This window comes from Pristiophorus japonicus, chromosome 13, assembly GCF_044704955.1.
Source record: "Pristiophorus japonicus isolate sPriJap1 chromosome 13, sPriJap1.hap1, whole genome shotgun sequence".
NCBI classification, from domain to species: domain Eukaryota; kingdom Metazoa; phylum Chordata; class Chondrichthyes; family Pristiophoridae; genus Pristiophorus; species Pristiophorus japonicus.
The window spans coordinates 162,607,563-162,743,065 of record NC_091989.1 but is presented as its reverse complement, the minus strand read 5'-3'; the positions used below and the strand labels follow the sequence as shown (position 1 = coordinate 162,743,065).

General features: G+C 45.4%; 2 protein-coding genes across 2 annotated transcripts; both read right to left on the bottom strand.

The window, feature by feature from the left end:
• Positions 1-32,382: 32,382 nt before the first annotated feature.
• LOC139278216 (beta,beta-carotene 15,15'-dioxygenase-like) lies at positions 32,383-93,129 on the bottom strand. The gene is given in 12 exon segments (XM_070896863.1): positions 32,383-32,552; positions 37,465-37,576; positions 39,106-39,200; positions 39,787-39,885; positions 43,929-43,935; positions 49,351-49,617; positions 66,003-66,220; positions 70,153-70,300; positions 71,804-71,951; positions 74,358-74,487; positions 79,207-79,335; positions 93,066-93,129. Coding segments are annotated over 12 exon segments (1,587 nt in total).
• A 12,593-nt stretch (positions 93,130-105,722) lies between these two features.
• chmp1a (charged multivesicular body protein 1A) lies at positions 105,723-135,274 on the bottom strand. The gene is made up of 7 exons (XM_070898228.1): positions 135,129-135,274; positions 120,599-120,618; positions 113,178-113,255; positions 111,365-111,511; positions 110,568-110,696; positions 110,126-110,319; positions 105,723-108,123 (listed from the first exon to the last, which is right to left on the bottom strand). The coding sequence occupies exons 1-7, from the start codon at positions 135,133-135,135 to the stop codon at positions 108,102-108,104; spliced, it is 597 nt and encodes a 198-aa protein (XP_070754329.1). The 5' UTR covers positions 135,136-135,274; the 3' UTR covers positions 105,723-108,101.
• Positions 135,275-135,503: the final 229 nt, after the last annotated feature.

Below are 135,503 nucleotides of genomic sequence, written 5' to 3'. Positions count from 1 at the left end.
GTGGATCGATGTAACCAATTAGATCGGGATATGGGAGCTAAAGTCCGAGCTGTACAGGCTATGGGATGGAAATCCCAGGATTCCGATAAACAGTCATTAGGAAAATTACCCGGAAAATTTCATTATTGTGGGAAAGAAGGTCACTGGGCCAAGACGTGTAGGGCAAAACAGAAAGGTCGTGGCTGGGGAAGAGGACGCAGCCAGGGATACAATTTAGCCAACAAGCCAGGCTTGTCACAAGATAACGACCTCATAGAAGCATTTAAGCGACTGACAATACAACAACAGAAGGAGTTACTTGGGATAGCAAAAAACGATTAGAGCCCACCTGGTCCCCCTCCTTGCACTAATACAACAAAGGGGAGATGGGCTATATATAACTGTGAGGGTGGGCGATAAGGATGTGGACTATCTTTTAGACACAGGGGCGGAATTAACATGCTTACCCCTAAAATATGGAGACTTTTTGCCGTTGGATGGTAGGGCACATACAGCCTATGGAGTTGGGGGCCATAAAATGGAAATTAAAAGGACAACACCGGTACTTATAGGGCTGGGTCCACATGAACTAACCACGCCGGTCTGGATAGGCCCAGTAGATCAACCCCTTTTGGGAATGGACGTTCTAATCTAAATAGATTCATCGTTGCATTTTGAGGATGGTCGGGTGACATGGTCAATTAGAACTTTGAAGAAAGAAGAATTGAAGGAACACCCAATATGAGTTAAAGATAAGAACAATTGTGGCCTACTCCAGATGGAGCCTGCATCATTTACAGGGACCAAGCCTCCATGCACTAAACAGTATCCCATCAGTCCAACTGCCATCGCGGGAATCTTACCGGTTATTCAGCAATTGGAGAAACAAGGGGTGCTTATTAAAACGCATAGCTCCTCCAATAGCCCCGTGTGGCCGGTACAGAAATCTAATGAGACTTCGCGTTTGACTGTCGATTATAGGAAAGCTAACCAGTGTATTGATCAAAAAGCTCCTTTGGTCGCAGATCCCTCCACCATTTTTAATGCCCTCAAACCGGAATATAAATATTTCTCGGTTATAGATATGGCCAACGGATTTTGGTCGGTGCCTCTGGCATTGGAGGTTTGACAATGGTTTGCTTTCACTGTCCAAGGACAACAGTATACTTGGACCCAGTTACCGCAGGGTTTCCACAACAGCCCTACGGTATTCCACATGGCTTTACAAAGCCATTTGCGAGAATTACCTCCCCTGTCGTCCACAGTCATCCAATATGTAGACGATATCCTGCTAGCTTCAAACACGGAAGAACAGCATGAACAAGATTTACGAGCTTTGCTGGATCACCTTCGGCTGAAAGAACATAAAGCCAGCATCGACAAAGCACAAATATCCCAAGATGAGGTTGTATACCTGGGACAAAAGATTTCACAAGGAAAGAGAGAACTTACCCAGGATAGAACTGCAGCCATTCGGGCTGCTAAAAAACCCACCACTATTCAGGAACTAAGGTCTTTTTTGGGATTGTGTAACTTTAACAGAAATTGGATTGACTCCTTCACACAGCTTGCTCAGCCATTGAATGATATCTTAAAGGGGAAACGTGCCTCTAAAGAAGCCATCACCCTCACTAAAGAACAGTATGAGGCCTTCCTGAGTTTGAAAAAGGCTTTGTGTTCGGCACCAGCTCTGGGAATCCCCGACAGTGGTAAGCCATTTACCCTGTTTGTTCATGAGAAAGAAGGATATATGACAGCTATACTGACACAAGAACATGGGGATCGGCAAAGACCTATTGGCTATTATTCGGCAAAACTGGATGCGGTAACCCTCAGATGGGGAAGTTGCCTAAGGGCCATGGAAGCTACATGTCGAGCGGTAATGATCACTGCGGGTCTAGTCCTCGACCAAAAGCTGATTGTCAAGTGTCCCCACACCGTACATGCTTTGCTGTCTATGAATAGAATGTCTCAGGTGACGGCAGCAAGATGGACCCGCTGGACAGCAGTTTTGGAAGCTCCTAATCTCCATATCGTCCGGGCCAACCCGGTTAATCTCGCAACTATGCTCCCGATGTCAGAATCGAGGGAGCAAGAGCGGGGAGAATGTGAAGAGCATGACTGTGTGGAGATTTTAAAAGAAGAAGCAGCCTTAGCAGCAGAGGAGCCTCTGCACAACCCAGACCTCATCCTGTTTACAGATGGTTCCTCCTTTGTTGACAATGGTACCAGAAAAGCAGGATGGGCAGTTACAACCTTATATGAGGTAGTGGCAAAAGGACGTTTACCCTCAGGAACGTCAGCACAACAGGCCGAGTTACGGGCCCTGTCAGAAGCATGTCGAATAGCAGAAGGACAGACAGCTAATGTCTACACAGATTCGCGTTATGCTTTTGGAGTCGCTCACGACTTTGGTATGTTATGGCGGAAAAGAGGATTCCTCACTGCTGCTGGTACACCTATTCGAAATGGAAAAGAAGTCCGAGACTTACTGGAGGCCATACAATTACCTCAGGAAGTGTCCATCCTGAAGTGTAAGGCCCATACCAAGGAAAATACCATGGCAGCACAGGGAAATGCCCTAGCCGACCAGGCAGCTAAAGATGCCGCCTCACAGGGCGTTCCTCCAGAAGAACCAACACAGATGTGCAGATTGAAAGCACTCAGGACTCTGACATGAGACCTTCAAACAATGCAAGGCGAGTGGTCCCGAGAGGAAAAATGGACATGGATTGAGGCAGGAATTAAGCTATGCGAAGATGGTGTCTGAAGACAAAGAGTTACCGACAAGCCAGTCGCGCCACAAGCGCTTATGCCTTTTTTAGCCCAACAGATCCACTCGTGGGGACACTTGGCCTCACAACAGATGACGGCACGGTTCCAGAAAAGCTGGTGGGGTCGGGGATTTAAAAAGCATGCCGAGCTGGTAACATGCCGAGCTGTGTGGTCTGTCAGAAAAATAATTCTGGACCCATCACGGTAATGCCCCAACTGAGGCCCCCTGCCCCTGTCGGACCATTCCAGCATCTGCAGGTTGATTATATATCTCTTCCTTCATGCCAAGGATACACTAACATTCTTGTCATGGTCAACAGATTTTCTAGATGGGTAGAAGCTGTCCCAACTCAAAGAGCCACAGCCAATCACACTGCAAAGGTCTTGTGTAAGGATTATATTCCCTGATGGGGAGTCCCGAGTAGCATTGACTCAGATCAGGGAACACACTTCACAGGTGCTGTCTGCCAAGAAGTCTGTAGGTTACTGAACATTACGTGGGATTTACACTGTCCTTATCATCCACAATCATCAGGACAAGTAGAACGAATGAATCGAACTCTGAAACAACAGCTTGCCAAATATCACCAAGAAGGAACACCATGGCCCCAGGCACTACCAATAGTGCTATGCAGCATTAGGGCAACCCCGAACAGAACTACAGGTCTAAGCCCATTTGAAATTATAACATGTCGCTGCCAGGAACTATCGATTTACGGAAAGCTGATGTTCACTTAATGAGTGACACTTTGTTATCATACTGTCAGAACTTAACCAATGCTATTAGTTCTGTTTCCTGACAGGTATCGGCAGCTTGGCGTAATCCACCCGAAGGAGGACACGACATCATCCCGGGAGTCTGGGTGTATGTGAAAAAGTTGCATAAAGAACCTTTGGATGCCAAGTGGGAGGAACCTTATCAAGTGTTATTGACCACCCAGGCAGCTGTTAAAGTCCAAGGAAAGAAAGCCTGGATCCATGCTTCACACGTTAAATGAGCACCTGTAACTGAAGCTGGAATCTAATAAGGACAATTACTTTTTGCGAAAATGTATAAATTTACTGTCGTATTGATTGTAGGTATTCTAGGCATAGGCCTACTTCTTACTAGCCGACCCTCTGCACCAAAGGGAAATAGTAGGGTAGCAAGGGAATCACATGTAACTACCTTTTACTTTTATATTGTTTGTTTATGTTGATTAAATGTTGTTGCGACCAGGCGGCTGTAGCTGCTGTCCCGCAGGTGAGACACCTTGCAGGTCCCAGCAGACCGTCTGTACGTGGCACAGGGGTATGTTATGCTTAAGGAAAGGTTGTTTACTGGTTGAATTAAGATATTGATTTGGATTAAATTGGAATAAGGTTAATTAACCTACTAAAACCAGACTTCCATTGTGGCCACGATGGAACTCGGGTTGGTGTAAATTTGTGTGGAAGCTACTAGTCTGGACATGTGGCGAAACACATCAACAAATTTTAGAAGGAAACTCTATTAACATGTATGAAATTATTTTGTAGAATGTTTAACCAGTGATACCTGATGTTTTATGATTCAGTTTGTGAAAGAATCAAAGGGGGGATTAATAGAGTATTCAAACAGGCTGCATTTAGACAGGCTGTGAAAAAACACAGGCCACATTGCATTAAGTCATCAATCAACTTGACATTTTCGGACCTTGGGTAGCGAGCCAATTAAAACGTTAAAAGACTTTCAATTGAGCCAATAAGGTCAAAGAAGGCGAGTTCTTTTCTGTAAATTGAACCCAGTATAAAATACAGCCATTTTGACCATGTGTCTCAGTAAGACAAAGAAACTGGCAATCAGCCATCAACTTGTTACTCTCTGCCAAGATTAAAAAGTTAAAACTACCATCGGAGTTCGTATTTCATTGGAAATTAAGAGATCTAACACCCACTGGAAACATCCTTCCAATCAGAAAAACACCTATCAACCATTACTATTTGCTTCCTGCCTCTGAGCCAATTTTGGATCCAACTTGCCGCTTTGCCCAGGCTTTTACTTTCATGACCAGTCTACCATGTGGGACTTTATCAAAAGCCTTGCTAAAATCCATACACCACATCAAACGCATTACCCTCATCGACCCTTCATGTTACCTCTTTTAAAAATTCAATCAAGTTAGTCAGACACGATCTTCCCTTAACAAATGCATGCTGGCTGTCCTTGATTAATCCATGTATTTCTAAATGAAGGTTTATCCTGTCCCGCAGAATTTTTTCCAATCATTTTCCTACCACTGAGGTTGGTACCAACAAACTAACACACAAGGGTAGGCACTTGGGAGTTGTATGCAATGTTCAGATAAAGTTTCTATTAATGTGGTATCAAACATTGAAATCTTTATTTTCAACACTTTGCGGTCTTAGACAGATTTGTATGGACCTTTGGAAGTAGCTTAGTGAGTTGCAGTGAATAGTGAGACATAACATTACCCCCTGCAATGGTGATGAGTGTGAAAGGAATGGCTTGGGCATTGTAAGGTTGGTGTGGGGTGATGCCGACCTGGCGCACCATGCAGCAATCACGGTGTATAGCGTCAAGTGAAATAAATCTGCCCATGGCAAGGCCATCCCTGGCCTCCCGAGCAGCAATGTGGTCAGGTGCTAATGCCCTGTGTCCTGTGCAGTATCAGTTGATTGCGGAGAAGGTTGTTGATGCTGCTGATCTGCCTGGTGCTGCTGGTGTTGGAGCTGATTGTGGTGGTATTCTGAGGACCAAGGTAAGAGAGTAAAAAGGGCACCGATGCTGATGGAATAGATGGCAGGTGAAGTAGACTCGATCTGTCAATGTTAAAAGAGGTAATGTGGTCAGACTGGATGAAGATTTGTGTAAAGACTTGCAGCATACTGAATCTGATGTGGAATTGCAGTGAGGAAGAGCTTGTGGCTGAGGGCAGATACCTCTGTAAGGTGGGAGCTTTTACTTTACATTTGAAGCTGTCAGCTCATCAGCTGATTCAATGGCCACTGACGTCTCACCTCAGCTTGACAGACATAGCCCCTCAAATAGCGTGGACCCTGTGGGCGAGCTGTCAAATGCACAAGCTGAAAATCATTCTAAACAAGCTACTGATTACCTGAATTGGGTCGCTCGCCACTGCCTGTCGGGTCTGTTCAGCGCTGACAGGCCCAACATCTGGGAAATACACGTGGGAGCAAGTTGACAGCGGGTTCCAGACCCGCTGTCAAAAATATAAAATTTCTCACGCAACCCGTCACTAATCTCGCCCACTGACCCCCCAGAAAATTTCGGCCTTCGAGTTTAATAGGTCAGTGTTTGATTGCCTTAGAAGCCAGGTTCTTCAATTTTTAGAGTTCAGTGTCAAGTGTTTTAGTGACTAGGGTCTCAGTGATTTAGAGGTCCATGGATTGACTGCCATGGCAGGCCAACCGGGACCAATGTTCCCTCTTACTTTTTTGGGGGGTGCAGCCCCTTTAAAGGACCCTAATATAGATTGGGCAAACATAGTGCTAAGGGTGGGGAAGGAGAGGAATTTCTGATATGTGTACAGGAGAACTTTCTTGATCAATATGTCTCCAGTCCACCATGGAAGAAGCCGTGTTGGATCTGGTTCTGGGAAATGAAGCAGGGTAAGTGGAGTGTGTTTCAGGAGGAGATCATCTCACGAACACAATGTAATTTGGTTTAAAATAATTATGGAAAGAGACCAAAAAATATTAAAGGTGAAAATGCTCAACTGGGAAAGAGCTAATTTGAATGATTTAAGAAGGGGTAGATTGGAAAAGGCGATTACAGGGCAAAGCAGGAACAGAGCATAATCCTTTGAAGGGAAAGGGTAGAGCAGCCAAAGCTAATGTGCCCTCGGTGAGAAAGGAAATAAAAGTTAAAGTAACACAGAAAAAGGAGGCTTATGACCAATGTCAGGAACAAGGTTCAGTTAATAATTAAGAAGATTATGGAAAGTACAGGAGGGAATTGAAAAAGTTAATATGGGAGGCAAAGAGAGGTTATAAGAAAAGATTAACAAGCAACATTCAAATTCAAATCCCACCACAGCAGTTGGGGGAATTTAATTTCAGTTAATTAAATAAATCTGGAATTTTTAAAAAGCTAGTATCAGTAATGATGACCATGACACTACCAGATTTTTGTAAAAATTCAACTGGTTCACTAATGTCCTTTAGGGAAGGGAATCTGCCGTCCTTACCCGGTCTGGCCGGTATGTGACTCCAGACCCACAGCAATGTGGTTGACTCTTAACTGCCCTCTGAAATGGCCGAACAAGCCGTTCAATTGTACCAAACTGGTATTACAAAGTCAGCACTGTGTACCCTCGCCATAAGAAGAGCAGCGGTTCAAGAAGGTGGCTCACCACCACCTTCTCAAGGGCAATTAGGGATGGGCAATAAATGCCAGCCTTGCCAGCGATGCCCACATCCCAGGAACAAATTTTAAAAAATTACATTAAACCCTAAAACATTGTGGTTTAAGCGGTTAGCTAGGGAAAAAGATGGGCCTATTACGGACCCAAAGGGAAATCCTCATGTAGAAGCAGAGGATATGGCTAAAGTATTAAATTAGTACTTTGCATCTGTCTTCACAAAGGAAGAGAATGATGTAAAGGTTAAAAGAGGAGAGGGAAGTTATGGACAGGATAGTAATAGATAGAGAAGACGTACTAAAAAGATTAGCATTACTGAAAGTTGGTAAGTCATCTGGTCCAGAAGGAATGCATCTTAGGTTGCTGAAAGAAGCAAAAGTAGAAATTGCAGAGGCATTGGTCACAATCTTTCAATCCTCATTGGATATTGCAGGACGGGAGGGTTGCTACTGTTGTCCCATGATTCAAGAAAGGGGAGGGGGATAAATTAGGAAAATACAGGTTAGTCAGCCAAACATCAGTGGTGGGAAATTTATTGGAAACCATTATCGGGACAAAATAAACTTTCATTTGGAAAGGCATGTGTTAATCAAGGAGATCCAGCATGGACGGAATTCTTTGATGAGGTAACAGAGAAGGTTGATCAAAGTCGATGTTATACATATGGACTTTCGGAAGGCATTCGACAAAGTACCACACAGGAGGCTTATTAAGAGGATGAAAGCCCATGGAATTAAAGGGAAAGTGGCAGTATGAATACAAAATTGGCTCAGTGACAGGAAGCAAAGGGCGGTAATGGACAAATGTTTTTTAGACTGGGAGGAGGTTTGCAGTGGTGTTTCCCCAAGGGTCAATTTTGGGTGCATGACTCTTCTCAATATTTATAGACAACCTAGACTCAGGTGTAGGGAGCAGCATTATAAAGTTTGCAGTTGATACGAAACTTTGCAAAGATAGTGATGAGGATAGTTATAGGCTTCAGGATAACATGGACAGGATGGTGAAATGGGCAGAAGCATGACAGATGGAATTCAATGCAAAGAAGTGTGAAGTGATGCACTTTGGGAGGTCTAGTATGGAAAGACAGTAGACTATAAATGGCAAATTTTGAAAAATGTAGAAGAGCAGAGACTGTGGTGTCCATAGACACAAATCCATAAAGATGGCAGGGCAAGTTGATAAGGTGGTTTAAAAAAACATATGGGTTACTTGGGTTTACCAATTGAGGAATAGAATAAAAAAGCAAAGAGAACCAAATGGCCTACTCCAACTCCTATTTCTTATGTTCTTGTGTATCATGCTAGAACTTTATAAATCACTGGTTAGGCCTCAGCTGGAGTATTGTGGACAATTATGGGCACCTCACTTCAGGAAAGTAAAGGCCTTAGAAAGGGTACAGAGGAGGTTTACCAGGATGTTACCAGGGACGAGGAGAGGTTGGAAAAGTTTAGACTGTTCTCCTTGCAACAGAGAAGGTTAAGAGGTGACCTAATAGAGGTTATCACAATGATGAGATTTTGACAGAAAAAAATTATTCCCTCTGATGAGTGAGTCAATAACTAAAGGTCATAGATTTAAAATCATTAGCAAATGTTCTAGCGGGGAGCTGAGGAGATTTTTTTTCACTCAGGGAGTGGTCGGGATCTGGAACACTCTACCTGAAAAGGTGGTGGAAACTGATTCCATCAATAAGTTTAAAAGGAAGTTGGACAGATACGAGGATGAGGAACTTCCAGGGTTACGGACAAAAAGCGGAGATGTGGGACTAAGCACGACTGCTCTTTCAAAGGGCCAGCACAGGCACAATGGGCCGAATGGCCTCCCCCTGTGGTGTAACCTTCTATCTATGAGTGAATGCAAGTTCCTTCTTTCTTCTTTCTTCCTATGTGATTATAAAGGAGCAAACAAATTTCAGCCAATTACTGTTTGATTATTTTCTTTATTCCCCTTGACAATAAAGGCCAAGGAGAGAGTAAAATAAAATGTATGCAATTGTATGACACTGAAGGCCAATCACAAGCAGTCCAGATTGATTAGATGAAAGATTCCACTGTAAATTTGTAATCGTTTTATGTGAATGAATAACTTAGAGGGGGCGGTCTTGGATTTAGTTTTAGGGAATGAAGCTAGGCAGGTTGAAGGGGTATTAGTGGGAGAGCACTTGGGTGCCACTGACCATAATTCAGTCAGATTCAAGTTGGTTATGGATAAGGACAAGAATAAACCTGGAATAAAAGTTCCGAATTGGGGAAAAGCTAATTTTGCTAAGTTAAGGAGTGATTTGGCCATGGTGGACTGGAAACAGCTACTTGTGGATAAACCAGTGTCGGAACAGTGGGAGGCATTTAAGGAGGAGATCCAGAATGCTCAGGCCAAACATGTGCCCTTAAAGAATAAGGCTGGGAAAAATAATTCTAGAGCCCCCTGGATATCTAGGGATTTACAGGGGAGGATTAAGAAAAAAAGGGACGCGTACGTCATATATCAATGGCTAAATACTATAGAATCTTTAGAGGAATAAAGTTAAGAGGCAAAATTAAAAAGGATATTAGGAATGGTGAGAGAGAGCACGAGAAATTCTTGGCCAGTAAAATTTAGGAAAACCCTAAGATGTTCTATAAATATATTAAGAGTAAGAGGGTAACTAAAGAAAGGGTAGGGCCTATTAGAGACCATGAGGGTAAACTTTGTGTGGAGGCGGAAGATGTTGGGAGGGGTCTTAACGAATACTTTGCATCTGTTTTCACAAAGGAAAGGGGCAATGCAGATACTGCTATTGAGGAGGAGTGTGATAGTCTGGATGAAATAAATATAGTGAGAGAGGAATATTAAGGGGGTTAGCAGCTTTGAAATAGATAAGTCCCCAGGCCCAGATGAAATGCATCCCAGGCTGTTGAGCGAAGTAAAAGAGGAAATAGCAGAGGCCTTGACCATCATTTTCCAGTCCTCTTTGGATCTGGGCATAGTGCCGGAGGATTGGAGGACTGCGAATGTAGTACCCTTGTTTAAGAAGGGAGAAAGGGATAGGCCGAGTAATTACAGGCCTGTCAGCCTAACCTTAGTGGTGGGAAAATTATTGGAAAAAGTCCCGAAAGACAGGATAAATCTGCATTTGGAAAGGCAAGGATTAATTAGGGACAGTCAGCATGGATTTGTTAAGGGAAGATCGTGTCTGACTAAGCTGATTGAATTTTTTGAGGAGGTAACCAGGAGGGTCAATGAGGGTAGTGCGTACGATGCAGTGTATATGGACTTTAACAAAGCTTTTGATAAGGTCCCACATGGTAGACTGGTCATGAAGGTTAAAGCCCATGGGATACAGGGCAAAGTGTCAAGTTGGATCCAAAATTGGCTTGGAGGTAGGAAGCAAAGGGTAATAATTGATGGATGTTTTTGTGACTGGAAGGATGTTTCCAGTGGGGTTCCGCAGGGCACAGTACTGAGACCCTTGCTTTTTGTGGTATATAACGATTTAGATTTGAATATAGGTAGTATGATTAAGAAGTTTGCAGATGACACTAATATTGGCTGTGTGATTGATAATGAAGAGGAAAGTCATGGGCTGCAGGAGGATATCAATCTATTGGCCAGGTGGGCAGAGCAATGGCAAATTGAATTTAATTCAGAGAAGTGTGAGGTGATGCACTTTGGGAGGGCTAATAAGGAAAGGGTATACATATTAAGCAGTAGGCCACTTAATAGTGTAGATGAACATAGGGACCTTGGAGTGCTAGTCCACAGATCCCTGAAAGTAGCAGGCCAGGTGGATGAGGTGGTTAAGAAGGCATACGGAATGCTTGCCTTTATTGGTCGAGGCATAGAATATAAGAGATGGGAGGTTATGTTTAAATTGTATAATACTTTGGTTAGGCCACAGCAGGAGTATTGCATGCAGTTCTGGTCGCCGTATTATAGGAAGGACGTGATTGCACTAGAGAGGGTGCAGAGGAGATTTATTAGGATGTTGCCTGGAATGGAGAATCTTAGTTATGAGGACAGATTGAATAGGCTGGGTTTGTTCTCATTGGAACAGAGGAGGTTGAGAGGAGACCTCATTGAGGTGTACAAAATACTGAGGGGCCTGGACATAGTGGATAGTAAAGGGCTATTTCCATTGGTGGGGGCATAGTTTTAAGGTGGTTGGTGGAAGGTTTAGAGGGGATTTGATGGGGGGCTTCTTTATGCAGAGGGTTGTGGGGATCTGGAACTCGCTGCCTGGAAGAGTGGTGGATGCAGAAACCCTCACCACTTTTAAGAGATGGTTGGATGGGCACTTAAAGTGTAGTAACCTGCAGGGTTACGGACCTAGAGCTGGTAATTGGGATTAGACTGGATGCCTTTTGTTGGACGGAGTAGATATAATGGTAAGTACTGCAAGGAATAGAATACGGCCAAGGTGATCTCCTGGACTATTTTCAATCGCCTGGATGGGTCGGAGAGGAATTTTCCGAGATTTTTTTCTCCCTAAATTGACCTGGGTTTTTATCTGCTGTTTGCCTCTCCCATGAGATCACATGGCTCTGGTTGGGGTGGAGTGTAGAATGTTTCAGTATAAGGGGTGTTGCAGTTGTGGTGAGGCAGATTGGTTGGGATGGGTGCTCTTTGCCTTTCCGTCTTTGTTCATAGGTTTGTATGTAACCTTTAAGGCTACTGACCAAGGGCCATGTGGCTCTTTGTCGGCCCGGCGCGGACACAATGGGCCGGAATGGCCTCCTTCTGCGCTGTAAATTTCTATGTTTCTTTGTTTCTAATTCTTCTTGGGTATGTGCCAGCAACATAAATCGGTTTATTGTTAATCACTAATTGGCACTCGATGGGCAGGCAGCCAGCACGGCCTCTCCTATCTACAGTCCATCATAGGCGGTCCCTCGAACGAGGATGACTTGCTTCCACACCAAAAGGAATGAGTTTGCAGATGTTTCAATGAAGGACCCGATATTCCAGTCCTGAATTCGAGGGGTGGAAGATGCCTGTGCGTGGATTTTTTTAACGTGTGGTGACCGTTGTACATCAGCCACCACACAGGCTTGACAGAGCTAGGCCTTTATCCAGTGGCAAGGATAAACCAGGATGACTGGAGACCTTTTTTTTAATTTCAAAATATACTTTATTCATATAAAAATTTGTACAGTACATTCAAAAGCAGTTCAGTACATTGAGCTGCGGTCAGCAATCCCATACACTACATTTGGGGGCTGACGGCAGTTCCGTTCGATACATTTCCTTGCTTTTCAGTTCAAGTACAATTCGATACAATACGGGATACATTGTAGTACATTCAACAAATTACATTACATGTGTCACTATACAGTACACGGAATGGGTGACGGTACATTTACACTTTTCCTTTCCAATGTGCATCACGAAACAGACCTTGCATTGTACATGGCACTGCATAGGTGTTTACAGATCATGGTGCTCCATGTACACAAAAAAGAAGTTACAAGTACGGCCCGAGGGGAGTTTTGTACTGATTCCTGCCCCCCGGGTTTACCGTGGCAGAAGGGCTTTAAACTGTGTCCCTTTCCCACCGTGCCTTTGCGGCGACTGCACCAATTTTAAGTGACCTGCTCTTCTGCACAGACCTAGTACTCACACATATCACAGTGTGGGTTGGCCCGTGCTGCCCCTGGGCCCTCGGCTCTTCTGGGCCCTGAGGTTAGGCTGACTGGCCTATAATTACTCGGTCTATCCCTTTCTCCCTTCTTAAACAAAGATAACTCAAACTTGTTCTGTATCACAAGTTCTTTTTTGAACATTTCCCACTTAACTTCTGTCGTTTTACCCATTAACAGATTTGCCCAGTTTCTACAGTCCAATGGGGTGCTAGCAGATAAGCGCAATGTCACTTTGACATCTACAAGTGCAATGACAGCATCACTAATGTTAAAAAATCAGCCAGTGAGCCTTAGGATCTGATTCACATGAGAGCAGTTTTTAAAAGAGCAATGCTTCTCAAACTTGAGCACTGCTGCAGTATTTAGGGAACCACATCAAGCAATGTGCTACAGCTGGTGGCTGAGGTGGAGGAGTCCAGTAGTCTAAGTGAGCAGACTTGCAGGACCCTTTGCTAACACTACAGTGGTTTGGCTTGTGGCAGTAGCTTCTTAAAGCTGTAAGTCACTTTCTGACTTCCGAGAATTAATTTTATCTAAAACATGGTATATTTCTTTACCTGTAATTGCATTTTCTATTGCTGTTTGGCCTGATTTTTTTAAAATTTTTGACATTGCAAGACTTTTATTTCCTAAAATTGATATCCTCTGGTCTTACTTTCTGGCTACATTTTAAACTATAATCTGGGTTTGCCCTGTGTATGTAAGTACATACTTTGACTAGAAGCTTTCAGTGGCAGACCTTAAGGATTAAGAGCTTCATACATTGCTGGGCTGTTTTGATTAATAAATCACAGGGGGAAAAATTCACTGACATGTATAAGTGTCTGTATGAATTAGGGAAATTAATTTGGCACATGTTCAATGTTTGCACATAAAAAAATTAATTGCTTTGAGAAAACAATAAAGGCTCTCTTTTTATTAAACAGGAATTAAATCTAAGTATGAAAGGGTTCCCATTCTATGTTGGCTGAAAGTGGGTGTCATTACTGCTGGTTTGCTATCCAAGCTGCAGTGTTGTACATGTCTGCTCAAAGCAGATAAAAGATTCAATGGTCGGTGTAGTTAGTTTGCCATATTGTCAGGTGAGTGCTTTAATCAGAAAGACGGAATAACTGTCCTGCTTGTAGTCTGCTTGAATTATCCAAACTGTGGGAACAAGATGTTAATATGTCAGAGATTATACTACGATTACAAAAGATAAGGAGTAATCTTATTCACATGATCTATCACATGGAAATTTTGAATGTGCTTTTCCTAAATAGGATTAATGCAACATAAAATATTTAGGCTAAATGCTTTAGCAGGAAAATAAATTACAAAAACTATTTTGCTGCTAATTTGTTCTGCTAAACCAGAGACCCGCTCGATCTTGTGTTCTCGCACTGTTCTTCATTCTTATGCAGTCTCATATCGAGGATGTTCTATAACATGCAGCACACACGAGGCACAATTACAATCTTGGGGATAATTTGAACTTAACTCACCCAGTGGAAAATTGATGAGATCAGATCGGCTGTCCGTTATCTATTCAAAGTAAAGTCAGGCAGCGGATAAAAAAAAGTGGTTGATCTGATTGTGTCAAATTACCTGCTTATTTTTAAAATCTATATTTGAAATTGTTCATTGTTAGCATGCAGTTGAACACCAAGGCCGTGATTTTGCTGACCTCGGCGGGACTGGGGCGGATGATGTCAATGGCGGGTCACGGCTCCGTGACTGGCTCCATCCCGCTCTATGAAATGAATTTACGTTGATAAGGCACGTTGCCCGGTCCAATTAGAGGAAGTGTGTCTGGTGGTGTCATTGCATCATCAGCCGATTTCCTTAAAGGGACCATGGCCACCTTACTTTTAAACAGTTGTGCTGTCAATGTTCTACAGCATTGAAATGCTGCAAACACTGACAATCATTTCACAGAGATGCATGGCTGCACCCAGGTTCTCCCATGACTCCCTCTATATCCTTATGGAGGGAGTCAGAGCACAAAGGGAGGTCATCTTTCCTTCCACTGGGCGGAAGAGACCTCCCCAGGAGACCAACATTGCACATTGCACAGGAGAGCACAAGCAGGGATATCATCAGGAGGACCTGGCTGCAGTGGCACAAACCTTTCAATGATCTCAGTAGATCATGAAACATTAGTGCAGAGCCACACTTGACCTCATCCTGCTGTGCTACTTGATATGTCCTTACTATACAGTATAAATGCACATGACGCCCATGCTTGAGAGAAGGTCAGTTTGTGACCTGTCCTTTATTTCATAGCACTCAAGTGAAGGAAGTGGGTGGAGTTTCCCCTTTTATATCTGAAGGTCTAGGTTAGGAGTGTCTCCCACAAGTTCACCACCTAGTGGTCAGTGTTCTCACAGTGTACAACTTAGGTCAGATTATACATGGGTCACAATGACAGTTGAATACATGACATCACCTCCCCCCCCAAAGTCTTATTGGGATCACAGGTTGAGTCTCTCTGGTGGTTTACGCTCCCTTGTAGAGTGCCTGAGTTGGGACTCCGGTTGTTGGGCGCTGGCCTGAGTGTCTGCTGTTTGCGGTGCCTCAGGCCTGTCCGGACTGCCCACAGTGACTGGGCTCTCCTCCCTTTGGTTCCTGTGTTCGGTCACCTGTGGTGGAGTGAACTCTACATCGTGTTCTTCCTCTGCTTCTTCTATGGGGTTGCTGAACCTCCTTTTTGTTTGATCCACATGTTTGCGGCAGATTTGTCCATTGGTAAGTTTAACTACCAGAATCCTATTTCCCTCTTTGGCAACCACAGTGCCTGCGAGCCATTTGGGCCCTGCAGCGTAGTTGAGGACAAAATCAGGGTCATTTACATCAATACATCGCGCCCTCGCATTCCTGTCATGGTAGTGATATTGTGACTGGCGCCTGCTCTCGACAATTTCTGTCATGGTGGGATGTATAAGGGATAACCGGGTTTTGAGCGTCCTTTTCATTAGCAGCTCTGCGAGTGGAACCCCTGTGAGCGAGTGTGGTTGGGATCTGTAGGCCAACAGGAGGCGTGATAAGCGACATTGTAGGGAACCCCTTTGGATTCTGAGCATCCCCTGTTTGATTATCTGCACTGCTCGTTCTATCTGGCCGTTTGAGGCCGGCTTGAACGGTGCCGTTCTAACATGGTTAATTCCGTTGCCTGCCATGAAGTCCTGGAATTCAGTGCTTGTGAAGCACGGGCCATTGTCGCTGACCAAGATGTCCGGTAGACCGTGGGCGGCGAACATTGCCCATAGACTTTCTACCGTGGCAGAGAATGTGCTTGAATTTAAAATGTCACACTCAATCCATTTGGAGTAGGCGTCTACTACAACCAAAAACATTTTTCCTATGAAAGGACCTGCGTAGTCCACATGGATGCGTGACCAAGGCTTGGCGGGCCATGGCCAGGGGCTAAGGGGGGCTTCCCTGGGTACATTGCCCAGCTGGGCACACATGTTGCACCTGCGAACACAAAGTTTCAGATCTGCGTCTATCCCTGGCCACCAAACGTGTGACCTGGCAATTGCCTTCATCGTGACAATGCCCGGGTGCTCATTGTGGAGTTCTCTGATGAACACCTCTCTGCCCATCTGGGCCATGTCTACGCGGTTTCCCCACAGTAGGCAATCGGCCTGAATTGAGAGTTCATCCTTGCGCCTGTGAAATGGTTTAAATTTCTCAGGGCATGCCCTGTACGTGGCTGACCAGTCCCCATTCAGGATACATTTCTTGACTAGAGACAATAGCGGGTCTCTATTTGTCCAGACTTTAATCTGACGGGCTGTCACGGGTGAGCCTTCGCTTCCAAAAGCTTCAACAGCCATGACCATCTCAGCAGCATGCTCGGTAGCCCCCTCAGTGGTGGCTAGTGGGAGCCTGCTGAGTGCATCGGCACAGTTTTCGGTGCCCGGTCTGTGTCGAATTGTGTAGTCATAGGCGGCTAACGTGAGTGCCCACCTCTGTATGCGGGCCAATGCGTTTGCATTTATGGCCTTGTTGTCGGCCAAAAGGGACATTAGGGGTTTGTGATCTGTCTCCAGCTCAAATTTCCTGCCAAACAGGTACTGGTGCATTTTCTTTACCGCATATACACATGCGAGCGTCTCTTTTTCTACCATCCCGTAGCCCCTTTCTGCCTGGGACAGACTTCTGGAGGCATAAGCTACCGGCTGTAACTGACCCTTGGCATTGACATGCTGCAACACACACCCGACACCATAGGACGACGCATCGCACGTTAACACAAGTTTCTTACATGGGTCATATAGCGTTAACAGATTGTTGGAACATAAAAAATTGTGTGCTTGATTAAAAGCCCTTTCCTGGCTGTCCCCCCAGACCCATTCGCGACCTTTGCGTCGGAGCACGTGTAGCGGCTCTAGCAGCGTGCTCAATTTGGGAAGAAAGTTCCCAAAATAGTTCAGGAGCCCCAGGAATGAACGCAGCTCCGTCGTGTTACGGGGTCTGGGTGCTCTCTGGATCACTTCCGTCTTGGACGCAGTAGGGCTGATCCCGTCTGCTGCTACCCTCATCCCCAGGAATTCTACCTCTGGAGCTAGGAAGACGCACTTCGCCTTTTTCAGTCGCAGACCTAGCCGGTCCAGTCTGCGTAGCACCTCCTCCAGGTTGTGGAGGTGTTCTTCAGTATCGTAACCCGTAATGAGGATGTCGTCCTGTAAAACCACCGTCCCTGGAATCGACTTGAGGAGGCTTTCCATATTTCATTGGAAGATCGCGGCGGCCGAGCGAATCCCGAATGGACATCTGTTGTACTCAAACAACCCTTGTGTGTTGTGATGGTGGTCAGCTTCTTCGACTCACTCGCCAGCTCCTGGGTCATGTAAGCTGAGGTCAGGTCCAATTTTGAAAAAAGTTTGCCACCAGATAGCGTCGCAAAGAGGTCCTCCGCTCTCGGTAGCGGGTACTGGTCTTGGAGAGACACCCGATTGATGGTGGCCTTGTAATCGCCACATATCCTGACCGACCCATCTGCCTTGAGCACCGGCACAATCGGGCTCGTCCAGTCACTGAATTCGACTGGCGAGATGATGCCTTCCCTCAGCAGGCGGTCCAATTCACTTTCTATCTTTTCCCGCATCACGTACGGCACCGCTCTGGCCTTGTGGTGTACTGGCCTGGCGTCCGGGTTTATGTGAATCACTACCTTGGCCCCCATGAAAGTGCCAATGCCGGGTTGAAATAATGAGTCAAATTTGTCCAGGATCTGTGAGCATGATAGAAACATAGAAACATAGAAAATAGGTGCAGGAGTAGGCCATTCGGCCCTTCTAGCCTGCACCACCATTCAATGAGTTCATGGCTGAACATGCAACTTTAGTACCCCATTCCTGCTTTCCCACCATACCCCTTGATCCCCCCAGTAGCAAGGACTTCATCTAACTCCCTCTTGAATATATCCAGTGAACTGGCCTCAACAACTCTCCGTGGCAGAGAACTCCACAGGTCCACCACTCTCTGGGTGAAGAAATTCTTCCTCATCTTGGTCCTAAATGGCCCACCCCCCATCCCTAGACTGTGTCCCCTGGTTCTGGACTTCCCCAACTCGCTCCTCAGAGGAAATTGTATTGACATCGCCCCATTTCCAGTTCATGACAGCAAGCCAACTCCTCCCCAGTAGTACGGGACCGTCCCCTGGAACAATCCAGAGTGGCAGTTTGTTCTCCGAATCTTTGTGGGTCATGACTACCGTGGCGCTGCCTAGCACCGGAATGATCTGCTTTGTGTAAGTCCGTAGCTGTGCGTCAATCGGCGATAATTTTGGCCTCCTGGCCTTGGACGCCCACAACTTTTCCAACTGTTTGATACCCATCAGGGACTGGCTGGCCCCCGTGTCTAGCTCCATTGATACTGGGATGCCATTGAGGCGCACTTTCATCATTATCGGTGGCGTCCTGGTATATGAATTGTATACGTGCTCCACATGAACTCACTGAACTTCAGCTTCCAGCAATTTCCCCCAGCATTCATTTCTGCAATTTCTGCAGGTGTTTTGCTCATCTCTGCAAACTCCGGCTGAGTGTGTGCCTCCACGCCTCCAACATGAGCTGCTGTTTGAAACAAAAGGTCCCTTGCCAGTCGATCGTCCCTGACTGCCCCTGTTATTGCCCGGAGAACTGTTTTAGCTGCTTTAACAATGTTGAATCTCTGTCCCAACCATTCCTTAACACAGTACCTCTCGTCTGTTCTGCTGGTGGCCATGCTCACGTGATTTAAATCCCAGTTTCTTGTCGCCATTGATACGTCCTTACTATACAGTATAAATGCACACGAGGCCCATGCTTGAGAGAAGGTCAGTCTGTGACCTGTCCTTTATTTCATAGCTCTCAAGTGAAGGAAGTGGGTGGAGCTTCCCCTTTTATATCTGAAGGTCTAGGTTAGGAGTGTCTCCCACAAGTTCACCACCTAGTGGTCAGTGTTCTCACAGTGTACAACTTAGGTCAGATTATACATGGGTTACAATGCTGGTTGAATACATGACACTACTCATCACATCCCCTTCTCTCTGCCTTCCCTACCCTGTTCCTGCACATCCTAACTCACACCAACTTACCTTGCACCTCCCCCCAACCCTCTCTATCTACATTATCACATCCCCATCTCGCTAGCCATCCCTCACACTCCCCCTCATCCTAGTGCAATCATACCAACTAACAACACACAAGGGTAGGTACTTGGATGTTTTATCCAATAGTCATGTAAGGTTTCTGTTAATGTGCTGTCAAACATTGAAATCTTTATTTTCATCACTTTGGAAGTGGCTTAGTGAGTTGCAGTGAATGGTGAGACATAATATTATCCCCCCCCCAGCCCCTCCCCAATGGTGGTGAGTGTGAAAGGAATGGTTTGGACATGGTGGAGATACTTTATAGTGTTGGTGCGGGGTGGTGCCAACCTGGCACATCATATAGAAGAATCATAGAATGGTTACAGCACAGGAGGCCATTTGGCTCATCGAGCCTGTGCTAGCTCTCTGCAAAAGCACTGCAACTAGTCCACTTCCCCGCCCTTTTCCCGTAGCCCTGCAGTTTTTTTTCCTTCAGCCATATGGATGTACAGCGTGAAGTGAAGTAAATCTGGCCATGATGAGGCCATCCTGGCTTCCCGGGCAGCAATGTGATCGGGTGCTGATGCCCTCTGTCCTGTTCAACATCAGGTGATTGCGGAGAAGGTTGGTGCTGCTGATGTGCCTGGTGCTGCTGGTGTTGGGGCTGAGCGTGGTCGGATTCTGAGTCAATATAAATGGCACCCATGTTGATGGAATAGATGGCAGGTGAAGTAGAGATGGCAGAAGCATTCTGTCAATGGTGAAAGAGTTCTTGAAAGAGTTCTTCCAATGAGGTGAGAGTGGATGGAAAGTGGAAAACCTGCAGAATCTGTGCTGAAAAGTGGACTGAGAAACAGCTTGTGGTGTTTGTAATGTATTTGTTTCATGGGTTCTTTGCTTAAGAATTCATAGCAACAAATTATTATTAACAACTAGTTAGTTTATTAACAAATGTTTAACAATCACACTACACATTACCAGTTCATCCACTAGGCTCAGAACTGCATCCCTCATCGTGGATGATCTAGACCCAACTGACTGGGGTTTTATTGAGTCTTGTGAACATCATGTGGCTGGCAAGGCAACAGCTCTACAACTCTTTTTGGGGAGCAAAAATAAACATTAGATCGAGTTCCCCCCAATCTGGGGGACACTCCAGACAGTTAACTGCCCCTGACAGCTCTACAAAGCTGTGAGCATACTCACAGGTGCATACATTACAGTGATGATCTGTCAGGTGGGAGCTTTTACTATACATTTGAAGATGTCATGTAATCAGCTGGAGCAATTGCCACTGAACTCCCACCTCAAGTTGACAGACGTGGTCCCTGAGCAGAATGGTTCTCGTGGCCGTGAAATTAACATTAAAAAGCAAGTTTAACAAAAAACTGCTAAGCGACCGTTAAGTACATTATAATGAGTTTAATTGTGTCACTGCCTGTGGGGACTGCTCAGCGCTGACAGACCCAACATTAGGAAAGGCTTGTTGTGGCGGATTGACAGCGGATACCCGACCCACTGTAAAAAAAAACACTTTCCCACCTGACCAGCCACCGATCCTGTCTTAGCACATGGAAAATTCCAGCCAGAGAGTGAAAGGTGGATGGTAACTTGCAGCAGTTTTTATGCCTCATCTTAACATTAAATTTAGCACCTTTACCACAGGTACTAAAATAAAGTGCCCCACCAAAGATGGGGCCAGCATTTATTCCTCAATTAACATCGTTAAAACAGATTACCTGGTCATTTATCGCATTGCTGTTTGTGGAACCTTGTTCTGTGCAAATTGGCTGCCATGTTTCCCTACATCACCACAGTGACTACACTTCAAAAGCACTTCATTGGCTGTTGAAGTGCTTCGAGAGATCCTGAGTTCAACAAGGTGCTATCTTACCCACACTCATGCATGTTAAAAATCAGGGGTTCAAAATGTATGAAATTGACATGAAGAATGAAGAATGCTGTGTTTAAATTATTGTTTTGAACTGAAGGCAAAATGTCTCCTGAGACTGGTATTAGATGCTTAGATAGGCCATTGTTTTGGTACCCTGCGGGGATGTTATAGCATTCTGCACTATGACAACCATTATCTTTGTTTTCAAGTTAAGACTTCAACTTTGTTTATGTATCTTTAAGACAATTTGTTATAGAAAGACTTAGAATGGATGGAAGTTTGGGGAAGTTAACGTAAACATTTGCTGCATCATAAAGGAGGTAACACTCTGAAGCGAGAAGTTTTTGGTTTGGCCTCATGGGATCAAAGGCAGGATATGGATGAAATGGATAAGATGAATTTCAAAGCAACAAACCCAGAGAAAGTATACACAGAAAATGACAGGTGGTCAAGAACATGTGACATCTTCAGGGCGGGCTTTGACATGAGAATCAAAACAAAGAATTTGATGCGGCATTGGATAGTAAGTTTTTTGGGGCACCTCTATAGATCAAAAGATCTTGTCAATATCCGAGGTCAGGCCCACCCCTAAAATGAGAATAAAGGTAGCCTTCTCAAGACTGTCCTCACAAACGGTGTGAGGGGAGAACGAAACAGAAGTTGGGCTGGTCGAACATTCTTCAAGAGTGATCCCATGCGTTACCTAAGGAAGCTCTAGAGGAAGAGAAAGAGTCTGCAAGCCAGAGAACTGCTCACGTGCGCCAGCTCTTTCTTTATCCGATCGGATCAGTAGCAGCTACTTGTCACAGTCGCATGTTTTTGCTGTATAACTAATGTGTTACATTCCATCTTAAACTCTGATTAAACACAATATACCCACCAGATTGGTTTACAGTAGATCGTGATGATTAAAGTGACCAGAGATAGCCTTAACTTGGGTTTTCTATCAAGCTTCCACGGAATGATGTTTTGAATCCCTAGGTTTCTGTTTAGCCAGCATTTCAGCCACCCGTTATTTTTTCTACTGGAAACAAAATAAGATCCACAGCTGCACTGGTATTTTGCTTTCACTTCTTTTTCTTGTCACATCCAGTTACATGTCTGTACTGATTTGTGCTATTTTTGATGATGTGTCTTGCGAAAGAGCAAAGACTTTTTATTTACTTCAGAAACACTTCAACTATTTGTGATGATTACCCTCGCCGTTATCTTCTTTCATGCGTACATGTTGTAAAGCTGTGTATGTTTGAATTTCAGTCACGATCCTTGGTATCGTTCCATTGATGTTGGCTAGACTTTCGAACAGAACACATCCAAATGCCACAATCCGAGAGGCATTTACTTTAAGCTTAGGGCTCCATTCATTTCAGTGAAATATTATGGTTAGATTAGATTTAGGATAATGAACAAAATCATGTGCATTAAGTCCTCTTCTACACTGACCTGAATAAGTATTTAACAACTCACACTCACAAAAATCAGATTACAAGTTTATGCTGTTATGTACAACATCAATTTAAATAAGTAATAGGAGCAGGAGTAGGCCATTTGGCCCCTCGAGCCTGCTCTGCCATTCAATAAGATCATACCTGATCTTGGCCTCAACTCCACTTCCCTACCCACTCCCATAACCTTGACTCTCCTATCATTCAAAAATCTGTCTATTTCCACGTTAAATATATTCAATGACCCAGCCTCCACAGCTCTCTGATTCACGACCCTCTGAGAGAAGAAATTCCTCCTAATTTCCGTTTTAAATGGGTGACTCCTTATTCTGAAACTATGCCCCCTAGTTCTAGTTTCCCCCACGAGGGGAAACATCCTCTCTGCATCTACTCTGTCAAACACCCTCAGAATCTTGTATGTTGCAATAAGATCACCTCTCATTCTTCGAAACTTTAATTAGTTTAGGCCAAACATGCTCAACTTTTCTTCATAAGATGATCTGGACTTGAATATAGGAGGTATGATTAAGAAGTTTGCAGATGATACTAAAATCGGGTATGTGGTTGATATTGAAGAAGAAAGCTGCGGACTGTAGGAAGATATCAATCAACTGGTCAGGTGGGCAAAATAGTGGCAGATGGAATTTAATCTGGAGAAGTGTGAGGTAATACATTTGGGGAGGGCTAACAAGGGAAGGGAATACACATTAAATGGTAGGGCACTGAGAAGTGTAGCGGAACCCAAAGGGAACTTGGAGTGCATGTCCACAGATCCCTGAAGGTAGCAGGCCAGGTAGATAAGGTGGTTAAGAAGGCATACGGAATTCTTGCCTTTATTAGTCGAGGCAAGAGCAGGGGGGGGGGCGGCGGGGATGTTATGCTTGAATTGTATAAAACACTGGTTAGGCCACAGCTGCGTGCAGTTCTGGTCACCACATTACAGGAAGGACGTGATTGCACTGGAGAAGGTACAGAGGAGACTTACGAGGATGTTGCCAGGAATGCAGAATCTTAGCTATGAGGACAGATCAGATAGGCTGGGTTTGTTTTCCTTGGAACAGAGGAAGCTGAGGGGAGGCCTCATTGAGGTGTATAAAATTATGATGGGCCTAGATATAATGGATAGAAAGTGCTTATTTCCCTTAGCAGAGTGGTCAACAACCAGGGGGCATAAATTTAAAGTAATTGGTAGAAGGTTTAGAGGGGATTTGAAGGGGAATTTCTTTATGCAGAGGGCTGTGGGGGTCTGGAACTCACTGCCTTAAAAGGTGGTCGAGGCAGAATCGCTCACCACTTTTAAAAAGTATTTGGATATGCACTTGAAGTGCCGTAATCTGCAGGGTTACAAACCTAGAGCTAGACAGTGGGATTAGGTTGGATAACCTTGTGTTGGCCGGCACGGACACGATGGGCCGAAATGGCCTCCTTCCGTGCTGTAAACTTCTATGATTCTAATTACTTGCTGTAGCTGCATGCTAACTTTTTGTGTTTCATGTACAAGGACCCCCAGATCCTTCTGTAGCTCAGGATTTTGTAATCTCTCCCCATTTAAATAATAATTTGCTTTTTTATTTTTCCTAACAAAGTGGATAGCCTCATTTTCCCACATTATACTCCATCTGCCAAATTTTTGTCCACTCAATTAGCTTATCTATATCCCTTCGTTGGAGCGTCGTCGGAGGCGGAGCGGGACATTGGTGAGGCCTACAAGAGGCCCAGCAGTTGCAGGGAGCAGCGGCAGCATCGTCGGAGGCGGAGCGGGACGTTGGTGAGGCCTACAAGAGGCCCAGCAGTTGCAGGGAGCAGCGGGAGATCGAGCAGCCAGCCGGTGCAGCTGCAGCAGAGAGGCAAAAAAGTAGAAAGAAATCGAAAGGTGACGTCACAGCCAAGGGGGTAAGTGATTGGCTGGTGATTGATAAGTAGTTTTTCTTCTTCTTTTTCTTTATCAGTAAGTGACCTATATCATTGTTGTTGCCAAATTAAGTTAATCTAAGGGTTAAGACATGGCAGGAGAGCTCGGACACATGTTATGCTCCTCCTGTACTTTGTGGGATGTCAGGGATGCTTCCGGTGTCCCTGACGACTACGTGTGCGGGAAGTGTATCCGCCTCCAGCTCCTGACAGACCGCATTGCGACACTGGAGCTGCAGGTGGATTCACTCTGGAGCATGCACGATGCTGAGAATGACGTGAATAGCACGTTTAGCAAATGGTCTCACCGCAGGTAAAGGGTACACAGCCAGATAGTAAATGGGTGACCAATAGGAAGAGCAGTGGAAGGAAGGTAGTGTAGGGGTCCGCTACGGTCATCCCCCTGCAAAACAGATACACCGCTTTGGGTACTGTTGAGGGGGATGACTCATCAGGGGAGGGCAGCAGCAGCCAAGTTCATGGCACCGTGGGGGCTCTGCTGCACAGGAGGGCAGGAAAAAGAGTGGGAGAGCAATAGTGATAGGGGATTCGATTGTAAGGGGAATAGGTAGGCGTTTCTGCAGCCACAACCAAGACTCCAGGGTGTATGTTGCCTCCCTGGTGCAAAGGTCAAGGATGTCTCGGAGCGGGTGCAGGACATTCTGAAAAGGGAGGGTGAACAGCCAGTTGTTGTGGTGCACATAGGTACCAACGATATAGGTAAAAAATGGGATGAGGTCCTACGAGACGAATTTAGGGAGCTAGGAGCTAAATTAAAAAGTAGGACCTCAAAAGTAGTAATCTCAGGATTGCTACCAGTGCCACGTGCTTGTCAGAGTAGGAATCGCAAGATAGCTCAGATGAATATGTGGCTTGAGGACTGGTGCAAAAGGGAGGGATTCAAATTCCTGGGACATTAGAAATGGTTCTGGGGCAGGTGGGACCAGTACAAACTGGACGGTCTGCACCTGGACAGGACTGGAACCAATGTCCTAGGGGGAGTGTCTGCTAGTGCTGTTGGGAGGGAGTTAAACTAACATGGAAGGGGGATGGGAATCTATGCAGGGAGACAGAGGGAAATAAAATGGAGGCAGAAGCAAAAGATAGAAAGGAGAATAGTAAAAGTAGAGGGCAGAGAAACCCAAGGCAAAAAACAAAAAGGGCCACATTACAGCAAAATTTTAAAGGGGCAAAGTGTGTTAAAAAGATAAGCCTGAAGGCTCTGTGCCTCAATGCGAGGAGTATTCGGAATAAGGTGGACGAATTAACTGCGCTGACAGCAGTTAATGGATATGATGTAATTGGCATCACGGAGACATGGCTCCAGGGTGACCAAGGCTGGGAACTCAACATCCAAGGGTATTCAACATTTAGGAAGGATAGACAGAGAGGAAAAGGAGGTGGAGTGGCGTTGCTGGTTAAAGAGGAAATTTATGCAATAGTAAGGAGGGACATTAGCCCGGATGATGTGGAATCAGTATGGGTGGAGCTGCGGAATATCAAAGGGCAGAACACGTTAGTGGGAGTTGTGTACAGACCACCAAACAGTAGCAGTGAGGTTGGGGACAGCATCGAACAAGAAATAAGGGATGCGTGCAATAAAGGTACAGCAGTTATCATGGGCGACTTTAATCTACATATTGATTGGGCTAACCAAGCTGGTAGTAATGTGGTGGAGGAGGATTTCCTGGAGTGTATTAGGGATGGTTTTCTCGACCAATATGTCGAGGAACCAACTAGAGAGCTGGCCATCCGAGACTGGGTGATGTGTAATGAGAAGGGACTAATTAGCAATCTTGTTGAGCGAGGCCCCTTGGGGAAGAGTGACCATAATATGGTAACATTCTTTATTAAGATGGAGAGTGACAGAGTTAATTCGTAAACTATGGTCCTGAACTTAAGGAAAGGTAACTTCGACGATATGAGGCGTGAATTGGCTAGAATAGACTGGCAAAGGATATTTAAAGGGTTGACGGTGGATAAGCAATGGCAAACATTTAAAGATCACATGGATGAAATTCAGTAATTGTACATCCCTGTCTGGAGTAAAAATAAAACGGGGAAGGTGGCTCAACCGTGGCTAACAAGAGCAATTAAGGATAGTGTTAAAACCAAGGAAGAGGCATATAAATTTGTGAAAGGGAAATCATGCTTGACAAATCTTCTGGAATTTTTTGAGGATGTGTCCAGTAGAGTGGACAAGGGAGAACCAGTTTATGTGGTATATTTGGACTTTCAGAAGGCTTTCGACAAGGTCCCACACAAGAGATTAATGTGCAAAGTTAAAGCACATGGGATTGGAGGTATTGTGCTGACATGGATTGAGAACTGGTTGTCAGACAGGAAGCAAAGAGTAGGAGTAAATGGGGACTTTTCAGAATGGCAGGCAGTGACTAGTGGGGTACCGCAAGGTTCTGTGCTGGGGCCCCAGCTGTTTACACTGTATATTAATGATTTAGACGAGGGGATTAAATGTAGTATCTCCAAATTTGCGGATGACACTAAGTTGGGTGGCAGTGTGAGCTGCGAGGAGGATGCTATGAGGCTGCAGAGCGACTTGGATAGATTAGGTGAGTGGGCAAATGCATGGCAGATGAAGTATAATGTGGATAAATGTGAGGTTATCCACTTTGGTGGTAAAAACAGAGAGACAGACTATTATCTGAATGGTGACAGATTAGGAAAAGGGGAGGTGCAAAGAGACCTGGGTGTCATGGTACATCAGTCATTGAAGGTTGGCATGCAGGTACAGCAGGCGGTTAAGAAAGCAAATGGCATGTTGGCCTTCATAGCGAGGGGATTTGAGTACAGGGGCAGGGAGGTGTTGCTACAATTGTACAGGGCCTTGGTGAGGCCACACCTGGAGTATTGTGTACAGTTTTGGTCTCCTAACCTGAGGAAGGACATTCTTGCTATTGAGGGAGTGCAGCGAAGGTTCACCAGACTGATTCCCGGGATGGCGGGACTGACCTATCAAGAAAGACTGGATCAACTGGGCTTGTATTCACTGGAGTTCAGAAGAATGAGAGGGGACCTCATAGAAACGTTTAAAATTCTGACAGGGTTAGACAGGTTAGATGCAGGAAGAATGTTCCCAATGTTGGGGAAGTCCAGAACCAGGGGACACAGTCTAAGGATAAGGGGGAAGCCATTTAGGACCGAGATGAGGAGGAATTTCTTCACCCAGAGAGTGGTGAACCTGTGGAATTCTCTACCACAGAAAGTTGTTGAGGCCAATTCACTAAATATATTCAAAAAGGAGTTAGATGAAGTCCTTACTACTAGGGGAATCAAGGGGTATGGTGAGAAAGCAGGAATGGGGTACTGAAGTTGCATGTTCAGCCATGAACTCATTGAATGGCGTTGCAGGCTAGAAGGGCCGAATGGCCTACTCCTGCACCTATTTTCTATGTTTCTATGTTTCTAAATTGGCTAGAAAAAGTAACAAACCTGAGGACTGGGAGAAATTTAGAATTCAACAGAGGAAGCCTAAGGCTTTAATTAAGAGGGGGAAAATAGAGTACGAGAGGAAGCTTGCAGGGAACATAAAAACTGACTGCAAAAGCTTCTATCAATATGTGAAGAGAAAAAGATTAGTGAAGATAAATGTGGGTCCCTTGCAGTCGGATTCAGGTGAATTTATAATGGGGAACAAAGAAATGGCAGACCAATTGAACCAATACTTCGGTTCTGTCTTCACGAAGGAAGACACGAATAACCTTCTGAATGTACGAGGGGACAGTGGGTCTAGTGAGGAGGAGGAACTGAGGGATATCCTTATTAGGTGGTAAATTGTGTTAGGGAAATTGATGGGATTGAAGGCTGATAAATCCTTGGGGCCTGATAGTCTGCATCCCAGAGTACTTAAGGAAGTGGCCCTAGAAATAGTGGATGCATTGGTGATCATTTTCCAGCAGTCTATCGACTCTGGATCAGTTCCTATGGATTGGAGGGTAGCTAATGTAACACTACTTTTTAAAAAAGGAGAGAGAAAACAGGTAATTATAGACCAGTTAGCCAGACATCATTAGTGGGGAAAATGTTGGAATCAATCATTAAAGATGAAATAGCAGTGCATTTGGAAAGCAGTGACAGGATCGGTCAGGGAAATCATGCTCGACGAATCCTCTGGAATTTTTTGAGGATGCAACTAGCAGGGTGGACAAGGGACAACCAGTGGATGTGGTGTATTTGGACTTTCAAAAGGATTTTGACAAGGTCCCGCACAAGGGATTGGTACGCAAAGTCAAAGCGCATGGTATTGAGGGTAATGTACTGATGGGGATAGAGAACTGGTTGGCAGACAGGAAGCAGAGAGTCGGGATAAACGGGTACTAGTGGAGTGTCGCAGGACTCAGTGCTGGGACCCCAGCTCTTTACAATATACATTAACGATTTGGATGAAGGAATTGAGTGTAATATCTCCAAGTTTGCAGATGACAATAAACTGGGTGGCGGTGTGAGCTGTGAGGGGGATGGTAAGAAGCTGCAGGATGACTTGGACAGGTTAGGTGAGTGGGCAAATGCAAGGCAAATGCAGTATAATGTGGATAAATGTGAGGTTATCCATTTTGTGGGCAAAAACACAAAGGCAGAATATTATTTGAATGGCGGCAGATTAGGAAAAGGGGAGGTGCAACGAGACCTGGGTGTCATGGTTCATCAGTCATTGAAGGTTGGCATGCAGGTACAACAACGGTGAAGAAGGCAAATGGTATGTTGGCCTTCATAGCTAGGGGATTTGAGTATAGGAGCAGGGAGGTTTTACTGCAGTTGTACAGGGCCTTGGTGAGGCCTCACCTGGAATATTGTGTTCAGTTTTGGTCTCTTAATCTGAGGAAGGACGTTCTTGCTATTGAGGTAGTGCAGCGAAGGTTTACCAGATTAATTCCAGGGATGGCTGGACTGTCATATGAGGAGAGACTGGATCAACTGGGCCTTTATTCACTGGAGTTTAGAAAGATGAGAGGGGATCTCATAGAAATGTATAAGATTCTGACGGGACCGGACAGGTTATATGCAGGAAGAATGTTCCCGATGTTGGGGAGGTCCAGAATCAGGGGACATAGGATAAGGGGCGGGCCATTTAGGACTGAGATGAGGAGAAACTTCTTCACTCAGAGTTGTTAACCTGTGGAATTCCCTGCCGCAGTGAGTTGTTGATGCCAGTTCATTGGATATATTCAAGAGGGTGTTAGATATGGCCCTTACGGCTAAGGGGATCAGAGGGTATGGAGAGAAAGCAGGAAAGGGGTACTGAGGGAATGATCAGCCATGATCTTATTGAATGGCGGTGCAGGCTCGAAGGGCCGAATGGCCTACTCTTGCACCTATTTTCTATGTTTCTATGTTTGCATCTACTCTCACCTCGTTTCAAGAACTCTTTCAAGAATTCAGTGCATGCCACAAATTACTTAGCACACTTATTCGAGGCAGTAATCTTTAACCTAATGATGTCTAATTGCATTTGGCAGTATTGCATCCCTCGTGCCTTGAATAACCTAGAAAACTTTCAAAATGAATGGGCGCAAAGGGGTCCAATTTCTAATCCAATTTGTCAAATGATATAAAAATAGGAATGTGCTGTTCGAAGTCATAACTTATTCTAGTCAGCAGTCATTCTGGGTCAGCAAAAATGTAGGAGTTTTTATAGTCTATAATATAGCTTTTATAGTGTAGGTCAGGCTTTGACTACACAACATGAAGAACAATGATTGCACTTTGAGCACCCAAATGTGCTAATTTGCTTCATTAGGTTATCCAAGTTATTGTTCTTTAGCTCTCTTACTCCGATTGGCAGCAATTCGCTTCGGTCACTGTAACCTATGAAGACATTCTTCAAAGTTCAATTGTCATATGATTAAAGTCGAAGGTAGATACCATTGCACAAAGGAACAGTTTTATGGACCTGAATATATGGATCCTCTCTGATGTTGAGCTATTGGTTCTGCAGTTGTTATCCCCAATCCTCAGAGTGTACATTAGATAGAATTTGTTTCTCCAATGATGGAAGCTGGGGGGTGGGAACATGACTGCAAGTGACAATTCTCGAGCAGCAGACATTTGCAGATAAATTGTTGCAATTTAATAAGGAGAACAACACAACACAAGCATTGATCATACACACTTTAGGCTTGTAAATAAATGGTTAAGTATTTTATTTCTCATTTGCTTCAGTCATTTGTAAAATCTCTTAAACCTCAAAATACACATATTCTATAAAGTAAATGAAATGTGTCAAATGACTTATTTTCTATACAGGCTATTTGAACACTTGTATATGATTCCAATAGTCTACTATTAATCTATATAAGTCATGATATTTGAACCAAGTCATAAAATAAGAAACACAACACAAAAATGTCAGTCACTTTCATAACATTTAGCCCGTTATTCTTTACGTGAACCGGTTCTCAATCACTTGGCTGAGGCAGCATTAGGACATCATCAGGAATAGATTATTTAAGCTTCACTTCCTCAGTTTGCATTGCATGTACACATTCCTCATCACATTGAAGTTGCAGATCCCTCGACACTGCCCATGATGCAATATACAACACACCACAGATATTTTGCACAATTCCCTCGGTCATTGTGTAAGGCAACTTTGAATTAATCCAGACATCTCCACCTATGTTTCAGTATTCAAATCAATAACACACCTCGTACATATATGTATCTGATTATAATTACATTCCACTTGATTTGGTGGTTTTTGCACATGCCACGAGCTATGTTACACAAGAGCCATCCTTACAGATATTCTCAACCACCACTTGTACCAATTTTGACACTGCACTGAGCAGCTGCAGTATAATTGCGGGTCTGAGCCTGATCATTTGTTTGTGGAAATCAAACTACATTCAAGTGATAGAGGAACGCTATACTGCAAGTAGATAATCTAATATTTTAAAAATATCTATTTCCTTCCCCCCCCCCCACCCCCTGCTTACTTTGCTATCCACTTTCTTTTCCACATGACTTTTTCAAAATCTTTTCATTTCTGTATTTTATCCTGCAATGCTATTTGCTCTCTTTTCTCACTCTACTCTCTATCCTTTTTTAATCATTGCTGATCCTTACATTGTTGCAGCTTCAAACTAAGCCTCATCTTCCAGATTAAATCTATTCTGGATAGTTCAACTCCATAACCTTGTGCAATTTCAATCATAAATTTTAGATTTATTTTGAAAATATTGATTATTATATTGCTGTATAGTATTTATTCTTGTAATATTAAAATAAATCAAATGCTCTTGCCACTAAGAGAGTTTAAAATGTCAACAATATCACTAAGAAAAGAAAAACCAGGGCAAGACTATTTAGCCCATCAAGTCAGCACCAGCCAGAGTGTATATATAATTATTCTATAATAGACTTCCTTTCTATACGAGGTGTTGATCCACTAATACTAAATTCCTTCCCCTAAAAAGTTGTAGGACTTCAATATCTCTATAACCTTTAACCCTCTTTCTGAACAAATATCAATTCCGCTCCATTTTAAATGCACCAATTAACCTCAATTCAGGCTGCCTTCTGTGAGTCTATTTCACATGTCCATGATTATATAAAGTCGCTTTTGATCTTTAACCTAGCTTTGCACTTTGATCATAAAACGACTTAATTGAGGATGAGTTTAATAAGATTGCTTCACTGCACAGGCTTATTGATTGAAATTCGATTCCAGTAATCCACAGAGAAGATAGTAAGAGTGCGAGAGCCTCACATTCCTTTCCTTCAGTTTCTGTGCAGTTATCAGCGTTGTTTTAATTGAAAGACACAGTGATAGTTCATCAGAAGTATTCAGTTGACCCTCTCCTTCGGAGTCCATATATTTTTATTTTGTTGTACTCTGCTCCTTTTCAGGAATGAATATGCCATGCAGGTCAAGAAATAAATCAGCACTAATTGAAGCACGGCCCAGTTCTTTGAAAGTTTGTGCATCAAGTACAAGTAACAATGAAGATTTCCCGGCATCAGTGCACACGATGGAGGAAAGTAGGACACCTGAAAAATGCATTTCAAACGCAAGCTTATATTTTCTGTACATTTAATAATCATTTAAAAATATAGTTAATTCAAGTTTAGTCTTTGTGCAAAGTTGTTGCAGCTGCGACTGACACTAAATTTTTGCAGTGTAAATTGGGTATTAAAACGCAAGCTGACTTCAAAGCACAGGGGTATCTCAGGCCATTTTCCTGCAGTGCCAGGTTAGACCCCGAATCTGGATTCACGCTGCATTCATATTGGCTCTGAAATTGCGGCCTCTCCGGGTGTGTACGATGTGTGCACGTGCCCGAAGAGGCCCCGCAAGTTCCGGGTTTGGGCACGCAATGTTCATGCACCCGAACCCGGCACTTGCGATCGGTCAAAATGTCTTTTGACAGATCGCACGCATCTCCGGGAGAAGGTCCTTTGCGGGCATGGATTTGGGCTATTTGCCCTACTCTTGCCCAGCGAATGTCCTTCAAACTCTTACATAGTATAAGGCCTGCTTTTACCAGCGTAAATTTTAATAAATAGAAAAAAATAAATGTTATTAAAAACCTGGTCTATGAAGGTCGGTTTATTTTTTAACACAATTAAAACATGCTTTTAAAAAATTCAAAAAAATAAATTTTCTTTCAAACATTCAATGCAATTTCGATTAATTAAAAAAAAAAATGAAGTATTTTTTAAATTTATGTTTGTGTTTTATTTGTTTTTTGGGGTATTCCCATTGATAGTAATGGGAGCTCGAAGCTCCCATCACTATCACTGAGAATACTACATTGTGATTGGTGGTCCAGGCCCACATGATCACAGGAAGCGCTTAGCTCCTGGGATACGTGGGCCTCTGTGCTGAGCTGTGCAGCAAGGCCTCGGACCCGAAGTGTTCGTTGGAGCGGGACCATCAGGTACATTTGGATTTTTTTTTTTGGTCGGAGGCATACGCCCACGGGAAGCCTCCAAACTCAATTTTTGGCCCATTTTAGCTGCAGCAAAAGTGTGAAGTAAATTACCACATACCAGGGATATAGTTGTCGTGTCAATGCACGCTTAATCTGGTATAATGAATGCCATTTAAAGTATAACTAGAGTTTTGCCAGTATAGACAACAAACTAAATTTCACTTGTTGTGTTGACCTGATTGCCCTTTGCAGTTCTGCCAACTGATTATGAATCCCAGGTCTTTGTATAACCACAACCTGTGAATGTAATTTTAACTTGCCAAATATAAAGTAAACGTAACCACTGCATCCATTTCTTTCAGAGAGCAGGTGCTGCTAATGGTTCTGCTGCAGCCATTTCCAGCTCCTCTAGACCCATCTTGTTTCTTTACTGGTCCCATTACCACCCCCTTTTGCCTAGCACCATCAGTGCTATTTAATCACTCCTGCCCTCCACCCTATCACAGACCTTCCATTTAGTTCTCAACTCCCCTCCCCCTTTCCCTGCCTCTGTACTTGCTTAAAAATGACTACATTTCTAATTTTTTTCGAGTTCTAATGAAAGTAGACACAACGAAGGAAGACACAAATAACCTTCCGGAAATACTAGGAGACCGAGGGTCTAGTGAGAAGGAGGAACTGAAGGAAATCCTTATTAGTCGGGAAATTATGTTCGGGAAATTGATGGGATTGAAGGCCGATAAATCCTCGGGGCCTGATAGTCTGCATCCCAGAGTACTTAAGGAAGTGGCCCTAGAAATAGTGGATGCATTGGTGATCGTTTTCCAACAGTCTATCGACTCTGGATCAGTTCCTATGGATTGGAGGGTAGCTAACGTAAAACCACTTTTTAAAAAAGGAGGGAGAGAGAAAACGGGTAATTATAGACTGGTTAGCCTGACATCAGTCGTGGGGAAAATGTTGGAATCAATTATTAAAGATGAAATAGCAGCACATTTGGAAAGCAGTGACAAGATCGGTCTAAGTCGGCATGGATTTATGAAAGAAAAATCATGCTTGACAAATCTACTGGAATTTTTTGAGGATGTAACTAGTAGAGTGGACAAGGGACAACCAGTGAATGTGGTGTATTTGGACTTTCAAAAGGCATTTGTCAAGGTCCCACACAAGAGATTAGTGTGCAAAATTAAAGCACATGGTATTGGGGATAATGTACTGACGTGGATAGAGAACTGGTTGGCAGACAGGAAGCAAAGAGTCGGGATAAACGAGTCCTTTTCAGAATGGCAGGCAGTGACTAGTGGGGTGCCGCAGGGCTCAGTGCTAGGACCCCAGCTATTTACAATATACATCAATGATTTAGATGAAGGAATTGAGTGTAATATCTCCAAGTTTGCAGATGACACTAAGCTGGGTGGCAGTGTGAGCTGTGAGGAGGATGTTAAGAGGCTGCAGGGTGATTTGGACAGGTTAGGTGAGTGGGCAAATGCATGGCACATGCAGTATAATGTGGATAAATGTGAAGTTATCCATTTTGTGGGCAAAAACACAAAGGCAGAATATTAACTGAATGGCAGCAGATTAGGAAAAGGGGAGGTGCAATGAGACCTGGGTGTCATGGTACATCAGTCATTGAAAGTTGGCATGCAGGTACAGCAGGTGGTGAAGAAGGCAAATGGTATGTTGGCCTTCATAGCTAAGGGATTTGAGTATAGGAGCAGAGAGGTCTTACTGCAGTTGTACAGAGCCTTGGTGAGGCCTCACCTGGAATATTGTGTTCAGTTTTGGTGTCCTAATCTGAGGAAGGATGTTCTTGCTATTGAGGGAGTGCAGCGAAGGTTCACCAGACTGATTCCCAGGATGGCAGGACTGACATATGAGGGGAGACTGGATCGACTGAGCCTGTATTCACTGGAGTTTAGAAAGATGAGAGGGGATCTCATAGAAACATATAAAATTCTGACGGGACTGGGCAGGTTAGATGCAGGAAGAATGTTCCCAATGTTGGGAAGTCCAGAACCAGGGTACACAGTCTAAGGATAAGGACTAAGCCATTTAGGACTGAGATGAAGAGAAAGTTCTTCACTCAGAGTTGTTAACCTGTGGAATTCCCTACCGCAGAGAGTTGTTGATGCCAGTTCATTGGATATATTCAAGAGCGAGTTAGATATGGCCCTTACGGCTAAGGGGATCAAGGGGTATGGAGAGAAAGCAGGAAAAGGGTACTGAGGTGAATGATCAGCCATGATCTTATTGAATGGTGGTGCAGGCTCGAAGGGCCGAATGGCCTATTCCTGCATCTATTTTCTAAGTTTCTAGTCATTGACCTGAAACGTTAACTCTGTTTCTCTCTGCACAGATGCTGCCTGACCTGCTGAGTTTATCTAGCATTTTCTCTTTTAATTATAAAGTAAACAGGATGCTTTAACTCGGGTATCAGGTATTCCAGCAAGAAAGTAAAAAAAAACTCATAACTGTGTAAGAATATGGACTTTTGAGGGTAGTTTGAGGGAAAAGGCATTGCAAACAGTCAAATGACCTCAAGCTTTTTGTTAGAACTTCTATTCTGCAAAATCCACAGTTTTCAGACTACAGGTGCTCGGTGTGTCATGGATTGCCTTGTTTATGGATCAAATGCCCTTGTTTTTGCTAGAAAGGCTAAGGAAGAGAACAGGGAGATTCAAGGCCAATATATCTTTTCCGAGCCAAAAGCAAAATACTGCGGATGCTAGAAATCTGAAATAAAAACAGAAAATGCTGGAAATACGCAGCAGGTCAGGCAGTATCTGTGGAGAGAGAAACAGAGTTAATGTTTCAGGTCAGGTTCTGACGAGAGGTCATTGATCTGAAACATGAACTCTGTTTCTCTCTCCATAGATGTTGCCTGACCTGCTGAGTATTTCCAGCACTTTCTGTTCTTATATCTTTTCTGAGGCTCCATGTTAAAAAATGAACACAGTGCTCCAGATGGGGCCTGACCAAGGCTCTGTACAACTGAAACATTATTTCCTCGCATTTGAATTCACACCCCCTTGAGGTAAAGGCCAAAATTCCATTAGCCTTTTTGAGTAATTTTTGTACCTGTGCATTAGCTTTTAGTCATTTGTGTACAAAATGTGGGCCAGCAGTAGGCCAGAAGATTTTCGTGGCCCTACAAAAATATTTTAAAAAACGCCCAAAATGTAACTTCTGGGAGAGGCCTGCAGCGGTTTCTTTAAGCACCACTGTTTAGGCCTCTCAATGCCTGAAGAAACTGGGACTGGCATGCACTGTGCATGCCTCACCCATTTCTCTTTGAAAGTTGCATTCGGATTTCCACAACAGTTGTAGAAGTCTGTTTGCATAATGCAAGGTGTTCTTTTAAAGGCTTGCCAAAAGTTGATACCATATTTTCAACTGCTGGTAGCCAGGTTTTCAAGTGAGAAATGGATGGCCGACAGTTGAAAATCACCCGTTTTAACGCCACCATTGACCAGTCATTTTGAACGTCCCTTCTGTTTCTGCCTTTACTTACTACACTGCCCGACAGATTATTCCAAGTTCTTCCTGGTATCCGTTTGAATTTCATTACTCATCAGTTCAAGTTTCTGTCCTCTAGCCCTACTTTGCTGGTTCAATTTCAAGTAATATTCTGGATGTAATTTAAGTATAACATTTAATACTTTATGTAATGTATGTACATAAGGTCTGCCCACCACCAGGGGACACTACCGTCGGAGGTCCTAGGGTCATAGGTACACTCGTGCTGGGTCCAGTATATAACCTGAACTTCACCTTTGTATCTTCACTTCTGGAAGCCATTAAAGACTGACCAGGTTACACCTAGTCACTGGCTCACAGTACGGAGTTCATTGTATCATTTCATACATTACACTTTATCTACATGGATGAGCTCAACCCCATCCCCCATTCACCTTCATTCTAGACTGTAGAGTTTGCGCTTTTTTGCCTTTAAGCTTCTGCGGTACCCTCTCCAATACTTGTATTGGTTGCTGACATTGAGTTGCTTTAGGTTAAAGAACCCTTACCATCATCCTCATCTTTGGCACCTGGAGGTTTGACGAACACTGGTTCTGCTGGCCAGCAATGTTCTTCCATCCACTCAAGGCAGCTTTTGGTCTGAGTATCACATTTAATTATCTGGAAAAATATTTGTGTTTTATGTTTACAGCAGCATGTAGTGGAAATCTATCTCCAGTAGGACAGTCAATTTCTCGATAATAAACTGTACGGTAGAAAAAAAGATTTCAGCAACACAGGAAAGACAATTCAGACCCCAGCTGCAGCATTCTATCGGCGTGGGAACCGATTAACTGGACTGGATTAACTCTGCACATATATTGTAGTCACATTTTGTTAATACCTGATACAAGGACACACAGAATGTGCAGAGGTTAAAGATTTGGCTCCCAAAAAGAAAATGAACACCCTTAAAATGCAACAGTATAAGAAAGCAATACAAATATTAACATATAAAAGAAAATTTCTCATATTATCAAGCATTTTAAGTCAGTCAAGTTTTGTCTCGGATAAGATTTCAGATTATTGAGAGGGGCGGGGGGAGTGGACTGGAGAAGATTTGAGACCCTGGCTATTTTAACTCCCAGGCCTCATGCCACTGATCTGCTTCCCATTCCAGGCAGGAAGTGGATGGCAGCCTCTGAGAAATTAGGCGACCCTTGGTCTGTCAGCATGACTATGGATTTAGGGAAAGGGATCTGGGAGTGTCTTGCAGAAGGGTAGGTGGGAGTCTGGGGCATGGGAGAGCATTACTCTCCTTGTGGGGCCTGAAGGAGTAAAACGGTACCCATCTGGGCCTCCATAATTGTTGCTGTTTCTTTAAATTCGACTTGCGCTCAATTTCGCTCTCCTAGAGTGTAGAACCAGTGCCTGGAATTGTTATGCAAATAAGGTCAGACACAAAAATTGCATTAGCACTTGCAATTCTGGTGGATCTTAAAGCAGTGCAAACTATAATAGAACCTGTTTTACACCCAAGGGCAGAAATCATCCCCTCTATCATTTATTATGGTAGCCAGACGAAATGATAGAGAGCATCATCTAGTGGCAAAAATATTGTACTCTTTGGGATTATGGTTTGAAGTTCCAAAATTCAGGTATCTATGAAGCTTATTATGAACATCTATTCCAAGATTGCTATGGACACAAAAGTATCCTTGCATGTGCTGCCAAGACAGAAAATATATGTGTACTCACTCTATGATGCCAGGGATTGAATGCAGATTCTTCCACCACCCCAGAACTGATTAGCTTACCAACACCAACATTCACACAGGATGGACAATCAACGTCCAAGAAAACACAAAACTCGCCCATAAAGACAATGCAACCCTCTCCCATTAGACCGCCATTGAAACCAGATCCACATGCAGGTCACCTCGGGCCCTGCTGAGACAGGTAAGTAAAGGCCAACCTTTGCTGCTGTGCTTTCAGTTGTAGATGGTCATTCATCACCTTATAGAAAACTTAATGGAGGGATAAAGACAAATATCAGCGTACATTTTTAAAGACACAGATCAACTCAATGATCCCATTTGTAAAAAGCAAAAATTGTAGCCATTTCTGAAGAAGCCACATGTAACCCAATGCCGGTCATTGCATTCTCCATTTACTCTTTGTCCAACTCACATCTATGTTTAATATTTTACCTTTGTTGGAATTGGTCGCCACGCAATGCTAGATGCATAAATGTATCTGTACTTTTTGCCATTGTAATCATAATTTATTCGAGGAAGCTCGATTCCTGGAAAACAAAGTAATAGGTCGTGAAATTAATTTGAATCTATTTTTTATGGTTGGGCTATTTAATAAATAAACCCTTAATAATAATTCTGTACCTTTGAACATACAGATGAGCTGCCAAGTCTAAATGTTATGTTATTTTATGTTTCATGCTACATGTTTTCACGCCATTGGTTCCCCGTTTAGCAATGCCTTGATTTTAAAATTCTCATCCTTGATTTCAAATCACTCCATGGACTCTCCCCTCCCTATCTTTCTAACCTCCTCCAGCCCAAAAAACCTCACAGATCTCTGCTTTCCTCCAACTCTGGCCTCTTGCGCATCCCCAATTTTAATCGCTCCACCTTTGGCATCCATGCCTTCAGCTAACGAGGCCTAAGTTCCGGAATTCCCTCCCTAAACCTCTTCGCCTTTCTATCTACCTCTCTTTCGTCCTTTAAGACGCTTCTTAAAACCTTTTTGACCAAGCTTCTTCCTTAATATCTCCTTGTGGCTTGGTGTCAAATTTTGTTTAACGCTCCTGTGAAGCGCCTTGTGACGTTTTACGACGTTAAAGGCGCTGTATAAATACAAGTTGTTGTTGTTACCTTCAAATAATATTTCAGGCTGGCAGTACACGTATTCATCGTTCTCCTTCAGTGCGTATGCTGTTGTGTCTTGAAGTCTGACCATATTTGTTCCCAACTCTGTATTTTATAAAAGGTAACAAACAATTAAAATAGATTTTTCCTCACATTTTCTCCTCTTAGGCCCCAGCTCCAAAGGTAAGTAGCTCATCCCGGAGTAACATTCCACAGAATAGCCCAAATAGTGAGTATCAATAGACTATTCAACCATGCTTACCTCAAGTCCACATGTGCACAATTTCCACAAGTGGGTCATAGGATGGCAATCGCAAGTTTTTCTTTCACTACAGCAAGATTACCAAGGCCTGTCGCACTACCCTACCATCACCCTAGTTGAGACTGATTAACTCCACACTTGCCAGGATTCAAATCTGAGACGTTCTTCATCTGCCTGGGCCAATACCACTTAGTGCAGTGTCTTTACCTACTAAATTTCCAAGAAAGGCCATTTTTTCAATGTATTTGAATGGCAATATCAAAAATGGATGAATAGTTGAATGTACAGGGCAGCTTTAGTATGATTTCAAGATTTTTGTTTGGCATAGAAACATAGAAAATAGGTGCAGGAGTAGGCCATTCGGCCCTTTAAGCCTGCACCAACATTCAATATGATCCTGGCTGATCATGCATTTCAGTACCCCATTCCTGCTTTCTCTCCATACCCCTTGATCCCTTTAGCCATAAGGGACACATCTAACTCCCTTTTGAATATATCTAACGAACTGACCTCAACAACTTTCTGTGGTAGAGAACTCCACATGCTCAAACTCTCTGAATGAAGAAGTTTCTCCTCATCTCGGTCCTTACTCCTTATCCTTAGACTGTGACCTCTGGTTCTGGATTTCCCCAACATCGGGAACATTCTTCCTGCATCTAACCTGGGTAACTTTATGAATGTGCACACCCAGCATGAAACTTCACCAGCCGGGGACACAAACTGGGAATTTAGGCACATGCTCTCCACAATTTTCTTTTCATTCAATTCAATGGACAAAAGAAATTATAGATGCAGATGCCTCCATTTCTGACTCATACTCCCAGCCAGCAAAACTCCGGGCCGTATCTGCTGTTTCTCTAGGATTTCCGCCGCACTTCAGCCGAAACCCTGCAGGAATTCTCCCAAATGTTTAATACATCTGCGTAAATATTCACAAGTTACAGGAATGCATTATATAAAATATTTCCTGTCATTTGTGCCTGATGTTTACTTGTACGCTGATAACACCCAGCTCTACCTCACTACCACCTCTCTCGACCCCTCCACGGTCTCTAAATTGTCAGACTGCTTATCCGACATCCAGTTCTGGATGAGCAGAAATTTTTCTCCAATTCAATATTGGGAAGACCAAAGCCATTGTTTTCGGTCCCCGCCACTAACTCCATTCCCTAGCCAATGACTCCATCTCCCCAACTTCTGTCTGGGGCTGAACCAGACTGTTTGCAACCTTGGTGTTATATTTGACCCGGAAATGAGCTTTCGGGCACATATCCGCAGCATAACTAAGACCGCCTATTTCCACCTCTGTAAAATTGCTCATCTGCGCCCTTGCCTCAGTCCTCATCCATGCCTTTGTTATCTCTAGACTTAACTATTCCAATGCACTCCAGGGTGGCCTTGTACATTCTACCCTACGTAAACTAGTGATCCAAAACCCGGCAGCCCTTGTCCTAACTCGTGCCAAGTCCTGCTCACCCATCACCCCTGTGCTCGCTGACCAACATTGGCTTCTGGTTAAGCAATGCCTCGATTTCAAAATTTTCATCCTTATTTTCAAATCCCTCCATGGCTCCATGGTCCAGCCCCAACCCTCGCGGGATGTTTTGCGCTCCTCTAATTCTGCCCTCTTGAGCATCCCTGATTATAATCGCTCAACCATTGGTGGCCATGTCTTCTGTTGCCAAGGCCAAAAGCTCTGGAATTCCCTGCCTAAACCTCTCCACCTTTCTTTCTTTCTTCAAGACGCTCCTTAAAACCTACCTCGTTGACCAAGCTTTTGGCCAGCTGCGCTAATTTCTAGTTATGCAACTTGGTGTCAAATTTTCTATCTCATAATACTCCTGTGAAGTGCCTTCGGATATTTCACTACGTTAAAGGCACTATATAAATACAAGTTGTTGTTGTTGCTCCTGGGACAGGCCAATTTAGCAGTGGGAGAGCCTGTGCCCAACCTGCGCAGGCGTTGGCCTTACTGTCGAATGCGCAGGGCCCTTGCTTAGGCGTCCCAGGCAAGTGCCTGAAACAGGCATTCAGCCCCTTAACTATGCCCTACATTGGCCATGACCTGCATCAATTTTTTTGGAGTAAGTTGGTTTTTTTGGCCGAAGTTAGAAAATGCCATTTTCCCAAAAAGATTTGCTCCAGAGTAAGTCAGTTAGGTACGATTTTTTTTAGGTCAGTTTTTTTTTCTCAAAAGGGGGTGTTCCCAGACGCTTACGCCAGTTTTGGCCATTTATGCCACTTTGGCCAGCAAAAACGTACTCCAAACCCACTTAGGTCAGCATATGTGACCAGCTCTGAAAAACCTTGTGGGCAGTTAAGAAAAAGCAGTGCACATTCGGCAGACATTAGAGCAGAGATAGGGGAGAGTAGGGAACTGGAGAGGACCTCAACAACCAAGCAGCAAACATTAAGGAAAAGCTCAAACCAATAAAATACAATAAAAAAAGAAGTAAATCCTACCTTATCTTTAAAGTCTGCCCGGGAAAGACAGCAGGCCGGCCTGTGTGTGAGGCCATTCGGCCTGGGATAGGGGAGGGAAGACACACTGGAGAAGTTGGATCTGCGCATTTCATCGCGGGGGTGGGGTGAGAGCCAGAGCCCGCCGAGCGATGGGAGAAGCTGCTGTGCTTTTCATCGGGGCTGCGATGCTCTTTAAAAATGGCAGAGTGGTGAGTTTTTTCTCTCTACTACGCATGCGCGCACTGCGGGGCCGGCACCACTGCGCATGCGCGAAGGTGCCGGCACTATTTTCGGCGCGGGCGTTTGGCTCCGCCCCCCCACCCCCACCCCACCTCACCATCGACACCAGGACTCCGGTGACTGTACACAGCGGCCAGGATAGGGCGAGTTTTTCCCGGCGCCGTTTCCAGCGCGCAAAGTCGGCGTGCTTGAGGTCAGTGCTCCGACAAAACTGCTTGGGGAAAATCTTGCCCTAATTTACACAAGAACATAAGAACATAAGAATTAGGAACAGGAGTAGGCCATCTAGTCCCTCGAGCCTGCTCTGCCATTCAATAAGATCATGGCTGATTTGACCGTGGACTCAGCTCCACTTACCCGCCCTCTCTCCATAACCCTTAATTCCCTTATTGGTTAAAAATCTATCTATCTGTGACTTGAATACATTCAATGAGCTAGCCTCAACTGCTTCCTTGGGCAGAGAATTCCACAGATTCACAACCCTCTGGGAGAAGAAATTCCTTCTCAACTCGGTTTTAAATTGGCTCCTCCATATTTTGAGGCTGTGCCCCCTAGTTCTAGTCTCCCCTACCAGTGGAAACAACCGCTCTGCCTCTATCCTGTCTATCCCTTTCATGATTTTAAATGTTTCTATAAGATCACTCCTCATCCTTCTGAACGCCAATGAGTAACGACCCAGTCTATTCAATCTATCATCATAAGGTAACCCCCTCATCTCCGGAATCAGCCTAGTGAATCGTCTCTGTACCCCCTCCAAAGCCAGTATATCCTTCCTTAAGTAAGGTGACCAAAACTGCACGCAGTACTCCAGGTGCGGCCTTACCAATACCCTATACAGTTGCAGCAGGACCTCCCTGCTTTTGTACTCCATCCTTCTGTTGGGGCGGATGAAAACCCCCTCATTTTACCCAGAAGGAAAAGGGCTGTGGGATCAGTCTGTGCTGTGAATTGAAACCGATACAGTTTGACCTTGGCAGAGCAGTGATTGGACGGGGGAGAACACCGGAGGGCCAATGGTGAGACAGAGTCAGCCCGAAGCATGGGGCTTTCAAGCCAATGGGAGAGCACTTGCTCAAACTATGGGACTGACTCACAGCCATTATCGGACTATTGTCTTCCCCATGTTTACACTATGGAAGGAAATTATGCAGATCTTCAGAAAACTAGGGAACCCAAAACAAACCAAGGACCTACACAATGGCTACAGGAGGCCAATGCAATCAACACCCATTCAAACCTTAAGTAGGTTAACATCAGTGGAAAAAACCCACAATAATCTAAAACTGCTGCATTTTTCAAAATCACAAAGCCCACCAATGGGAAGAACCGATTTCAGCAGGAGAGGCGGACTGGATAATCTGGCTATAAAATGGGTTTCTGACGTAGTGTGGGTGGTTCCCTGCCCTCGTCATCCAACAACCAGCAAGATTCTCGACACTGAAGGAAAACCAGTGTCCGAAGACACCGAAGATAGAAGAAACAAACCACTAGACTGCAGAAGGCACAGTAGTGAGTATAGCCTCTGGTCCCCAGAACTCCCAACTCAGTTAGGCCAGGAAAGGTGGGAGGTTGGGCATTGTACTGCTAAACTTGTTGTAAGGATTTTCGTTGTGTCCCTTTAGTGGGATTTAGGGGGATTGTTTTGTTGGTGTATTGCTGTTTGTTGAGATACAGCTTGACAAATAAATTAGAAGCCTAAGTTCCTCTTGGAATCACCTTGTCTCAGTTCTATTGTATTACATCTCCTGATCGTGAGTCTTATGTCAGAACATTGTAAGGGAAGCTAGGAGCGCCTCGAAAACGCTCAACTGTGTGTCACAGGCTAGGGAAGAAGGGGTTAGGAGTGTTTGACATTCACAGGTGCCTCACAGGCTAGGCATAAGCTGTGGGGACGCATGAGTCTCAAAACCCCCTTCATAAGCTGTGGACACAGTCTCTCCAGGGGTGCTCTTGCAGCACTCAATGTACCTCACAGGCCAGGCATAAGCTGTGAGGACAGAAGCCCAGAGAGAGACACCCAAGGCACAACAACACTCCCTGAAAACCCCTTACACTTCTCGCAATGAAGGCCATCATTCCAAAATTCCAGAAGGCCAAAATTAAAAACTAATGCGTATAAGGTGGCCAAGGTTAGTGGGAAAATAGAAGATTGGGAAAATTTTAAACAACAGCAAAGAATTACTAAAAAAGCAATAAAGAAAAGATAGATTACGACGGTAAACTTGCGCAAAACATAAAAACGGATAGTAAAAGCTTTTACAGATATATAAAACGGAAAAGAGTGACTAAAGTAAATGTTGGTCCCTTAGAAGATGAGAAGGGGGATTTAATAATGGGAAATGTGGAAATGGCTGAGACCCTAAACAATTATTTTGCTTCGGTCTTCACAGTGGAAGACACAGAAACCATGCCAGAAATTGCTGGTCACAGGAATGTGGGAAGGGAGGACCTGGAGACAATCACTATCACTAGGAGGGTAGCGCTGGACAGGCTAATGGGACTCAAGGTAGACAAGTCCCCTGGTCCTGATGAAATGCATCCCAGGGTATTAAAAGAGATGGCGGAAGTTATAGCAGATGCATTCGTTATAATCTACCAAAATTCTCTGGACTCTGGGGAGGTACCAGTGGATTGGAAAGCAGCTAATGTAATGCCTCTGTTTAAAAAAGGGGGCAGACAAAAGGCAGGTAACTATAGGCAGGTTAGTTTAACATCTGTAGTGGGGAAAATGCTTGAAACTATCATTAAGGAAGAAATAGCGGGACATCGAGATAGGAATAGTGCAATCAAGCAGACACAGTATGGATTCATGAAGGGGAAATCATGTTTAACTAATTTACTGGAATTCTTTGAGGATATAACGAGCATGGTGGATAGAGGTGTACCGATGGATATGGTGTATTTAGATTTTCAAAAGGCATTCGATAAGGTGCCACACAAAAGGTTACTGCAGAAGATAAAGGTACGGGGAGTCAGTGGAAATGTATTAGCATGGATAGAGATTTGGCTGGCTAACAGAAAGCAGAGAGTCGGGATAAATGGGTCCTTTTCGGGTTGGAAATCGGTGGTTAGTGGTGTGCCACAGGGATCGGTGCTGGGACCACAACTGTTTACAATATACATAGATGACCTGGAAGAGGGGACAGAATGTAGTGTAAAAAAATTTGCAGATGACACAAAGATTAGTGGGAAAGAGGGTTGTGTAGAGGACACAGAGAGGCTGCAAAGAGATTTAGATAGATTAAGCGAATGGGCTAAGGTTTGGCAGATGGAATACAATGTCGGAAAGTGTGAGGTCATCCACCTTGGGAAAAAAAACAAAAAAAGGGAATACTATTTGAATGGGGAGAAATTACAACATGCTGCGGTGCAGAGAGACCTGGGGGTCCTTGTGCATGAATCCCAAAAAGTTAGTTTGCACGTGCAGCAGGTAATCAGGAAGGCGAATGGAATGTTGGCCTTCATTGCGAGAGGGATGGAGTCCAAAAGCAGGGAGGTCCTTCTGCAACTGTATAGGGTATTGGTGAGGCTGCACCTGGAGTACTGCGGGCAATTTTGGTCACCTTACTTAAGGAAGGATATACTGGCTTTGGAGGGGGTACAGAGACGATTCACTAGGTTGATTCCGGAGATGAGAGGGTTACCTTATGATGATAGATTGAGTAGACTGGGTCTTTACTCGTTGGAGCTCAGAAGGATGAGGGGTAATCTTATAGAAACATTTAAAATAATGAAAGGGATAGACAAGATAGAGACAGAGAGGTTGTTTCCACTGGTCGGGGAGACTAGAACTAGGGGGCACAGCCTCAAAATACGGGGGAGCCAATTTAAAACCCCAGAGGGTTGTGAATCTGTGGAATTCTCTGCCCAAGGAAGCAGTTGAGGCTAGCTCATTGAATATATTCAAGTCACAGATAGATAGATTTTTAACTAATAAGGGAATTAAGGGTTATGGGGAGCGGGCGGGTAAGTGGAGCTGAGTCCACGGCCAGATCAGCCATGATCTTGTTGAATGGCGGAGCCGGCTCGAGGGGCGAGATGGCCTACTCCTGTTTCTAATTCTTATGTTCTTATGTAACATTCCATTCGCCTTCCTGATTACCTGCTGCACCTGCAAACTAACTTTTTGGGATTCATGCACAAGGACGCTCGCGGCCTTCCGCGAGAGGTGGGCACCGGAGGGACTGGAGTGCATCATCACGCCCGGCAACCAAATTTTAATTTGATTTTACGTTTTAAAGTTTAATTTGTTTTAATTGCCGGTGTTTTTAGTGTCCCCTTCCCTTTTATAGGGGGCACCGGAAAAATTGTGATTTTAGTGCCCCAAAAAAAAAAAGGAAAAAAGGGCCTTGTAAATGTCTGGTGTGTCACCCAAGTCGGGTGGCACAGTTTAATGTTCATGTTTTGCAGGTAGACTCTAAAAGAGTTTCATGCACAAGGACCCCCAGGTCCCTCTGCACCTCAGCATGTTGTAATTTCTCTACATTCAAATAATTTAGGGGCCCAGCGCTTGTTAAAGGATCCCTTTGAGAAATTAGTCACCGGTGAGTGGCGCAGGTGTTTGGGGCCTCCCTCGTTGCGGATCCTTCAGTGGCCACGGCGGCCCTCCAGATAAATATTAAAAATGTTGTTGTTAAAAAAAGAACTTTCCTGCGGGAGCAGGAGGAGCAGAAGCACTCCCCTGCTCCAATCGCCCCCTCCCTGGACTTACCGGTGGGCCCAAAATTGCCAGCTCCCTTAGGGCGAACTGCCTGCCCCATTATTCTGATGAGGGCCGAGTACCAATTTTTACTGATCCACTGGGATTCTTTTAGGGCCAGGATGAGAACAGGCCCAGCTGTCTTTTAATCACACAATGGAGTCCTCAGTAGAAGATGGAACCCAAAGACAATCTCACTGAATAGCCTTTCTAACACTCTAGAGACCTGTTGGAAATCATGCCCGGAAAATAGGCGGGTTTCATTGTTGTTCACATGATTGGGTAGGAAACTTGCTGGTCAAATTTAAATGAGGCCAGCGAGTATGTTTCACACTCACCCTGCCGGTCTGAAACCTATTCCAGGTTAAAATTGACCCCCACGATGTTCCATCTCTGAGCACTGACATCCTTCACCTTGATGAGCACAAACAACCTCACTCCCCCAAAAAGATAGTGCTCAGCGAATTTTGAGATTTCGAAAAGCTTTTCAATTTGGAGTAGTTTTACACTATGATCCTTCAATGTGGGAATGTTGGAGTTGCTTTCACATTGATCTTTTAACTTATCACCGAAAAGCAAAATCCCATTTTGCTAGACTGGACTGCAATTGCACTTCAGCATGGCTACTGAGAATAACCAAGACATGTTCTTCTGGAACGGTTTGTTTCAAATCCATGGGCCAGGCAATAACAGCAAACTAACAGTGTCAAATTTCTCCATGATGTTAAAAAGTGACAATTTTTAAGAAACTTATATATATATTTTAAAGTTTATTCATGATATTTCAAGTTCTACCTTATCCCCATGTGAGAGCCCCAATTTTTGTTTTGCTGTCTGTGACGTGTTTAAAAACTCTGGATAAAATCAGCTTCTCATTTCCTGGTTCCCTGCCTGTGAGAATTCTGCAATGTGATTGGCTGCTTAGACAGCTTGTTGACGTCACAGCAGATCACACTCAGGAATTCCCACTATGGAGCTTTCTTCTGGGGCAGCGACGAATGCCTTTGCTTCGTGACTGACTGCATTTTCCAGGCCCATGTCAAACAGATTGGGCCAAAAATTGCGGCCTTCCTGGGCGCGTACGAAGTGCGGACGGACCCAGTGAAACCTCACAAAAGCCGATTTTCGGGATGCGATGCGCATGCACCAAAAAACGGATTTTCCAATGTGTCAAGATTTCTACGTACAGATTCTCCGCATCCCCGCAGGAAGGACATTTGCACGGGTGAGATTGGGCTATTTGTCCAACTCATGCCCAGCAAATATGCTTCAAAATTTTACGGCTGATAAAAGCAGGCGCATAGCATAAGAGCACAAGAGCATAAGAGCAACCAGCATAAGAGTTGTAAAACATATAAAAATGTAATATTAATTTTAAAAATTAAATACTAATTTTTATATTAAAAACCCTGTCCATTGAGGTAAGTTTATTTTTAACACTATTAAAACACATTAAAAAAAATTCCAAAAAATATTTTTTTTCTAAAACATTTAATTACATTTAATTTCAATTAATTTTAAATATATGAGATGTTTTATTTATTATGCTGTGTTTCGGTGTTTTAGGGGTTTTTCTCATTGATAGTAATGGGAGTGCGTACAGAGCTCCCATTTTTATCAATGCGAATACTGCATAGTGATTGGTTGTCCAGTCCCACATGACTCCAGCTTATACGTAAGTACCTCGAAGACATCTTCCTGTGCGCTGCATAGTGAATCTAGGCCTCCGACCGGAAACCTACGTTCCACCAGGACCACCTGGTATTTTCGTAGATTTTTTGGGGGTTGGAGGCGTTCGTACAAAGGAAGCCTCCAACCGCAATTTTCCCCTCATTGATTTCCCAGTTCTAGCACTGAGTTCTCTAAACAATCCTAATTTATTGCAGGAAAATGGCTGAAGATTTACCTTGTCATGCTCCAAGGGAATTACAAATCTTTTGCAACATGGAAGAGAATAGCTTTTGCCTTGTGTTTCAAATTCATTGTTAGGTGACGTTATGTTTGCTAAGTAGAACATATCATACAAACTGTTGTCTTTATATGCAATAATATCGGAGACAACATGGCCGTCTTCCTCGTACGCATTGACATGATGGTAAACCACTAATGCATCCGTGTAGAACTTTGTGGGTAAAGCCTTCTTTGTTTTTCTGTCTATGATATGAATATAGGCCTGAAAAACATAGAATTGATATTATAGTGAATTCAAGAAATATAAATGGGAATGTTTTCTAGAGTTCCTCAGTTGGCAGCACTCATGCCTGAGTAACGAGATTCTAAATTCAATCTTCATACCCAGAATTTGAGCTAATAATCTAAGCCAGTATATTCCTAGGGGACTGCTGGATTGTCAGAGGTATGGATGAGGCATTAATTTGTGGCCACGTCTGTCTGCTTAGATGGATGGTAAAGACCTGATGACAAAAATAAAGTATTTGTGTCTTTGATGGATTATTTTATAGATGTTTATCCATGGTATACATGGGGTTAAAATGAAAAGGAGCAGAACAAATGATTGGCAACCGATATATCAGGTGAAATCCAGTGTGTCGGCCCACGGAATGGCAGAGTAGGGCCCATCTAAAGCCTTCTTTCTTTTTCTGTCTATGATATGAATTATAGGTCTGAAAAACATAGAATTGATATTGATGTGAATTCAAGAAATATAAATGGGAATGCTTTCTAATGTTCCTCAGCTGGCATCATGCCCTGGACCCCCAGAACAAAAATTTTATTAGGCGACTTTTTGGGGGCAGGGGCCCAACAAACTCTCACAGCCAGGACATTTCCATAGGAGCATCCAGCTCCTTTGGTGGGTAAGTGCCACAGATGCACCCCCAGCGGCACAGGCACCTGCCATTGTTATGCAACGAAGAGAATCTCCTCGACCCTGGAATGTCATCTGGGATCAGCGGCAGAAGTTCCTGGTGGGTCCATCCTGGCACTTATGCTGGAATGCAGCCATCATTGACCTTCGATCCCATGATTTACAGGGGCAAGCTCGAGGCTCCGGGCAGTCAGCAGTGAGTCTGTATAACAAACTGTATAACTAAACTATTAAAGTTTAGTTTTCATTTGAATGTTAATAAAGGAGGTATATAATTACTGTAAATGTATTGTTTATGTATGCTACCAATCATTTATCTCTTCACTATTTAGTAAGTCTGTTGAGGCGCTTCTAAGCTTAGTACATGGTCCAAAGTTGAGGAAATCACGTGGCAGCATGTGATGCATCTAAGTAAACATGCAATGACATGGGTCCTCTGTTCGATTGGGAGTGAGGGTTCCCTTATGGTAATGGTCGATGATGGTGAATCTAGTATAAAAATGCAACAGATCCTATGGCATTATTTGTGCGATCATGAGTGCAAAATAGCTGCCTTATTTATCTACATTTTAAAGGGGCAATGTGATGGACGTGGTAATTCAGATAAGCTAATTCCTGAAACACTAGGGATAAATGAACTCCCCAAAACCATCATTATCAAGTTAACACATTTCAATAAGTAAATACTTGTGCGTTAAGCACTTTATGACATTTCTGAAAGACATCATAAGGCACTTTATAAGTACAAATTATTTTCTTCTATGGTTTGATGTGCTACTTCATGATTTATACGTCCAAATCCTGTTTATGAGTATTTTTAAAAACAATGCGTTCTACAAGAAGGAACAATAAAGATTACCTTCAACAGTACAATTGTTCTTAGTGGTGGTTTTGTATTGTTTATTCCAAATTTTACATGAACTAAGATTGATATCCAGTAAGACAGTAACTGAAAAATGTGCCTTTAGAAATGTAGAAACATAGAAATTTACAGCGCTGAAGGAGGCCATTTTGCCCATCATATCCACGCCAGCCGACAAAGAGCCGCACGCCCCTGGTCACCAGCCCTAAAGGTTACATATAAACCTATGAACAATGACGGAAAGGCAAAGAGCACCCATCCCAATCAGTCTGCCTCATACAACTGCGACACTCCTTATACTGAAACATTCTACACTCCACCCCACTGGAGCCATGTGATCTCCTGGGAGATGCAAAAACCAGATTAAAAACCCAGGCCAATTTAGGGAGAAAAAATCTGGGAAAATTCCTCTCCGACCCATCCAGGCGATCGAAACTAGTCCAGGAGATCACCCTGGCCATATTCTATTCCCTGCAGTACTTACCATTTTATCTGCGCCATCAAAAAATCTATCACAAAAAGCAAAGGACCCAGTACTGAGCCCGGCGGAATCCCACTGAAAACACCCTTCCAGTCACAAAAACATCCATCAATCATTACCCTTTGCTTCCTACCTCCACGCCAATTTTGGATCCAAATTGCCAATTTGTGGAAGTATTTCCAGCAAATTTTTCGCTGGATGCTAATCTTTGTTGGGACCAGTTCTGGGGCAGAAAGGATCTGTACAAGATGGGTAGTTTGGAGCTCAACAGAACTGGGACCAATATCCTTGCAGGGAGATTAGGTATTGCTGTCGGTGGGGGGGGCTTAAACTAATTCGGCAAGGGGAGAGACACTGGGATGAAGCATTAAAGAGGAGATACCAGGTCCAGAGGACTGGGAAAGACAAACAGCATTAGAATAAAGAGTAGTTAAGAAATAGGAGGGATCAGACAGGGACGGGCAGGCAGGGTGCGGGGGGGGGGGGTGGAAATGCGAAGCAGACTAAGATGGGCTTAGAGTGCATGAGGTCGAAATTGCCCCTCTCCTTAAGGCCTGCTCCACCGCAAATCGGCGGCCATGCTGAGGAGTGGAGTGGCCACTGACTTTTCGTAGAATGGCCGCTGATAGCCCAGTTTGCCTTTCGAGTTTTTCCGACGGTGCCCCAATCCCCCACCATCGCTCCGCTGCTGCCGATCCATGCAAAGCCCGTCATCAACATGCGCAACGCCGATCTACCCCTCCAATGGCGACATTCCCCTCGGAAAATCTTCAGCCCACCTGGCGGTGCCAAAACCTGTTTTTCCCGGTGGTCCAGTGAGGCTGTGGTCTTCTGCAGTGGTGGTGCGGCTTCCCTTAAAGGGCCAAGTTTGATTTTGTCGTCCGACTACCATGTCGGCCCAACGGTTATGCCCTCGCATTCGGCCGGACCATCAACGGGCAGCTTGGCATCTCCTCTTGGGTGCCAGGCCGCTGGTCTGGCCAAAACCCTCCCTTGGTGGCCCAGTGGGCCGAAGTTTTTAAATCGCGAAGGCTCTCGCCTTTAAGTGAAGAGAGCCGTGGTGACGCAGCGCCGTGATGATGTCATCGCGGCGGTCACTCCGCATCGCCCCCCAACTTCCACCCCTCAGGTGTTGCCACCGACGTATGTCTGCCCCTCAAGTATTGTCACTGCCCCCTTTAAGAGCGACTTCAGGAGCCAAGCAAAAAAAAAACAACAACGAGCAGAATTTCGCTCAAGTGCCGACCTGAACCACAGCTGCGGTAAAAACCATTCAAACGGGGTGCGTGGGTGCCGTTTCGGGCGGGCGGAAATTTCGGCTCCAATGTGCGTAAAGACATGGAGCACGGTAAATAAGGTTGGTGAGCTGCAGGGAGAAGTAGCCAAATGGGATTATGATAAAGCAGCGGTAACGGAGCCTCGTCTCAAACAAGGGGAGGAATCGGCACTTAATGTTCCTGGTTATGTTGTATTCAGGAAAGATAGGGAAGAAAAACAAGGAGGGGGTGGCAATATTGATCAATGACGCTGTTACAGCACCAGAAAATAATCATGTACTTGACGGTTCAAAGACAGAATCTATTTGTTAAGAATTAAGAAACAATAGAGGAGCTATTGCGATGCTGGGTGTGCACTACAGGCCACTAAATAGTGGGAAGGAGATAGAGGAGCAAATGTGTTGGCAAACTGCAGGGATATGCAAGAACCTTAGAGTACTGATAATGGAGGACTTCAATGATCCTACTATAGTCTGGAAAAATATCATCCATCATAGACAGTCCCTCGGAATCGAGGAAGACTTGCTTCCACTCCTAAAGTGAGTTCTTTGGTGGCTGAACAGTCCAATACGAGAGCCACAGACTCTGTCACAGGTGGGACAGATAGTCGTTGAGGGAAGGGATGGGTGGGACTGGTTTGCTGCATGCTCTTTCTGCTGCCTATGCTTGAGCTCTGCACGCTCTCAGCGTTGAGACTCGAGGTGCTCAACGCCCTTCCGGATGCACTTTCTCCACTTAGGGCGGTCTTTGGCCAGGGACTCCCAGGTGTCAGTGGGGATGTCGCATTTTATCAGGGAGGCATTGAGAGTGTCCTTGTAACGTTTCCGCTGCCCACGTTTGGTTCGTTTGCTGTGAAGGAGCTCGGCATAGAGCACTTGCTTTGGGAGTCTCGTGTCTGGCATGCGAACTATGTGAACGGAGGAGGACACTCCATAGACCCTCGCTGTTGACAGTGTCAAAGGCCTTTGTAAGGTCGAAGAAGGCCATGTATAAGGGCTGGCGCTGCTCCCTGCATTTTTCTTGCAACTGTGATGCTGCAAAGATCATGTGCTAGAATTCTTTGAGGATGTAACGAACAGGGTGGATAAAGGGGAACCAGTGGATGTAGTGTATTTGGACTTCCAGAAGGCATTTGACAAGGTGCCACATAAAAGATTACTGCACAAGATTAAAGATCACGGGGTCGGGGGGTAATATATTAGCATGGATAGAGATTGGTTAACTAACAGAAAATAAAGAGTAGGGATAAATGGTTCATTCTCAGGTTGGCAATCAGTAACCAGTGGGGTGCCGCAGGGATCAGTGCTGGGATAAAAACTATTTACAGTCTATAGTGACGACTTGGAGGAAGGGACTGAGTGTAACGTAGCCAAATTTGACGACGATACAAAGATGGGAGGAAAAGCAATGTGTGAGGAGGGCACAAAAAATCTGCAAAAGGACATAGACGGGCTAAGTGAGTGGGCAAAAATTTGGCAGCTGGAGTATAATGTTGGAAAGTGTGAGGTCATGCACTTTGGCAGAAAAAATCAAAGAGCAAGTTATTATTTAAATGGAGAAAGATTGCAAATTGCTGCAGTACAGCGGGACCTGGGGGTACTTGTGCATGAAACACAAAAGGTTAGTTTGCAGGTACAGCAAGTGATCCGGAAGGCCAATGGAATCTTGGCCTTTATTGCAAACATAGAAACATAGAAAATAGGTGCAGGAGTAGGCCATTCGGCCCTTCGTGCCTGTACCACCATTCAATATGATCATGGCTAATCATTTTTGCAACTTTAGTACCCCATTCCTGCTTTCTCTCCATACCCCTTAATCACTTTAGCCATAAGGGACACATCTAACTCCCTTTTGAATATATCTAACGAACTGACCTCAACAACTCTCTGTGGTAGAGAATTCCACAGGTTCACAATTCTCTGAGTGAAGAAGTTTTTCCTCATCTTGGTCCTAAATGGCTTACTCTGTGACTTAGACTGTGACCCATCGTTCTGGATTTCCCCAACATCGGGAACATTCTTCCTGCATCTAACCTGTCCAATCCCATCAGAATTTTATATATTTCTATGAGATCCCCTCTCATTCTTTAAATTCCAGTGAATATAAGCCTAGTCGATCCAGTCTTTCTTCATATGTCAGTCCTGTCATCCCAGGAATCAGTCTGGTGAACCTTCGCTGCACTCCCTCAAAGCAAGAATGTCCTTCCTCAGATTAGGAGACCAAAACTGTACACAATGTTCAAGGTGTGGCCTCACCAAGGCCCTGTACAACTGCAGTAAGACCTCCCTGCTCCTATACTCAAATCCCCTCGCTAAGAAGGCCAACGCCATTTGCCTTCCTCACCTGCATGCCAACTTTCAATGACTGATTTACCATGACACCCAGGTCTCATTGCACCTTCCCTTTTCCTAATCTGTCACCATTCAGATAATATTCTGCCTTCCTGTTTTTGCCACCAAAGTGGATAACCTCACATTTATCCACATTATACTGCATCTGCCATGCATTTGCCCACTCACCTAACCTTCCCAAGTCACTCTGCAGCCTCTTAGCATCCTCCTCCCAGCTCACACTGCCACCCAGCTTAAGTGTCATCTGCAAACTTGGAGATATTACATTCAATTCCTTCGTCTAAATCAATAACGTACATTGTAAATATCTGGGGTCCATGCAGTGAACCTTGTGGTACCCCACTAGTCACTGCCTGCCATTCTGAAAATAACCCGTTCCTACTCTTTGCTTCCTGTCTGCCAACCAATTCTCTATCCACGTCAATACATTACCCCCAATACCATGTGCTTTAATTTTGCACACTAATCTTTTGAAAGCCTTTTGAAAATCCAAATACACCGCATTCACTGGTTCTCCCTTGTCCACTCTAATAGTTACATCCTCAAAAAATTCTAGAAGATTTGTCAAGCGTGATTTCCCTTACATAAATCCATGCTGACTTGGACCGATCCTGTCGCTGCTATTACATCTTTAATAATTGATTCCAACATTTTCCCCATTACCGATGTCAGGCTAACCAGTCTATAATTCCGTTTTCTCCCACCCTCCTTTTTTTTAAAATGGGGTTACATTAGCTACCCTCCAATCCATAGGAACTGATCCAGAGTCTATAGAGTGTTGGAAAATGACCACCAATGCATCCATCATTTCTAGGGCCACTTCCTGAAGTACTCTGGGATACAGACTATCAGGCCCTGGGGATTTATCGGCCTTCAGTCCCATCAATTTCCCGAACACAATTTCCTTACTAATAAGGATTTCCTTCTGTTCCTCCTTCTCGCTAGACCCTCGGTCCCCTAGTATTTCCAGAAGGTTATTTGTGTCTTCCTTAGTGAAGACAGAACCAAAGTATTTGTTCAATTGGTCTGCCATTTCGTTGTTCCCCATTATAAATTCACCTGATTCTGACTGCAAGGGACCTACATTTGTCTTCACTAATCGTTTTCTCTTCACATATCTATAGAAGCTTTTGCAGTCAGTTATTATATTCCCTGCAAGCTTACTCTCAATACTCTATTTTCCCCCTCCTATTTAAACCCTTTGTTCTCCTTTGCTGAATTCTAAATTTCTCCCAGTCCTCAGGTTTGCTGCTTTTTCTGGCCAATTTATATGCCTCTTCCTTGGATTTAACACTATCCCTAATTTTCCTTGTTAGCCACATTGAGCCACCTTCCCCGTTTTATTTTTACACCAGACAGGGATGTACAATTGTTGAAGTTCATCCATGTAATCTTTAAATGTCTGCCATTGCCTATCCACCGTCAACCCTTTAAGTATCATTCGCCAGTATATCCTAGCCAATTCACGTCTCATACCATTGAAGTTACCTTTTTTTATGTTCAGGACCCCAGTCTCTGAATTAACTGTGTCACTCTCCATCTTAATAAAGAATTCTACCATATTATGGTCATTCTTCCCCAAGAGGCCTTGCACAACAAGATTGCTAGTTAATCCTCTCCCATTACACACAACCCAGTCTAAGATGGCCTGTTCTCTAAAGGGGATGGAGTATAAAAGCAGGGAAGTCTTGTTACAGTTGTACAGGGTATTGGTGAGGCCACACCTGGAATACTGCATACAGTTTTGGTTTCCATATTTACGAAAGGATATACTTGCTATGGAGGCAGTTCAGAGAAGGTTCACAAGGTTGATTCCAGAGATGAGGGGGTTGATTTATGAGGAAAGGTTGAGTAGGTTGGGCCTCTACTCATTGGAATTCAGAAGAATGAGAGGTGATCTTATCGAAACGTGTAAGATTGTGAGGGGGCTTGACAAGGTGGATGCAGAGAGGATGTTTCCACTGATAGGGGAGTCTAGAACTAGAGGGCATAATCTTAGAATAAGGGGCCGCCCATTTAAAACTGAGACGAGGAGAAATTTCTTCTCTTAGAGGGTTGCGGATCTGTGGAATTCGCTGCCTCAGAGAGCTGTGGAAGCTGGGACATTGAATAAATTTAGGACAGAAATAGAGAATTTCTTGAACGATAAGTGAATAAGGGATTATGGAGAGCGGGCAGGGAAGTGGACCTGAGCCCATGATAAGATCAGACATGATCGTATTAAATGGCAGAGCAGGCTCGAGGGGCCACATGGCCTTCTCCTGCTTCTATTTCTTATGTTCTTATGTCCATTGTGCCCTATAGGGGATGAAATCTGCACTGTGACTCTGGGAGGAGCTCCTCAGCCACAGGAGAAGATGGTTGAGGAGAACTTTAGCGACAACTTTCCCAGTGGCTGATAGCAGCGAGATTCCCCTGTAGTTCCCGCAGTCGGACTTGTCCCCTTTTTTAAAGATGGTCACAATCACTGCATCTCTGAGCTCTCCCGGCATGGTCTCCTCCCTCCAGATGAGAGAGATGAGACCATGTATCCGTGCCAACAGCGCCTCTCCGCCATACTTTAGTGCCTCAGCAGGGATTCCATCCGCTCCCGTAGCCTTGTTGTTCTTGAGCTGTTTTATGGCTTTTCCTAGCTCGTGCAACGTTGGAATTTCACTGAGGTGGTGGCGGGTCGCATACTGCGGGATGGAGTCGAGAACACTCGAGTCAAAGGCAGAGTATCGATTGAGGAGATCTTCAAAGTGCTCCTTCCAGCGGGCCCGGACAGCCTCAGTGTCCTTGATGAGTGTTTCCCCGTTCTTGGCCAGCAGTAGGGTGAGGCTTGGGAGTTTGGACCGTAGGTGGCCTTGACTGCAATGAAGAATCCTCGCATATCGTAGCTGTCGGCCAGTAGTTGTATCTCCTGTGCTTTCTCCATCCACCACCTGTTCTTTAGGTCCCGTTTTTTTTGTTAAACCTCAGCCTTGAGCCGTCTGTAATGTTGCTTTGCTGCTCCCGAGTTGGGTTGTTGCTTGAGGCTCAGAATGCTCTGTGCTTGCGATCTATTAGTTCTTGGATCTCCTGATCATTTTCATCAAACCAGTCCTGGTGGTTTCTGGTTGAATAACCAAGTGTCTCTTCACAGGCACTGGTTATGGAGGCCTGGAGGGCAGACCAAGCGCTGTGGGCATTGAGCATCTCCGGGTCATCAAGGTTAGCTGTGAGGCTCTGGCTGTATAGGGTTCTCTTAGCTGGTTCTTTAAGTGGCCCGGAATTGACTTTATTGCGGCACTGCTTCTGCTGTACCCTCTGCTTTGGGGCGATGTTAATGTCGATGATGGATCGGGTTAGGCTGTAGTCTATCCAGCAGTCGTCAGCTCCTGTCATTGTGCAGGTGATGTGCACATCTTGCGATCCCTGGCTCGGACGATGACATAGTCGAGCAGGTGTCAGTTTTAAGTGAGGGTGGTGCCACGATGCCTTGTATTTGCCCCTCTGGCAGAAAAGAGTGTTGGTGATGAGGAGTTCATGTTCTAGACATTTTATCAGGAGTATGGTACCGCTGGATTTGGCTTTCCCTACCCCTTCTCTGCCAATCACGTCTCCCCAGAGGGCTGTGTCTTTGCCGACCCTGGCGTTGAAGTCACCCAGGAGGATCAATCTGGCGCCCGCGGGGACACGGGACAGGGATGTTTCGAGGTTGGAATAAAAACCCTCTTTGGTTTCATCCGTTGCATCGAGTGTTGGGGCGTACGCACTGATGACTGTGGTGCATTGGTTCCGGATAGGGTGAGTCGGAGAGTCATGAGGCGTTCGTTAACCTCGCAAGGGGAGTCTTTGAGGTGGTCGACCAGCTCATTTTTAACGGCGAAGCCGACTCCGTGAAGGCAGTGTTCTTCCTCTCGTTTTCCTTTCCAGAAAAAGGAGTAAGCTTCACCTTGTTGCTTGAGCTGGCTTTCCCCTGCCCGCCTTGTCTCGCTTAGGGCGGCGACGTCGATGTCAAAGCGTCTAAGTTCCCGGACGACGATGGCGGTGCAACGTTCCGGCCTGTTGCTGTTGGAGTTGTCCATGAGGGTCCTGACGTTCCAGGTTCCGAACTTCATATTAACGAAGTGGAAGATGCATGTACATAAGTTCTTTTAACGTGGGGTGGCCGCTGCGTACAAGCAACCACACGGGCTGAGCTGAGCAAGGTCTTGCTCCAGTGGCAAGGGTGTCCAAGACAACTGGAGACCTGGCACTGCTGTATGAATCTAATTGCCTATGGCGAGATGTTGGCCGCAAGCTCGGCGCGAATAGCGCCCTTGAAGGGGGATGGCCCGAGGTTTGGTTGGAGGCAGGCATTAGGAAAGTCAGTTGTCTGCTGGAGTTCCGAGGGATGTTTTAAAAGTTCCTTCCAAAGTTTTCCAAAGTTATTTAAAAGTTTATAATGTAAGAACATAAGAATTAGGAACAGGAGTAGGCCATCTAGCCCCTCAAGCCTGCTCCGCCATTCAACAAGATCATGGCTGATCTGGCCGTGGACTCAGCTCCACTTACCCGCCCGCTCCCCATAACCCTTAATTACCTTATTGGTTAAAAATCTATCTATCTGTGACTTGAATACATTCAATGAGCTAGCCTCAACTGCTTCCTTGGGCAGAGAATTCCACAGATTCACAACCCTCTGGGAGAAGAAATTCCTTCTCAACTCGGTTTTAAATTGGCTCCCCCGTATTTTGAGGCTGTGCCCCCTAGTTCTAGTCTCCCCGACCAGTGGAAACAACCTCTCTGCCTCTATCTTGTCTATCCCTTTTATTATTTTAAATGTTTCTATAAGATCACCCCTCATCCTTCTGAACTCCAACGAGTAAAGACCCAGTCTACTCAATCTATCATCATAAGGTAACACCCTCATCTCCGGAATTAGTTTAATGAATCGTCTCTGTGCCCCCTCCAAAGCCAGTATATCCTTCCTTAAGTAAGGTGACCAAAACTGCACGCAGTACTCCAGGTGCGGCCTCACCAATACCCTATACAGTTGCAGAAGGACCTCCCTGCTTTTGTACTCCATCCCTCTCGCAATGAAGGCCAACATTCCATTCGCCTTCCTGATTATCTGCTGCACCTGCAAACTAACTTTTTGGGATTCATGCACAAGGACCCCAGGTCCCTCTGCACCGCAGCATATTGTAATTTCTCCCCATTCAAATAGTATTCCCTTTTTTTGTTTTTTTTCTCAAGGTGGATGACCTCATACTTTCCGACATTGTATTCCATCTGCCAAACCTTAGCCCATTTGCTTAACCTATCTAAATCTCTTTGCAGCCTCTCTGTGTCCTCTACACAACCCGCTTTCCCACTAATCTTTGTGTCATCTGCAAATTTTGTTACACTACACTCTGTCCCCTCTTCCAGATCATCTATGTATATTGTAAACAGTTGTGGTCCCAGCACCGATCCCTGTGGCACACCACTAACCACCGATTTCCAACCCGAAAAGGACCCATTTATCCCGACTCTCTGCTTTCTGTTAGCCAGCCAATTCTCTATCCATGCTAATACCTTTCCACTGACCCCGTGTACCTTTATCTTCTGCAGTAACCGTTTGTGTGGCACCTTATCGAATGCCTTTTGGAAATCTAAATACACCACATCCATCGGTACACCTCTATCCACCATGCTCGTTATATCCTCAAAGAATTCCAGTAAATTAGTTAAATATGATTTCCCCTTCATGAATCCATGCTGCATCTGCTTGATTGCACTATTCCTATCTTAGATGTCCCGCTATTTCTTCCTTAATGATAGTTTCAAGCATTATCCCCACTACAGATGTTAAACTAACCGGCCTATAGTTACCTGCCTTTTGTCTGCCCCATTTTTTAAACAGAGGCGTTACATTAGCTGCTTTCCAATCCGATGGTACCTCCCCAGAGTCCAGAGAATTTTGGTAGATTATAACGAATGCATCTGCTATAACTTCCGCCATCTCTTTTAATACCCTGGGATGCATTTCATCCGGACCAGGGGACTTGCCTACCTTGAGTCCCATTAGCCTGTCCAGCACTACCCCCCTGATGATAGTGATTGTCTCCAGGTCCTCCCTTCCCACATTCCTGTGACCAGCAATTTCTGGCATAGTTTCTGTGTCTTCCACTGTGAAGACCGAAGCAAAATAATTGTTTAAGGTCTCAGCCATTTTCACATTTCCCATTATTAAATCCTCCTTCTCATCTTCTAAGGGACCAACATTTACTTTAGTCACTCTTTTCTGTTTTATATATCTGTAAAAGCTTTTACTATCCGTTTTTATGTTTTGCGCAAGTTTACCTTTGTAAACTATTTTTCCTTTCTTTATTGCTTTCTTAGTCATTCTTTGCTGTCGTTTAAAATTTTCCCAATCTTCTAGTTTCCCACTAACCTTGGCCACCTTATACGCATTGGTTTTTAATTTGATACTCTCCTTAATTTCCCTGGTTATCCACGGCTGGTTATCCCTTCTCTTACCGCTCTTCTTTTTCATTGGAATATATTTTTGTTGAGCACTATGAAAGAGCTCCTTAAAAGTCCTCCACTGTTCCTCAATTGTGCCACCATTTAGTCTGTGTTTCCAGTCTACTTTAGCCAACTCTGCCCTCATCCCACTGTAGTCCTCTTTGTTTAAGCATAGTATGCTCATTTGAGACACTACTTCCTCACCCTCAATCTGTATTACAAATTCAACCATACTGTGATCACTCATTCCGAGTGGATCGTTTACTAGGAGATCGTTTATTATTCCTGTCTCATTACAGAGGACCAGATCTAAGATAGCTTGCTCTCTTGTAGGTTCTGTAACATACTGTTCTAAGAAACAATCCCGTATGCATTCTATGAATTCCTCCTCCAGGCTACCCCGTGCGATTTGAGTTGACCAATCGATATGTAGGTTAAAATCCCATGATTACTGCCGTTCCTTTTTCACATGCCTCCATTATTCCCTTGATTATTGCCCGCCCCACCGTGAAGTTATTATTTGGGGGCCTATAAACTACGCCCACCAGTGACTTTTTCCCCTTACTATCTCTAATCTCCACCCACAATGATTCAACATTTTGTTCATTAGAGCCAATATCGTCTCTCACAACTGCCCTGATATCATCCTTCATTAACAGAGCTACCCCACCTCCTTTCCCTTCTTGTCTATCTTTCCGAATCGTCAGATACCCCTGTATGTTTAATTCCCAGTCTTGGCCACCCTGCAACCACGTTTCTGTAATGGTCACCAAATCATACCCATTGTAATGATTTGTGCTGTCAACTCATTTACTTTATTTCGAATGTTGCGTGCGTTTAGGTAGAGTGTTTTAATACTAGTTTTTAATCCATGATTTTTAGTTTTGACCCCTCCTGCAGCCCCTTTACATTCAGTGGCCCTTTTTGTTTTTTGCCTTTGGTTTCTCTGCCCTCCACTTTTACTCATCTCCTTTCTGTCTTTTGCTTTTGTCTCCTTTTTGTTTCCTTCTGTCTCCCTGCATTGGTTCCCATCCCCCTGCCATATTAGTTTAACTCCTCCCCAACAGCACTAGCAAACACTCCCCCTAGGACATTGGTTCCGGTCCTGCCTCGGTGCAGACCGTCTGGTTTGTACTGGTCCCACCTCCCCCAGAACCGGTTCCAATGCCCCAGGAATTTGAATCCCTCCCTGCTGCACCACTGCTCAAGCCACGTATTCATCTGAGCTATCCTGCGATTCCTACTCTGACTAGCACGTGGCACTGGTAGCAATCCTGAGATTACTACTTTTGAGGTCCTACGTTTTAATTTAGCTCCTAGCTCCTTAAATTCATCCTTAAATTTCTCCGGAGGTTTCAAAAGAAAAATTCTCCAAGTTATTTAAAAGTTTAAAAATTTTCGCAAATTGTTTAAAAAGTTTCTCAAGTTGATTAAAAGTTTAAAAGTAGATTAAAAGTTAATTAAAAGTTGATTAAAAATCTAAAATGTGAGTCAGCAGTCTACAGCCCCAGTCAGTGTTCACCGTTAATGACCTCGGGCAGGTACAGCCCGTCGTTGGGCCGGGCCGGGCCCTCTGGCCGAAGGGACCTGGAGTGCGAGGCTGGGTCAGACCGGCTGGCTGAAGTGACCCAGTGTGCATCGCTGGGCCGGGCAGCCTGGCTGAAGGGACCCGGAGTGCGTCGTTGGGTCAGGCCCTCTGGCCGAATGGACCCGGAGGGCGTCATTGGATCAGGCCCTCTGGCCGAAGGGACTGGAGTGCGTCGCTGGGTGAGGCCCTCTGGCCGAAGGGACCCGGAGTGCATCGTTGGGCCGGGCCAGTTGGCCAAAGGGATCTGGTGCAAAGCTGTGTCAGACCAGCTGGCTGAAGGGACCCAGAGTGCGTCGTTGGGTCAGGCCCTCTGGCCGAAGGAACCTGGAGTGCATCGTTGGGCCGGGCCCTCTGGCCAAAGAGACCTGGAGTATGTCGTTGGGCCAGGCCGGCTGGCCGAAGGGACCCTAAGTGTGTCGTTGGGCCGAGCCGGCTGGCCGACGAGCTCTTCTACCAGCTACCAGTTGCCTCTCTGCACTGTTGCAGCTTGCCTTTGGAAAAATAACAGCATATAGGGCAAAGAAGGGAGGAATTCCTGTAATGTGTACAACTGGACTTGCTTGATTAGCATGTTTCCAGCCCAAGGGAAGGAAGCAGTGCTGGATATGGTCTTGGGGAATGATGTGAGGCAAGTGGAGCATGTTTCAGTATGAGATCCTTTGGGAAACAGTGATCACAATATCATTCGGTGTGGGGTAGTTAAGGAAAAGGACAAGGAAAAATCAAATGTGAAAATACTCAACTGGAGGCGGGCTCATTTCAGTGAGCTGAAAAGAGCTGTGACCCAGGTGGGTTGGAATCACAGACTGGCAAATAATACAGCAAATGAGCAATGGGGGCTATCAAAGAGGAGATAGTTTAGGTACAGACTAGACACTTTCCCATGAGAGGGAAAGAAAGGGCATCCAAAGCTAGAGCTCCCTGGAAGACTAAACATGTAGGGGGAGAAATTCAGGTTGGTTGTGCCTTCTTTTAGTGCCCCCGGGGGGGGCAAATGACTTTTAGCCCGGGAGCAGCGCCGTTAATGACTCCTGCTAAATTCCGCGGGGGTCTAGTGGCAGCGGTAACCAGTAGCTCCCCGCTCCGCTGGCAATGACAATGTCATCACCATGCACAGCGACCCGTTTTCGCCCTGGACGATGCTAGCGACTGTTTCAGGGGGCAGTAGGCCGCTCGCAGAGCTCTGCTTAAAGGGGAGATGGTGCTTGAAGAAGCAAAAAAATCTGCCAACTTACCGGTCACAAGCCGTTGAATCGTGGAACGCGGGCTCCGTGCCAGGCTGATGCCACGGAATCCCGCTCCCCGGTGGTCCAGGTAGGGACCCGCGGAGTTGGCAGCTTGGCCCTCCCCTTTAATGAAGGGGAGGGCCCTTCCACGTGGTAGCGCGTAGCGCTGCGCCCCTCTCCTTTTGCTTCCGCCCCACTCACACTCCACAGAGCAAGTGAAGTGCGTTATTTTGCACTCCACTTGCTCTCAAGGATGGTAATCCCAATATCGCGAGCAGGATGGGACATCCGCGCCTGCCACAGGACCTCCCGCCTCGTGGCTTTTATCATCCCCAAATGGGGTGCTACGCAATTTCCCCTCCCCCCACATAGAGTTTAAAATGAAACAGCAACAGGAGTCTTGTGATAAATGTAGGGTTCATAATTTAATAGAGAGCCAAGCTGAATACAAAAAGTACAGGGGAGAACTGAAAAAGGAAATAAGAGGGGCAAAGAGAGTATGAAAATAGATTCGCGAGCAACATAAAAGGGAACCTTTCCATTTAGAGTCCGAATTGGCTGCCACCTTTCGACAAGTCCACAGCAGACTATCATCTATACTGATTCAGATATGTCATGGTCTGATTTCTGAGGTTTGTTCATAAAAATTCATGGAGAATTTTAAAAACTAAAGACTTCACATGATAGAGACTTAAATGTGAGAAAAATGGGCTACTTAAAGTCAAACTTTGTTGTGCATTTTTAATTTTTTTTAATTTACGGAATCATTGTTCAATATCAGGACTGTACATTTCAAAACTGGATGGGTAGTAACCCAACTGTTCTACTTCTTAAAATCTGCTGGCCTAAATAGAACCCAGTTACTGCATATCTACCCTACGTAAACTAGAGGTGATCCAAAACTCGGCTGCCCGCGTCCTAACTCGTACCAAGTCCCGCTCATCCATCACCCCTGTGCTCACTGACCTACATTGGCTCCCGGTTAAGAAATGCCTTGATTTCAAAATTCTCATCCTTGTTTTCAAATCTCTTCATGGTCTCATCTCTCCCTATCTTTGTAATCTTCTCCCGCCCCACAATCGCCACCCCACCCCCTGCGATGTCTGCGCTCCTCTAATTCTGCCCTCTTGGAGCATCCCTGATTATAATCGCTCAACCATTGGTGGATGTGCCTTCTATTACCTAGGCCCTAAGCTCTGTAACTCCCTGCCTAAACCTCTCCGCCTCGCTACCTCTCTTTCCTCCTTCAAGATGCTCCTTAAAATCTACCTCTTTGATCAAGCTTTTGATCACCTGCCCTGATTTCTCCTTATGTGGCTCGGTGTCAAATTTTTTATCTCATAAAACTCCTGTGAAGTGCTTTGGGACATTTCAGTACGTTAAAGGCATTATATAAATACAACTTATGTACATTAAGTGTATGTTATGTCCATACTACTCCCATGCATTTTGTTTGGAGTTTAGATTGGTTAAATGTAAAATAAGACTACCTTATCGTCTGGGTGCCAAACCAGACAGCTGGCCCAGTTCACTCCTTTGAAGTAGGCTGTAGCCATTTTAAGTATATCCAGTTTAAGTGGCAGTTCTATGAAGACAATGTCGTTTTCGGTCATACCAAAGCTATGGTAGTAACTGGGACTGAGGAGCGCGTGACAAAGAATTGAACAGAATATTTCACAGTTTTTGAAGCACACGTTCTTCTTGTCATCTGTTTGTTTCAAAATAAATACAAAAATTGGTTACAAAATGGCAGAAAATAAAGATTCTAAAAGCTAATGTGGCACTTTGCAACCATACAAAGTAATGAGAGCTGATAGAAAAGTCCCCTTAGGGGAAAGTACTTCTTAACAAACTTAATTGAATTTCTCTTATTCAAATGTCACTATTTTGAAGCTGTGGGCCCTCTGCCAAAAATCCTAGCCCTATTTACATTGTGACAAGGGTGGAATTTCATGCTGGCTGTTCCACTCAGTGGCTTTAGTCAGTGAGTAGCTGAAGCACAGATACCTGGAAGGACCCAGCATTTGATTGTTGGCATGTGCTGAAACAATTGTTCTCACTTCCCTTGGGTTAGGGGGGCAATAATCGGCCAGGCTTCCTCCTCCTGATCACTATCTAGCAATCCCGGTTGTAAATGCATATGTGACAGCTGCAAAATTCACCACCCAGGCTCATATATCACAGACAGAAGTCACACCCCAACAAGGAGTTGCCATCTTCAGGAGTAAAAAATGGCAACAGAAAAAAAGGGCATTTTTCGAGGGGATTTCTACACTGGAGCGAGGCCTAAATTGCAGAGCCCCCAAAAACTGGATTGCGATGCACGAGTAACCCGCGCCCATTCATCGCAACACGTTGCCTGCACATTTAAATCATCTCTGCGTCCAGCAGCTCTAATCTCGCTGTTCAGTGGCTGGACGCATCAGCAGGGGGCCAATATTGTGAAAGGCTGGCACTAATTAAAGCTAGCCTGCACTGCTTAAAGCTGGCCTGCACCTCTTAAAGTGGAGGTGCATTGTGGCTGGAGCAGGTGTTGGGAGTCGTGGTTGAAGAGATTCTGACCTGGGGAAGAGTGAGGAATGGCACAGCAGCTGAGAGAGCGAGTTCCAAGGTTTTCAGATGCTGCACAGGAGGTCTTGTTGGAGGAGGTGGAAAGGAGAGATGTCCTGTATTTGCAGAGGAGGCCCTCCAGACACACAGTCAAAAGGCAGTGGGAGCAGGTAGCCGTGGAGGTTAATGCCAGGAATCAAGTCCCGAGGACCTGGATGCGGTGCTGCAAGAGGTTCAATGACTTCACAGTTGTAGTCAAGGTCAGTGAATGCATATCCTGCCAACTGCACCAGTAGTCTCAGCTGCTGCTCAATTCATCACCGCCCCCCCTACCCACCCCCCCCCAAATCACTCACCTACCAACAAACTGTATCAATCAGGCCTCTCACCTAACATTAATGTGCTTCACCTCACCCTCACACACTTAGCACTGCTGCAAGCCTCACAACCACATCTCACAGCTTGCACACACTGTCAGCTATTCAACCATGACAGTCTCATCTGCAACAATTCTGTCAGAATTTTAATCCAGTTATAGAAATTGAAAATATTGAACCAAAATGTATGGTTGTCATTTACTTCTGATGTATTCTGGTGCTATAAAAGTTTCTATAAAAGTGCCGGCTTGACTCAGGTTGGTAGCCCATTCACTTGTGAGTCAATATTTTCCAGATTCAAACCCACTTCAGAAGTGACCACATAACCTGTGCTGACACTGCCAGTGCAAAACTGTTGGGGGTCGTCTGTCAAATCGGACATTGACGTGAAACTCAAACGCCTCCTCAGATTGATGTGAAAGATCCCGGCTTAGAAACTGGATCGTGCCTAAGGGTCCAACATGATGGGTGATGTGCGTGCTCTCATTTTATGTCGGATGTGCATCGCCAGCCATATTGGTTAGGACTCTTCCGTAGACGTCTCGGGCACATACCTGCCACTGACGTTAAGACCATTGTATATGCAATTAAGACGCCTAACGCCCGTTTCAGACCGCAAATGACCACTGCATGTTCCAGTCAGTTTCATCAGTGACCACTGGAGGCTACCACACAAAAGGTAAGTTTGAAGCCTTTTACTTGCCTTATCGTGGAGCCAGGAGGATCAGGAGTGCTAATCCCAGCCCCACATTAAATCTGCCGGCCCCTGCTCACCCACCCCGGTCCCGATTGCCTCCCACTTCTCCTGACAATCTCGGTTCGTCTCTGAACTTACCGATCCTGCTGTTTCCCCCCCACGCCCGCCCCCCGCAGCAGGCGAGCTGCCTCTAGGATTGCGAATGATGCCCTCAGCTCACTGATACTATCCTAATGAGGCTGGCGGACCGATTTTCCATGGTCCGGTCATCGGCCTCATTAGACGTTTGTAGTGCGCGCTGCACCAGGATCACAGTCCAATTCGAGCGCAATCCAATTTCTAGACCTCCATGTCACTATTTGAAGAAGAGCAGCGGGATATCCTGGTCAATATCCCTCCTTCAACTAATACCACGAAACAGAAAAAGTTTGGTCATTTCTTTACTATTTGTGGGGCCTTGCAATGCACATAATTGGCTCCTACATTTGCCTGCATAACTACATAGATTGCAAAAGTAATCCACTGGCTGTATAGCATTCTGGGACAGCCTAAGCATGTTTTCAGGTGCTATATGAATGCAAGTTCATTTTTCATACTTTGAGATATTTTTTAACTAAAGTAATTTTTTTTTCTCAATGTTTCTTGTATTTTCTCACCCTCATATATATAAATAAATAAATTGGCATTCAAATCACATATTTTGTTAAAATTGAACATTTCGCAATATGTAATAACAAAACGCGTTAAAAATAAGTAGCCAGATAGTTCAGTCAGCAAATGAACCATGTGGTATAGTACTGAGCTATAAAGATCTCAGATCTGATCTCCAGTTTCGACTGCTGCAACACAGCGAGAGATGCTACATTGGTTTCCATGGCCCTGATTTTAACTCTCAGTGGATTCCCCGTTCAGGCCTGTGTTAAAATTACAGTCGGGTCTCAATGATGTCATCAGAACGCAACATGCAGATGTAAGCATCATCATCATAGGCAGTCCCTCGAACTCGAGGAAGACTTGTTCCACTCTAAAAGTGAGTTCTCAGGTGACTGTACAGTCCAATATGGGAATTACAGTCTCTGTCACAGGTGGGACAGACAGTCGTTGAAAGGGTGGGGGGGGAGTCTGGTTTGCCGCACGCTCCTTCTGCTGCCTATGCTTGATTTCTGCATGCTCTCAGCGCCGAGACTCGAGGTGCTCAGTGCCCTCCCAGATGATCTTCCTCCATTTAGGGAGGTCTTTGGCCAGGGACACCCAGGTGTCGGTGGGGATGTTGCACTTTATCAAGGAGGCTTTGAGGGTGTCCCTGAAATGTTTCCTCTGCCCACCTGGGGGTCGCTTGCCATGTAGGAGTTCCGAGTAGAGCGCTTGCTTTGGGAGTCTTGTGTCGGGCATGCGGACGATGTGGTCCGTCCAACGGAGCTGGTCGAGTGTGGTCAGTGCTTCAATGCTGGGGATGTTGGTCTGATCGAGAACACTGACGTTGGTGCGTCTGTCCTCCCAGGGGATTTGCAGGATCATGTAAACAAGGACTCTGTTGACTCCGGACGCTTGTCCTTGCTGCCTGCTCAGAATAGAAGGTTAAAATTGCAGATGTTGTGATCGTGGTGGCTTTCAGACAGGAAAAGGCCAGGGCGATTTTGACTGCCACCTTGCCAAGTTTGTGCTGAGCGAGTAGAGTTAAAATCACCTCTGGCTTGAAAGGGTGAGGGTGGCGGCAAGATTATGGGAGGGAGATGAGATAAGCCAGAGCTCCCGCATCTTGTCAATGACCCCTTATCCCTTCAGGAGCTACTTCAAGAAATAATTTAATACAAAAGCAAAATACTACAGATGCTGGAAATCTGAAAAAACATTTCATGTCGATGACCTTTCATCAAGAAATAATTTATTGTTTAAAAAATAAGCTGACAAAAAACTTCAAGGAAATCTCAAATAATGTCACAATGAACCATACATACAAACTAAAACCAACCTTTCAGACCTCGACAGATGATAAAAATTGATCAGTGTAGTTACCTGGCTTTGTATTCGGTATCTTGACAATCAGGTACTTGGGTTTGCCTTTCTCAGCTATAGAGGTGCCCATGTTGTAAGCGTTTCCAATTCCATCATAATGTGGATGAGATGTTGCCAGATTCAGAGCAACATATTTTGTGTAGTCAACCTATGTAAATGTGCCAAAGATAGAATAAGCCACCCTTTACCTTTGAAAATCCAGTGTCAGTTGCGGCTTTAAAACACACAAGGGGCGAAATTGCCCCTTTTTATAGCCCTGTTATTGCCTCCGGGGGCATCACTTTTCACCCAGGGGAACAGGGGCACTACCGCCTTCTGGAAAAATGCCCGGGAGTTTGTGGAGGCGTTGCTGCGGCATTGCCCGCCCCGCGGTTAGTGCCCTGGGCCACTGTGAAACCGGTGATGATGTCATCGCAGTGCGCGAGGAGCCCTCGCCGACCCCTTAACACCCCAGGAGGGAAATTGCCCGCTGGCCACGAGGCTGGCATGAGCGGATGCCAGCAAAGCTGGCCGACATCTGCTCCCAGAGCGCTACTTAAAGAGGAGGGCGCCAGCGGCCCTGGCCACTATCTTTTTTTGTCTGCCAACTCTCGGGTCGGCTCAATGATGGTGGCCCTAGTGTGCAACCTGCCACTCTGTCTTGGGTGCCGGGCTGCTGGCCCGGTCTCACGCAGCCCTGGTGGCCTAGTGGAGGCTATCAAAGGCCTTGCAGTGTACGCAGCGGCCCTCCCCTTTAATCGAAGGGGAGGGGCGTTGAGGTATGTCAGCGCTATGCGGACCATCCACGTAGTTTTTCCTTCAGCGCCCCAGTAGCTCCCCAGTTATCACCCCCAATGGAAGTGGAGTGCGTGAAGTTGCGCTCCTCTTCCTTTCAGGGGCAGTAGTCCGTGTTTGGGGCGTGACTTCTGGGCCTGGCGATAAAAGTCCCAGCCCCAGAAGCTTACTGCCTCCAATCGGGGCGCAGGGTAATTTCACCCCAACACTTTTTTTATAATTTTGCATTTAAAAAAATTCTTTTTAGCAAAAATTCAATTGATGAACACTAGAAAGCATAGAGAAATTTTTGAAGATTCCACCCACAAAAATGGTGGCTCAGTGATGCAGTGCACTGAGGTAGCGTACCATGGAACTCAGTTTTTTCTGACGGGAATCAGGGATCTAAAATGGAGTATAGTGCTTCAACTTTGGGGCCATTCAGAAGGACTCCAGTGTTTTTTCCCCACTCCTGTACATTATTTGAAGGGTCTAAGATGTCTGTACCACTATAAAGTAAAAATGATAAACTAAAATCTATAGAATAAAATCTAGGCCCTTCCCAACCTGGAGCACGAGACAGTCAAAGGGATGAGTCACATCAAGCAGAGTCACATAGTCCACTGGCTATTGGCTCACTCTAGTCGTATTCATTGAGGTCTGGGAGTGGGTAGCTTCGTCATCCTCCCTTCCAGAAAATGGTGTGCAATGCCAATGGGACAGTAAGCTTTAATTCAGGGGGTATTCCTGGCCAATTGTTGCAACCGAAAGATATCTAAAATATTGTAACTGTTGAATGTATGTTAGTTAAACATTGGTAACGATTTTTGCATAAACACAACAGTTCACAGAGATATAAATCAGAATCCCTCCAACAGTTTATTTTAATCAACCTCACCTTCTCTAATGTTTCAGGAGACCTAGGGTCTATCCTTCTGATATAGTTGACCTCAGATGAAGCATAGAAATCCTCACCATATTTAATTATATTAATCAGACAATTATCAGTGAAATCAGGAATAACATGTGTGAGATAGGAAAATGCCCTGTAAAATAAAAACAAAGGCACGTTACTTGCTTATTTTTAATTCAATTGTTTTCCATTTTGAGTCAAGGTACAATGGTACAAATTATAGAGCCGACTGTACAAAAGGAATTGGTTCTGAAAAAATTGGGAGAACTCAAGGTGGATAAGTCATTTGACCCTGATGGCTTGCACCTAGATTGTTGAAATAAGTCAGAGAACAGCAGAAGTTTTGACCATAATTTTAAAATCCACCTTAAACATGCAAATTTTGCCACATGACTAGACAGTAGTTATAGGGGATCGGTGCCATCCAGCAATAGTGATGTCATCAAGCAGGCTGAGCAGTCAATCACATTAAAGAATTCCCACAGACAGCAAATCAGGAATTAAAAAGCAGGTTTTATCATTCACTTATTATAATTTTATAGAAAGCAAAATATAGATATACACATGGGATTCAGGTAGAAGCTGAAATATCATAAACAAACTTAAAAAATATATACTTTTTATTTTAAAATACTATGGAATTTTTATTATGGAATGGAGGGAATGATGCCATAATATAAATTACTTTTTCAGGGCCAGAGAGGTTGTTCAGGAGTAAATTATGTCTTTGCATGCCATTAAAAACTCAGTTACAACTCATTCAACAAGGTTTAACTTTTTCAAGGGTTTTTACAACGAGAATGATGTGTAAAAAGTTGGAGTTCACGTCAAATTAGTGAGTTCTAATTGATTCCACCTATAATGACTGCAACAACGCATCCTGTGGAGTATCACTGACATCAACTTCCGCGTTTAAGTGCACATGTGTGAATGCCAGAAGTTGCTGTTAGTTTTACACAGTAACGACGGAAAGCATTGACAGTTTCGCCATCATTACAACTGAAAATTCCAGGCCAATATTTGGACTTAGCTACAAGGAATACAGTCTCAAAATTTGCTGATGACACAAAAGCAGAAGGTTTTGAAAACAATAAGAAGAACTATAAAAGAATTAGGGATGACATGGACAAGTTAGGGGAGTGGAAGATGTAATTTAATGTGCATAAGTATAAGGTAATATATTTTGAAAGAAAAATACAAGGAAGGGAAGTACAGGAACGAACCTCAAGGCTCAAGGGGTTTAATTGTAAAATTTCTTAAAAGTGCAAGTGTAGATAGATAAAGCCATAAAAAAGACAAATAGAATTTTGGATTTTATAAATAAGAGCATAGAGTACAAGAGTAATGCAGTAATGATGAATTTATACAACAATTTAGTTAAGCCACAGTTAGAGTACTGAGGACACTGCACTCTATATAAAGGGCAGTAAAGCCATTGAGGCAATTAGCATAGGTTCACCAGGATTATGCCAGGAATTGGAAACTAGTTATAAGGAGATACTTAAGATACTATGGGCTGGAATTTGATCAAAAACTGCCACTGCCAGATTACTGCCCCAAAATCCGCTAAGATTATTCAATTAAAGCCGATGGAAAATTGATCAAAAATGAAAAAATTCCGCCTGGCGGGAAAAATCGGTGTTTCATGCAGATTCTCGGCGGAAAACGCGATCCTGGTCAAATTGAGCGGTATTTAATAAAAATTTAGTCCGAGGCTGTAGGGTGGGCCTAGGGAGGGGGAAAAAAATATATATTTTTCAGAAAAACAAAAAAATCAAAAATCGGAAAACATTCACAGGACCCTTTTCCAGTGAATTGCTGAAAAAAAATTTTTAAATACCTTTCACTTACCTTTTTTTGCAGGATTTCATACCTACCACCGCTGCTCCGGCTGGTTTCTCTGGGCGGAGTTTTACCGCTAGCACCAAACTCGGCCAATGACGGTTTTTTCAGTGTTGCACACTGGCGGTCCACTCCTCAGCGCTATTTCGAAACTGTCGGCGGAACACTTTGATGAAACTCGCCCCGGGTGGTTTTCCACAAAAAAATAGCAATACCGCCGAAAAACCCAGTGGAAATGCTGACCAAATTTCAGCCCGATGACTGAAGCATGGAAGATTATGGGGATAGTAAATAGAAGTTTTTATAATTATGAAGAGTTTTGATAGACCGAATAGGGAAAGACTATTTCCTTTAGTTGGGGAGTTGATGAAGAAAGTTATCAATTTAAAATTATTACTAAGCGAGTGAGAGAGAGGTTAGGAGAAATGTCTTTGCCAGAAAGTTGGAGCAAGTATGGAATGCTTTGCCACTGGGCTTGGTTGAGGCAGAGCCCATTGTTTCTTTTAAGGGAAAATAGGATAAATATTTGAAGCAGAGATACAGGGAGAGTGCAGTAAGATTTCTCAAGCAAAGGATTGGCATGGACACGATGGGCCAAATGGCCTCCTTCTGTGCTGAAAATTTCTTAGATACTATGGTATAGTATTTATTTGATTTTAAAATAGCTAAGAAATCAGTACTTCATTTCATGTCTTACTTGGAAAAGATGTTCTTGCACGGATCTGGGTAAGCCATTGTGCCAAACTCTGACACCACAATCCTATTGGCTTCTATGTTACACTTGTAAGTATCGCTGCGGAGATACTTACTTCTGTAGAATACCTCGCCTAAATTTAAGAATACAAAAAGTCATCAATCCTTGTCGTTAGTAGAAAACATTTCAATTTCCCACTCTCATCTTGGAAAGTCAGAATCTGAACTTTGTGACGTTCATCCAATGTTCTATCCTACAGCTTTAGGTTCTGTGATCTGCTGCACTTGCACTACTTCAAGTTGTCCTACCTCCAAATGGTAGTACATTCAATTCAGGTTTGGAAATGACTGGGATTTATCCTCAAACAGCTGAATGCTGATGAATGCATACAGAGCGGTAAAATATTTGGAGTTAAAAATATATTTATTTATCTGTCGCTGGTACCATTGTCACTGCTTAATTCAATTCCATGCAGCATTCCACACTCCCACTAGGAGTAAGTAATTGAGATCCATTTCTGTGGGGCTTTTGTTTCGGTGCCAGTTTCAAAATAGAGGCAACAACCTCACACATATTAGAACATTTAAGGATAAATTCTCTCATATGCATGGGACATAGCACAGAAAACACATCACTAAGGCTGTTGGACACATCTGCTCAACGGACAGAGGACTAGTGCTAAAATATGATTTTTCTTGCCAATTCTGTACGCCTCCCATCCTCATCTAAAGGCACTAACTTCTTTCTGATGATATATTCATGAAAAAATATATTTCTGAAAATAATTATTGAGCTACGGGGAAAGAGCAGCGGAGTGGGACTAATTGGATAGCTTTAGCAAAGAGCCGGCACAAGCACGATGGGCCGAATGGCCTCCTTCTGTGCTGTGTCATTCTATGATATCCAAGGGTGCTGAGCTGTGGGACACTGGGTGGCTTTCATTAGGAAACAAGGGGAATAAAGGAACGATAATAGACATACTGGCAGCCAGTGAGGCACGTCTTTACCCCGATGTCACTCTGAGCATTTCATTTTTTAATTCTATAGAACTACAGTTCTGCATTTTCACTTCACTTGTAATATGACATAGATCAGATCCCCATCTCCCATGTGCTGCTACCAGCTAAAAACAATCAGACTATCCAAGAAGTACATGTGTTAATCTATAGCTGCTATTGTCACAATCATCGATGCTGCTATTGTAATGTCACATTATCATAGAAACATAGAAACATAGAAAATAGGAGCCTGCACCGCCATTCAATAAGATCATGGCTGACCATTCCCTCAGTACCCCTTTCCTGCTTTCTCTCCATACCCCTTGATCCCTTTAGCCGTAAGGGCCATATCTAACTCCCTCTTGAATATATCCAATGAACTGGCATCAACAACTCTCTGCGGCAGGGAATTCCACGGGTTAACAACTCACTGAGTGAAGAGGTTTCTCCTTATCTCAGTCCTAAATGGCTTACCCCTTATCCTTAGACTGTGTCCCCTGGTTCTGGACTTCCCCAACATCGGGAGCATTCTTCCTGCATCTAACCTGTCCAGTCCCGTCAGAATCTTATATGTTTCTATGAGATCCCCTCTCATCCTTCTAAACTCCAATGAATACAGGCCCAGTCGATCCAGTCTTTCCTCATATGTCAGTCCTGCCATCCCGGGAATCAGTCTGGTGAACCTTCGCTGCACTCCCTCAATAGCAAGAATGTCCTTCCTCAGATTAGGAGACCAAAACTGAACACAATATTCCAGGTGAGGCCTCACCAAGGCCCTGTACAACTGCAGCAAGACCTCCCTGCTCCTATACTCAAATCCCCTAGCTATGAAGGCCAACATACCATTTGCCTTCTTCACCGCCTGCTGTACCTGCATGCCAACTTTCAATGACTGATGTACCATGACACCCAGGTCTCGTTGCACCTCCCCTTGTCCTAATCTGTCGCCATTCAGATAATATTCTGCTGAATGGCCTCCTTCTGTGCTGTGTCATTCTATGATATCCAAGGGTGCTGAGCTGTGGGACACTGGGTGGCTTTCATTAGGAAACAAGGGGAATAAAGGAACAATAATAGACATACTGGCAGCCAGCAGTGAGGCACGTCTTTACCCCTATGTCACTCTGAGTATTTCACTTTTTAATTCTATAGAACTGCAGTTCTGCATTTTCACTGTCTTCGTGTTTTTGCCACCAAAGTGGATAACCTCACATTTATCCACATTATACTGCATCTGCCATGCATTTGCCCACTCACCTAACCTGTCCAAGTCACCCGGCAGCCTCTTAACATCCTCCTCACAGCTCACACCGCCACCCAGCTTAGTGTCATCTGCAAACTTGGAGATATTACACTCAATTCCTTCATCTAAATCATTAATGTATATTGTAAATAGCTGGGGTCCCAGCACTGAGCCCTGCGGCACCCCACTAGTCACTGCCTGCCATTCTGAAAAGGACCCGTTTATCCCGACTCTCTGCTTCCTGTCTGCCAACCAGTTCTCTATTCATGTCAGTACATTACCCCCAATACCATGTGCTTTAATTTTGCACACCAATCTCTTGTGTAGGACCTTGTCAAAAGCCTTTTGAAAGTCCAAATACACCACATCCACTGGTTCTCCCTCATCCACTCTACTAATTACATCCTCAAAAAATTCCAGAAGATTTGTCAAGCATGATTTCCCTTTCATAAATCCATGCTGACTTGGACCGATCCTGTCACTGCTTTCCAAATGCGCTGCTATTTCATCTTTAATAATTGATTCCAACATTTTCCCCACTACTGATGTCAGGCTAACCGTTTTCTCTCTCCCTCCTTTTTTAAAAAGTGGTGTTACATTAGCTACCCTCCAGACCATAGGAATTGATCCAGAGTCAATAGACTGTTGGAAAATGATTACCAATGCAGCCACTATTTCGAGGGCCACTTCCTTAAGTACTCTGGGATGCAGGCTATCAGGCCCCAGGCTATCAGGCCCCAGGGATTTATCGGCCTTCATTCCCATCAATTTCCCTTACACAATTTCCCGCCTAATAAGGATTTCCTTCAGTTCCTCCTTCTCACTAGACCCTCGGTTCCCTAGTATTTCCGGAAGGTTATTTGTGTCTTCCTTCGTGAAGACAGAACCAAAGTATTTGTTCAATTGGTCTGCCATTTATAAATTCACCTGAGTCTGACTGCAAGGGACCTATGTTTGTCTTCACTAATCTTTTTCTCTTCACATATCTATAGAAGCTTTTGCAGTCAGTTTTTATGTTCCCAGCAAACTTCCTCTCATACTCTATTTCCCCCCTCCTAATTAAACCCTTTGTTCTCCTCTGCTGAATTCTAAATTTCTCCCAGTCCTCAGGTTTGCTGCTTTTTCTGGCCAATTTTTACGCCTCTTCCTTGGTTTTAACACTATCCTTAATTTCCCTTGTTAGCCACGGTTGAGCCACCTTCCCCGTTTTATTTTTACTCCAGTCAGGGATGTACAATTGTTGAAGTTCATCCATGTGATTTTTAAATGTTTGCCATTGCCTACCCTTCGAGTATCATTCGCGAGTCTATTCTAGCCAATTCACGTCTCATACCATCGAAGTTACCTTTCCTTAAGTTCAGGACCCTAGTCTCTGAATTAACTGTGTCACTCTCCATCTTAATAAAGAATTCTACCATATTATGGTCGCTCTTCCCCAAGGGGCCTCACACAACAAGATTGCTAGATATCATTATAGGCAGCCCCTCGGAATCGAGGAAGACTTGCTTCCACTCTTAAAATGAGTCCTTAGGTGGGTTAACAGTCCAATACGAGAACCACAGTCCCTGTCACAGGTGGGACAGTAGTCGTTGAGGGTAAGGGAGAGTGGGACAAGTTTGCCACACGCTCTTTCCGCTGCCTGCGCTTGATTTCTGCATGCTCTCCGCGATGAGACTCGAGGTGCTCAGCGCCCTCCTGGATGCACTTCCTCCACTTAGGGCAGTCTTTGGCCAAGGACTCCCAGGTGTCAGTGGGGATGTTGCACTTTATCAGGGAGGCTTTGAGGGTGTCCTTATAATGTTTTCTCTGCCCACCTTTGGCTCGTTTGCCGTGAAGGAGTACCAAGTAGAGCGCTTGTTTTGGGAGTCTCGTGTCTGGCATGCGGACAATGTGGCCTGCCCAGCAGAGCTGATCAAGTGTGGTCAGTACTTCAATGCTGGGGATGTTGGCCTGGTCGAGGACGCTAATGTTGGTGCGTCTGTCCTCCCAGGGGATTTGTAGGATCTTGCGGAGACATCGTTGGTGGTATTTCTCCAGCGACTTGAGGTGTTTACTGTACATGGTCCGTGTCTCTGAGCCATACAGGAGGGCGGGTATTAATACAGCCCTCAATGTCACATTAACCAGGGACTCTGATCTCATTACAACAGCACTACAAACTACACAAAAGTGAAATTCTACTTTAAATATATCAGAAATATCTCTGAACCACCAAGATAAAAAAAAACCTGCACTGGATATGTTTCGAGTCATTTCTTTACTATTGAGGTTATTACACTATGATGGATAAAGGAAGATTAGTGACAAAACATTGAATGAAAATAACAATGAGAGTATATTGAGTTGATATGATTTTTAACAGTTTCCAAATCCATCTGATTAAAATTTCTGTAAAGCTACAATTTAGTTTTATGTGACAAGCATGAACCATTCTTCCACTGGGACCTTAACAGACCTATTTTGAAGACTATCTCGATTTTGCATGCATATTATGTGCTTAATGAAGACGCAAACCTAATTATCTAATGGACAGCGAGAATGTCCATATTTGTCCTGGTATTTATCATTTCCACATATGGAAACAGGTTAATGGAGTTCTGTAGTACCATACCATTTCCGAAAGTGAAACTATGCAGCAGTGACATCCCATCAAACCAATGGTTGTAGACAGTGTCTCCGATTCTGTGCATGCCTGGTCCATTTCGAATGAGTGTCCCTTGCAGTCATTGTGGAATTTGACCTATTTATATTTGAAATAAAAGTAGTTAACAATGTACCTTGGTTTTTGTTTACAGCTCATGGTGTGGAAATTGAATGCAATGTAAATGATACCTTGTGAATATTAAGAAGCAAAACACAAGTAGAACTGGTTCCTTATTAGCAAGTGGATCCCTAGCAGTGTGATCTTTGAAGCTAGGCTCTTTTCCAAAATGTCAACTTCATTTTAAGTTTCACAAATGGCATTCTTATGTTCTTAGAAGGAACACTATCATCAGCTCAGACTTGCAAAACAGCTCACATAAGTTATTAATGTATCATCATCATCATAGGCAGTCCCTCGGAACCGAGGAAGACTTGCTTCTACTCTAAAAATGAGTCCTTAGGTGGCTGAACAGTCCAATATGAGAACCACAGTCCCTGTCACGGGCAGGACAGATCGTCGTTGATGGAAGGGGTGGGTGGGACTGGTTTGCCGCATGCTCTTTCTGCTGCCTGCGCTTGATTTCTGCACGCTCTCGGCGATGAGACTCGAGGTGCTCAGCGCCCTCCCAGATGCACTTCCTCCACTTAGGGCGGTCTTTGGCCAGGTGTCAGTGGGGATGTTGCACTTTATCAGGGAGGCTTTGAGGGTGTCCTTGGAACATTTCCTCTGCCCACCTTTGGCTCGTTTGCCATGAAGGAGTTCCAAGTAGAGCGCTTGCTTTGGGAGTCTCGTGTCTGGCATGCAAACAATGTGGCCTGCCCAGTGGAGCTGATCAAGTGTGGTCAGTGCTTCAATGCTGGGGATGTTGGCCTGGTCGAAGACGCTAATGTTGGTGCGTCTGTTCTCCCAGGGCATTTGTAGGATCTTGCGGTGACATCGTTGGTGGTATTTCTACAGTGACTTAACGTGTATACTGTACATGGTCCATGTCTCTGAGCTATACAGGAGGGCGGGTATTACTACAGCCCTGTAGACCATGAGCTTGGTGGCAGATTTGAAGGCCTGATCTTCAAAAATTCTTTTCCTCAGGCGGCCGAAGGCTGCACTGGCGCACTGGAGGCGGTGTTGAATCTCGTCTTCAACGTCTGCTCTTGTTGATAAGAGGCTCCCGAGGTATGGGAGGATGATGCCTGCGTCTGCGCACATACAGGGGCTGAACTCCAAGTCATAGTCAACGTATTTACTGAGGCGAACGAAGGCATGGGCCTCACGCTAAACATCCGTAAGACAAATGTCCTCCACCAGCCTGTCCTCGCCGCACAGCACTGCCCCCCAGTCATCAAGATCCATGGCGCAGCCCTGGACAACGTGGACCACTTCCCATACCTTATTAATGCATGCTGCATGGTAATGATAAGAATGCATGACATTGTTGTAAGGGTATGCTCTTCTCGATCTTCCTTGCTGCAATGCTGAGTCGGGAGCAGCGTGAGTCTGTTGGTAAGGCTCATAAAGGCCGCGAGGTCGGGAGGTGCGTCGCTGAGTCGGGAGCAGCGTGAGTCCGTTGCTGAGGCCTATAAAAGGCCGTGAGGTCGGGAGGTGCGTTGCTGAGTCGGGAGCAGCGTGAGTCCGTTAGTGAGGCCTATAAAAGGCCGTGAGGTCGGGAGGTGCGTTGCTGAGTCGGGAGCAGCGTGAGCCCGTTGGTGAGAACTATAAAAGGCCGGGAGGTGCGTCGCTGAGTCGGGAGCAGCGTGAGTCCGTTAGTGAGGCCTATAAAAGGCCGCGAGGTCGGGAAGTGCGTCACTGAGTCGGGAGCAGCGTGAGTCTGTTAGTGAGGCCTATAAAAGGCCGCGAGGTCGGGAGGTGCGTCACTGAGTCGGGAGCAGCGTGAGTCTGTTAGTGAGGCCTATAAAAGGCCGCGAGGTGCGTCGCTGAGTCGGGAGCAGCGTGAGTCCGTTGGTGAGGCTTATAAAAGGTCGGGAGTTGTGTCGCTGAGTCGGGAGCAGCGTGAGTCCGTTGGTGAGGCCTATAAAAGGCCGCGAGGTCGGAAGCAGCGTGAGTCCGCTGTTGAGGCCTATAAAGGCCAGCGGGAGTCAGGCAGTTCGAGCAGTCAGTCAAGGAGGCGGGAGCTCGGAGCAGCGCGAGTCCGGGGTCGGCGAGAGGCCTATAAAGGCGCAGCTTGTGCAGCTACAGGGAGAAGGCAAAAAAGTAGAAAGAAACAGAAAGGTGACGTCACAGTCTAGGGGGTAAGTGATTGGCTGGTGATTGGTGAGTAGTTTTTCTTTTTTCTCTTCTATAACAGTGAGTAAACTTTAGCATTGTTGTTGCCAATTTAAGTGTATCTAAGGGTTAAGTCATGGCAGGAGAGCTTGGTCACGTGATATGCTCCTCCTGTACCATGTGGGAACTCAGGGACACTTCCGGTGTCCCTGACGACTACGTGTGCGGGGAGTGTATCCGCCTCCAGCTCCTGACGGACCGCGTTGCGGAATTGGAGCTGAGGGTGGATTTACTCTGGAGCATCCACGATGCTGGGAATGATGTGGGTAGCACGTGTAGCGAGTTGGTCTTACCGCAGGTGAAGGGTCCACAGTCAGATAGGGAGTGGAAGACCAGCAGGAAGAGCAGTGCAAGGAAGGTAGTGCAGGGGTCCCCTGCGGTCATCCCCCTGCAAAACAGATACACCGCTTTGAGTACTGTTGTGGGGATGACTCATCAGGGGAGGGCAGCAGCAGCCAAGTTCATGGCACCGTGGCTGGCTCTGCTGCACAGGTGGGCAGGAAAAAGAGTGGGAGAGCAATAGTGATAGGGGATTCAATGGTAAGGGGAATAGATAGGCGTTTCTGCGGCTGCAACCGAGACTCCAGGATGGTATGTTGCCTCCCTGGTGCAAGGGTCAAGGATGTCTCGGAGCGGGTGCAGGACATTCTGAAAAGGGAGGGTGAACAGCCAGTTGTCGTGGTGCACATTGAAAAAGGGATGAGGTCCTACGAGACGAATTTAAGGAGCTAGGAGCTAAATTAAAACATAGGACCTCAAAAGTAGTAATCTCGGGATTGCTACCAGTGCCACGAGCTAGTCAGAGTAGGAATCACAGGATAGCTCAGATGAATACGTGGCTTGAGCAGTGGTGCAGCAGGGAGGGATTCAAATTCCTGGGGCATTGGAACCGGTTCTGGGGGAGGTGGGACCAGTACAAACCGGACGGTCTGCACCTGGGCAGGACCGGAACCAATGTCCTAGGGGGAGTGTTTGCTAGTGCTGTTGGGGAGCAGTTAAACTAATATGGCAGGGGGATGGGAACCAATGCAGGGAGACAGAGGGAAACAAAATGGAGACAAAAGCAAAACACAGAAAGAAGATGAGTAAAAGTGGAGGGCAGAGAAACCCAAGGCAAAAAACAAAAAGGGCCACTGTACAGCAAAATTCTAAAGGGTCAAAGTGTAATAAAAAGGCAAGCATGAAAGCTCGGTGCCTTAATGCGAGGAGTATTCGGAACCCAAGAGAAGGCTCTGAGCTAGTTAGAGTGGGTGAGAGCTCAGATGAACAGGACTCCAAGAAAGAATGCAATTGGCAGGAGGCAACGGAGCAGAGTAGCACTGGGGTAAGTGTAAACCGCAAGGTGATAGGAACGGACAATATCTATGAATATAAAGGGGCTGCAGGAGGGGTCAAAACTAAAAATCATGGTTTAAAAACTAGTATTAAAACACTCCAGCTAAATGCATGCAGCATTTGAAATAAAGTAAATGAGTTGACGGCACAAATCATTACAAATGGGTATGATTTGGTGGCCATTACATAAACGTGGTTGCAGAGGGGCCAATACTGGGAATTAAACATACAGGGGTATCTGACGATTCGGAAAGACAGACAAGAAGGGAAAGGAGGTGAGGTAGCTCTGTTAATAAAGGATGATATCAGGGCAGTTGTGAGAGACGATATTGGCTCTAATGAACAAAATGTTGAATCATTGTGGGTGGAGATTAGAGATAGTAAGGGGAAAAAGTCACTGGTGGGCGAAGTTTATAGGCCCCAAATAATAACTTCACGGTGGGGCGGACAATAATCAAGGGAATAATGGAGGCATGTGAAAAAGGAATGGCAGTAATCATGGGGGACTTTAACCTACATATCGATTGGTCAAATCAAATCGCACGGGGTAGCCTTGCGTAGGAATTCATAGAATGCATACGGGATTGTTTCTTAGAACAGTATGTTACAGAACCTACAAGGGAGCAAGCTATTTTAGATTAGGTCCTGTGTAATGAGACAGGAATAATAAACGATCTCCTAGTAAAAGATCCTCTCGGAATGAGAGATCACAGTATGGTTGAATTTGTAATACAGATTGAGGGTAAGGAAGTAGTGTCTCAAACGAGCGTACTATGCTTAAACAAAGGGGACTACAGTGGGATGAGGGCAGAGTTGGCTAAAGTAGACTAGAAACACAGACTAAATGGTGGTACAATTGAAGAACAATGGAGGACTTTTAAGGAGCTCTTTCATAGTGCTCAACAAAAATATATTCCAGTGAAAAAGGGCGGTAAGAGAAGGGATAACCAGCTGTGGGTAACCAAGGAAATAAAGGAGAGTATCAAATTAAAAACCAATGCTTATAAGGTGGCCAAGGTTAGTGGGAAACTAGAAGATTGGGAAAATTTTAAACGGCAGCAAAGAATGATTAAAAAAGCAATAAAGAAAGGAAAGATAGATTACGAAAGTAAACTTGCGCAAAACATAAAAACAGATAGTAAAAGTTTTTACCGATATATAAAATGGAAAAGAGTGACTAAAGTAAATGTTGGTCCCTTAGAAGATGAGAAGAGGGATATAATAATGGGAAATGTGGAAATGGCTGCGACCTTAAACAATTATTTTGCTTCGGTCTTCACAGTGGAAGACACAAAAACCATGCCAAAAATTGCTGGTCACGGGAATGTGGGAAGGGAGGACCTTGAGATAATCACTATCACTAGGGGGGTAGAGCTGGACAGGCTAATGAGACTCAAGGTAGACAAGTCCCCTGGTGCGGATGAAATGCATCCCAGGGTATTAAAAGAGATGGCGGAAGTTATAGCAGATGCATTCGTTATAATTTACCAAAATTCTCTGGACTCTGGGGAGGTACCAGCGGATTAGAAAACAGCTAATGTAACGCCTCTGTTTAAAAAAGGGGGCAGACAAAAGGCAGGTAATTATAGGCCGGTTAGTTTAACATCTGTAGTGGGGAAAATGCTTGAAGCTATCATTAAGGAAGAAATAGCGGGACAACTAGATAGGAATAGTGCAATCAAGCAGACGCAACATGGATTCATGAAGGGGAAATCATGTTTAACTAATTTACTGGAATTCTTTGAGGATATAACGAGCATGGTGGATAGAGGTGTACCGATGGATGTGGTGTATTTAGATTTCCAAACGGCATTCGATAAGGTGCCACACAAAAGGTTACTGCAGAAGATAAGGTTCGCGGAGTCAGAAGAAATGTATTAGCATGGATAGAGAATTGGCTGGCTAACAGAAAGCAGAGAGTCAGGATAAATGGGTCCTTTTCGGGTTGGAAATCGGTGATTAGTGGTGTGCCACAGGGATCGGTGCTGGGACCACAACTGTTTACAATATACACAGATGACGTGGAAGAGGGGACAGAGTGTAGTGTAACAAAATTTGCAGATGACACAAAGATTAGTTGGAAAGCGGGTTGTGTAGATGACACAGAGATGCTGCAAAGAGATTTAGATAGGTTAAGCGAATGGGCAAAGGTTTGGCAGATGGAATACAATGTCGGAAAATGTGAGGTCATCCACCTTGGGAAATAAAACAGTAAAAGGGAATATTATTTGAATGGGGAGAAATTACAACATGCTGCGGTGCAGAAAGACCTGGGGGTCCTTGTGCATGAATCCCAAAAAGTTCGTTTGCAGGTGCAGCAGGTAATCAGAAAGGCGAATGGAATGTTGGCCTTCATTGCGAGAGGGATGGAGTACAAAAGCAGGGAGGTCCTGCTGCAACTGTATAGGGTATTGGTGAGGCTGCACCTGGAGTACTGCGTGCAGTTTTGGTCAACTTACTAAAGAAAGGATATACTAGCTTTGGAGGAGGTACAGAGACGATTCACTAGGCTGATTCCAGAGATGAGGGGGTTACCTTATGATGATAGATTGAGTAGACTGGGTCTTTACTCGTTGGAGTTCAGAAGGATGAGGGGTGATCTTATAGAAATATTTAAAATAATGAAAGGAATAGACAAGATAGAGGCAGAGAGGTTGTTTCCACTGGTCGGGGAGACTAGAACTAGGGGGCACAGCCTCAAAATACGGGGGAGCCAATTTAAAACCGAGTTGAGAAGGAATTTCTTCTCCCAGAGGGTTGTGAATCTGTGGAATTCTCTGCCCCGGGAAGCAGTTAAGGCTAGCTCATTGAATGTATTCAAATCACAGATAGATAGATTTTTAACCAATAAGGGCATTAAGGGTTATGGGGAGCGGGCAAGTAAGTGGAGCTGAGTCCACGACCAGATCAGCCATGATCTTGTTGAATGGCGGAGCAGGCTCGAGGGGCTAGATGGCCTACTCCTGTTCCTAATTCTTATGTTCTTATGTTCTTATGTAATGCTCCATCTCAGCCTCAGCAAGCTTCCCGCTGGAGTGGAGCTAATCTACTGAACAAACGGGAATCTGTTCAACCTCCGCCGCCTCCAGGCCAGATCCAAAGTCGGCCCATCCTCTGTCACTGAATTACAATATGAAGTCAACAACTTCACCGAAGCGTACGAGAGTATGGGCCTTACACTAAACATCCGTAAGACAAAGATCCTCTACCAACTTGCCCCCACCACGTAGCACTGCCCCTCCCCATCCCCCGATTATCAAAATCCATGACGAGGCCTTGGACAAGGTGGACCATTTTCCATACCTCGGGAGCCTACATTCAACAAGGGCAGACGTCGATGACGAAATCCAACACTGCCTTCAGTGTGCCAGTCAGTGCAGCCTCCAGTCGCCTGAGAAAAAGTTTTTGAAGACCAGGACCTCAAACCCGGCACCAAGCTCATGGTCAACAGAGCAGTAGTGATATCCACCCTCCTATATGCTTCAGAGACATGGACTATGTACAGCAGACACCTCAAAGCACTGGAGAAGTGCCACCAACGTTGCCTCCGCAAGATCCTGCAAATCCATTGGCAGGATAGGCGCACTAATGTCAGCGTTCTCTCTCAGGCCAACATCCCCAGCATCGAAGCATTGACCACACTCGATCAGCTCTGTTGGACGGGCCACATTGTCCGCATACCCGAAATGAGACTCCTAAAACAAGCGCTCTACTCGGAGCTTCGACACAGCAAGCGAGTCCCAGGTGGGCAGAGGAAACGTTTCAAGGACATCGTCAAAGCCTCCTTGAAAAAGTGCAACATCCCCACTGACACCTGGGAATCTCTGGGCCAAGACCGCCCAAAGTGGAGGAAAAGCATCCGGGAAGGCGCAGAATGCCTCGAATCTCTTCGCCAGGAGCAAGCTGAAGCCAAGCGTTGACAGCGGAAGGAGCGCACGGCAACGCAAACCCCCCCCACCCACCCGTTCCTTCAACCACCGTCTGCCCCACCTGTGACAGAGACTGTAGGTCCAGCATTGGACTCATCAGTCACCTGAGAACTAATTTTTAGTGTGGAAGCAAGTCATCCTCGACTCCGAGGGACCGCATATGAGAAGAGAAGAGCGTGTGTGTGTCAGGTATATTTTTAACAAAACTATCTTGTTTATAGGCAGTGAAGGCAGAATCTGAGAAGTTGCTTTTGCCCAGGATATATTTGCAAATAAACTGAGCTCAGAAGCACAGCATGTTCTAGTCGGATGTGTGCAAAACAGGCACCGCCTGATTTATGCTGGATAGTTAAAGTCGACTTCTACAAATTTAGGGGCCGAAATTGGCCTCTTGTGCGCCTGCTGTTTGAAATTGAAATAGCAAAATGTTTTGCGGAGGTGCTACCGTTCCTGCCAAAGCGCGTGCGCTGTTGACGTCATCGCCATGCGCAGCGCCCCGTTGCCGCCCCGGCAGTGAAATTCGGCCGTGCACCCTCACTTACCGCCTGCCAGTGAAAACGACAGCTTTAGCTGTCGTGTTGCAGTCAGGAATCGGCTGGAGGAGCGCTATTTAAAGGCGCCATCTTGAAAAAACATTTTGTCGGCCATTACTCTATGCAATTTGCGAATACATAGGCAGAGTGGCTGGTGGACAGATCAAGAACTGTTCTGTCTCTTAACTATACCCCTGTTTCATTGAGGGCAGATTTGAAATCAGAAGATTTATCTCGTTTCATGGGCACTCGATCTCCTACTCTGATATCACTGTCGTAGGTTACTTAGGCAAAGACAAAGGGAGAGATGAATGCAGAGAGAAAGGCAGAAAGGCATAAAGACAGGGAAAAAGGCGAGGTCACAGATGCTCTGTACAGAAGAAGGAGGGACTACATTTCCTTCTCCATGATCAAAAAGAAGCAGTACAAGCGTGCATGTAGCTTTGGCAGGGTAGCGAGCTTCCCCATGGTGCATGTCATTGACCGCATCTACGGCGCTTTGCAGGCACCGCATCACAATCCTGTAACCACAAATCACTGAATGTGCAGCTGGTGTGTGACCACACACGCAGAATCCTCACCGTGAATGCCTGCTATCCTGGCAGCAGTCACGATGCCTTCATCCTGTGCCAGACTCTGTTCCAGCCACTACGTCAAGCTCGCGGCTGTCTGCTCGAGGATAAGGGCTATCCTCTCTCCATGGGGCTCATGACTTCCCTCCGCATCCCCCACACTCCTGCCCAGCACTATGTACAGCACAGTGCAATGAAAGCCATGCTGCCACCAGGAACATCATTGAGCAGACCAGTGAAGTGCTCAAGCAACGGTTCGGCTACTGAATTTCTCGCCCTGTTAGTGTTGGTGCAATACAGTTTCGGTTTCATACAGGCGTAAAGTTCGTGCAGTGTACATCAGACTGACTCTGATTCCAGCATCCGCAGTATTTTGCTTTTGGTTTTTTTTCCACTGCATCTGTTGCATTGGTGCTACCGCTGGAGCTGAATACGCCCAAAAATAAACAACGGGGCTCCCGCTGACTAATTTTGGCCCGAGTGTGCAGTGAGCTCTCACACAGAGCAGCGCTCAGCAAGGATGCAACAGGTTAGGACGGACGCAGTTACTTTCCAACCAGGCACACGGACAAGAATCCCGAATCTGATCAATATCGGTTACTTCTTGCGATTTACACGAGTTATAGAAACATAGAAACATAGAAAATAGGTGCAGGAGCAGGCCATTCAGCCCTTCTAGCCTGAACCGCCATTCAATGAGTTCATGGCTGAACATGAAACCTCAGTACCCCCTTCCCGCTTTCACGCCATACCCCTTGATCCCCCGAGTAGTAAGGATTTCATCTAACTCCCTTTTGAATATATTTAGTGAATTGGCCTCAACTACTTTCTGTGGTAGAGAATTCCACAGGTTCACCACTCTCTGGGTGAAGACGTTTCTCCTTATCTCGGTCCTAATTGGCTTACCCCTTATCCTTAGACTGTGACCCCTGGTTCTGGACTTCCCCAACATTGGGAACATTCTTCCTGCATCCAACCTGTCCAAACTCGTCAGAATTTTAAACGTTTCTATGAGGTCCCCTCTCACTCTTCTGAACTACAGTGAATACAAGCCCAGTTGATCCAGTCTTTCTTGATAGGTCAGTCCCACCATCCCGGGAATCAGTCTGGTGAATCTTCGCTGCACTCCCTCAATAGCAAGAATGTCCTTCCTCAAGTTAGGAGACCAAAACTGTACACAATACTCCAGGTGTGGCCTCACCAAGGCCCTGCACAACTGTAGCAACACCTCCCTGCCCCTGTACTCAAATCCCCTCGCTATGAAGGCCAACATGCCATTTGCTTTCTTAACCGCCTGCTGTACCTGCATGCCAACCTTCAATGACTGATGTACCATGACACCCAGGTCTCGTTGCACCTCCCCTTTTCCTAATCTGTCACCATTCAGATAATAGTCTGTCTCTCTGTTTTTACCACCAAAGTGGATAACCTCACATTTATCCACATTATACTTCATCTGCCACGCATTTGCCCACTCACCTAACCTATCCAAGTCATTCTGCAGCCTCATAGCATCCTCCTCGCAGCTCACACTGCCACCCAACTTAGTGTCATCCGCAAATTTGGAGATACTACATTTAATCCCCTCGTCTAAATCATTAATGTACAATGTAAACAACTGGGGCCCCAGCACAGAACCCTGCGGTACCCCACTAGTCACTGCCTGCCATTCCGAAAAGTACCCATTTACTCCTACTCTTTGCTTCCTGTCTGACAACCAGTTCTCAATCCACGTCAGCACACTACCCCCAATCCCATGTGCTTTAACTTTGCACATTAATCTCCTGTGTGAGACCTTGTCGAAAGCCTTCTGAAAGTCCAAATATACCACATCAACTGGTACTCCTTTGTCCACTTTATTGGAAACATCCTCAAAAAATTCCAGAAGATTTGTCAAGCATGATCTCCCTTTCACAAATCCATGCTGACTTGGACCTATCATGTCACCATTTTCCAAATGCGCTGCTATGACATCCTTAATAATTGATTCCATCATTTTACCCACTACTGAGGTCAGGCTGACCGGTCTATAATTCCATGCTTTCTCTCTCCCTCCTTTTTTAAAAAGTGGGGTTACATTGGCTACCCTCCACTCGATAGGAACTGATCCAGAGTCAATGGAATGTTGGAAAATGACTGTCAATGCATCCGCTATTTCCAAGGCCACCTCCTTAAGTACTCTGGGATGCAGTCCATCAGGCCCTGGGGATTTATCGGCCTTCAATCCCATCAATTTCCCCAACACAATTTCCCGACCAATAAAGATTTCCCTCAGTTCCTCCTCCTTACTAGACCCTCTGACCACTTTTATATCCGGAAGGTTGTTTGTGTCCTCCTTAGTGAATACTGAACCAAAGTACTTGTTCAATTGGTCTGCCATTTCTTTGTTCCCCGTTATGACTTCCCCTGATTCTGACTGCAGGGGACCTACGTTTGTCTTTACTAACCTTTTTCTCTTTACATACCTATAGAAACTTTTGCAATCCGCCTTAATGTTCCCTGCAAGCTTCTTCTCATACTCCATTTTCCCTGCCCTAATCAAACCCTTTGTCCTCCTCTGCTGAGTTCTAAATTTCTCCCAGTCCCCAGGTTCGCTGCCATTTCTGGCCAATTTGTATGCCATTTCCTTGGCTTTAATACTATCCCTGATTTCCCTTGATAGCCACGGTTGAGCCACCTTCCCTTTTTTATTTTTACGCCAGACAGGAATGTACAATTGTTGTAATTCATCCATGCGGTCTCTAAATGTCTGCCATTGCCCATCCACAGTCAACCCCTTAAGTATCATTAGCCAATCTATCTTAGCCAATTCATGCCTCATACTTTCAAAGTTACCCTTCTTTAAGTTCTGGACCATGGTCTCTGAATTAACTGTTTCATTCTCCATCCTAATGCAGAATTCCACCATATTATGGTCACTCTTCCCCAAGGGGCCTCGCACAATGAAATTGCTAATTAATCCTCTCTCATTACACAACACCCAGTCTAAGATGGCCTCCCCCTAGTTGGTTCCTCGACATATTGGTCTAGAAAACCATCCCTTATGCACTCCAGGAAATCCTCCTCCACCGTATTGCTTCCAGTTTGGCTGGCCCAATCTATGTGCATATTAAAGTCACCCATCACCCACTGCTGCACCTTTATTGCATGCACTCCTAATTTCCTGTTTGATGCCCTCCCCAACATCACTACTACTGTTTGGAGGTCTGTACACAACTCCCACTAATGATTTTTGCCCTTTAGTGTTCTGCAGCTCTACCCATATAAATTCCACATCATCCAAGCTAATGTCTTTCCTAACTACTGCATTAATCTCCTCTTTAACCAGCAATGCTACCCCACCTCCTTTTCCTTTTATTCTATCCTTCCTGAATGTTGAATACCCCTGGATGTTGAGTTCCCAGCCCTGATCATCCTGGAGCCACGTCTCCGTAATTCCAATCACATCATATTGGTTAACATCTATTTGCACAGTTAATTCATCCACCTTATTGCGGATACTCCTTGCATTAAGACACAAAGCCTTCAGGCTTGCTTTTTTAACACCCTTTGTCCTTTTAGAATTTTGCTGTACAGTGGCCCTTTTTGTTCTTTGCCTTGGGTTTCTCTGCCCTCCACTTTTCCTCATCTCCTTTCTGTCTTTTGCTTTTGCCTCATTTTTGTCTCCCTCTGTCTCCCTGCATAGGTTCCCATCCCCCTGCAATATTAGTTTAACTCCTCCCCAACAGCACTAGCAAACACTCCCCCTAGGACATTGGTTCTGGTCCTGCCCAGGTGCAGACCGTCCGCTTTGTACTGGTCCCACCTCCCCCAGAACCGGTTCCAATGCCCCAAGAATTTGAATCCCTCCCTGCTGCACCACTGCTCAAGCCATGTATTCATCTGCGCTATCCTGCGATTCCTACTCTGACTAGCACGTGGCACTGGTAGCAATCCCGAGATTACTACTTTTGAGGTCCTACTTTTTAATTTAGCTCCTAGCTCCTTAAATTCTTTTCGTAGGACCTCATCCCTTTTTTTACCTATGTCGTTGGTACCAATGTGCACCACGACAACTGGCTGTTCTCCCTCCCATTTCAGAATGTCCTGCACCCGCTCCGAGACATCCTTGACCCTTGCACCAGGGAGGCAACATACTATCCTGGAGTCTCGGTTGCGTCCACAGAAACGCCTATCTATTCCCCTCACCATCGAATCCCCTATCACTATCGCGCTCCCAATCTTTTTCCTGCCCTCCTTTGCAGCAGAGCCACCTACGGTGCCATGAACTTGGCTGCTGCTGCCCTCCCCTGATGAATCATCCTCCCCAACAGTACTCAAAGCAGTGTATCTGTTTTGCAGGGGGATGACCACAGGGGACCCCTGCACTATCTTTCTTGCACTGCTCTTCCTGCTGGTCTTCCATTCCCTATCTGGCTGTGGACCCTTCTCCTGCGGTAAGACCAACTCACTACACGTGATACTCACGTCATTCTCAGCATCGTGGATGCACCAGAGTGAATCCACCCTCAGCTCCAATTCCGCAACGCGGACCATCAAGAGCTCGAGGCGGATACACTTCCCACACACGTAGCGCCCAGGGATACCGGAAGTGTCCCCGAGTTCCCACATGGTACAGGAGGAGCATATCACATGGCCGAGCTCTCCTGCCATGTCTTAACCTTAGATACCCTTAAATTGGTAATAACAATGTTACAGTTCACTTACTGATATAAAAAAGAAAAGAAAAGCTACTCACCAATCACCAGCCAATCACTTACCCCATTGGCTGTGACGTCACTTTTTGATTACTTTCTACTTCTATTTTGCTTTCTCTCCCGCTGTAGCTGCACCGGTACGCCTTTATAGGCCGTTCCGACACTGCTCCCGCCTCTCACCCACTGCCGCTGGCTCTCGATCTCCCGCTGGGCCTTTTATAGGCCGCTCCGACACTGCTCCCACCTCTCACCGACTGTCGCTGGCTCTCGATCTCCCGCTGGGCTTTTGATAGGTCGCTCCCCTCTCACCAACTGCCGCTATTACAATTTATGAATTGCTGCGGTTGGGGTAGAATATAACATTTCCACCGCACGAATTTAAAAATAATGCCAAAGTTTTGGATTTGCAATATACAGGAAATGTTTAACGTCTTTTGACATTAAATCGAGTCACACACCATTCCTGATTGCACTGCTCACCTTGAATTTCTGCTTTGATTGGTTCTGGACTTTCCCTTTTGTTTTCAGTGAACAGCGATTGCATGGCGATACCGGACGCGAACACTGCGCTCAATGCCTGCACTATCCTAAGCTTTATTATACGGACACAAGCTCCTCTGCCGAGAGCGCCACCAAGGCACAGGTGGGCCGCTTTACACGCACTGTACTGTTGAACTACTGTGGAACACAAAGCGGCACAGTTAGGTTCTAAGTAAATGCACAGACCCATACACAGTGATGGTTCTGTTTTCTGCACCTATCATACAATAAGAATACTGCAACTATTTCAACGTCGAATGGGTGGACTTTTTTTCCTGCCACACTTATTTTACCACTGATTTCAAAGTTGAATGTCCTTATTTAAGAACAAATTTCTTCTTTACAGCTAGGTTTAAATGTCGGACAATCACTTTCAACAATTTTGCAAAGTGTCCCTGAACTTCTTTACATTCCTAACATAATCCTATCAAATTTTCGAAGCCGTATTTTTACGTACACTTATTTACATTACACTTTAAAGGGATAAGGTTGTTAAGATGTCGAAATTCCTGCTCAGAGGAAGATTACTTCCAAACTAGTCTTAACGATTGAATGAAAAAGAGATTCTGAGTGTTTATAATAAGCCCAGAAACAATTAAAATAAGAAATGCTGCATACAAGCCTGCTTCTCTGATCTGTCCCGCTCGAAAGCCTCAGCTCTGAATGGTCACAAGTACATACATAAGTATTAGGAACAGGAGTAGGCCATCTAGCCCCTCGAGCCTGCTCCGCCACTCAGAAGATAAAGGTACGCGGAGTCAGAGGAAATGTATTAGCATGGATAGAGAATTGGCTGGCTAACACAAAGTAGAGAGTCGGGATAAATGGGTCCTTTTTGGGTTGGAAATCAGTGGTTAGTGGTGTGCCACAGGGATCGGTGCTGGGACCACAACTGTTTACAATATACATAGATGACCTGGAAGAGGGGACAGAGTGTAGTGTAACAACATTTGCAGATGACACAAAGATTAGTGGGAAAGCGGGTTGTGTAGAGGACACAGAGAGGCTGCAAAGACATTTAGATAGGTTAAGCGAATGGGGCTAAGGTTTGGCAGATGGAATACAATGTCGGAAAGTGTGAGGTCATCCACCTTGGGGAAAAAAAACAGTAAAAGGGAATATTATTTGAATGGGGAGAAATTACAACATGCTGCAGTGCAGAGGGACCTGGGGGTCCTTGTGCATGAATCCCAAAAAGTTAGTTTGCAGGTGCAGCAGGTAATCAGGAAGGTGAATGGAATGTTGGCCTTCATTGTGAGAGGGATGGAGTACAAAAGCAGGGAGGTCCTGCTGCAACTGTATAAGGTATTGGTGAGGCCGCACCTGGAGTACTGCGTGCAGTTTTGGTCACCTTACTTAAGGAAGGATATACTAGCTTTGGAGGGGGTACAGAGACGATTCACTTGGCTGATTCTGGAGATGAGGGGGTTACCTTATGATGATAGATTGAGTAGACTGGGTCTTTACTCGTTGGAGTTCAGAAGGATGAGGGGTGATCTTATAGAAACATTTAAAATAATGAAAGGGATAGACAAGATAGAGGCAGAGAGGTTGTTTCCACTGGTCAGGGAGACTAGAATTAGGGAGCACAGCCTCAAAATACGGGGGAGCCAATTTAAAACCGAGTTGAGAAGGAATTTCTTCTCCCAGAGGGTTGTGAATCTGTGGAATTCTCTGCCCAAGGAAGCAGTTGAGGCTAGCTCATTGAATGTAATCAAGTCACAGATAGATAGATTTTTAACCAATAAGCTAATTAAGGGTTACGGGGAGCGGGCGGGTAAGTGGAGCTGAGTCCACGGCCAGATCAGCCATGATCTTGTTGAATGGCGGAGCAGGCTCGAGCGGTTAGATGGCCTACTCCTGTTCCTAATTCTTATGCCCTTATGTTCTTATTCCCTATTGGATTTCTTAGTGACTATCTTATATTGATTGCCTCTAGTTTTGCTCTTCCTCACAAGTGAAAACATTCTCTCTGTATCAACTCTGTTGAAGTAACATTTCAGAGACCGGACCTTGTCCAGGTTAAATGCGCCCGCATTGTCTCAGTTGCTTTTCAACCGAAACCACCTCTGGTTCTTTTAATGAGTCGGGTAGGTCTTAATTCAACATCAGGTCTTTATTTCTCGAGCACATGCCCGGGTGAGGTCTAGATGTCTCTTCCCACCTTCTCAATCAAATACAATTCTGCTGCCCGTTACAGTTGGGGATGCAACAAACAGGGTGGATAAAGGGGAACCAGTGGATGTGGTGTATTTGGACTTCCAGAAGGCATTTGACAAGGTGCCACATAAAAAGTGACTGCACAAGATAAAAGTTCACGGGGTTGGGGGTAATATATTAGCATGGATAGAGGATTGGCTAACTAACAAAGAACAGAGAGTCAGGATAAATGGTTCATTCTCTGTTTTGCAACCAGTAACTAGTGGGATGCCGCAGGGATCAGTGCTCGGACCCCAACTATTTACAATTTATATTAACGACTCGGAAGAAGGGACTGAATGTAATGTAGCCAAGTTTGCTGAAGACACAAAGATGGGAGTAAATGTGTGAGGAGGACACAAAACAATCTGCAAAAAGACAGACAGGCTAAGCGAGTGGGCCAAAATTTGGCAGATGGAGTATAATGTTGGAAAGTGTGAGGTCATGCACTTTGGCAGAAAAAAATCAAAGAGCCAGTTATATAAATGGAGAAAGTTTGCAAAGTGCCGCAGTACAGCGGGAATTGGGGGTACTTGTGCATGAAACACAAAAGGATAGTATGCAGGTACAGCAATTGATCAGGAAGGCCAAAGTTTCTTGGCCTTTATTGCAAAGGGGATGGAGTATAAAAGCAGGGAAGTCTTACTACAGCTATATAACGTATTGGTGAGGCCACACCTGGAATACTGCATGCAGTTTTAGTTTCCATATTTACGAAAGGATATACTTGCTTTGGAGGTTTTTCAGAGAAGGATCACTAGGTTGATTCCGGGGATCATGGGGTTCACTTATGAGGAAAGGTTGAGTAGGTTGGGCCTCTACTCATTGCAATTCAGAAGAATGAGAGGTGATCTTATCGAAACGTATAAGATTATGAGGGGTCTTGACAAGGTGGATGCAGAGAGGATGTTTCCACTGATGGGGGAGACTAGAATAGAGGGCACGATCTTAGAATAAGGGGCCGCCCATTTAAAACTGAGATGAGGAGAAATTTCTTCTCTCAGAGGGTTGTAAATCTGTGGAATTCGCTGCCTCAGAGAGCTGTGGAAGCTGGGACATTGAATACATTTAAGACAGAAATAGACAGTTTCTTAAATGATAAGGGGATAAGGGGTTATGGGGAGCGGGCGGGGAAGTGGAGCTGAGTCCATGATCAGATCAGCCATGATCTTATTGAATGACGGAGCAGGCTTGAGGGGCCGTGTGGCCTACTCTTGCTTCTATTTCTTATGATTTTATGTTCTTATATAGGGATTACATTGTGTTTGTTCCAGGAGGTTTCGTGTGCATACAGATCCTGTCTTCAAGTTAATCGCACAATGGTTTCAATGGTTCGCTGGCCCCGTAATCAGGGGTCTATTAGCTAGTTTCCCTGCACAATGAAAATCTCCTTCCCATTCTTATCACGAGTTGTGTTATCTGATCTCCCTGTCTGTGCATGTCTCTTGGTACACAATCTGGGTTCTCTACACCATCAGTGAAGATCACTCCACAGGCTTTTTCCTAGCTGCCTTGTTTATTTAATACAGGATCCATTTAGCAGCTAGTTTCAAGCGAGACTATCAAAGCTAGGGCTCGACTCGGAACTCCTACACGGCAAGCGAGTCCCAGGTGGGCAGAGGAAACATTTCAAGGACACCCTCAAAGCCTCCTTGATAAAATGCAACATCCCCACCGACACCTGGGAGTCCCTGGCCAAAGACCACCCTAAGTGGAGGAAGTGCATTCGGGAGGGGGCTGAGCACCTCGAGTCTCGTCGGCGAGAGCATATAGAAAACAAGCGCAGGCAGCGGAAGGAGCGTGCGGCAAACCAGTCCCACCCACCCTTTCCTTCAACAACTGTCTGTCCCACCTGTGATAGAGACTATAATTCCCGTATTGGTCTGTTCAGTCAGCATAGAACTCATTTTGAGAATGGAAGCAAGTCTTCCTTGATTTTGAGGGACTGCCTATGATAACGACTTCTGCACAGTGAAGATCACTCCACAGGCTTTTCTCTGGCTGTACCTGTGGGTCCTTCCCTTTTGCCTGAGCCATTCTTTTAATCTGCGTTTGTATCTTACTTTACATCTTTTCCCATCATTCTCTTCTTAAAGCTATGCACCCACTAATTTCTTACCCCAACAAACTCTATCAAAACCTTTCATAATTTTAAAGATCTCTATTAGATCACCCTTCAGCCTTCTCTTTTGAAGAGAAAAGAGACCCAGCCTGCTCATCCTTTCCTACTCGGTATACCCTTGCATTTCTGATATCATCCTTGTAAATCTTTTTTGCACCCACTCCAGTGCCTCTATATCCTGTTTATAATATGCTAACTAGAATTGTACTCAGTACGCTAAGTGTTGACAACCAAGGTTCGATACAAGTTTAGCATAACTTCTCTACTTTTTAATTCTATGGTATCTCAGTATCTAAAGTTTAGGAAGTTACAGAATTTACTAATTTGATTTCATACCATTTGATTAGAAGCAGTCATTTCTTGTCCACAAATCAGAATAATTAGTTTGCTGTCTACTTTTTCAGGATTTATCCACAAGTTCCTGATCATTCAGTGAAATAGAAATTTAATGAAACTAGCTAATAAATTACCACATTGTCCAACTGCTATTTTTCTAGGAATATTAAGCACTTTCAGATGCACATTGACACAGAAACATAGAAATAGGTGCAGGAGTAGGCCATTCGGCCCTTCGAGCCTGCACCACCATTCAATATGATCATGGCTGATCATGCAACTTCAGTACCCCATTCCTGCTTTCTCTCCATTCCTCTTGATCCCTTTAGCTATAAGGGCCATATCTAACTCCCTTCTGAATATATCTAACGAACTGGCCTCAACAACTCTCTGCGGTAGAGAATTCCACAGGTTCACAATTCTCTGAGTGAAGAAGTTTCGCCTCATCTCGGTCCTAAATGGCTTACCCATTATCCTTAGACTGTGACCCCTGGTTCTGGACTTCCCCAACATCGGGAACATTCTTCCTGCATCTAACCTGTCCAATCCTGTCAGAATTTTATATGTTTCAATGAGATCCCCTCTCATTCTTCTAAATTCCAGTGAATATAAGCCTAGTCGATCCAGTCTTTCTTCATATGTCAGTCCTGCCATCCCAGGAATCAGTCTGGTGAGCCTTCGCTGCACTCCCTCAATTGCAAGAATGTCCTTCGTGAGATTAGGAGACCAAAACTGCACCCAACACTCAAGGGGTGGTCTCACCAAGGCCCTGTACAACTGCAGTAAGACTTCCCTGCTCCTATACTCAAATCCCCTCGCTATGAAGGCCAGCATGCCATTTGCTTTCTTTACTGCCTGCTGTACCTGCATGCCTACTTTCAATGACTGATGTACCATAACACCCTGGTCTCGTTGCACCTCCCCTTTGACTAATCTGTCACCATTCAGATAATAATCTGCCTTCCTGTTTTTGCCACCAAAGTGGATAACCTCACACTTTGAAGGGTAACTTTGAAGGTATGAGGCGTGAATTGGCTAGGATAGATTGGCGAATGATACTGAAGGGGTTGACAGTGGGTGGGCAATGGCAGACATTTAGAGACCGCATGGATGAACTACAACAATTGTACATCCCTGTCTGGCGTAAAAATAAAAAAGGGAAGGTGGCTCAACCATGGCTATCAAGGGAAATCAGGGATAGTATTAAAGCCAAGGAAGTGGCATACAAATTGGCCAGAAATAGCAGCGAACCCGGGGACTAGGAGAAATTTAGAACTCAGCAGAGGAGGACAAAGGATTTGATTAGGGCAGGGAAAATAGAGTACGAGAGGAAGCTTGCAGGGAACATTAAGACGGACTGCAAAAGCTTCTATATATAGATATGTAAAGAGAAAAAGGTTAGTTAAGACAAATGTAGGTCCCCTGCAGTCAGAATCAGGGGAAGTCATAACGGAGAACAAAAAAATGGCAGACCAATTGAACAAGTACTTTGGTTCGGTATTCACTAAGGAGGATACAAACAACCTTCCGGATATAAAAGGAGCCAGAGGGTCTAGGAAGAAGGAGGAACTGAGGGAAATCCTTATTAGTCAGGAAATTGTTGGAGAAATTAATGGGTTTGAAGGCCGATAAATCCCCAGGGCCTGATGGACTGCATCCCTGTACTTAAGGAGTGGCCTTGGAAATAGCGGATGCATTGACAGTCATTTTCCAACATTCCATAGACTCTGGATCAGTTCCTATGGAGTGGAGGGTAGCCAATGTAACCCCACTTTTTAAAAAAGGAGGGAGAGAGAAAACAGGGAATTATAGACCGGTCAACCTGACATCAGTAGTGGGTAAAATGATGGAATCAATTATTAAGGATGTCATAGCAGCGCATTTGGAAAGAGGTGACATGATAGGTCCAAGTCAGCATGGATTTGTGAAAGGGAAATCATGCTTGACAAATCTTCTGGAATTTTTTGAGGATGTTTCCAGTAGAGTGGACAAGGGAGAACCAGTTGATGTGGTATATTTGGACTTTCAGAAGGCTTTCGACAAGGTCCCACATAAGAGATTAATGTGCAAAGTTAAAGCACATGGGATTGGGGGTAGTGTGCTGACGTGGATTGAGAACTGGTTGGCAGACAGGAAGCAAAGAGTAGGAGTAAATGGGGACTTTTCAGAATGGCAGGCAGTGACTAGTGGGGTACCACAAGGTTCTGTGCTGGGGTCCCAGCTGTTTACATTGTACATTAATGATTTAGATGAGGGGATTAAATGTAGTATCTCCAAATTTGCAGGTGACACTAAGTTGGGTGGCAGTGTGAGCTGCGAGGAGGATGCTATGAGGCTGCAGAGTGACTTGGATAGGTTAGGTGAGTGGGCAAATGCATGGCAGATGAAGTATAATGTGGATAAATGTGAGGTTATCCACTTTGGTGGTAAAAACAGAGAGACAGACTATTATCTGAATGGTGACAGATTAGGAAAATGGGAGGTGCAACGAGACCTGGGTGTCATGGTACATCAGTCATTGAAGGTTGGCATGCAGGTACAGCAGGCGGTTGAGAAAGAAAATGACATGTTGGCCTTCATAGCGAGGGGATTTGAGTACAGGGGCAGGGAGGTGTTACTACAGTTGTACAGGGCCTTGGTGAGGCCACACCTGGAGTATTGTGTACAGTTTTGGTCTCCTAACTTGAGGAAGGACATTCTTGCTATTAAGGAAGTGCACCAGACTGATTCCCGGAATGGCGGGACTGACATATCAAGAAATTCTGGATCAACTGGGCTTGTATTCTCTGAAGTTCAGAAGAATGAGAGGGGATCTCATAGAAACGTTTAAAATTCTAACGGGTTTGGACAGGTTAGATGCAGGAAGAATGTTCCCAATGTTGGGGAAGTGAAGAACCAGGGGTCACAGTCTAAGGATAAGGGGTAAGCCATTTAGGACCGAGATGAAGAGAAAGTTCTTCACCCTGAGAGTGGTGAACCTTGGAATTCTCTACCACAGAAAGTTGTTGAGGCCAATTCACTAAATATATTCAAAAAGGAGTTAGATGTAGTCCTTACTACTAGGGGGATCAAGGGGTATGGCGAGAAAGCAGGAATGGGGTACTGAAGTTGCATGTTCAGCCATGAACTCATTGAATGGCGGTGCAGGCTCGAAGGGCCGAATGGCCTACGCCTGCACCTATTTTCTATGTTTCTATGTTTATCCACATTATACTGCATCTGCCATGCATTTGCCCATTCATCTAACCTGTCAAGTCCCCCTGCAGCCTCCTTGCAGCATGCACTGCCACCCAGCTTTGTGTTATCTGCAAACTTGGAGATATTACATTCAATTCCTTCGTATAAATCATTAATGTATGTTGTAAATAGCTGGGGTCCCAGCACTGAACCCTGCGGCACCCCACTGTCACTGCCTGCCATTCTGAAAAGGACCCGTTTATTCCCATTCTTTGCTTCCTGTCTGCCAACCAGTTTTCTATCCACGTCAATACATTACCCCCAATACCATGTGCTTTAATTTTGCACACCAATCTCTTGTGTGGGACCTTGTCAAAAGCCTTGTGAAAGTCCAAATACACCACATCCACTGGTTCGCCCTGATCCACTCTACTAGTTACATCCTCAAAAAACTCTAGAAGATTTGTCAAGCATGATTTCCCTTTCATAATCAATGCTGACTTAAACCGATCCTGTCACTGCTTTCCAAATGTGCTGCTATTACATCCTTAATAATTGATTCCAGCGTTTTCCCCACCACCGATGTCAGGCTAACCGGTTTATAATTCCGTTTTATCTCTCCCTCCTTTTTTAAAAAGTGGGGTTACATTAGCTACCCTCCAATCCATAGGAACTGAACCAGAGTCCATGGAATGTTGGAAAATGGCCACCAATGCATCTACTATTCCTAGGGACACTTCCTTAAGTACTCTGGGATGCAGACTATCAGGCCCTGGGGATTTATCGGCCTTCAGTCCCTTCAATTTCCCTAACAATAAGGATTTCCCTCAGTTCCTCCTTCTTGCTAGAATCACCAGTTTGACCTGTGAATCAGGTTGATCATCTGACTCCCAATTGCTTTAAAGCTGAGAGGCAAAAGAGCACTTCCCCACCACTTGAACTACACATCAGGCACACAATTCCAGCCCATTGCAAAGCTAGGTTAAAACATTAGGCAGCGGTTAGGTGGATGGCTCAGACATTTTCTAAACTTGAATTTGAATGTTACAAGGGAGGGGATACTCCCCTCCCATTCTATTTGAACATTAACATTTAATACTCCATCACATCTGATCTCTCTGTCCTCAGCCTCCTACACTGTTCCAATGAAGCTCAAGGAACAGCAGCTCTTTATATTAGGCACTTTACAGCCTTCCAGACTCAACATTGAGTTTTTTTCAGATCATAACTACTGCTCCCATTTGTTCAGACAGCAGCTGTTGGTAATGATTCAGTTATTCCCCTTTACATCTCCTCTTGACCCATCTTTTGTTTTGTTTTTTAACTTGTCTTATTACCATCCCCCTTTGGCCTTGCACGATCATCCTTTTGTCATTTAACCTCTCCTGCTATTCCACATGATCATAGACTTTCCCCCCTTTTGTTCTTTTCTCCCCTTCCCCTCTTCCCTGCTTCTGTACTTTCTTAAAACCAGTTAAATCTCTTAACTTTTTCCAATTCTGATGAAAGGTCATCAACCTGAAATGTTAACTTTGTTTCTCTCTTCACATATGTTGCCTGGCCTGCTGAGTATTTCCAGCATTTTGTTTTTAATTCAGATTTCCAGCATCTGCAGTGTTTTGCTTTTGTATTAACATTTAATTGACTGCTATCGTCACCAGAGTGAAAGACATCATTGGCAGCACAATGACTGCACATCACATTCTATAGATAGTCTGAGATTGGTATCTGTGATAAAGCACCATCTTTAGTTCACTATACTTTATAGTGTGTAAATAAATCACAGTGCTTTGATTGAGGCAATCATTTGGTCTTTCCTGCATTACAACTGTGACTACACTTCAAAAAGTACTTTATTGGCTGGAAGGTGCTTTGGGATGTCCTGAGGTCATGAAGGGTGCTATATAAATGCAAGTCTTTTTCTTTCAACAAATATGGCCAACATTATAAGCTTGTACAGAACTTTCACTCTATTCTAACTTAACATGGCATAAGCTTGAACTTGTCACGAGTATAGATAATTTTGTTTGTTGGCATAATAAGATATTGTCAAAGGGAACTATGATTATTTGATTCAAGCCCACTAATACCATCTCAATTTCATCAGGTCAGCACCCGAGTTATCATTGAAGCAATAAAAAGGATGGTTGTTGCTTTACAGTAATTAAATGCATGCTTTTCACAAGAGTTTGTATGCAAATTATTGTAACATCTGTAAAGCTGATCAATAGAAAAATTACATCCACCTGTACCGCTGTCGCTTAGCACAAATCCAGCCAAACCGAGGGGAATGTACCAGTGTGGAAGGAATCAATGTTGGAATTGGGAAGGAATACACATTTTATTTAACAGGAAAACCAATACAGTACTGATGATAAACCATACACTTATTCAATATTTGCACATTCAGTAATGACCTAAAAGTGCAATATGAAAATGCAATTTCATTTTGAAAGATGAAAACAGTGTTAAATACAACATGGTGTGGAACTTTTCTCTGCAGGTTTCAGACACCAAGACTTACAAGAACAATGAGACACAAAGATTTGATTTTTCCAATACAATGGACTTTATTAAAAGTATCAAAAAGACAGTAAGTTCCCTAGTTGAACACTGCGGCAGTTTTAAAAGTATCAAAAACTCAAGATTTAAATTCATTCTCCCCCCCCCCACCCCCCGGCCATAAGTATGCGCTGAATTTAGCTGGTATACATACAGTCCTTCGAGTGATCAGTTCAAGTCGGGTGTAGGCTCAGAGAGCCCACCTCCCTTGGTTCCTCAAGGCAGCCCTTTCTCCTTCCTTCATATACTGTCGTGCATGCTTCTTCCTCGTGATCGGTCTAGTGTTTCTGTCTGGCCAGAGATAACTTGCACCTTTTGCTGTCTACCTGACTAGGTGCTGTTACCAGGGTCTTTGTACTTGTTCGATTGCACATCCCCAGACTTTTCTTTTTTTCCCCAGTCTCGAGCAGAGATTTTTCACCTACAAGCCTTCAGTGGGAAATTAAAATGTAAAGACTGGCCTCTGCTTGAACATGCCAAAAAAAAATAAATAATCTTTGAGTGAAGTGCTTCATATTTTAATTTAGGATGCAAGAACCAGCTTCAATTTGCAGGATATAACTGCAACTACCGTTGAACATAAAAAGGGAAATCACTTCTCATTTCTTCTATAATTCTTAAATGTTCTCACTTCTGTTTTATATCCAGTATCCCATTTCTCAAAAGAGAATGTGTGAACATTGGGCAAGGACAGGCTGGAACCTGATGTCTCCAATCTCATGGCCAAATTGCCTGCTAAAACAGACAAAGGATGGGCATGCTGCAAAGTAACCAGAGGGTTCCTGCAGCCTATATCAATAAAACCTAGCACTGTCTTAAGCAAAGGTGGAAGATATATATATTTTAAAATGTAGATTTATAAATTAGAATCCCCAGTAATATTTCTAATGGGAAAAGAAACTCTGGAAAAATAGCCCTCAGGAAAATTTCAGGCTTTTATTGAGTAATACATGTATTGGCTGTAATCCACATGGTCCCTATAAATCAATGATCTTTTCTGTTGATGCATGAATTAGGACAGTCATGCCCAAAGTCAGTTGAAGCTTCCCAAAAATTGTACACATGCACCCCCTAGTGGCAGGACACTGAAGAACAATTTCTCCCACACAATGGGGTCAAGTTTCGTGCGTTTTCCGCGCCTAAACGTGCGACAGAAAAATACCTCTTAATTCTCCGGCTCCTTGCTGGTCCGAGAGCTCGGCGCGGCACGCAGACAGCAGCGGGGGGGCGGAGCCAGAGTCACGCTGATTCTGCAAGTGAAGGGGGGCGGGGCTGTTAAATGAGGCAACGTCGTGCCGGCAGCCCTGCGCGTGCGCGTTGGAGCGCGCACGCACGCGCAGTAGCCCAGAAACATTGGCACTCGGCCATTTTTAAAGGGACTTAAAGTGTCGCATGGACCCCTATCCCGTGGCCGAATGGCCTCAGCTTCCCTCACAGCTCGAAGGCTGCTTGTTGTGTCTTCAGCTGCCGTCAGCCACTGTCGATGTCCCATCCCGTGGCCGAATGGCCTCAGCTTCCCTCACAGCTCGAAGGCTGCTTGTGTCTTCGGCTGCTTTCAGCCATTGCCGCCGCCCCTATCCCATGGCCGAATGGCCTCAGCTTTCCTCACAGCTCGAAGGCTGTTTGCTGTTTTTTCGGCTGCCGTCGAGCCACTGACACCGCCCCTGTCTCCTACATGGAAGGAAGGCCTGTCTGAAGCACCGCAGCTCGAAGGCTGCTGCTGCTTCTCACAGGTAGGAATATTCAATATTTTGTCTTTGCTTTGTTTATAATTTTTTTAGTCAGGATGGCTCTTTATTTGTAAGACTGTTGAATGCTTGTAGAATTTAATTACTTCCCTTCTCCCCCCCCCCCCCACCCTTGTTCCCTACACCTGATTTGTAAAGTGTAGATAAGGTTTTTCTGAGCGTACAAAAATCTACATTCTAAGTTAGTTTGGAGTAAGTTTTCACTGCCTAAACTTTCAAAACAGGCGTAAGTGGCCGGACACGCCCCCTTTTGAAAAAAAAAATCTGTTCCAAAATGAAAGTGTTCTAACTGACTCGAACTGGATGCAAACTAAATGCCGAAAATTGCAATTTCTAAGATACTCCATTCTAAACTAATTGCTCCAAAAAAATAGGAACTCGGGCTGAAACTTGACCCCAATAATACAAACAGGCAACGGCCGATAGGATTTAAGTTCTTTATTTCAAAATAAACATATTAAAACAAATATTGAACTGTCAACTTCCACATTAATCTTCACATAAATAATCAAAAAAATAAGAGCCCAAAACAACCAACATATTAAACTCAACCACACAATATACCAACAGAATATATTTCAAAAGATTAACTAAAATGAACCAGGTACCTACTTAAATGTTTGGAAGAGTCTAAAGAGCAAAAGTATTCATAATACCATTACAATACTTAAAGTACAAGAATGAATTATTTTGAGTATTTTTAAAGCATTTTCCACATTTTAGGCAGTTTAGCTCAACATGCTTTTCAGGAGGCAGCTCTAATCTTCATGGTCTGTGAACATGTTCATATTATTCCAGTTTACATCAGCATAGTAATCATCATTCAGGCACCACTGGGACAGGGTTGTAATAAAATAATTCAAAAGGCATTATTTGTGTTAAATTAAGCCAATAGGAGAATCAATTGAAACTTGACCAGCAAACTTATGTTATTATTTTGATATAGCAATTACATTTTTAACAAATTTGGTGATTAAGCAGAGTCAATTTCCTGGCTATTTTAGCCAAATTGTTTACCATTTTCAAAACTGCAGCTGAGCAAAACTACAGCCAGTTTTGGAAAGGATACTTGCCCAAATGTGTTTATCCTAAATTATTGAAAATTGAGCAGCAAACTGCTAACAGACCCGTGCACTGTATTAGCAGAGTCAGTCTTCAAAAATAAATGAGCAGATAGACCAAGTGATCATTTTAGCACTTGATTTTGTCTCAATAGTTTATAATAACATAAAACATCAAGTATTGAAATGGACTTGTGGTTGTGTTGCAATTTGATTATGTCCTCAATCTAAAGATTACTAAAACAGTTCAGGCACAACTGGATGAATTGAGGGCACCTGTTGAATTAATTATAGACAATCAACTGAAAGTCAAAGCTACACTGTAGATAACACAAATCCTGAGGCATTTCGGACAAGATTTTCCATGAAGGAGTGAATTATGTTAACCAGATAATATGGTGATGTGTTAGAATTAGCAATTTTAGGGTACCCTCAACATGACAATGAACATTTCCAAAATGTTTAAACTTAAGACTTGATTTCCAAAAGCACCATTACAAAAGTTGTGACTCCATGGCTATTGCCATATTGAACACTCAGATTGGCACAATGGAGATTTGAACTCTTGATTTTTTCCCCCCCTCTTGAATGATCTAACCCCTCCATGTTTGAACTGCACACATTTAAGTTACAATTTAAAGGTACATGCAAATTATTTATGCTGTATATTATCTTGTATCCCAAGATGAACATACTCCAGCTACTTCAGATAACATTCTAGAAAGTACAGTTAATTGTAATCAGTATGTAGTTGCATGACTAGTATTTCTACAAGTTAATATTGTTAATATATCAGCATTTTAAGAAAAACAGGACAGGCATTACACAAGAGGCACTTTTTAAATAAGGCCAGATTTTGTAAAAATTCTTAGCTGCTTATACTGTACAACTGCAGTTCTTAATTGGTTAACAGAGCAATAGTTGATAATAAACCTGCCCCATAAATGATTAGAGGCTTCAAGTCCACTCACAGGAGACAACCAATTGTTTGTGTAAGTTCTAGAGGCATAAAATATACCAACCAAACGCATGCCTAGCTAGCGCAGCTCTATTCTCTACAGCACAAAGGGTAAAGAGAATCTATCTCCTGCTCTTTTGAACCTATTGCTCACGCACAGAAGATATCAGAACATCTTACTGGAAATGACAGTCTACAGGAAGAGTGCACACATTCTGCAGGACAAATTCACTTAAGATATATACACAAAAGAATATTTAATCCTCAGATATTTAATGCTTTCCTCTCCCCATTAAGAAGTTTGCAAAATTCTCCAAATCAAGAATCTGAAAAACAAAATCCTTCCAGCATTTTGTAAAACATCCAATAAAAATTCAGATGGTCACTGGTTCTGTGCACGTTGATAATGTAATCTTTAAAATATCCAAGTCTTGTGGGGTCTCAGAGTCAAGACTACAAGCGTGCAGCAAGTATAGTACTTTCACTACAGATCTGAAGCACGCTTGCAAGTCAATTTGCATCTGTACAAATTAATGTAAAAGCATAGGGCTTGCCTGCCAGAAAAGAATCATTTTATTTTTAAAATTCAGTAATAGCGATTATGATTTTAATATCTGAACATCCCTTATTCTTTGTCATTCAGATCTGCTTTGATGAGGGTTTAAAAGTGAAAGCAGCCAATCAAACTAATAAGTGAAAGTAAATGTTTTTGGGTATTATACAGATTGTACATTTAAGTGTCACTGGAACGTTGTACAAAAGATGATGCAGAATCAGACACAGCCGTCCAGGATTAGATGTTAACCCCCACCTTCAATTCCTCAGAGCAGCCAACCTGAAAAAGAACATTGAAAAGTCACTTATTCACATTGTACAGGGTAGTTTCTAAATGTTTTAAACAAAGCTCTAGATTACGGCCGACTACAAATAAAAATGTCATCCCGCATTTTGAAACCTATTTTTCTTTGGGAGGGGGGTTGTAGTACCTTAATACCATTTTAACATAAAGCAAAGTCCTGAAACAATTGCTGCCAAAGCTGAAAACAGGAATGCACATAACTCATTCATTATTACTTTTAGATCACAGCTCTATTAACACTAGCTGATCTCCCGTGGCATTGCAAATGGGTAGTCTGGGGTCTGCAAGATGGAGTTGTGCTTAACCTGCCCCGTCCCTTTAAGTCCCATGGAGAAGTGGTGTAAATAGGTACACCCTGAGGACAATTAGAGATTAATTATTGGAATTTGGCAGTTGTTTATAAATCAGTAGTTCTTGCCTTTGTGATAAGCTGCAGTGTGCACCATCTATAAGATGCACTGTAGCAACTCACCAAGGCTTCTTCGGCAGCACCTCCCAAACTCGTGACCTCTACCACCTAAAAGGACAAGGGCAGTAGACGCATGGGACCACCACCACCTCCGCGTTCCCCTCCAAGTCACACACCATTGTGACTTGGAAGTATATCGCTGCAGAGTTACAATACTGGAACTCCCTCCCCATTAGCACTGTGGGAGTCATTATATATATATATATAGGTGGTGTTGTTCACAGATGCTTCATGTACGATTGTAATATTTAACTATTAATCTAGCCGGTCCCATTGCTCAGGTATCAAGTCAAAGGAGTTCAAAGGAACACTGGATGAAGTAATGGTTCCCATCAGGTCTTTAAAAATTCCAATGCCAAGATCTGAAGGAAATTCTGGTTTTTATCTTCCCAGATTGCATTATTTATCTATATTTATGATACAAGATGTGTAGCACAACACGTTTGTATGGAGATTTTGTACAGTTTCCCTCTTTCTCTTGTTCTGGACTTTCGTCAAACCTCAACAACTCTTATTAAACTTAAGTATTGTAGAGCAACAGTCAGTTGCAGGCCAATGAAGAGCAGACTAATTAGGCACCACAGATAGGATCAAACTGATCAATTCTTCAATAAAAAAAAGAAACGGTTAACAAGAATTGATATTTTCCAACAAGGTCAATAGCAGATTTAGTAAATACTAAACCATATTTACAAGGAGCTAAAGACATCTGTGAGCAAATATAATTACTACCGAATCCTATTGCACGTCGTAAACTGAAACAAGAATCTAAAGAGATTTCAATTTTTAGATATTGGCCACAAGTTTGACGCTGCTGTGGAATCAGGGGAGGTTCCTGCAGACAGTAGAAAGGGGAACGTGGCTGTGCCTGGGTTGTACAGCAGCAGACAGTGAGTGGAAAGTATGATGGCAGCGCGGCAAGGAGTACCGGAAAGTGGGTACGGATTGCAGACGAAGAAAAAGCCTCAGAACAGACAGCAGACCAAGGAACCGGGGGGCGGGAATGAGGTAGAACAGAGGTGCCTGCGATGCAGGTCACGATCATTTTCGAGGATAAAAGAGTGGGGGCTATGGAGGAAACTAAAAATTAAATTAGAAGTTAATACTCACCTATTCTCACCTTTAACAAGATGGTTGATAAAGGAGCTTAATAAACCAGGAATGGCTGGACCACCCAGTGGCTACAAAGAGAACTTCAGCCATACCAATCATCACTGTCACATTCCATTGAAAAATCCTATTAGCCAGCGTTCCAGTCACAGGAAAAGGGTTACATAGAACTTCTCAATGGAATGTGGCAGTGCATAGCAAAGTTAATAATACAGATTTAATAGTGTCACTGTCAATTATTTCATAGTGCGGTCAGAAATGCCCATGCAAGCTCATTCAACCTAGCCCATAAGTTTTGTTGCATTATTTTTCCCAGGGCCACTATAGCAAGATTGTTGTCAAAGTCTACAATCCAGCTTCAATTCTATATAAAAATAATTTAGAATGCAAGTGCCCTACCTTTTTGAAAGCTGGTCCTCCTTGTCATGCTCACGAACAGAGGATTCGCCAAGGGATGCTGCACCGTCTGGAAGTTGGTTCAGTTGGTCCATGACCTCCAGACCATTCTCCTCTGCAATTTGCACAATGAGATTATCAACCTGTTCCTGAGGAGTGGTCAGTGTCATTGCGGAGCTCATGGAGTCCTCCATCACCTAAAAGTACACACATGCCACTGAATAAAATGGTAGCAATAAATGAAGCAAGAATTTACACTTGGCTATCGGGACAGACAGAAAAAACAAGGGAAACAAGAAGAAAATATTCCAACAGTACACGTACAACGAACAAAAACATTTATGGAACATGTGCAATATCTTAAGAGTAATGGAAGATCCAAAAAGACACATACAAATTTCACCGCAGCCTTCAACTATGTAAAAGTAACATTTGAAGTACTTACTGAAGTGTGGACGTCAAGGTTCTGAACCTGTTGTTCAAATTTGTCCATTACTGCAGAAATCTTTTGTAGGTCCATGGATTTCAGTGCCTTATCCAGTCCTTGTGTAACACGCGCCATACTCTTTGTAACCTAGATATCAGAAAAGTTGATCAGTCTCAGGAATTATTAATGTGTGTTCTGTTACCTTGATCTTAATTATGAATCAAGTGCTCAACATGTTATGCATGTTCGGAAATCCATCTTTCCCAACCAACTTAAGTGTGCATCATTGGCTTTAATTTTTCCACAATTAACTATCACCTCTACCCTCAGAGCAATCTAGAATCTGTAGTACACAAATCGAGACAGCTTCATCAACAAATTTCCAATCCCTCTCCATACATTTTCTTTTCCGATACTTCTGGCTCTGAAGAATCTTGTCTCCTCTCCACCTCCTGCCAATCCAACATTTATCATGTCACCACTCCCTCCCAGATAACACGAGACAAATCCAAGGAGAACTACTGGCAGGTAGGGCTTTCCTAATATCCCTTGTGTTCTGAAATAAGTTTGTCAAGTATAATAATAGCCTAATTTCATAGTGCGAGGGAACCAAGAACAATTCCCTAGAACTCAAAGTTAGTATTGCAGTACAGAGGGGCATTCAGCAGGAGAGGCAACTGCCTCATGCACTCTAGATCCCATCAGCACTATTTGCATAGCTGCGGCACACGGGTTAAGGTTAACATCACAGCCAATGCTAGGAGGATGGTAATGAATTATTTTAGAAAGCCAAGTCGCTGGCAGCTGTTCCATACCCCCTTCATCGTAACTGCCGTCTGCACCTTCGATGCCACTGCATCAACTCGGGAAGCTGTCCGTAGCCAGTTCAGACCTTCATTTTTCTTTCTGATTGCATTTTCTGCATAGATCTTTGCTCCTTCAATGTTCTTTTGTTGAAGAGCCTTGGAAAAAAATCAGGTCGGTGGTTACCATTCTAATATTTCACCTTCTCACTTTACTGCTTAAAACTGGAAATATGCTCACAAATGAAACTGCACGTATGCTAACAAAATACGCATCACATGTAAAACATAATAAAAATGGCAAATATAGAATTGAAGTAAAAGCACAAATAAAGTTGTACAGGTTAAAATGAGTGAGCTTTCATGGGCCTTTCCTGTGACTATATCATTGACAGTAACACTTAAATATTATGGGCTCAAAATTGCCCAGGAGTTTGCTCTGTTTTTTTTTGGAGCAACTTGATTTTTCTAGAGTATCTTAAAAATCCCCATTTTGCATATTCAATTTGCACCAGTGTAAGTGAGTTAGTTAGGATTTTTTTTAAAGTTTAGTTTATTTTTTTTCCCAAAGGGGGCGTTACCAGCCACCTACACCCGTTTTGGCCATTTAGGCCACTTTGGACAGCCCATAGTTACTCTAAACTAACCTTGGCCAGCGTACGTGGTCACATGTGGCCGCACAGAAAACCCTTGCGGAGAGTTAAGAAATCAGCGCAGGTAGGTACTTAATGACTTGACTACAGATTGTGAATAGGATCAAACAGCTATACTGGAAATCATATGACAAACTTCGCAAAGTTAATTTACTATACAACAGAAGCATTCATAGAAGCTTAAACTACAAAAATAATAGTAAAGAGACAAAACATATTTACATAATTTTTTCAAAATATCCCAATAAAAATATACCTCCTTCTCGTAATTCTTATGTTCTTATGCAGGAAAGTATTTTCATCAACAGGGTTAAGGAAAGTCTTGAGTAAGCTCATTAAAATTACTGCCTACACAATTATCACCCCCCCCTCCAGGATCAAAACTCCCCCAGGAATTTTTTCCTTTCCTTCCCCCCCTTTCCCCCCACCGCCCCCCCACAACCACCAGGATCAAAACTCTTCCCCTTTCCCTCTCTTCCCCCCTCCCCGATCAAAAGTCGTCTTTTCCTTGCTTTGCCTCTTTCCCTCCCCACCCCCCCAACCCCCAAGCCGGATCAAAGCTCTTTCCTCTCCCCCCAATCAAAACTCTCCCCGCACCAACCTGTTTGTTGCAGCCTTAGCCCAGGAAGGCAGCGGGCCGGCCTGTGCGGCAGAACACTCGGCCTGGATAGGGCGGGACGCATCATCATCATCGGCAGGAGCTACTGCGCATGCGTGAATCCTCCAGTGCGCATGCGGAGAGCTGCCGGCACTGTTTTTCGCGCAGGGCCCTAGTTCCGCCCCCTAACTCGACAGACCACACCGCGCCAAGCCATGGGAGAGGCCAAAGAGCGGCCAGAACTCGGAGACATCTTTTCAGCCCACAAAGTCAGCGCATCTCTGGTGAGTGCACCGAAAAAACGGGTGGGCCAATTTTGAGCCCAATATATTGACAATTACTTGCAGATTTGTGAAAATGTCATTATATTTGACAGTTCTGCCCTGCTCCCAACCAATACAGTTACAGAATGGGATTTAACCAACAAGCGATAAAACAAATGGTGGGGCAAGAAAATGCTATCCAGTTTGTTAAGCTTATTCCATCTAGTACATGAAAACAATATTAAAGAATGTAATTAATTTGGTTTTAGCTAGGGAAACTGCGATTAAAAATATGCAAAGCGAGTGCTAACCTTCTTCACTTTAGCTTGTTCGGATTTGGAATCCTTTTCTGCCTTCTTGGCCAATCTCTCCAGCTGTTTTGATGTAAACTGTAAAAGATTAAAACATTATGAAGTAACTTTCTGCAACAGAGTCAAAACCAAGAGCAAAGTAATTCCTGTCCTTTCCAGTAAATAGTTCTCCTCAATTTTTGGGCATGGTCCCACAGGTACAACGAGGTACGTTATTCAAGTGACCCTCAACAACGAGTGTCAACAGATTTATCCACAGTTGAGCTGGAGACCGAGCACATACACAAACGTTCTAGTGGCGGGTAAAGGAGATGGGATTACTGGATAATGATCAAGACGAGAAGCCCTGCCACTTTTCTTTCCATAGACTAGACACGTGGAGCCGTCAGTAGCACCCCCTCCCCACCAGCTTTTCTGTCTAAGATCAGCTAACTCACTGAGACCAGGAATGAATCCTGCGAATTTCTGGGTCTGCTGTGCCATGGGGTACATTTTCCCATCAAGCCAAAAGGGAATAAAATAAACAGTACATATTGCTCATTTTATTCCTCCTTTTGGTACTTTACAGACAAATTCAAGGCTGGGGAAAGTTCTCCAAGCTATATTCAGAGTCCAAACCACTGCCAATATAGATCTGAACTGAATGCCTTTCAGATTCCAACCGTCTCGAGTTGTAGACCTTGAGCCACTCCAAATGGGAGCTTTAAAATTAATCTGGCATCCATATTAAAAAGGTACTGCTCTTCGAATAATGAATAGTACACTGGGCTCAATTTTCTTTTATCTCTATAGTAAGTAGTACAAAAAAATCTAAAGGATAAGCAGTATTCAAAGACTAAATTACCAATGAGATACATCCTGAAATATAACTGAATTTTCTGATCAGTTTAATGAGCTGTATAAAAAAAAACCCCATAAAATCCAGAACTGAAAGCAGTATTGAGATTGTTGCCATAAACTGGTAAGAAAAAAAAAGACATGCATTTATATAGCACCTATAGGTCAGCCCAAAAAGCTTTACAGCCAATGAAGTACTTTTTAAAGCGTTGTCAATATTGTAATATTGGAAACGCAGCAGCCAATTTGCACAAAGCAAGGTCCCACAAACAGAAATGCGATAATGATCAGATAATCTGTTTTACTGATGTTGGTTGAAGGATAAATATTAGCCAGGGCACCGTGAGAACGCCCCTGCTCTTCTAAATAGTACCTTGGGATCCTTTACGTTCACCCGAGAGGGAAGACGGGAACTCAGTTTAGCATCTCATCCAAAAGGTGGCACCTCCAACAGTGCAGCACTCCTTCAGTACTGCACTGGAGTGTCAGCCTAAATGTTATGCTTATGTCTCTGGAGTATAACAGACCCATGACCTTCTGATTCATAGACAAGAATGCTGCCCTGATATGGTGAACCCAAAAGGTTTAAACTTGTGTGTGTTCTCGTCAATCTGCAGTGAGGATACAGAATAGGATTACTCCCATCCACATCACTCATCCAGGAATGGTACGAAATCTTGCAAACAGGGCATAGCAAGTGGCTAAAGGAAAGCAGTATGATCATTTTAATTAAAGAAAGGACCAAAGATTAACTACGAGAGTTGCTCTCAGAGGAAGGGGGGGGGGGGGGGGGCGGGCGGGCGGGGGAGGTGGTAAGGAGATCATTCCTTTAAATTTATTAATCCACCCATCACCCTGCTACAAAAGACAAACTTACATTTATATAGCACCTTAGCTTGTCCTTAGAACAACTTAAAGTATTTCATAATCAATTAATTACTTCTGAATGCAATATAGCAGCCAATAGCACAGCAAGATGCCACAAACCATAAATCAATGAAAGACCAGTCTGTTGGTAATTGAGGGAGGAACATTGACTTGCAGCAAGACCTGGGCAACATTCAGGTTTGGGCTGAGAACTGACAGGTAACATTTACAGCACACCAGTACCAGGCAATAATCAGCTACAACAGGAAAAAGCCCAACTACCTCACCCAGACGTTCAACTGCATCACCATTGTCGAGTCCCCCATCATAAGCTCTGGTCAGTGTTAACTGCCAAGATATTCAACTGGATCAGCCATATCAAACTAATGGCTACAAGATCAGGGCAGAGACTGGGTGCTTTGCGATAATTGGCCACCCACCTGATCCCTCAAGCCCATCCATTGTCTACAAGGCTCAAGTCAGGAATGTGATGGAAAACTCACTTTTTGCATGAATGGATACAAGTACAATACTCAAAAAGCTCAACACAATGCAAGGCAAAGGAGCTTCCTCTATGGTTCTTTTGCCACTGGACTCATGATCCAAACCCTCCACCACTATCACAATGTAGCTGCAGGACGTACTAACTATAGGAAAACCTGCAGTCCCACAACCTCTACACCATGACGACCAAAGCAGCAACGTGTCGGAAACACCATCATCTCCAAGTCACACACCATCCTGATATGGACATTGGATGTTAATCGTCAAAATCCTGTAATTCCCTACCCAACAAAATTGAGGGGGCATCACCAAAATGACTATGGGGGCTCAAGGAAGCAGCCCACCTTCTCAGGGAAACTATAGATGAGCAAAAAAAAAAGTGGCCTTGCCAGTGTGAGCTACATCCCCAGAAAAGCACGCGCCCTTGCTATTCTTCAAATTGTGCTATCGGATCTTATACCAGCTCATACAGGCAGACAGGGCTTTGGTTTCATGACTTATCCCTCAGTACTGCAGAGAATTATCTGCCTGGATTATGTACCCAAGTCCTGAAGTGGGACTTAAACCTACAACCTTCCGATTCAGAGGCAGCCAGGGTTACCAACTGAGCCAAAGAAGAATTAGAAGAGATGACTGGCTGTACTGCTGAAAAAAATAGGTTGCGAGGAGATGGAAAAGGTGGGAAATGAGCAGTAGGGTCAAATGGTTTAGGAAACGAACTGCAGTGTAGGGCCTTGGCAACTAAGGCTGTGCTACCGATGGTGGTGGGAGAGAGAGGGGCAGTGCACAGGACACCAGAGTTGGAGAACGGAAGGTTATGGGATGGGGGAGGTTGCAGGGGTGAGCTGGGACAAGGCCACAGAGGAATTCGTAAAGGTCAAGGATTCTGAATTCAATAGGTGACAGGGTGCTAGAGAAGGTCAGCAAGGGTGACGGACATGCAGTATATCCCTGTCTCAATGAAGGGCAAGCAGTCTGACAGTACAGAAGTGGTATGAAATTGAGAGTGAAGATGATCAACATACTTATGGTAACTGATCTCATGCCGATGGATAATGGGCTCAATTTCTCTGTGATTTGCGCCATATTTTTTGGAGTAGGTTGCTTTTTTTGGCTCAAGTTAAAAATCCAGTTTCCTCGATCAATTTGCACTCAGTTAGTTAAGATTTTCTTGGGTACCTTTTTTTATTCAGCCAAAAGGGGCGTAACCTGCCACCCGTGCCAATTCTGGCCATTTAGGGAAGTTTGGCCAGCTGAGAGTTACTCCAGTTCTTCTTAGGCCAGCGTATGTGGCCTCTTCAGAAAAAGCTTATGGAGAGTTAAGGAAATCGGCGCAGGTAAGTGCAGCAAATACCCGAGAGGTAAAAGGGGGGAGGCGGGGGGTGGGGGAAGCCTTTCGGGTATAGTTAGGTGCGGGACCAGGAGGGAGAAGGCCACTCAGCCTGGGATAGGAGTGGGGGAGCGGGATTGGGAGGACACTCGGCCTGGGATAGGGGCGGGGGAGCAGGACTGGGAGGCCACTCGGGGCTAGGAGTGGGGGGGGGGGGGGGGGAGTGGGACCGGGAGGCCCTTCGGCCAGTGCTATGGGTGAAGAAGCAGACCGGCAACGCACTCGGGCTAGGGGTGGGTGGGGATGCGAACCAGGAGGCCACTCGGCCAGGGCTAGAGGCAGGGGAAGCAGACTGGCAAGGCACTCAATGGCTAGGGGCGGGCAGGGGGACAGGGGGGGGAGAGTAGGAGGAGGGGATGGGGGGGGAGGGAGAGGAGGAGGAGGGGACGGGGGGGAGGGAGAGGAGGAGGAGGGGACGGGGGGGGAGGGAGAGGAGGAGGAGGGGACGGGGGGGCGACAGGGGGGGGGGGGAGAGGGGGGGGGGAGAAGAGGGGACGGGGGACGGGGGGAAGAGGGGACGGGGGGGGGGGGAAGGGAAGGAAGAGGGGTGGGGGGGGGAAGGAAGAGGGGACGGGGACGGGGACGGGGGGGGGGGAAGGAAGAGGGGACGGGGGGGGGGGGGGGGAAGAGAGAGGGGACGGGGGGGGGGGGGAGAGAGAGAGGGGACGGGGGGGGGGGGGAGAGGGGACGGGACGGGGGGGGGGGAGAGGGGACGGGGGAAGAGAGGGGACGGGGGGGGGGGGGAGAAAGAGAGAGGGGACGGGGGGGGGGGGGGGTAAGAGAGAGGGGATGGGGGGGGGGGGGGGGGAGAGAGAGGGGACGGGCGGGGGGGGGGGGGGAGAGAGGGGACGGGGGGGGGGGGAGAAGAGAGGGGACAGGGGGGGGGGGGGAGAGAGGGGACGGGGGGGGGGGGTGGAAGAGAGGAGAGAGGGGACGGGGGGGGGGGGAGAGAGAGGGGACGGGGGGGGGGGGGGAGAAGAGAGGGGACGGGGGGGGGGGGAGAGAGGGGACGGGGGGGGGGGGGGTGGAAGAGAGGAGAGAGGGGACGGGGGGGGGGGGAGAAAGGGGACGGGGGGGGGAAAGAGAGGGGACGGGGGGGGGAAAGAGAGGGGACGGGGGGGGGGGGTGGAAGAGAGGAGACGGGGGGGGGGAAGAGAGGGGACGGGGGGGGGAAGAGAGGGGACGGGGGGGGGGGAAGAAGAGGGGACGGGGGGGGTGGAAGAGAGGGGGACGGGGGGGGTGGAAGAGAGGGGGACGGGGGGGTGGAAGAGAGGGGGACGGGGGGGGTGGAAGAGAGGGGGACGGGGGGGGTGGAAGAGAGGGGGACGGGGGGGGTGGAAGAGAGGGGGACGGGGGGGTGGAAGAGAGGGGGACGGGGGGGGTGGAAGAGAGGGGGACGGGGGGGGTGGAAGAGAGGGGGACGGGGGGGGTGGAAGAGAGGGGGACGGGGGGGTGGAAGAGAGGGGGACGGGGGGGGTGGAAGAGAGGGGGACGGGGGGGTGGAAGAGAGGGGGACGGGGGGGGTGGAAGAGAGGGGGACGGGGGGGGTGGAAGAGAGGGGGACGGGGGGGGTGGAAGAGAGGGGGACGGGGGGGGTGGAAGAGAGGGGGACGGGGGGGGTGGAAGAGAGGGGGACGGGGGGGGTGGAAGAGAGGGGGACGGGGGGGGTGGAAGAGAGGGGGACGGGGGGGGTGGAAGAGAGGGGGACGGGGGGGGTGGAAGAGAGGGGGACGGGGGGGGTGGAAGAGAGGGGGACGGGGGGGGTGGAAGAGAGGGGGACGGGGGGGGTGGAAGAGAGGGGGACGGGGGGGGTGGAAGAGAGGGGGACGGGGGGGGTGGAAGAGAGGGGGACGGGGGGGGTGGAAGAGAGGGGGACGGGGGGGGTGGAAGAGAGGGGGACGGGGGGGGTGGAAGAGAGGGGGACGGGGGGGGTGGAAGAGAGGGGGACGGGGGGGGTGGAAGAGAGGGGGACGGGGGGGGTGGAAGAGAGGGGGACGGGGGGGGTGGAAGAGAGGGGGACGGGGGGGGTGGAAGAGAGGGGGACGGGGGGGGTGGAAGAGAGGGGGACGGGGGGGGTGGAAGAGAGGGGGACGGGGGGGGTGGAAGAGAGGGGGACGGGGGGGGTGGAAGAGAGGGGGACGGGGGGGGTGGAAGAGAGGGGGACGGGGGGGGTGGAAGAGAGGGGGACGGGGGGGGTGGAAGAGAGGGGGACGGGGGGGGTGGAAGAGAGGGGGACGGGGGGGGTGGAAGAGAGGGGGACGGGGGGGGTGGAAGAGAGGGGGACGGGGGGGAAGAGAGGGGACGGGGGGGAAGAGAGGGGACGGGGGGGGGAAGAGAGGGGACGGGGGGGGGAAGAGAGGGGACGGGGGGGGGAAGAGAGGGGACGGGGGGGGGAAGAGAGGGGACGGGGGGGGGAAGAGAGGGGACGGGGGGGAAGAGAGGGGACGACGGGGGGGAAGAGAGGGGACGGGACGGGGGGGGAAGAGAGGGGATGGGACGGGGGGGGGGGAGGGGAAGAGAGGGGACGGGGGGGGGAAGAGAGGGGACGGGGGGGAAGAGAGGGGACGGGGGGGGGAAGAGAGGGGACGGAACGGGGGGGGAAGAGAGGGGATGGGACGGGGGGGGGGAGGGGAAGAGAGGGGGGGGGGAAGAGAGGGGACGGGGGGGGAAGAGAGGGGACGGGGGGGAAGAGAGGGGACGGGGGGGGGAAGAGAGGGGACGGGGAGAGGGAAGAGAGGGGACGGGGGGGGAAGAGAGGGGACGGGGGGGAAGAGAGGGGACGGGGGGGAAGAGAGGGGACGGGGGGGAAGAGAGGGGACGGGGGGGAAGAGAGGGGACGGGGGGGGAAGAGAGGGGACGGGGGGGGAAGAGACGGGACGGGAAGAGAGGGGATGGGACGGGGGGGGGGGGGAGGGGAAGAGAGGGGGGGGGGGGAAGAGAGGGGACGGGGGGGGGGGGGAGGGAGGAAGAGAGGGGACGGGGGGGGGGACGGGGGGGGGAAAAGAGAGGGGACGGGGGGGGGAAAGAGAGGGGACGGGGGGGGGGGGAAGAGAGGGGACGGGGGGGGGGGGGACGGGGGGGGGGGAAAGAGAGGGGACGGGGGGGGGGGAAGAGAGGGGACGGGGGAAGAGAGGGGACGGGGGTGGGGGGGGGGGAAAGAGAGGGGGGACGGGGGAAGAGAGGGGACGGGGGGGGAGGAAGAGAGGGGACGGGGGGGGGAAGAGGGAACGGGGAGAGAAGAGGAGGTGACAGAGGGGAGAAGAGGAAGTGACGGGGGGAGGGGGGGGAGAAGAAGAGGAGGGGACAGGGGGGGGGGGGGAAGAGGAGGAGGGGACAGAGGGGGGGGCGGAGAGGAGTGGAGGGGACGGGGGGGGCGGAGAGGAGAGAAGGGGACGGGGGGGGGAAAGAGGAGAGGAGAGGAGGGGGGGGGGGGAGAAGAGGAGAGGAGAGGAGGGGGGGGGGGGAGAAGAGGAGAGGAGAGAAGGGGACGGGGGGGGGGGGGGAGGGAAGAGGAGAGGAGAGGAGGGGACGGGGGGGGGGGAGAAGAGAGGGGGAGGGGACAGAGTGCAGGGGGGGCAGAGAGGGAGGGAGCGGGAGATCCCACAGAGGTGGACCATGGAGGAGAGGTGATGGAGGAGGAATGAAGTAATCGATACTGTTGCTGCCGATAGGTTGAAGACAAGTAGCATTATATATAATAAAAATATAAAGCCTCAATGCATCACTGTCCAATCACAGCACGGCCATCTTAAGAAATATGAAAAAAGACATCTGACTCTTTTTAAAACAGAAAAAGAAAATTAGGCAGAATTTTAGTACTTACCCGTAACTGAAACAAAGTATCTGTAAAGAGAAAAACCAGTAAAGTTAAATATGGCCAGTTATTGACACTTACAGTGCACTTGTTATCACATCAAACAGTCAAGCCTCCATTGCAACAAATATATTTAAAATATTATGTACTGCCAAGGAGAAGGCATCTGCTTTGGTGGAAAACCTCTAGTATGGTAACCTAATAGTTATAGTACCGGACTAGTAACCCAGAGGTCATGAATTCAAATCCCATCATAGTAAATTTTGAAACTCAATTCAAAACAAATCTGGGAATTTGTGGGTTAGCACCAGAAAATCACCATGAAAGCTGTTGGACTGTTTATAAACCCTACTCAGCCTGTCCGACATGCTATTCCAGTTCCAGACAATCAGCAATACTGCCTTGCAAGTGCTGCCCAACTTCCAATAACAAGTGAACATTAAACGTGATCAACATATTAATTGACACACAAGAAATAGGAGCCGGAGTATGCCATTTGGCCCTTCGAGCTTGCTCCACCATTCAACAAGATCATGGCTGATCTTCTAAGTCAACTCCACCTTCCCGCCCTATCCCCATAATCCTTAAAAATTTATCGACTTCTGTCTTGAATATACTCAACGATTGAGCATCCACAGCTCTCTGGGGTAGAGAATTCCAAAGATTCACAACCCTTTGAGTGAAGAAATGTTTCCTCATCTCAGTTCTAAATGGCTAATCCCTTATTTTGAGTCTGTGACCCCATGTTCTAGATTCCCCAGTCAGGGGAAACATCTTCTCAGCATTAACCCTGTCAAGCTCCTTAAGAATTTTATATGTTTCAATTGGATCACCTCGCATTCTTCTAAATTCTAGCGACTATAGGTCTAGTCTATTCAATTTCTTCTCATAGGGCAATCATCCCAGGAACCAGTCGAGTGAATCTCCCTCTAAGGCAAACATGCTGTGTGGTGGGGTCAGGTTGGTGGAGGAGCTTTGTCATATGGATGTTTAGTGTAAGGTCATCAAAATCCACGGCGTGGCCTTGGACAACATGGACCATTTTCCATACCTCAGGAGCCTACTATCAGCAATGGCAGACATCGATGACGAGGTCCAACACCGCCTCCAGTGCGCTAGTGCAGCCTTCGGTTGCCTGAGGAAGAGTGTGTTTGAAGACCAGGACCTCAAATCTGGATCTAAAGCTTATGGTCTACAGGGCAGTAATGATACCCGTCCTATATGGCTGAGAGATGTGGACCATATACAGTAGACACCTCAAAGTGCTAGAGAAGTACCACCAATGCTGCTTCCGTAAGATCCTGCAAATCCACTGGGAGGATAGACGCACAGTGTTCTCGCTCAGGCCAACATTCCCAGCATCGAAGCACTGACCACACTCGACCAGCTCTGTTGGGCGGACCACATCGTCCGCATGCCCGACATGAGACTCCCAAGGCAAGCGCTCAACTCGGAACTCCTACATGGCAAGCGAGCCCCAGGTGGGCAGAGGAAACGCTACAAGGGCGCCTTCAATGCCTCCTTGATAAAGTGCAACATCCCCACTAGCACCTGGGAATAAAGGCCTAGTCTACTCAACCTCTCCTCATAGGGCAATACCCTCATCCCAGGAACCAGTCGAGTGAACCTCCTCTGAATGCAAACATTTCCTAGTCTCTCGCCATTCAAAAGATATTCTGCTTTTGTTTTTTCTACCAAAATGGATAACTTCACACTTCCCCACATTGTATTCCATTTGCCATATTCTTGCCCACTCAGTCAACCTGTCTATATATCTCTGCAGCCTCTTTGTGCCCTCCTCACAGCTTACTTTCCCACCTAACTCTATCAGCAAACTTGGATACATTACGCTCAGTCCCTTCATCCAAGTTATGTATTTAACCCTTTATAACCTGCATGACATCTGACCACCAGAGGGCCCACCTGTTGGAGTCCCAAGGGATCACAGCATCCCTTGGGAGCACAGTATATAAGCAGGCTACCCACGAGGTACCCGCACTCGAGTCTTATTAAAAGGAGCTAAGGTCACACTCGCTCATTGTACACAGTACTCAGTTTCATCCTTTATTACGAGTGTACCAATTGGTGACGAGGTAACGAACAAAAATGCAAAGAACAGTCGGCATCCTGGAGAAGTTCTCAGAAGGAGACGATTGGGAGGCCTTCGTGGAGAGACTCGACCAATACTTCGTGGCCAACGAGCTGGAAGGGGACGAGAATGCTACCAAACGAAGGGCGATCCTCTTAACTGTCTGTGGGGCAACAACCTATGGCCTCAAGAAGAATCTCCTGGCCCCGGCAAAACCAACAGAGAAATCCTAAGAAGAACTGTGTACGCTGGTGCGGGAGCACCTAAATCCTAAGGAAAGCGTTTTGATGGCGAGATACCGGTTCTACACGTGTCAATGATTGGAGGGCCAGGACGTGGCAAGCTATGTCACCAAACTAAGGCGTCTCGCAGGACATTGTGAGTTAGAGGGATTCCGAGAACAAATGCTCAAGAGACTTTTTTGTACTGGGCATTGGACATGAGACAATCCTTCGCAAACTGTTGACTGTAGAAACTCCGAATCTAAGTAAAGCCATAACGATAGCCCAGGCATTTATGTCCACCAGCAACAACACCAAACAGATTTTGCAGAGTAAAGTAGTTCAGCCAATACTGTGCATAAAGTAACGTCGGTCTCGAGCAGAAATACACATGGCAGAACATACATGCCGGCTGCTGCAGCCGAACCTCAGTTGACCCAGAGTCTAACATCAATCGTAACTGCGAGGCAGTTAACACCTTGTTGGCGCTGTGGAGGTGATCATCGGGCCCATCAATGGCGCTTTAGGCACTATGCGTGCAATGGTTGCAGAACAATGGGACACCGCCAAAGAGTGTGCAGGCGAGCTGCAAACCACCACGTCGCAGAGGAAGATCGATGCACTGTGGATCAGGCTGAATTGGAGACTCGAACCAAGGTGGCAGGAAGTGTATGGGGTACACACACTTCACTACAAAATGTCCACCAATAATGTTGAAAGTTGAACTGAACGGTATTCCAGTATCTATGGCACGGGACAAGTGGACAAGTCAGTCCATAATGAGTAAAAAGGCCTTCGACAGGCTGTGGGGCAAAAAGGCACACAGGCCAAAGCTCAGCCCCATTCACACCAAACTAAGGATTTACACCAAGGAACTAGCCTTTGTAATTGGCAGTGCAGAAGTCAAAGTCTATGACGGAGCAGTACACGAACTTCCGCTGTGGATTGTGCCAGGGGATGACCCACGTTGTTTGGCTGGGAAAAATCCGCTGGAACTGGGATGACATCCGAGCGCTTTCGTACATCGACGACACCTCATGTACCCAGGTTCTGAACAAGTTCCCATCGTTGTTTGAGCCAGGCACTGGAAGTTTCTTGGGGGCGAAAGTGCAGATCCATTTGGTTCCCAGTACGAGACCCATCCACCACAAGGCACGGGCGGTATCTTACATGTGTGAAAAAGTGGAAATTGAACTGGACAGGCTGCAACAAGAAGGCATCATCGTGCCGGTGAATTCAACGACTGGGCCAGTCCGATTGTCCCGGTACTTAAGGAGGACGGCACGGTTGGAATTTGTGGGGACTATAAAGTAACGATTAACCGTTTTTCGCTGCAGGACCAATACCCGCTACAAAAGGCAGACGACCTATTTGCGACCCTGGCTGGAGGGAAGACGCTCACCAAGCTGGACCTGACCTCTGCCTACATGACTCAGGAGCTGGAAGAGTCTTCGAAAGGCTTCACCTGCATCAACACGCACAAAGGTCTGTTCATCTACAACCGGTGCCCATTTGGGAATCGGTCGGCCGCGGCTATCTTCCAGCGGAACATGGAAAGCCGACTAAAGTTGGTTCCTTGCACCGTGGTTTTCCAAGACGACATATTGGTTACAGGCAGGGACACCATTGAGCACTTGAAGAATCTGGAAGAGGTTCTTAGCTGGTTAGATTGCGTGGGGCTCAGGTTGAAATATGTTTTCCTGGCACAGGACGTCGAGTTCTTGGGAAGAAGAATTGCAGCAGATGGCATCAGACCCACCGACTCCAAGACGGAGGCCATCAAGAACGCACCGCGACCACAGAATGTGACGGAGCTGCGGTCGTTCCTGGGACTCCTTAACTATTTCGGTAATTTTCTACCTGGGTTAAGCACCCTGCTAGAACCCCTCCATGCGCTACTGCGCAAGGGAGACGACTGGGTATGGGGGAATTCACAAGAGGCTGCCTTGAAGAAAGCCAGAAATCTGTTGTGTTCAAACAAATTGTTTGTCCTGTATAACCCTTGTAAACGATTAGTGCTAGCTTGCAATGAGTTGTCATATGGGATTGGGTGTGTGTTACAACAGGCTAATGAATCGGGGATTTTGCAACCGGTCGCTTATGCGTCCAGGAGTTTGTCCAAGGCCGAAAGGGCCTACAGCATGATTGAAAAAGAGGCTCTGGCGTGCATCTACGGGGTGAAAAAAAATGCACCAGTACTTATTTGGTCTCAAGTTTGAGCTTGAAACTGACCAGAAGCCGCTGATATCGCTGTTCTATGAGAGCAAAGGGATTAATACCAATGCCTCTGCCCGCATCCAAAGATGGGCGCTCACGCTGTCGGCATACAACTATGTAATCCGCCACAGATAACTGCGCAGATGCTCTCGGTCGGCTGCCATTGCCAACCACCGGGGTAGAAATGGCACAGCCAGCGGACTTGCTCATAGTCACGGAGGCATTCGAGAACTGTCCTTGGCGCACTCTGGAGTCTTATTAAAAGGAGCTAAGGTCACACTTGCTCACTGTACACAGTACTCAGTTTCATCCTATGATGTGATTGGCATTACGGAGACGTGGCTCCAGGATGATCAGGGCTGGGAACTCAACATCCAGGGGTATTCAACATTCAGGAAGGATAGAATAAAAGGAAAAGGAGGTGGGGTAGCATTGCTGGTTAAAGAGGAGATTAATGCAATAGTTAGGAAGGACATTAGCTTGGATGATGTGGAATCTATATGGGTAGAGCTGCAGAATACCAAAGGGCAAAAAACGTTAGTGGGAGTTGTGTACAGACCTCCAAACAGTAGTAGTGATGTTGGGGAGGGTATCAAACAGGAAATTAGGTGCAGCAGTTATAATGGGTGACTTTAATATGCACATAGATTGGGCGAGCCAAACTGGAAGCAATACGGTGGAGGAGGATTTCCTGGAGTGCATAAGGGATGGTTTTCTAGACCAATATGTCGAGGAACCAAGTAGGGGGGAGGCCATCTTAGACTGGGTGTTGTGGTAATGAGAGAGGATTAATTAGAAATCTCATTGTGCGAGGCCCCTTGGGGAAGAGTGACCATAATATGGTGGAATTCTGCATTAGGATGGAGAATGAAACAGTTAATTCAGAGACCATGGTCCAGAACTTAAAGAAGGGTAACTTTGAAGGTATGAGGTGTGAATTGGCTAGGATAGATTGGCGAATGATACTTAAGGGGTTGACTGTGGATAGGCAATGGCAGACATTTAGAGACCGCATGGATGAACTACAACAATTGTACATTCTGTCTGGCGTAAAAATAAAAAAGGGAAGGTGGCTCAACCGTGGCTATCAAGGGAAATCAGGGATAGTATTAAAGCCAAGGAAGTGGCATACAAATTGGCCAGAAATAGCAGCGAACCCGGGGACTGGGAGAAATTTAGAACTCAGCAGAGGAGGATAAAGGGTTTGATTAGGGCAGGGAAAATGGAGTACGAGAAGAAGCTTGCAGGGAACATTAAGGCGGATTGCAAAAGTTTCTATAGGTATGTAAAGAGAAAAAGGTTAGTAAAGACAAACGTAGGTCCCCTGCAGTCAGAATCAGGGGAAGTCATAACAGGGAACAAAGAAATGGCAGACCAATTGAACAAGTACTTTGGTTCTGTATTCACTAAGGAGGACACCAACAACCTTCCGGATATAAAAGGGGTCAGAGGGTCTAGTAAGGAGGAGGAACTGAGGGAAATCTTTATTAGTTGGGAAATTGTGTTGGGGAAATTGATGGGATTGAAGGCCAATAAATCCCCAGGGCCTGATGGACTGCATCCCAGAGTACTTAAGGAGGTGGCCTTGGAAATAGTGGATACATTGAGTCATTTCCAACATTCCATTGACTCCGGATTAGTTCCTATCGAGTGGAGGGTAGCCAATGTAACCCCACTTTTTAAAAAAGGAGGGAGAGAGAAAACAGGGAATTATAGACCGGTCAGCCTGACCTCAGTAGTGGGTAAAATGATGGAATCAATTATTAAGGATGTCATAGCAGTGCATTTGGAAAATGGTGACATGATAGGTCCAAGTCAGCATGGATTTGTGAAAGGGAAATCATGCTTGACAAACCTTCTGGAATTTTTTGAGGATGTTTCCAGTAAAGTGGACAAGGGAGAACCAGTTAATGTGATATATTTGGACTTTCAGAAGGCTTTCGACAAGGTCCCACACAAGAGATTAATGTGCAAAGTTAAAGCACATGGGATTGGGGGTAGTGTGCTGACGTGGATTGAGAACTGGTTGTCAGACAGGAAGCAAAAAGTAGGAGTAAATGGCTACTTTTCAGAATGGCAGGCAGTGACTAGTGGGGTACCGCAAGGTTCTGTGCTGGGGCCCCAGCTGTTTACATTGTACATTAATGATTTAGACGAGGGGATTAAATGTAGTATCTCCAAATTTGCAGATGACACTAAGTTGGGTGGCAGTGTGAGCTGCGAGGAGGATGCTATGAGGCTGCAGTGACTTGGATAGGTTAGGTGAGTGGGCAAATACATGGCAGATGAAGTATAATGTGGATAAATGTGAATTTATCCACTTTGGTGGTAAAAACAGAGAGACAGACTATTATCTGAATGGTGACAGATTAGGAAAAGGGGAGGTGCAACGAGACCTGGGTGTCATGGTACATCAGTCATTGAAGGCTGGCATGCAGGTACAGCAGGCGGTTAAGAAAGCAAATGGCATGTTGGCCTTCATAGCGAGGGGATTTGAGTACAGGGGCAGGGAGGTGTTGCTACAGTTGTACGGGGCCTTGGTGAGGCCACACCTGGAGTATTGTGTACAGTTTTGGTCTCCTAACTTGAGGAAGGACATTCTTGCTATTGAGGGAGTGCAGCGAAGATTCACCAGACTGATTCCCGGGATGGTGGGACTGACCTATCAAGAAAGACTGGATCAACTGGGCTTGTATTCACTGGAGTTCAGAAGAATGAGAGGGGACCTCATAGAAACGTTTAAAATTCTGACGGGTTTAGACAGGTTAGATGCAGGAAGAATGTTCCCAATGTTGGGGAAGTCCAGAACCAGGGGTCACAGTCTAAGGATAAGGGGTAAGCCATTTAGGACCGAGAGGCGGGAGTGCGTGGTTGATGAGGCCTATAAAGGCCCAGTGGCAGCGAGAGGCGGCGGCAGTCCGAGAGGCGGGAGTGCGTGGTTGGTGAGGCCTATAAAGGCCCAGTGGCAGCGAGAGGCGGCGGCAGTCCGAGAGGCGGGAGTGCGTGGTTGGTGAGGCCTATAAAGGCCCAGTGGCAGCGAGAGGCATACCTGTGCAGCTACAGTGGGGAGAGAAGGCAAAAAAGAAGTAGAAAGAAATCAAAAGGTGACGTCACAGCCAAGAGGGTAAGTGATTGGCTGGTGATTGGTGAGTAGTTTTTCTTTTTCTCTTCTATAACAGTGAGTAACTTTTAACATTGTTGCTGCCAATTTAAGTGTATCTAAGGGTTAAGTCATGGCAGGAGAGCTCGGTCGGGTGTTATGCTCCTCCTGTACCATGTGGGAACTCAGGACGACATCAGTGTCCCTGACGACTATATCTGCAGGAAGTGTATCCACCTCAAGCTCCTGACGGTCCGCGTTGCGGAGTTGGAGCTGAGGGTGGATTCACTCTGGAGCATCCACGGTGCTGAGAATGACGTGAGTATCATGTGTAGCGAGTTGGTCTTAACGCAGGAGAAGGGTCCACAGCCAGCTAGGGAATGGAAGACCAGCAGGAAGAGTAGTGCAAGGAAGGTAGTGCAGGAGTCCCCTGTGGTCATCCCCCTGCAAAACAGATACACTGCTTTGGGTACTGTTGATGGGGATGACTCATCAGGGGAGGGCAGCAGCAGCCAAGTTCATGGCACCGTGGCTGGCTCTGTTGCACAGGAGGGCAGGAAAAAGAGTGGGAGAGCGATAGTGAGAGGGGATTCAATTGTAAAGGGAATAGATAGGCGTTTCTGCGGCCGCAACCGAGACTCCAGGATGGTATGTTGCCTCCCTGGTGCAAGGGTCAAGAATGTCTCGGAGCGGGTGCAGGACATTCTAAAAAGGGAGGGAGATCAGCCAGTTGTCGTGGTGCACAGTGGTACCAATGACATAGGTAAAAAAAGGGATGAGGTCCTACGAAACGAATTTAAGGAGTTAGGAGCTAAATTAAAAAGTAGGACCTCAAAAGTAGTAATCTCGGGATTGCTACCAGTGCCACGTGATAGTCAGAGTAGGAATCGCAGGATAGCGCAGATGAATACGTGGCTTGAGCAGTGGTGCAGCAGGGAGGGATTCAAATTCCTGGGGCATTGGAACCGGTTCTGGGGGAGGTGGGACCAGTACAAACCGGACGGTCTGCACCTGGGCAGGACCGGAACCAATGTCCTCGGGGGAGTGTTTGCTAGTGCTGTTGGGGAGGATTTAAACTAATATGGCAGGGGGATGGGAACCAATGCAGGGAGACAGAGGGAAACAAAAAGGAGGCAAAAGCAAAAGACAGAAAGGAGATGAGGAAAAGTGGAGGGCAGAGAAACCCAAGGCAAAGAACAAAAAGGGCCACTGTACAGCAAAATTCTAAAAGGACAAAGGGTGTTAAAAAGACAAGCCTGAAGGCTTTGTGTCTTAATGCAAGGAGTATCCGCAATAAGGGGGATGAATTAACTGTGCAAATAGATGTTAACAAATATGATGTGATTGGGATTACGGAGACGTGGCTCCAGGATGATCAGGGCTGGGAACTCAACATCCAGGGGTATTCAACATTCAGGAAAGATAGAATAAAAGGAAAAGGAGGTGGGGTAGCATTGCTGGTTAAGGAGGAAATTAAGGCAATAGTTCGGAAGGACATTAGCTTGGATGATGTGGAATCTATATGGGTAGAGCTGCAGAATACCAAAGGGCAAAAAACGTTAGTGGGAGTTGTGTACAGACCTCCAAACAGTAGTAGTGATGTTGGGGAGGGCATCAAACATGAAATTAGGGGCGCGTGCAATAAAGGTGCAGCAGTTATAATGGGTGACTTTAATATGCACATAGATTGGGTTAATCAAACTGGAAGCAATACGGTGGAGGAGGATTTCCTAGAGTGCATAAGGGATGGTTTTTTAGACCAATATGTCGAGGAACCAACTAGGGGGGAGGCCATCTTAGACTGGGTGTTGTGTAATGAGAGAGGATTAATTAGCAATCTCGTTGTGCGAGACCCCTTGGGGAAGAGTGACCATAATATGGTGGAATTCTGCATTAGGATGGAGAATGAAACAGTTAATTCAGAGACCATGGTCCAGAACTTAAAGAAGGGTAACTTTGAAGGTATGAAGCGTGAATTGGCTAGGATAGATTGGCGAATGATACTGAAGGGGTTGACTGTGGATGGGCAATGGCAGACATTTAGAGACCGCATGGATGAACTACAACAATTGTACATTCCTGTCTGGCGTAAAAATAAAAAAGGGAAGGTGGCTCAACCGTGGCTATCAAGGGAAATCAGGGATAGTATTAAAGCCAAGGAAGTGGCATACAAATTGGCCAGAAATAGCAGCGAACCCGGGGACTGGGAGAAATTTAGAACTCAGCAGAGGAGGACAAAGGGTTTGATTAGGGCAGGGAAAATGGAGTACGAGAAGAAGCTTGCAGGGAACATTAAGACGGATTGCAAAAGTTTCTATAGATATGTAAAGAGAAAAAGGTTAGTAAAGACAAACGTTGGTCCCCTGCAGTCAGAATCAGGGGAAGTCATAACGGGTAACAAAGAAGTGGCAGACCAATTGAACAAGTACTTTGGTTCGGTATTCACTGAGGAGGACACAAACAACCTTCCGGATATAAAAGGGGTCGGAGGGTCTAGTAAGGAGGAGGAACTGAGGGAAATCCTTATTAGTCGGGAAATTGTGTTGGGGAAATTGATGGGATTGAAGGCCGATAAATCCCCAGGGCCTGATGGACTGCATCCCAGAGTACTTAAGGAGGTGGCCTTGGAAATAATGGATGCATTGACAGTCATTTTCCAACATTCCATTGACTCTGGATCAGTTCCTATGGAGTGGAGGGTAGCCAATGTAACCCCACTTTTTAAAAAAGGAGGGAAAGAGATAACAGGGAATTATAGACCGGTCAGCCTGACATCGGTAGTGGGTAAAATGATGGAATCAATTATTAAGGATGTCATAGCAGTGCATTTGGAAAGAGGTGATATGATAGGTCCAAGTCAGCATGGATTTGTGAAAGGGAAATCATGCTTGACAAATCTTCTGGAATTTTTTGAGGATGTTTCCAATAGAGTGGACAAGGGAGAACCAGTTGATGTGGTATATTTGGACTTTCAGAAGGCTTTCGACAAGGTCCCACACAAGAGATTAATGTGCAAAGTTAAAGCACATGGGATTGGGGGTAATGTGCTGACATGGATTGAAAACTGGTTGTCAGACAGGAAGCAAAGAGTAGGAGTAAATGGGGACTTTTCAGAATGGCAGGCAGTGACTAGTGGGGTACCGCAAGGTTCTGTGCTGGGGCCCCAGCTGTTTACACTGTATATTAATGATTTAGACGAGGGGATTAAATGTAGTATCTCCAAATTTGCGGATGACACTAAGTTGGGTGGCAGTGTGAGCTGCGAGGAGGATGCTATGAGGCTGCAGAGCGACCTGGATAGGTTAGGTGAGTGGGCAAATGCATGGCAGATGAAGTATAATGTGGATAAATGTGAGGTTATCCACTTTGGTGGTAAAAACAGAGAGACAGACTATTATCTGAATGGTGACAGATTAGGAAAAGGGGAGGTGCAACGAGACCTGGGTGTCATGGTACATCAGTCATTGAAGGTTGGCATGCAGGTACAGCAGGCGGTTAAGAAAGCAAATGGCATGTTGGCCTTCATAGCGAGGGGATTTGAGTACTGGGGCAGGGAGGTGTTGCTACAGTTGTACAGGGCCATGGTGAGGCCACACCTGGAGTACTGTGTACAGTTTTGGTCTCCTAACCTGAGGAAGGACATTCTTGCTATTGAGAGAGTGCAGCGAAGGTTCACCAGACTGATTCCCAGGATGGCGGGACTGACCTATCAAGAAAGACTGGATCAACTGGGCTTGTATTCACTGGAGTTCAGATGAATGAGAGGGGACCTCATAGAAACGTTTAAAATTCTGACGGGGTTAGACAGGTTAGATGCAGGAAGAATGTTCCCAAAGTTGGGGAAGTCCAGAACCAGGGGACACAGTCTAAGGATAAGGGGTAAGCCATTTAGGACCGAGATGAGGAGGAATTTCTTCACCCAGAGAGTGGTGAACCTGTGGAATTCTCGACCACAGAAAGTAGTTGAGGCCAATTCACTAAATATATTCAAAAGGGAGATAGATGAAGTCCTTACCACTCGGGGGATCAAGGGGTATGGCAAGAAAGCAGGAAGGGGGTACTGAAGTTGCATGTTCAGCCATGAACTCATTGAATGGCGGTGCAGGCTAGAAGGGCTGAATGGCCTACTCCTGCACCTATTTTCTATGTTTCTATGTTTCTATTACGAGTGTACCACAAGTCATTAATATAGATTGTAAATAGCTGAGGCCCCAGCACTGATCCTTGCAGTACCCCGCTAGTTACAGACTGCCAACCCAAAAAAGTCCTGTTTATTTCTACTCCGTTTTCTGTCCATTAACCAATCCTCAATGCCAATATATTACCCTCAATCCCATGAGTCCTAATTTTGTGTAATAACCTCGTTTGGCACCTTATTGAAACTTTTTGTACTTTCACAAGAGCTACTTGATGGGATTTTAGGCTCCAGTCTAACAGCACCACATTGTTCTAGTTGCATTTCCATAACCAGCTGCTTTAAAAAGATAAAACAAATACATTTACATTTTCACAGCTGAGTACATTATCTAGACCAGAAGCCAAAGATCCCAACACCCAGTCCTCCAAATACTTAACTTCAGTAACTAGGCTGATTGTTTCAAAACACCCAATGTGAAAACATTCCTCAACATCGTGTTCTGATATTAAATATTCTATTAAACCCTAATTGTTCTTTTAGCGTTGAGACAAATATTCTGAATACTTGCACCTAAAGTAAGAGTAAATACTCTCAAGTTGGATGCTGTCTTGTATAGGAAGTAGCAAATTTTCTTGCAATCACCTGAAAAATTCATAAAAAGGTATTACTGCAGGTATATAACAGAAATCACTATACTGCAGATCTTGCCATGTATTCCAACAAACTTCTGGTTACATCATAAATTTTGTAATATCTTTTAATCAACCTTTGTCTTACAGGGTGTGGCTTAAGACAGAAACCAGGAAGTGGCTCGTATCAATCTAGAAAAACCAAGCCAAGAAAAAAAGTCAGCACAAGCTGAACACTGCTACATGCTCAGTTGGTGTTAACTTTTCTTAGTTCAGGAATCTCCAGATTGAAGTAAACTTGGTCGACAAGAAAACATTTTCAAGTCATTCTATGGAGCCACTCCTATGATTTGCATTTGAGCAGCACAATGGGAGAATCAAAATCATGGGTCCTATTTTAGGTTGACTAGTATACACCAAAAACCAGACAAGCCTAGCCCCACAAGGGCACAATCGAGTGCCTCCTCTCTCTAAAGAAAATACACCTGCTATTTAAAGACACAGTCTGGTCAGGAGCATCAACTGGGATTGCAAATTACATGTAGAAATAAACTTTGGCACACTAATAATGGCAACCACCATAAAGGCTACAAGGATAGCATTACAGTCAACTGAGTTGAGTTTCAAACCCCACATCCTTGCCATCACAAAAACCACCTACTTCTATCTCCGTAACATCAGCCATCTTTGCCCTACCTCAGTCGCTCTGCTGCCTTTGTCACCTCTAAACTCCACTATTCCAAAGCTCTCCTGGCCAGCCTCCCATGCTCCATAAATATCAGCTCATCCAAAATTCTGCTGTCTGTATCCTGTCCTGTATCTAGTCCCACTGACTCATTGCCATTGTCCTCTCTGATCTATATTGACTCTGGGTCCTCCAATGGCTCAGATTTAATATTCTTATCTCTATGACTTTCTCCAGCCCTACAAACCCCACACGCTCTGTTCCCCTGACTCTGGTTTCTTGTGCATAGTCTACTCTTTCACTCCATTAATATATTCCACCACTCATGCCCCACACTCAAATGCCCTTCCTAAATCCCTCTGCTTCTCTACCTTTAAAGACCCTCCTCAAACCAACCTCTTTGACCAAGCTTTTGGTCACTCATCCCATCCTCTGGTTCATTGTTCATTTTTCTCCTTCTACCTCAGTAAAGTGTCTTGGGACATTTCTTCTATGTTAAAAGGCACTATATGGATGCAAGTTGCAGTTATTTGCAGTCAGCCTTGGCTCAATGGTAACACACTCATTTCTCAGTCAGAAAGTCATGGGTTCAAGCCCCACACCAGAGAATCAAGTATATAATTCAGGCTGACACTACAGTACTGAAGGAGTGCTGCACTATCTGAGGTGCCGTTTTTCAGATGAGACATGAAAACAAGGCCCTCTCAGGTGGACATAAGAGATCACATGGCACATTTCAAAAATAAAAAATAGGGTGTTATCCTGTGCAACACCATCAATTATGTGGTCATCTATCTTATTTCTGTTTGTGGGACCTTGCCTTATGTTTGCCTACATAACAATGTCTACACTTCAATTGTAATTCATTGGCTGTGAAACATTTTGGAAATGCCTTGAGGAAGTGAAAGGCATTATTTAAATAAAAGTTATTTGTTTCTATCTGTCCAGCTCCTTAAGCCCTATCTCGTTGGTAGCACTATTCGACCAGTTCCCCTCACCTCTCAGGTCTGACCCCCTGTGAAGTTACCTCCCCAACACGTCCCTCGACTCCTGCTCGGGATCCACCTGTCCACGGAGCAACGTGGGACGATCCATGACATTTCGAATCCACGGTACAGGCACAGATTGGTGTCCTCTCCTCCCTCCCTCCCTACAGCTGACATTTTCCAGGAAGCCTGGCTCTAAAATCTAAAGGGTGGCAAGTCCCCTCCCCCCAAAAAAACACAAAGTAACTCCTCTTTATGACTAAATATCAATAATCAGATTTAAAAGACGAGGCTCAGGAAGGGGGGGCAGTAGGATGAAGTGAATGGAGAAGGAGACACAACGCCTGGGCCATATTTATTTACTCTCTCTCTCTCTCCCTCCCTCCCTCCCTCCCTCCCTCCATCCATCAGCCAGCCATAGCTTGATTATTAAACTAATACCGCCGCCGACACAGGGAGCCGGCATTCCCGTACCGTCCATGGTCTCCGAGTTGCTGTACAAGTTGCCCAGAGTTGCTGCCTTCCTTTGCCCTCCCCCTTTCAGGACGCTTTCTGTCGATCGGGCTCCAGCTCCGGCCACTTCCAACTCGCGTCAGGCCTGGAAATGACGTGACGGGCGCGCTCCCGCTCAAACCGCCGCGCGGGGGGAGCGCGCACGCACTCCCGCTTTCCTCCATCACGTGATGCGCGACGTCACCAAAGTGAGGTCACCACTCGCGCAACAAAGAGTCCCTCCCATTCCCCCTCCTGGTGGTGGGGCAGGTTGGCAGCAGTGAGCTCTGTGACCTAAGGTCAGACTCCTCTTTACCTTATCCCATGGGAATCTCCAGCAGCAACAGCAAGGGTAAA

What these genes read in the sequence shown, in the direction of transcription:
- chmp1a (XM_070898228.1), bottom strand. An exon ending in CGGCAGTTACGATGAAGGGG is followed by an intron (nt 110,697 to 111,364) that starts GTATGGAACAGC and finishes TCTGATATCTAG; the next exon opens with GTTACAAAGAGTATGGCGCG. An exon ending in ACCTTGACGTCCACACTTCA is followed by an intron (nt 110,320 to 110,567) that starts GTAAGTACTTCA and finishes GTGTACTTTTAG; the next exon opens with GTGATGGAGGACTCCATGAG.